We start from the raw sequence: 134,399 nt of genomic DNA, 5'->3' as shown, positions 1-134,399 counted from the left end.
CACACAAATTCCGTTCAGTGCTCAGCAGTGGCCCTGTGAAGTAGGTAGGACGATGAGTATCATTCCCATTCTCCACTTCAAGAGAGTGAGACAGGACGAAGTTGAGTAACGGGTCCAGGGCACACAGAGCTGAGCCTGGAAGCCAGCCTGGCTCTAAAGCCCGTGCCTCCCATCGTTCTCTCCGATGCTGTTTACGCTCTTCTCTGTGGCTCTCGGCTCCCCCATACGAGCAGAATCTTTCCCTGGTGACTGTGTCTTTTGCCTTTGATTCTCCACCACAATGTGCACATAATAAGTGCCCGACAAATGCTTGCTCATGTACTGCATCCCTTAGCTCAGCACTCATCCCTTCAGCCGGGTTGATTGTGGCACTTACCACACGTAAATACGGTCATGCTTTTCCAGAGCAAAGTTACCACTGCACGAGACAACGTCGCGGCAGGAAGAAATGCGTTTTTGTAGGCAGACTCCTGCAGGAGTTGGACCTGTGGTCATCCACGTTCCTTGTTCCTCCCAGGCTTCTCTCCTGCCCATTCCAGGGTACTTACCTCCCACCAGGGGCCTGGGGGATGTTAAAAGTACTTTCATCAGCGAGACGAAGCTTTGCCATCGATTTCATTTGAAAGCACAATCACTCAGGTTCCACGTAAACATCAGCCCACGTCAGCTTCTGACTTTTGGTCTGGGGGTCCAGGCTGGGAGAACCTGGGAGAAAAGAGGGTGTGACATCTGTCCAACTGAGTCCTTGTTCAAGACCCTCACCATGAGGAGTGCAAGAAGGAGCCTGATCAAATGGGTGTCCCACAAACCCCCTCTGAGTGGTTCCTTTGTGTCACTTTGCTCCAACATTGACCTGCCGACTCAATGATTGCTTTAAAAATTCAATTTACGGGGGGCACCCAAGGGGCTAAGTCAGTTAAGTGTCCGACTCTTGATTTCGGCTCAGGTCTTGATCTCAGGGTTGTGAGATCGAGGCCTGCCTCGGGCTCCGCGCTCAGTGGGGGGAGTCTGCTTGGGATTCTCTCCCTCTCCCTCTGCCTCTCCTCCCCCCCCCCCAGAAAATAAATAAATCTCTAAAAAATGCGTTTACCACACATTTGTTGAGGTCCTGCTAGGAGCAGAACCCCAACCCATAAAGATTAATATGACAGGTTCCCTGCTTTTGAGGTGCTAACATCCAGCGAGGAAGACTAATAAAAAGCGGAATGTATCATCAGACCACTTTAAAGGCCTGGACACGGGAGAAGGAGGACAGTGGCTGGGCTCCTGTTTTCAAATAGGAACATCGTGGTCATGGTCACTCAAATGTCATCCCTGTGGCCTGCTCGGCCTCTTGCCTCTGGAAGCAGGATGCCCGGCTCGATGAGAAGAATTGCTTTTACATCCTGTTCCAAGGGCTTCCTGTCTTTGCTGAAAAGACAGAAGAAGGGAAAGAAAGCCCAGGCTCTTGTCCCGGACTGCTACTCTCCACGGAGCTGTGAGTCACCCTTGGGAAACAGTCTGCCGAACGCCCCAGCGCATCACTCCATTTTGCATGGTTATCTTGACTGCGGCAGGAGGCTGAATGTGTCCCATGGGCTGCCCCGTGTGGATGTGTGCAAAAGCTGCGCCAGGCTTATGGACGCCCCTCGCAACCCTGAACTCTCCACATACTCCTGCTCCCTGCTCCCTCGGCTGGCCAGAATTTACTGACTCTATGCATAGCCTTGGAAGCCTGTGTGTGTTAGGTCTGGGCTAGGAGCTGGCGATTTGAATGTACTTAGGCTATGTCCTGGGGGGACCTCAGGTTTATAAATCACCCCATGGTGCAGAGCTCTGGGGTCACTAGAGCCAGCTGAGAGCACAATTTTAACTCCATAGGGAGGCACTCAGCATTCTAGCAGGCTCTCAGGGAGCCTCCACGTTCAGCTATATGTCCATCCCCGGCTTCACAGCAAGGAGATGCTGAAGCCCTTCTTAGGGTCAGCACCCCCACCTGCAAGGGTTTCCCAGGGGCAGCCCTAACAAAGTACCCAAATTAGGTGACTTGAAGCAACGGAAACGCATTGTCTCAGATGAGGAGGCTGCAAGTTCTAAATCAAGGTGTGGGCAGGGCTACACCCTCTCCCATGGCTCTTGGGGAGAATCCCCCGCTGCTGCTTCTGCCTCTGGTGTTTGCCCACAATTCTTGGCACCCATTGGCTTGTGGATGCATCACTCCACCTCCATGACTCTCTTCTCCCTGTGTGTCTTCCCATTGCCTTCCCTCTGTCCAAATTTCCCCCTTGGATAAGGACGCCAATCACAGTGGATTAACCTGACCTCATTTTAACTGGATTTCCCCTGTAGAGACCCTATTTCCAAATAAGGTCACGTTCTGAAGTACCAGGTGTCAGGACTTAGATATATCTTTTTGGGGGGGACACAATTCAATCCATACCAGACCAGACCACTCTTGGCAAGGCCCTTAGCCCTTGGCCCTTAGCCAAGACAGAGAGTACTAGAATGGAGCAAGGTCACGGAGGAGATAGTAAGAAAAAGACTCAAGAGCACACATGGCTGGGCAAGGTGGCCTTGAACAGGAGAAATGACACCCTCTTGAAGATGCGTTTGTGGTGGTGGGAGGGGGGTGGGGAGGGCTCAAGGCTGCCAGGTGGTGGGGGAGGGGAGGGGTCAGGGCTGCCAGGTGGTGGGGGAGGGAAGGGGTCAGGGCTGCAAGCTGCGTAGCCAAACTCATGCCCTGTGGCCTGTGGAGAATGAGAGGGATGGGGGTTTGGTCAGGCCTGAGAAGAGGGCTGGTGTGTGGGAGACCTGCAGAAGAAGTGCCAAGTTCAAGGAGGGGCTGACCCAAATCTGATGGTAGCCTGGGATTGTACACACCAGGTTTCGCAGCTGGGGTTTTCCTCAGTTTCTCTTCATCAGCGGCAGGTGGAATTGCCCCGCCTGGGTGCTATGAGGGTGCACCTGCTGGGCGGGAGGGCTCAAAGACGCTGTGGAGAAGTTGGTTCATTCCACCGAGCTGGAGTCCAGGCCCGGTGGGGTGGGACGTGTGGCCCGGGAGGGCCTGGAGTGAGGGGTGCTTGAGAGAGCATGAGGGAAAGAGCGGGAAGGTCTGGAAGCAGCTCACACGGCCAGGAGCTGAAACCCATGTTTCAAAGGAGGCGTATTTCTGGGTGACGACAAGGTCCAGGGTGTGGCTTTGAGTGTGGGTGGCTGAAGTGAAGGGGCAGCCGAGGTCCTTGGGAATTTATGAGACTGGGACATCGGATGGGTCACCTGGGGAGGGGGGAGGACTCTGAAGTCACACAACATGAAGACAGAGGCTGAATACAGGGGAGAAACCTGGAGGCTGGTATCCGGTGGAATGAGCCCCAGAGGAGGAGGGCTTTTAGCGTTGCGGGGGGGGGGGGGGGGGGGGGGAAGCAGGAAGCCGCTGCTCTGGGCTGAGGGAGGGGGTAGGGGAGAAGCTAGGGAGGTGGTGCTCTCGGGGCTGCGGAGTTCCCCAGGCAGGCAGAGTTCTGCAGGGAGAGGCACTGAGGCGGGACGGAGGGGAGTTTGTTTAGGAAGGGGGCTTCTGGAGCGTGGCAGAGATGGGGAGGGAGGTGGGTCGTGGACAATGCGCAATGCAGGGGCAGGGTGAGGGCTGTGAGGAAGTTGTTGGAGCCCCTGGCTATGCCCCTGGGGATGCTTGCCGTCCAGAGGGGATGTGGCGCTCGCGCTCCCTCCGGGCACCGGGCACCGGGGGCCAAAGAAGAGGAAGGAAATGCGACTCTGATGGGGCTGCAAGGAGACGTTCCCGAAGGGGGGCTTTGGGGCTGCAGCGACTGCAAAGGATGTGGAGGAGGAGATTCAGGCAGAGGGAGAGACCAGAGCCCAAAGCAGGTTCAACACGTGCCCAGGAAAAAAAGCAAGTCACCTGAACTGACTATAGAACAGGGTCTTAGGGAGTGTTGATGTGGGTCAGCCTTGGCATGCCAGGAGGACGGCTGTGGTCCTTCTGTGGGAGGCAACTGGGAGTGACAGAAGAGTCTGGAAGAAGGGATGCTAACATGCTAACAATCCTTGAGGAAGATAAATTCTCAGGGTTTGAATCAAAACAAGCCCTTGGAAGGGAGACAGAGGAGGCAAAAGGACAGCTTCTGTTTCCAAGGCAGAAGTGCTGGCTAGTGTTACTGGGGCAAGAGAAAGTGAGCAGGGAGGGCGGGGAAGGGAGGCAGAGAAGCTGAGTTTCCACCCACGTGGGAGCAGAGACAAATAAGAGGGGAATGGGATTGGGAACGAGCCTGTCCACCTACAGAAAGGGAAACCTGTGGATGTCAAAATCCTCACAGGTGCTCCCGCTTTCATTTCCTTTGCTTATCCAAGATCAGTCATCTTCCTGCACCCTTCCAGAAGGAGGCTTCCCTGGGAAAGCCAGAGGCAGAAAGCAGCTGGTCGGAACTCTGGAAAGCCCCTCGCTTTGGAACGTCACAGTAGGACAGACACCCTGGCTCGAGCTCCCCCGTCGGTTCCTCAGGAAAGAGGCTGTCTTCTTCTAGAAGCAGAAGGAAGGGCTGAAGATGCGGAAGACTGAGTCTGTGCCTGTCACAGGAACACTGGGGACACCGAAACCCGGGAGGCAGGGAGACGTCGGTAGCCAGTGTCCCCTGGGGTCATCAGGCTGGTGTCCATCTGGGCTGAAGCAGCTGGGTGCAGAGTGTGGAGTGTTCACTCTGGAACCAGCCTGCTTGGGGGTGGGGGCAGGGGGGAATCTCAGCTCTGCTACTCACTGTTCAAGGCTTCCTGACCTGAGCTAGTTATTCAAAGCCTTTTTGACTCAGTTTCCTCATCTGTAAAATGGGGATCATACTCGTAGCTTTCTCATAGGGCCACAATGGAGGAAGAAAACTTCGGGCAGGGAGAACAAACTTTCCCCACCATTGGGCTACTCCACATCTCTCGTGTCTTCACTCCACAGACGGTGATACCAAGCTTACAGGGGGATTTGCAATGCAGTATAAGAGTTATGTATTGGGGCACCTGGGTGGCTCAGTCGGTGAAGCATCTGCCTTGGGCTCAGGTCATGATCCCAGGGTCCTGGGATCGAGTCCCACATCGGGGTCCCTGTTCGGCGGGGAGTCTGCTTCTCCCTCTCCCTCCGCCCCTCCCCCGCTCTCTCTCTTTCTCTCTCTCTCTCTCTCTCAAATAAATAAAAATCTTAAAAAAAAAAAGAATTATGTATTAACTTCGGGACTTTGGGGCTGGACTCTCAGGTTCGAATCCCACCTCTGCTACTTCCTAGTTCTGTGCCTGTCCCACCAGCTCTGGATGTTCACCCGAGCAATGGAGACTGGGTCACAGGACCTCACTCTGGAGGTTGTCAGGAAGATGAAGTGAGGGGTCTTGAAAACACTGATGATAGTGCCTGGCTCATAACAGGTTGATGTTACGGGCATCTGTTCTTGCGGTCACTAGTATTCGAAAGGCCTTGAGCAGGTTTTGAAGGAGAAGCTGTAGTTTCAGCACTCCAGGGACAGAAAGACCCTCTTGTCGCCTTAGGTAAAGTGATTGCAATGACATTTCTGTGCATCCAAGGATGGGCGACAAAGTCAAGGGACAGCAGGGCCTCTCCAGGGCTGGAGCTGAACAGACAGAAATTGAGGTTCCTTGGGCCACTTGGTCCCTCATTTCTGTTCTCTGCATGTCTTTCTGAATCTCCTTCTTCTCTCATGGGTTGATTGAAAGCCTGCTCTGGGCCAGGTGTGGTGCCAAGTGTTGGCTCTAGCTTGTGAATAGAAGAAGCAAGCTCTTGCCCTCAGGGGGCTGACAGTCCTGTAAGGAAGACAGACAGCAAGGAGAGAAGCACATAATTACCAACCATGCTGTAGTGTGTGTCAGAATTTTCTTCCCTCTAAAGGCTGAATAATATGCTGCTGTATGCGTAGACCCCATTTTATTTACCTGTTCATCCATCGATGGACACGTGGGTTGCTTCCACCTTTGGACTATTGTGACCGAAGCTGCTATGAATGTGGGTGTACAAATCCAACCCTTTCCTTTAACAAGTTTAAAAAAAAAATTATATTTAAGGAAAGTCGACCAAGAAGAGACATAATGGAAGGACCTAAACCAGTCTTGGGGGGAGGAGTCAGGGAAGATTTTCACTGGAGGAAGTCACATATTGGCTGGAACCCAAAGGATGAGAAGCTAACCAGGTAAAAGGTAAGTGAGGAAGAATTTTGGCCACACGTGACAGTCCTGTGGCAGAAAGAGGCTTGGGTTTTCCAGAAGTGGAAAAGGGGCCAGTGTGGCAGGGGCATAAAGATGAGGAGCGGGACATGGGATGGGTCTCGGGGTCATGTAGCACTCATGACAAATAGGCTTCTTCCTAAGAGCTACAGTGAACAATAATTGATGCCCTCAGAGCAGAAGGGTGAAATGTCTAACATTAAAAATAATCACTCTGGTCACCACGAGTGGAAAAAATTGGAAGCTAGAAGTAGGTGTGGGAGCAGGAATGAATGTGACCCAATTAGGCACCATGGTAGTTGCCCAAGCAAGAGAAGCTGGTAGCTTGGATTTAGCTGGTGGCAGGGGAGATGATAGAAGTAGGTTTTGAAAGGAACACTAAGGAGACAGTCAACATAACTTGATTGATCAGATCTCAGGAGTAAGGGACAAAGAGGTATCTGTTCGACTCCCAGGCTTAGGGGATGAGCAAGTGGGTGGGTGCTGGTCTTATTTGCTGAGATAGGGAGCAGTCAAGGAGGCACAGGTTTAAGATGCATGGGGATTATTCACTTACTTTTGGACATCACAAAGTTGAGACTCCCAAATGACATGTGGGGTCAAGGTAAAGCTGTGTAGACACCATAGGGCCTGGGGTTCTCAGAAGAGAGGTCTTGTGTGATGTTAGATATGTCTGGACGGGCAGACTGGACCATGCTGAAGATAATAATAGTAGCCATCAATACGTAATAGCTGTTACTGTGATCTTCATTTATAGCTGGTGACAATGAAACACGGAGAGGCTATGAAATCTACCTCGGCTCAAACAACTCATATATGATGATGCCGGGAGTGTAAGCCCAGGCACTCAGGCATTAGCATCGGCCTGTTTGTTCTGTGATCCCGGCTGCTAGAAGAGTGGCTGTGCCTGGCCCAAACTTTTCCTTTTATAGATGAAAAAAATCAAGAATAAGTCACTTGCCCCGGGCCACTCCAGCTAGCTATAACAGCCTTGGGACCAGAATCCACGTCTCCTGCCTCCCAGTTATGTCCCTTTTCATTTCAAGACATTCAAACCCCTTTTCCCAGATTAGGTATTATTAAATTGTTAAAAAATTGCTTTTCTCTCTTTCTAAACTTTTGGTAGTGAGCATGTCTATTGACAGTGGAAAAAAAGAAACTTGTTAAAGCAAGGATGTCAATATTGTTTAGCAGAACCCTGCTAAACCTGGCTCTGGTTTAAGGGAGGCACATTTGTGGTGTTTTATGGGGAAGAGGTTCAGAAGACGGCACAGTATTGTCGTATTTGCCTTTGACGATTTCGAGCAAGTGTTTACGGGAAATTTTCTCCCTGGACCCATTGTGGGAACTCCACTCCTTAAGATGGAAAGAATGGAAGGGAGACTTTCCTAATTATAGAATGGCATACTGGGGATGATCAGGAGGTCTTATTTAGGTCAGGTTACTCTGAAATCCCTGAAGTCCTAGCACCCATTCCCATCCTTCCCTCTCTCCCTCCCTCCCCCTCCCTCCTTGCCTCCCTTCCTCACCCACCTCATCCATAGATGATGGAGGTGCAGGGAGGAGAGAGGAGATCCAGGCTTGCAGAATGAGACATCTGTCTACTTTCAAGCTAAGCCGATCGATTCAGATGGACAGAAGTACTCTGATCAATTGTCTTGTAAGGAGAGCAAGATGTTTATCAAAGTCAAATACATTTCCCCGCACTGTTCTCCCTTTAGCAGGTATCATGGACTAAAATAAAACAATGTGGGTTTGATTTCGATAGACTTACTTATCTTGAAGAGTGTTCAGATTGCTCATTTTTTCCTTTCTCCCCCCCTTGTGCTGTTCATCAAGCCACCTCCCACTCATCATTTCATAGATTATTTATTTATATCTCAAGTCACTTCAAAAAAGTTGTGGCTTACCAAAAGAAAAAAGTCCAGACAATAAAACCAATAGTATATGAACTCAAATAGGAAAACAGAGTGGAGAAAAATTGAAATGTTAATTCCTATTGCTCCAAGGGAGGGTAATGCCAGATTGGGAGTGTTCTGCTGGTCAGGATGTGAAAGGAAACATGATACACATCTCTCTCTTGATCAGGGAAAAGGAAACACTGTGGGATTTTTTTGTTTTTTGTTTTTTTGTTTTTTAGAGAAGACTAAACTTTTGTTGGTACTACACTTTGAAATTTCTCCTAGGATACATAGTAGGGGAACAGGATGGACAATATCTGGACAACAGTTTTTGGATCAAATCATAATTTTTTCAAAAAGAAATTCACGTGGCTAGTTCTTATGATGACTTTTGATAGGAGTTAGAAATCCTGATAGTGGAGTTTAGCCCAGAGATGCTGATTCAGTGTGGGCATTTGATCAACTCTTGAAAGCGCCCAGGGTTAAGCTCAGGCTGGTAAGAACTTTTGGATGCAAATTGATTTTCTAATGTAGTAGCCATTCTTTTGCATCTTTGTTTGAAAACGTAAACACTATGTCATCAATGTTGTCATCCAATCATTCTGATTTTTAATAGGATGTATTTTGGGTGAATCCTATGACATGCAACTAGACATTTAACCTCTATGCCTACACTGATAATTAAGGGTGACACAATCATTCAGACATGAATCCACTTAAGTTAGCTCTCATTTGATTGATTGCTTGATTGATTTATACCCCATCTCTTTTCACAATTAAGTCAATGCAGCATACAGAAGATGCATAATATACAATGCTGAATTATAAATTAAAAATTGGGACAAGGAAAACAAATTAAATATGGAGTCAAGACCAGGGTGGGTATAGGGTGATATGATGGCAGAAGGAAGATATGATGGCAATAAAGTCCTTCTATTGTTACAACTTGGCTGCTATTTGCTTAGAGCTACCTGGAAGAGAGGAAGCAAAGTTCACTTTTTTCCCCTCTGGTCCACAAATGTCTGGCTGAAACACAACTATACCGTGTTTCCATCACTCTCCTAATCTGTAGCCATCACCTCCACCAAAAACTAAGGATGATATCATTTGCTCTTTGTGACCCAACGATAGCCACCCAAGGCTTCAACTTCTAAGTTCTTTTTTTTTTTTTTTAAGATTTTATTTATTTATTTGAGAGAGAGAGAGTGAGAGAGAGCATGAGAAGGGAAAGGGTCAGAGGGAGAAGCAGACTCCCCACTGAGCGGGTAGCCCAATGTGGGACTCGATCCGGGGACTCCAGAATCATGACCTGAGCTGAAGGCAGTCGCTTAACCAACTGAGCCACCCAGGTGCCCTCAACTTCTAAGTTCTAAGAGCTCTGGGGGTTTCTCTGCATTGCTCTGTGCTGTTTCTGTTCTCAGATATACCCCAGGCTCCCATTGCCTGCTTCAAGCTTGTCTCCTTCATAACTTCAGCTCCCCTATAGCTTTACCTCTTCATGGGCCTGATTCCTCCTGGGGGCTTCTCTTCAGATCTGACCATGTCTACTCGTCTACTAGCTGGCTCAAGTGGCCATTTCCAAGAGTGTTAATCTTGTTCCCCAGGTCATCATTTTATATGTGGCCATGTTACAGTTTGCTGGCCAGCCTATGGACTGGTGGTCTGGATCAGGTACTGTCTCTGATCAGTTAACCATGGGTCAAGTAACACGGTCCAGCCAGGGTGGGGGTGGGGGTGGGGATGTGGAGGGAGCCGGGGGGGAAACAGTTTTCCCTGCAATGAGGTGCAAGTATGGCAAGCGATCAAAGACTTCATCTATTCATCTGGGAGAGGGATTGAGCATAAGGCTGGGAACACTGGTTGCCCTCCTGGCTCTGTTACATCAGTTTACAAAATAGACACTTTGTCTTTATGAAAAATCTTTTCAGCTGAGTGGCTCAATCATTCTCTTTGGAAGTATGTTAAAGGCCCTGCAGTGAACATTCTTTTTATTATTTATTTTTAAAGATTTATTTATTTATTTTTTTTGGGGGGTGAGCATGAAGCCTGACACAGGGCTTGATCTCAAGACCCTGAGATCATGACCCTGAGATCACGACCTGAGCTGAAACCAAGAGTCTGATGCCTCACCGGGGCATCTCCCACCCAGGCGCCCCAACAATCCTTTAAAAATATCCTAGGCATATGGATTTCTGAGTGTGTTTCACTATAATCCCTTCCTTGCTTTTTCAAAAAATGTCATATTGATTTATAGTCTGTGGAACAAGTCTCTCTAGACCCTTGCCACTCAGATGGAGGGCATCAACTGGCAGCCCATTGGAAATGCAGAATCTCAACCTCACACCTAAATAAGAATCTGCATTTAAATAAGATCCTCAGGGGACTAGTGTGGGCATTAACGCCTGAGAAGCACCTTGTAGAGCAAACTTTGGGAAGCACTGAAGACTCTGACCAGGAATTGAGGCTTCAAGAGGTGATGTGTCTTGCCTGAAATCCCCCCATGGGTCAGGAATAGATCTGTGATCAGAATCCAGGTCCTGAGCCTTGGTCATATTCTCTCTCTGATGCCCCATGACATCTCCCACAGCTAGGAAATGAGGTGGCTTGATTAGATTATTGTTAGAAGAGTAAATCAACATGCGATTAGGGTGATCATGTAATTTATCATCCAAACCTGGTCACTTTGAGACCACAGGAGGAACTATTTCAGGAGAAGAGATGCCAAGTGACATAGGTGGTCATTCTACAGACCTAAAGGTTTTTCTAGTTTACAGTTCATATCTGCTAACTAACCTAAACAACATAAATATCCATAAACTAGATGATCTTAAAGTTCTAACTTTTAAATAAAACCCAGTTCTCAAGTAAACACACACACACACACACACACACACACACACAATCTCACTATAATGGATAAATCATGACCTAACATAATCAAGAAAAAAGGGAGCCCAAATCAACAAAATAGAGTGGAGAAACATTTAAAAGGATTCTGTAATTATTTCACTAAAACCCATTCCAATAAAGTTGAAAACCTGGGTGATATGAGTGCTTTCCCTGCTGTCTGTCATACACCAATGCAGTGGCCTCGCTGGGGCTGGGAGCTATAGACCTCATGGCTTTTTGTCAAGTCATTTCCCTGTGAGTCAACCAGACTTCAGAATTTGGTTTCTGAAACCGTTTTCCAGCACTTTAAGTCAGAGCTAAGATATCTGGGTAGCTTGGGAGGAACTTGGTTCTCCCACCAGGATGGGAACCAGATTATCTGCAGAGTTGGTCTCTGAGCACACCTTTTCTGGCAAATGCCCACCTGTCGTCTTGTGACAGCAGCTTCATGGGCCACGCCCCAGCTGGCCGGCTCTAAAAATGAAACACAGGCTTGTGTTTGACCTTGAGAATCCCGAGTCTCAGATCTTGGAGGTCTCATTCTGTCAGAGATTGGTTAGTTCTAGCCCCTCCCTTTACAGATGAAGAAATTGAGAACAGGGGAAGGAAGTAACTGCCAAGTTGAGCCTAATTTCATTTCAAGTTTTGTGTTTACTACTACATTCTCTTTAATGATATTAATATTAATAATAGTAACAAGTGATAGCTATTCATTTGTTTACTCCTTCATCTCCCCTTAATACCCGTATGAGGCAGACAGTCATTACATCATCCCCATTTTACAGAAACTGAAGCACAGAGGGGTTAAATACCTTGCCCAAAGACACACAGCTAGTTAGTAAATACCAGAGTTGAGACTTGACCCCAAGTAATCTGATTCCAGGGTCTACATACACCCTTACCTCCATTTTCTACTACAAGAGTTCTCATATTATTCTGAGAATACATCTATCTCTGATTATGTATATAAGGGAGCCACCAGGCATGGTAATTTTAAAGAAAGTGTCCCAAGAGATGAGAGAAACTATGGTTTACCTGATATTCTCCACGTGTCAGTCACTATTCTAAGTGCTTTTACATGCATTAGCTCAGTAATCTTAAAACCAAATCGTCCCCCCCCCCAAAAAAAAACACAAAGAGGAGGATGCTCTAACCTCACTGATCAGATGGAGAAAATGAAGTCCAGAAAGTTTCCATAACTTGCTTGAGATGCTAAACCTAGGGGAAATCCAGGCTTCACAGCCAGCCCACCTGGCAGGTGAGCATCACACTTCACTGCCAGTTAACTGGGCTCTTCATTCTGACCTCAAAGCTCTTGACAGACAGGTGTCATTTCTCACTACTCAGTCGCTTTTCTCCAATTAGATAAGGAACTGACGCTCAGAAAGTTGAAGCAACTTGCTGAGGGCCACACAGTGACTCGGTGGCAGCCTAGCCAGGGATCCAAACCCCACGGTATGCTGTCTTCACTTCCCCAGGTTTTAGGGATGCGGTCCAAGGCTCGCTCTCTGCGACAGATGCTCCCACTCGCAGGGCGCCAGGCACAAGCCGGTCTCACCTGAGGCTCCGCGGCGTCCCACCGGGACCAGACACCGCCCCCTGGCGGCAGATGGGCGCAAGCGCAGGTCATGCTAATGAGCCCGCGGCGCGGCGCGCTGATTGGCTGGCGCGGATTCCAGCGGCTTTCCCGGGGCGGGGGCCGAGGCCGAGGGAAGGGGCGCCGCCGGCAGCAGCCGCCCCCGCCCCGCGCTCGGGGCCGCCCTCCTCCTGCCGGGACGCCGGGGCGTGTGCGGGGCGCGCGGGTGCCTTCGCCGGGGGCTTCCCCTCCTGCGGTTCGCTCGGGTTCTGGTTCGGCGTTCATCGCGGGTCCAGGATGACGATCCGACACCAAGGCCAACAGTACAGGCCGAGGATGGCATTTCTGCAGAAGGTGAGCGCGGTCCGGTGCCCTGGGCCCTGGGAGGTGCGCGGGGTCCCAACTCTGGGAAGTGTCCGCGGAGATGCTGGGGAGGCGCGGGGCGCGTGGCCGGGAGGGGAGGGCATCCCTGTGGTCTTCAGTGACTGATGTGTATTGTAATAACAACATTATCTGTTCAGGTTTCCAAGCTGCCCGGGGGTCCTGAACAATCAGCAGTGCTTGGGCGGAATGTTGGAAGGTGAAGAGCTTCCTATGCGCTCGGGTGGGGCTGTTCTGAGGGTGTTCTGCACCCTTTCTCCCAGCGGTTCCCACTAACTCCCGTGATCCACAGGGTAACCTGCACGTGAATGCCCCCTGTGTGGCCCTCCTGCCTTCCCCGGGCTCACTTCCCCAGCTACCTACTGCTGCTTCCCAGGATCAGTCCTCTCACCAACACTCAGAGGTCCCATAATTATCCCCATTTTACAGGTAAGGAAACAGGTTGTTAAGGACCAAGACTGGAAGAACTGGTGTGGTACAGTGAAGCTGGTCTCATTACAACAGTAAAAACATAAAGCGTGCAGCCTGCAGTGGGTCGGAGTATCCAATTCTGTGTGAGGAGTAGGGGAGGGCACCCCCAGTCCAGAGAGCCTTGCGGCTGAGACTGAAGGGACTTCTGCCGGAGAAGGGCAGAAAGAAGACCCAGGTGGTGGGGGTGGCGTGTGCCAGAGCAGAGGGGTGTGCATGTCTGGTGTTGGAGGCAGGTTGTTGCTATTGCTGAGCTTATTATACCGGGGGAGTGTGAGGCTGGACAGGCAACGAGGACGGATCATACAGATCTCCTATGCCTTTCGGAGGTGGCCTGATTTCCCCCAGAGGAAGCCACAGAGGAATTTGGAGCAGGTGAGTGATGTGGTCAGATTCAAGTTCAAAATCAAGGTCGAAAGGCCAGTCTGATATGAGCCAGAGGAAAGATGGGATGTCTTCTTTTCCCTGAGCTAAGAGAATTCACCCAAGTCCTTCTGTGCTCACTACAACTCTAGCTGCCTAGGAAGTGACATGCTTATCAAGGATTGGGAGAAAGGTTACTGGTCAGAAGGTTGCTTCTTTCTCCTCCAGCTGCCATACCTCCATCTTAGGCTCCATCTTACTCTTGGGTAGCCAGGCCCACCAGCCCCGCCGCTGCCGCCGCCTCTGATTTCTGTTGCAGGGCCTGATGACTGGCACCCCCCAGGGAGGGCTCCTGGGCTTGCTTAAGATGTGGCAGAAAGAGGGGCACCTGGGCGGCTCAGTTGGTTAAGCTACTGACTCTTGATTTCGGCTCAGGTCATGATCTCAGGGTCATGAGATTGAGCCCCACATCAGGCTCTGTGCTGTCCACACAGTGGACAGAAGAGCGTGGCTAGGCAGCCCGGTATGGCCCCCAGCACCCACAGGGCTCTGTTCTGATTCCAGCCTATCTCCTGTGTCCCGGCAGCTCTGGCCAGCTAGGGGTGAGGGGGACAAAACGTTCCTCCAGGCCTCTAAAATGTTTTTCTCTTCAACTTAGGGAGACAGCTGGGCCTGGGCAAGGACTACAAGGAGTAGGGCAAGGACTACAAGGAGTAGGGATCTTAAGGAAGCTTGGATGGATTTAGAATTGCTCGTGTCATCTATATATCCCTCCATGTAGCGCACATGGAGCATCTGCTGTGTTTCAGACATCGTCAGATGCTGGGATAGCAACGACATTCGAGACATGGTCCTGCCTGCAAGCGGCTTCTAGTCTAGTAGGGGGAGACAGCCACGCACACCAATCCAGTGGCTCATCACAGGTGCCACGAGACACCTGGAGGGTAGAGGAAGTGCGAAAGTGTGCACATTCACTGTATCCTGGGTGCAGTATCATGAAAGGATTCTGGAAGATTCTGTGGCGGTTTAGCTGGCTCTTGAAGGGCGCGAGGGTGTTCTTGAGGCAGATGGGGTGTCGGAAGAGGGCAAGACACGAGAGCGGGAGGACGTGCATTTAGTTGTGGATTTACTGCGTGTCAGTCATTGACCAGAGTCGGATGGTGATGGCCAACAGGCAGTTCTATTTCCAGAAGGAGGTTCTGGAATACTTGAGAAAGGTTCTCGGTGGTTGTTGAGAATGAAACAGAAATGAGGACTTTTTGAGGCTGGACACAAGCTAGCGCGGCGTGTGGGACTTGGGCATATAGACTGTGATTCGCAGCAATGGAGTTGGGGCGTGAGTCCCTACTGGTGAAGAGAGTGCTGTGGTTTGGGATCCTATTACATCTTTGCACAGCAAAGGATATGATTGGTATGGTCCCCAGGAATCCCTCTCTGGTTTATGGGAACACTCTGCTCCCTGACATCTTATGGAGAGTGACAGCCACTTAATGGGAGGAGAAACCGAGAGCGTGGGTGGACGGGCTATGAACGCTATTGCTTTTGAAATGCTTGTAGTGACCGTCTGGATTCTCTGAAGTGCTCGATGTCATACCTCAGTCAGCGGGACTCTGAGAAGGAAAACGCTAGGCTCGTTGTGGGGTCAGAGAGGCCAAGGATGACCTCTTTCTTGCAGCATTTGTTTGTGGCCTCAGGAATTAGTCGTGGAGAAGTCAGGATTCTAGAGAGCCAGGAGGCTGTGGTCTGGACAACACTGTGTGTGTGTGTGTGTGTGTGTGTGTGTGTGTGTGTGTCTAATGAAAGAAGGTACCTCAGGAGGGATGCACACAGAACACAAAGATGAGCGGGGGCCCAGAGAAATGCCCCAGCAACACCCTTTCTGGAGAGCTTTAAAATCAAGGTGTGCTTTCTCTTGTTGGTGGGCAGTGTTCACTGAAGACGAGGAGATGGCCAAGATCACCTCTCTGAGACTTTAGGAGTCAGTCCTATGTTTTGTGCGTTAGATTTATTATGACTCTTTTTTTAGGGAACCACTTAAATGAATTTACATTGGAAAAGGTCAGAGGAAAATGATTCTGGACCCTAATGGAAAGACTCTTGTCTTAGTCTGTTCAGGCTGCTGTAACAAAATGCCACAACCTGGGTAGCTTATAAACAACAGAAATTTATTTCTCCCAGTTCTGGAGGCTGGAAGTCTGAGATGCCAGTGTGGTCGGGTCTGGCGAGAGCCCCCTTCCCACTCCCGTACTTTGTGTGGCGTCCTCATATGGTGGATGGGGCAAGGGAGCTTTCTGGGGTCTCTTTTATAATCAGGGCACTAATCTCATTGACAAAGACTTTATGGAAGTAAAACTAGTGAATCACCAAAGTGGTAATTAGTAAAAGTTGATTGTGCCTACGCCAAAGAGATAGTTTGCACACCGGGAGCTCTCAGACCAAAGCATGGAATGAGGCTCAGGGACATATTGTTCTAAAACAGCTTAGAACGCGTGAAGGCAGTGATTTTTTCTTTACAGTGATTGGTTATAATATTAGAATTTTCTTAAATGATAAGGAAGTCGACAGTGCTTACCTCACATCAACCTGGGGAAACAGTTCACATGTTGCTTGTAATTTCCAGAGGCACAAGCAAGAAATGACCCAGGTCAAGTTAGCCTTGCAAAATAAGCTAAATCAACCTTTGTTTGTATGACTAAACTGTTGTTGGTTTTTTTTTTTCCTGCTTCAGGAATTTTCAAGGCTGGTCTTCATTTGTTTTGGATTTTGACGGTTGGGGGGACACAAATATTCTGAGCATAGCAACTCCTGAAAGATATACATGGCGTGCACACACACACACACACACACACACACACACACACACACACACGCTCCGCTCCCCAGCAAGACCTCCCTTTGTACAAAGTGTGACCTTCCTGCTGGCAAGAAATCGGCCTCTTTTTTCCCTGGGGTGTTTAAAAATAGTTCTTATTGATCCGCTTTGAAGGTTAGTTTCAAATTCTTCATAGGCTGGTTATTTTTTTTTTTTAAACTCAAAGGGAAAGAAAGGAACCTGCTGATATTTTTATCAGAGAAGTTTAAATTTCTAATTGACCCAGTGGGTAAAACCCCTCCATCTGCTGCTTAGGAACCTACCCCCCCCCCCCCGCCCTCCCTCTTCCCAGACTCTCTACCAAGAAGATGGCCGTTTCATCCAGGGAAATACAGTATTTTCAGGAAAAGTTATTTATAACCTGAGAAGTTATGAGTGAAAGGAGGAAGTATTCAGCCGTGTCATTAGAAACCAACTCTAGCTTGACGGTGTGTGTGTGTGTGTGTTGGGGAAGAATGCACCTCTGGCTGCCCCCACGAGGAGGGACCCCCACAGCCTGTGGCTCCCCAGCCCCCCATGTCCAGGACAAGTGGCCTCCTTCCAGCCCCTCCCACTCCCTTGTTCTGTGGGCGCCTGGTGGACCCAGCAGCCAAGATGCTGCCACCGTCCCTGCAGATGAAGCGTGCAGTGAGTTTTGCACAAGGAGCCGGGGGTGTCCCCTGGGCCCCCAACCCTTCCCACAGGCTGGCTGTGTGCCTGGCACTGCGTCTGGAACGGTTTCAACTGACAGGGCACCTGATTCTGGCCCGTTTGTCAGGATGGTGGTTCAGCTGCAAATACTGGTTTAGCAACAGAAGGAAATAGGCATCCCCCCACCTCCCCACCCCCACCGCCCCTCGCATTGATTTAGGACATTGTTCCACACTCCTTCCATCTTTGGGAAGGTGGGGCCTTCCAGCCTCAGGAGCAGGCTGGCTGAGTAGGGGGTGGCAGGTAGAATTTCTCCAATTCAGGGCTCCCCTGCCCGATTCTTCTCCAACACAGCCAGGTCGGGGTACCTGCCTTTCTCTCTCCCCAGCCGCATCACGGGCTCCCTTCAAAGTCCACTTCCTCCGGGAAGCATTCCCTGAACATCCTGATCGTCCCTGCTCCCGCTGAGGTCCTGCGCAGTTTGGATCTGTGCGGCCCACGTGGGGCACACTTTATCCTGTGCTTGGCCTTGATCTCTGGCTGCATCCTGCTACCCCAGCTCCTGGAAAACAAAGATTATGTTGTTTCTTTTTAGCAATCATAGAAGTGGATCCATAAGAAGGATTCAGTTACATTTCTCTCTCTGGATTAGGTTGTCTAGCTACGTTTTTCTTACGTAGCTTTACTGGCTGGTCCCTGAAGGGCAGATTGTGACGATGATTCTATCGCCCGCACCCCCACCCCAGCTGTCGCCCGCCGCTCCTCTGTTGCCTCAGAGAGGATCTGTTTCATAGTCAATGTTTTCATTTGCTCTTCACAACTATTCTTTTAAATAGATGGGACGGGAATTATATTTTTTTCCATCAGTGGATAAAAATACCGAGATTCAGAGCTGTTAAATGGCGGTCCCAGGGTCACAGAGCTGACCCTGAACGCTTCTCTGTTGCAGGGAAGACCTGTGGTCCCGTTGGGACCGCAGGTACATTCACGCACGATAGGGCCTTGTGAGCTCAGGGCTCGTACAATGTTGCGTAGAGTTAGGATGAATTGCAGGAAAATAGCTGCTGCAGGGGCGCCTGGATGGCTCAGTCGTTAAGCGTCTGCCTTCGGCTCAGGTCATGATCCCGGGGCCCTGGGGTGGAGCCCCGCATTGGGCTCCCTGCTCCGTGGGGAGTCTGCTCCTCCCTCTGCCTGTCGCTTCCCCCTGCTTGTGCTCGCCCTCTCTCAAATAAATAAATAAAAATCTTTTTTAAAAAAATAGCTACTGCAGGATTGAAACAATTAAATCAATAGGGAGCCCTGGCTGACAGGGGTCCTCCAGGTGGAGATGTGGCAGGCCCGACCCAGCGGCTATGGGGAGGGTGAGGAGGACTGCTTTCAGGGGCGAGGCAAGCCCTTGGTCTTACTGTAGTTATCTGCACCAGCCCTGATACTTCCCGCCTCCCTCCCTCCCTCCCTCTGCTTTGGCTGCGTGCCTCCTGGGATGCCCCCTCCCCCCTCCCTCACTGGAGCTCCAGGCTGAGGCTGGATGACCAGGCATCTTGTGGATGCTTCTGGGCGTCTGTTCCAGCAGCGCAGCACACACCGAAGTCTTGCTCTTCCCAAACAGGCGTTTGGGTTTCCTATTTTGGACCCTGATGCCTCCATCTGCTTGGCAGGGAGGCTGGAAACCCTGGAATCCTGTTCTCTTTCCCTCACCAAGTTGTCCCTGGCGTCTGAGGACAAGGGTCCACACCTGCAAGTGCTTCCAGCCTCCACTCCATCTTGTCCTCACTGCTCCTGCCAGGACGGCCACTGGGACCAGCTCACTGGGCCCCCACCTTGACATGCCCCCGTTCTCGTTACCGTCTATAAAACAAGGCAAACCATGATGCTCCTTCCTGAGAGCTCCCAGGGGCCTGGTGCTGCGGGCTGAATCGAGTCCCCCCCAGGGTCCCATGTTCAAGTCCTCACCACCAGGACCTCGGAATGGGACTGTATTCAGACGTTATCTTAGTCTGCTCGGGCTGCCAAAATAAAATCCCACAGACTGGGGGAGTTTCAACAGCAGAAATGTCCTGTCTCCCCGTTCTAGAGGCTGGAGATCAAGGTGCTGGCAAGGTGGGTTTCATCCTGACAGCCATCTCCTTAGCTTGTAGGCAGAGGCCACCTGGCTGGGTCCGCACGAGACCCCTCTGTGCATGCCCCGGGGGGTGGGGGTGGGGGCTCTCGGGTCTCTTCTTGTAACTAATCCGATCTGAGCAAGGCCCCATCCTTCTGATCTCATTTAACCTTAATTACTTCCTTCCGGAAAGGCCCCATCTCTAAATACAGTCATACTGGGGATTAGAGCTTCAACATCTGAGTGGGGAGCGGGGAGGTCACAAACATTGAGTTCCTAACAGAGACAGAACCTTCAAAGAGGTGATTAAGTTAAAATGAGGCCATTAGGGTGGGGCCTCATCCAATGTGACTGGTGTCCCTGTAAGAAGAGGAGATTAAGACAGAACCAGGGACACTAGGCAGAGGGATGGCCACCTGCCAGCCAAGGAGAGAGGCCTGGAAGAAACCCACTCTGTGGGCACCCTGATCTCAGACTTCCCAGCCTCCAGAACCCGGACAAAATGAATTTCTGTTAAGTCACCCTGTCGATGGTATTTTGCTCCAGCAGTCAGAGCAGACCGATAACGTATGAAATGACATTTGCGGTCTTCTGGGTCCTGGATCCCTCTGCTTCTTCCCCACGCACACCATGCCCTTGTATGCTCTCAGGCCTTTGCACACGTTTGCTCCCTGGTCTGGAACGCCCCTTTTCTCGGTGGCGAGGCAATACATTCTCACTGAGTCGCCCCCGTGCTCTCCTATTAGAACCAGGGGCCGAAAGCAGACACGATGTGTGTGGCTCCCAGGCTGAAAGCAGTGAAAGATACATGTGTACACCCCACATTGTTGTGTCTTCCCCTGCATCGAGGTCAGGAAAGCAGGTGCTAGAAGGCAGGACCAGGGATGGTAGCAGCCTGGATCTCGGAGTCAGGACGCTGAGGGAATGCCCTGGACATGGGCCCCCTGGAATTCACATTTTGCATAAGAGAAATCGATCTTTGTTGTGTTAAACTTTCAATCCCACAGCGCAGTCTTGACTAATACAGCCTCATTTTCTGCCCAAATCTTCATCTCCTAAGTCCCCGTTTAAATACTACCTTTTTTTTTTTTTTAGATTTTATTTATTTGAGAGAGAGAGCAAGCACGAGTGGGGGAGAGGTGGGAGGAGGGGCAGAGGGAGATGCAGACTCCCTGCTGAGCTAAGCAGGGAGCCCGACGGGGTGATTAGATCCCAGGACCCCCGGATCATGACCTGAGCGGAAGGCAGACGCTTGACCCGCTGAGCCACCCAGGTACCCTGCTACCTCTTTCTTTAAAAGCTTTCCAGAATCAACCCACGCCCAGTCAGAACTAATCACTTTCCTTTGTACTTTGACATCACGTGTACCTTATGTCTATCTGACAGTGCTTAGTATCCTGGCTGGTTTATGTACCTGTAGGGTTAGGGACACGGAATGATTAAGAAGATGAATTCTGGAACTGGACTGACTGGGTTCACATCTCACATCTCAGCCCTGCCATTTATCAGCAGTGCGACCTTTGGTGAGGACCTCTGTTCCTATCTGTCCGTCTGGTACCTACCAGAGTACCTTCTACAATGATTAATCATTCAGTAGTACCTGCTTGTCAGCCTCCTTCTGTTTTGTCTTGCAGATTGAAGAATTAGTAAAAGACACACAGAGCTAGAGATGGGGACCAAAGTGTAAAGCCAGAGGGTCCCGTGATTATAGAATCAAGGGCCCTTGTAACATAACAGGTGGTATAATCTATGGTGCAGGCCAGGGCCAGCATAGACTACAGTTCCCTACAAATTAATTCAAACTGGAGGGGCAGAACTCAGGGAGAGGGAGGAAGGAAAGATGAATTCAGTGTCACTTTTGAAATCACTTTCCCTGAAGTCATCATTTTATGTGTCCATCAACAGACAGGCATACCTTGGAGATATTGTGGGGTTGATTCCTGACCACTGTAATAAAGCAAACATTGCAATAAAGTGAATCAAATGAATTTTTTGGTTTCCCAGTGTATGTAAAAGTTATGTTTACACTATACTGTGGTCTGGTGAATGTGCAAGAGCATTATGTCTGAATACACAATGTACGTATCTTTTTTTTTTTTTTTTTAAAGATTTTATTTATTTATTTATTTGACAGAGAGAGACACAGCGAGAGAGGGAACACAAGCAGGGGGAGTGGGAGAGGGAGAAGCAGGCTTCCCGCGGAGCAGGGAGCCCGATGCGGGGCTCGATCCCAGGACCCTGGGACCATGACCTGAGCCGAAGGCAGACGCTTAATGACTGAGCCACCCAGGCGCCCCCACAATGTATGTATCTTAATTAAAAATACTTTATTTAAAAAGACTTTATTGCTAAAACATGCTAACTCTCATCTGAGTTTTCAGTGAGTGGTAATCACTGATCACAGATCACTGTAACAAATATAATAATAATGCAAAAGTTTGAGGGGCGCCTGGGTGGCTCAGTCGGTTAAGCGTCTGCCTGTGGCTTGGGTCATGATCTCAGGGTCCTGGCATCCAGCCCCTCATCAGGCTCCCTGTTCAGCGGGCTCCCTGCTCAGTGGGCTCTCTCCTCAGCGGGGAGTCTGCTTCTCCCTCTCCCGCTCCTTCTGTGCACTCTCTCTCTCAAATAAATAAATAAATAAAATCTTAAAAAAAAGAAAAAGTTTGAAACATTGCGAGAATTACGGAATGTGAGCCAGAGACATGAAGTGAGCAGGGATGCCACCAACCTTCAATTTGTGAAAAACACAGTATCTGTGAAGTGGATAAAGTGCAGCACAACAAAACAAGGTATGTTGGAAGTTTTATGAATTTTTTTTCTACTGTGATGAATTACCTTGATTGATTTTTAGAATACTGAATCATCCTTGCATTCCTGGAATAAACCCTAGTTGGATGCTTGATTTTTTAAAAGATCTTATTTATTTATTTTTAAAGATTTAATTTATTGATTTGAGAGAGAGAGCGTGCACGCACGGTGGGGGGGCAGGGGAAGGGGCAGAGGGAGAAGCAGGCTCCCCACTGAGCAGGAAACCTGACATGGGGCTCTATCCCAGGACCCTGAGATCATGACCTGAGTTGAAGTCAGACGCTCAACCAACGGAGCCACCCAGGTGCCCCTGGATGCTTGGTTTTATTTGCTAATATTTCATTAAAGATTTTGCATCTAATTCATGAATAGGGGCTTTTTGTTTTTTGTTTTCTTTCCTGACACCGATCAGTTTCCAGTTTTCTGACACCAGCTGGGTGTCTAACAGTTCAATTCAGTTCTGAAACTACCTGCAGTTAGTGTCAGACTCCCCAGGTTTCCGATCTCAGACTGTCCCCGCTTTAGATGCCAGTCCAAGTCCCAGGTCACCAGTACTTCCGATGACTGGCTATCAATCCACAGCACCCCCGAGCACATGGTTGGATAACTCACTAGACCAACTCACAGAACTCACAGATCATTTTACTTACTATTACCGGTTGATTATAATGGATACAGTTTAGGAACAACCAAATGGCAAAGATGCACGGGGCAAAGTACAGGAGGGTAGGTGGGGTGTTTGGAACTTCCAAGCTCTCTCAGGGTGAGCCACCTTCCCAGAACCTAGATGTGTTCACCAACCCTGACGCTTTCTGAGCCCATCACTTAGAGGTTTTTATGGAAGTTTCATTATGTAGGCATGATTGATTAAATCACTGGACATTAGTGATCGACTCTAGCCCCTCTCCCCACCGTAGAAGTCAGGGGATGGGGCTGAAACTTCAACCTTCTGGTCAAGACTTGGTCTTTCTGGGGACCAGCCCTAAGGGCCTCCAGCCACCAGCCATCTCTTTAGCATCCAAAAGACACTCTTAACACTGTTGAGACTCCAAGGGGTTAGGAGCTGTGTGCCAGATTTGGGACAAAGCCAAATCTTCACTCATTTCCAAGGACAGTAAGCCGTAGGGCAAGCTCTGAGGGAGTCAGATGGGAGAGACAAATATTTTCAGTCCAGGCTGGCAGAGACCCTCTTAGCATCTCTTCTCCCACTGTTGGGACTATGCACCTTGCCCTAGCTTGGTGGTCCCAGTCCTCTGCGTCCCCCTTCCCCAACTCTCCACATGCTCAAACCTCCTGCGTCTTACCCACTAACCTGAATCTCCCCAAGAGCTTCTAAAACAATCACAGCTCCCTCTGCACTTGGTGGGTGCTGTTCCCACAGGAGTCTGGCATTCCTCTTGCAGAATAATCAGGAACTACTGTGGTGTGAGCAGCTCTGGTACCTGCTTTTCCATGTAAATGTCTGGACTCAGCCTTTCACGACACAGCTCTTGGAGCTGCTCAAAATATCCTGGGTTGTTGGCATCACCTGGTATGAGAATTTTCTAAAGCACTGACATAAGATCTCTTGCCTGGTGTTATTTTCCTGGCTGCATTTCTGCCCCCAATAGTCTTCTCTTTCCACCCTCCTCTTGCTCAGGTGGAGCATGGGGACCCTAGGTTCTTCGGTCCTTTAATTATTCATTTATCACAGATGGGTGCTGTTGAGCTCAAACCCCAAGAGCTAGCTCTTCAAATTCCTGGAAATTCCTCTTTTGGGCCACTCTTCAAGTATACTAAATTATGACCAATGTAGATAAATAACAGCTGTTGTTGGGAGCATATATAAAATACACACAAAGCCAGTCACTACTCGAATTTATAATTAGAAATGGAGAAAATACCTAACAGCTATCTAGATAATTATAGCTATAATCTCTCAACAAGGGACAAATTTTGACTATGTAGCCAATGGAATTGAAGGGTCCTATCTGATTAGAAAATTGTGTGCAGTTAGTCTTAACATCAAGTACAGTGTCATAGAGGAAAGGAGATTATCAAATACATGAATACAGATTTTGGTTCTTGGATGGGTTAAATGGGTGTTGGAGGAAGTCATCAAGAGGACATTGATCACCAGTTGACCCTCAGACTGGACCTGGGCAATCGGAGGTTCCTCACCCCCTCCCATCCTTGGAGTGCACATTCGGCCTGCTGTTCCCATGGTGAGAGCCATTTTCAAGGACGTAGGCTTGAGAGAGCAATGTGTGTTGAGATCATCTGGACAGTACACATGACTGATCCCCATTAAGACTTCTATATAAACTTTTAAGATTCTGGTGGGTGAAGGTTCTAGAGGGGAGAGGGTGGGAGGATGGGTTAACCTGGTGATGGGTATTAAAGAGGGCACATTCTGCATGGAGCACTGGGTGTTGTACACAAACAATGAATCATGGAACACTACATCAAAAACTAATGATGTAATGTATGGTGATTAACATAACAATAAAAAATTTAAAAAAAGATTCTGGTGGGTGGATGAGATTTACTCGTCTTACGGCCACCCATGGCAAGCCTTGCTTATTAGACCTACTACCTACTAATCCGGGGTTTGCCTTTTCCTTTGGTCTCTCCTTGCCTTCTGTGTACGGGGAACAGTTTCAGATTTCACCCAGGAAGCTCCCAAGGTTTTGAACCAACAACAGGGCCAATAGGAACTTAAATTTCAGAAAGAGATCAAATATATAGAATGAAATCAATCATCAATAGAAAGGACAAAGAGACTATAAAGATCCCACATCCAAACTTGGTGACCTGGGTGCAACTTCAGGGAGGCACAGCTGGACAGAGGCTGTAAACAGAAAAGCTTAAACCAAGTTAATTGCATTAAACTCTAGCTTGAGAAAGAATACGGGGAGAGCATTTCTGAAAGGGATATTAAACCGGGAATTTTTATCTTGTCTCTAGCACCACAGGAGAGAGTGCCTTTTACTCATGAAAATAAATACCTAGCCAATCTGACAGGTGTATCTGTAGAATGAAGATACCAGACGCCATTAACCTTGGGTATCGTTCTCCTTGTTGATTTCATGCTATTTGTCTTCAATACAATATACCATAGTAAAACAATCTGGTCTCCCATGTAGATCTTCCTTCAAGAAGGAACACACTGTTGGCAAATAAAATTATCCAGATGACTGAAAATTATATTTTTCACTAGAAAGGAATTAACTCACACTCTAGGTCTATACATCAGTCCTTTTGAGTTTGGTTAGCATTAGTGTGTCTTCTGGAGCCTTCTGCTTACCTCTGCGCAAAGTAATGAAACTAGGTTTCTGGCCCTACACAATGGAACAAGGGCACTCTAACCTATTCTCACCCTCATCTTTAGGCAGGTTTTGCCAGAAACCGCAAATTCAGTAACATACTAGGAAGTTACTTCAAAGCTCTCCCTGACAGAGGTTTGTGCCAAACATGTGAAACTACCTCATTAAGAGCTTCTGTTGTTACTTTAGTAACTAAGCAATCCTGAGCAAAGTTCAAGACAATCCTTGTATTACATTTTATTCTGTTAGGGCAAGTTTCCAGTGAATGTCACTTAATGTCATACGTACAAACTCACATGGTTTTTAGCTACATTCTATTTAAAGTAGGTCCTTTTTTTAAAAAAATTTTTTATTTTATTTATTTATTTGATAGAGAGAGACACAGCGAGAGAGGGAACACAAGCAGGGGGAGTGGGAGAGGGAGAAGCAGGCTTCCCGCAGAGCAGGGAGCCCGATGCGGGGCTCGATCCCAGGACCCTGGGATCATGACCTGAGCCGAAGGCAGACGCCTAACGACTGAGCCACGAAAAAAATAAATAAATAAAATAAAGTAGGTCCTTCTAGGAGTCCATGAACAGATTTCCTCCGTTTGTCATTAAGAAGTCTTAACTGTAGAATTTCTGCTGGGAACAATTCATGTTTCCTCCCCCCACCCCCAAATAATTTTTCCATTGGTTTATAATTATATATTGATAGTATTTGCTCAATAATATTGAGATATTATCTACTGTCCATGACATGTAAGAGAAAGGCAAGGAGAGTTTACTTCCTATTCCAAATGTTACATGGTCTGTAGTACTTTGTAATTATGGACCATTTTCTCAAACGCAACTATCCTTACTGAAATCCAGTCAGATGATTTTCAAAAAAGTACTTTCTGAAATGTCTTTTGAGAAGTGAGAGTGCCTTCTGAGTAGGTCTGCGCCCAGGTGAATGATTTCTTTGTATTTCCCAAAATTTGTTCTGGGAAAAACCGCAGTGGAGAGATATTAATAGGGTGTTACTCAAAAGTTTCTGTGGTCAAAATGCTTGAGAAACACCAGGCTAAACAAAGTTAGACAAGTTCCATTACTGCAGGGCTTCTCAGAACAATTTAGTGTTCGGGATGCCTGGGTGGCTCAGTGGGTTAAGCCTCTGCCTTAGCTCAGATCATGATCCCAGGGTCCTGGGATCAAGTCCCGCATCGGGCTCTTGCTCGGTGGGGAGCCTGCTTCTCCCCTGCCTGCCACTCCTCGCTTGTTCTCTCTGACAAATAAATAAAAAAAAAAAAAAAAAAAAAAAAGAACAATTTAGTGTTCTACTATTAACTGTGCTAAGAGACCATAGTTCAAATCCAAAACTTATTTGTCCATTGTGCTTAACACATTATGTGAAGTATTCCACAATCTAGTAAAACAGTTTCACCAAAGAACCCATACCACTAATCACACACAGGAGATGGCAGACATCATCCTCACTTTATTTTTTAGAATTATTACTTTTTATCCTCACTTAAAATCGAGGACAATCGAGTTCAAATGTTTAGGCAGTCGGCCTGTTCCAAGAAGAGAAAGAACCAGGCATGTATCCCGCAAGTAATCTGCAATGGCGAGCGTCCCATTTCCCCTTGGCAAGTGGCAGTAACACGTGGTAAGAGGTCTTTCTTTATTCCAAGCCTTCACCCTCCTCTCCCACAGGGAGGGTATTCCGACCTCCTTCCAAATTGACCTCTGCCTACTCCCCCTTCACCCCGTTCTTCCTGGGCCACGGTTCCTCATGGTTCGACCCGAACCACGATCCTGTCTCCCGTATCTGGCCACAATGAAATACTAAGGCACTTACTTTTGTTTTAGTTACTCAACCGTTTTAAATGCACAAGGAGGTCGTTCTCTCTGGTACATGGGAACGAACCCTAAACTATGTATTTTTCAATTAGGGTGTCGCCATTCTTTTCTACAAGCCAGACGGCCTCGAGAAGTCACCAAAAGGAAACAAGCCCACAGCTCTGGGTATTCGCGGGGCCGATCCCGAGGCATCACTTCGGGGAGAGAGGCCCCGACGCCACGGCTTCAGGGTGGCCCCTCCGGGAAGCCTTCCTCCCCGCCCTCCAGCCCCGCAGCGCCCCGCGGCGCCCCGCAGCCCCGGGCCTGCCTTCCGGGTCCTGCGCCCACCTCGCTGGCGACCCAGCGCCCGGAGCACAAGACACAACGCCCAGCCCACGCCCTCCAACCCGTCCCACCGCGGCCGGTGGGGCAGAGCCGGAAGTGGCCGTCAGCGGAAGTCCGTCTTCCGAGAGTCGCGTTTCCTCTCTAGGAGTTTGGAGGTATCCTCACCTCTATGATCTGGCCCCAGGCGGCGGTACGGCGGGAAGGAAACGGGGGCGCCGGGCCCGCGGGGTAGAGCACCCGTCTGTGTCTTTGGCACACCCTACTGCCCTTTTTTACGTGTGCATCTGGCAGCACTAGTGGCAGAGTGTTGGGAATTGCCATAAATGGAGATACGGACTCACAGTGGGGCACCCCGGAGGTCTCAACAGTTTTCTAGCTGTTTTTTTTTTTTTTTTTTTTTTAAGACTGCACTTAATTAATTAATTAATTTACAACCCAGAGATCAAGAGTGGCATGTTTTTATTAGCGGATGCGCACATCCCTTTTTTATTGGCATGAAGTCTAACTTTAAAACAGTAACACAGGTGAAGGGACCCTAAATAATTTTTTTAAAAAGGTTTTACATAGGAAGTACCTTTTGGACTTGAACCCCAGGGAGGGGCTGGACCTGCTGCTCCTCTCTTCTCGGAGACCCAGCCCTTTTGTCCCCTAACACTGCAGGGATGACTGGGCACACCTGTCCTTCCCCTCACCCCTAGGGCCCCACCGGCTCGTCTGTTGATTCAGAGGTTCGTGTTAACCCTCTTATTTGGATTTTCTGCTCTAAAAGGAGAAAGGGAAGACTATGCAAATATAAATGCAGAATCTAGTAAAATTAGAATTGTCTGGGGCGCCTGGGTGGCTCAGTTGGTTAAGCGACTGCCTTCGGCTCAGGTCATGATCCTGGAGTCCCTGGATCGAGTCCCGCATCGCTTCTCCCTCTGACCCTCCCCCCCTCTCATGTGCTCTCTCTCTCATTCTGTCTCAAATAAATAAATAAAATCTAAAAAAAAAAAAAAAAGAATTGTCTGGGTTTATTTTTTAAAAAGATTTTATTTATTTATTTGAGAGAGAGAGAGTGCCGGGTCAGGGGGAGAGAAAGAAGCAGGGAGCCCAAGGCGGGGCTTGATCCCAGGACCCCAGATCAGGACTCCAGGGGAAGGCAGACGCCTGACTGAGTCACCCAGGTGCCCCAGAATTGTCTAGGTTTAAATCTAATAGCATCTAACACAAATAAGGGCATGGTGAAATAAGTTCATTCTGGGCAAACAGGATGTAAAGAGGCAATCCTGTTGAAAAACTACTTGGCATTCTATATCAAGGGGGTGGGGGGGATGGGTTAGCCTGGTGATGGGTATTAAAGAGGGCACGTTCTGCATGGAGCACTGGGTGTTACACGCAAACAATGAATCATGGAACACTACATCAAAAACTAATGATGTAGTGTATGGTGATTAACATAACATAATGAAAGAAAAAAAGCTATAATAAAATAAAATTAAATTTAAAAAATTTAAAAAAAGAGAGAAAACCAGTGAGTTATATATATTTTAAAAAAAGAGCCATTTAATGTGTTTTAGGTTCTGATCAGTGCGATACCATCTGCGGAAAATTCATCCCAAGCCGATAATCCAAGAGAAAGGAAGAGCTGCACTCCTGAAGTCATTCTGCAGTGGACAACTGCTGATGTTGCTTGCCCAACAACCAGTCTTCTTTTTTTTCTGATTTTGACACTATGATTTTTCTGTGGGAAAACACCTAAGCCTCAGTCTACTTCTGGGGTGGGCTCGTGACCCAGGTCTGGCCAATCAGGATATCCCAGCATGGCCCCAGGTAAGGCTCGAAGTCAGAACCGGGCTGCCAGGTTCCCAGTTCTGGTTCTGCGGCTTAGTAGGTTCATGGACTTCAGCTTGTTATTTATCTTCTCTGAGTCTCATTTTATCATTTGTTGAATGGGGATATTGATGATAGACGTCCGCTTCATAGGGTTGTGGTGGGGACTAATGAGTGAAGCAGGTGTACTAATGACTGTTATCATTGTTTGCTTCCAAGCAAGCTCTTACCACCCTTCCTTTTTTAGTTTTCCTTTGCCTTCCGCATACAGCAATATCATCTACTGCATGATCCCAGAATTATATTTTATATCTTTCTTTCCCACTGGAAATACCCTGAAGGCAGGACTGTATCTTATTCAGCTTTATACCATAGGTACTTAACCGGTAGCCACCCCAGAAATGGTGCTCAATAAAGGCTTAGTTGGACAAAACTGAATACTCTCCAACACAGAGCGGAGAAATCAGGAACAGTTAATGAAAATGTAATAAATGCTAGATGATGAAAGGGAAGTAGAGAAAACCACATGAAGTCAGAAAAATTTCCTTACAAAAAACGGTCTGATTCCTGGGGATTACAGATTCCATTTTTTCTTGGTCAGGGACTTGTTCTCATATAATGGGCAGATGAGTTCCAGCAATAATAGACTGCTACCTAAGGCGGACTTTGTGAATTATTGTTTCCTTTTCCTGATTTAGAACGCATCTCTTCCCTTGCAGATTGTCAGGAGAAATGACCATTGCCTTTGGAGAGATCAGATCCATCCTCAGGATATAAGATACCACCCTGTAAACCCTATACTCATATGCAAAATTCACACAGATAATGCAAAGTGTACAGGGAGCTTAAGGGGGGAAGGCTGCATTAGGGGCACGGAGGGGGTAGATCAGGCCAGCCAGGAAACCTTTCTCATGGGTGAATGCCTAATCTCTGATGGTGATACTGGGTGAGTAATAGCAGCATCCATTTCTCTGCCATATGGCCTTGGAGTCATACCCATCCGAGACTCAAAAATTCTTAGAGTTGGAAGAGATGGACAGGTTTATATAGTTTACCACTAAATGTACTGTAGATCTCATCTTCAACATCTTAGACCATGAACACTCCAATGGCACCCAGTTTCCTGGCCCAAGAGATAACCTAGTTAGTTTATGGGACAGTTCTGGTTGCTAGAAAGTTTTCCCACTGAGTCCTAATGTCGAAAACTGACCTCTGTGCTCTGGAGCTGAAATGTAATAGGAAGACAGAGTTTGGGGATAAAGAGGAACGATGGTTTTATGACTTTGCCAGGCAAAGGAGAATGCAGCAGGCTAATGCCTTCAAAACTGTAGACCCACCCAGGTTAAAAGATTGAGGGGTTTTATAGGAAAATACAGGATCTGGGTGGTTTCGATAAGAATCTGGTCCATGGTACTAGCTGGGTTTGTCACATCTCCAGGGGGTCTCATCACTAGCTGGGGCACCAGCCATTGGAGTCTCGTTACTAAGTATACATTGAGGTCAGCAGGATGTCAATATCGACACCGAGTTCCTGGAATAAAGGATTCCACAGAAAAACAAGTGAAGGGAGGAGGCTTTGAGAATGAGGAAGAGAAAAAATTGTTCAGTGTAAAGTCAAGCCTGGCTGAAGCATTAGTGTGCCCATCTTAATTTCCATCCATTTTTATGTTTCTATCATTGTTTCCCTAATTGCTCTTTATGTAACTATGCCCCAATTCAGGTTTTGCTAATCCTTAGCAGTCTTTGGTGCTACACCATGAATCTAACAGAGAAGGACTTCCAACTCCCATCCAGTATCTCTGTGGTCACCGATGTCACATTAGTAGGGAGTATTTACACCACAGCAATGGGCAATGCCACAAATCAGATCGACCTCCTGCCAAAACCCAAACCAAAACCCAAATCCAGAAACCATGACTTACAAGCCACCGGCGGCCCTTATCCCTGGTGAAACTCATTGATTAGGAGGGGATATAGGCTATGCATTAAGTATCTGCAACCCAAAGTTGTGAGTGGAAAACGCGAGGCACAGACTCCATGCCGAAGGAGTGGGGAGGAGGAAAGCATCCCCTCAGAGAGTGCAACTTGATCTAGGTTCTGATGGAGGCCAGCAGAGTGCATCTCATTTGTCAAATACAGGCACGAGGGGATTATCCAAAGAACCACTGGCAAGAGAAAAGACATATGGTGAAACAGATCCACCACGTGCTAGAGAAAAAGCACATTTCAGGACTGGCTAGGAAAGGACCCTCGTGTTGATGAGCAGGGAAACCGTGGCTGAAAAATCACATTGGGCCTGACCCTGAAAGAATGAACTTTGCTAGGGAGGTGAATGGGAGCCGCTACAACTTTTTGAGAAAGGGGACATCCTAACAATAGCAATCGCTTGGGAAATTAAATCTCTGGGTTTGCACTTTTAAAAATTGAGGTGTAATTCACAGACCATAAACGTCCCCCTTCTAGAGTGTATAGCTCAGTGGGTTTAGTATATTCACGAGGTCGTTCAACCATCACCCATTGTCTAATTTCAGAATATTTTCATCACCCAAGAAGAAACCCCATACTCACTAGCAGCCACTCCCTGGGATTCCTTCCTGTCCTAAAGGTTTGTACTTTTTTTTTTTAAATGAAGATTTTATTTATTCATTTGACACAGAGAGAGAGCATGAACAGAGGGAGAGGTAGAGGGAGAGGGAGAAGCAGACTCTCCATTGAGCCAGGAGCCCAATGAGGGACTCGATCCCAGGACCCTGGGATCATGACCTGAGCCGAAGGCAGATGCTTAACCATCTGAGCCACCCAGGTGCCCCAGGAGGGTTCGTACTTTTTACAAAACACCGAATCTAGTGTCTGTAACGTGGCCTGAGGTTTGGACCCAGAAGGACTGGCTACCAAAGATAAACAGAGAACGGGAAAGCAGAATTGGCTTTTCTAAGGTTCAGGTGATGTATCCAGACATCTCTCTTTCTCTCTCTAACTAGAGAAAAGGAGAAGAAAGAAAGAAGAGAGAGAAAGCATTATTAGATCCACACATGGGAGCAAAGAGAAATGAGCAGGGGTGAAGTAGGTCTTCAAATGCAACATCTGAAAAAAGTGAGTTACAGATGTTAAAAGATATTCTTGCAGGGGCTAATGTTTTTATTTTCTTTGATTTTCCTTTATGGGTCATCTTCCTATACCCTTTCAGACGTTGCCTTTCCTAGGGAAACCAAGGGAAAAGCAGAAGGGGCAGGGACTTTGAAAAATCCCTTGTTTTGGAAAGCCTTAAGCAAGACATTTGCTGTCTGCTGCTCTCTGGTCTCTTCACGAAAGGCAGTGATGGTGGCTGGCAGCAGGAGGAGGGGCTGGGGACCTGGGCTGTGGTGCCTGAGCCACCCACACAGGCAGGGGGAGAGTCTGGGTGTCAGTAGAGGACCCCAGGCTGTGTGCATTTGGTTTCAGAATCCTCGAAGGACGGGCACAGCGTGTCTCACAATAGAAGGGGACTTCAGTGAGACTAAGACTACTGGGGTGCACCAAGTGATACATTTTCCTGGGGTCTCTTCTCCTAAAGTGGGTCTTTCTTGCCTCTCACCCCCACCCCTCTTGATCACTTGCAAGAATGGTTGGGTTATGTAGATGGTAGCACTCAGCACTTTTTTAAATTTACTTTTTTTAAAATTTAAGTTCAATTTAGTGCATATATAGTGTATTATTCATTTCAGGGGTAGAATTTAGTGATTCATCAGTTGCATAGAACACCCAGTACCAGTGCTCATTCCATCATGTGCCCTCCTTAATGCTCACGACCCAGTTACCCCATCCTCCCACCCGCTTCCCCTCCGGCAACCCTCAGCTTGTTTCCTAGAGTTAAGAGTCTCTTATGGTTGGCCTCCCTCTCTGTTTTTATCTTATTTTATTTTTCTTTTCCTTCCCCTATGTTCATCTATTTTGTTTCTTAAATTCCACATATGAGTGAAATCATATGGGCACTCAGCACCTTTGAATGTCTGTTACATGGAATCCCATTTTTGGGGTGGCTGGTTCAAGTTCAGAGGGGTGTTGCTTTGCAGGGAGCACTAAATCCCACTCCGTCTACCTTGGGGCTGATGGAGATTTATTCTACCTAGAATACTAAAATCATATGATTTTAAAATAGGAGAGGACTTCTGAATTCATCAAATTTGATACTTTCTTATTACTAATAAGAAACTAATGACTTGGAGAGATTAGGTGACTTGGTTAGAGATTAGGTGACTTGATCCAACTAATTCATAGTGACAGAAAAGGGACAGGTGGTTGCCTAGGGACAGTAGGGGGAGGGATCACAAAGGACACTTCTGGGGGTTATGGATATGTTCCCTATCTTGATCATGGGTGTGTTTGCATGGATGTATACATATATTAAAACTTATAAAATTGTATACTTTAAATATAGTGCTTTTTGGTGTATGTCAATTACACCTCAATAAAGCTGTCTCAAAAAATCACACATCCTGTGAGAACTAGAGCAGGGCCCAGAACACACATCTTGTGCCTTGAGACCTTCACACCTCCCCTTAGCCCCAACACTGTCTTAAAACCAAAGCCTACTTCAAGTTGTGAAAAATGCCTTTTCTCTTAATGTCATTTTTAAAAACTCCACAGTTCCAAATTTTCTATAATGTAAAATAATAACACCCTTCACCAGAAAGTAGCAGACGTCATTTGAGAAAGTTCCAGTGTGATCTGGTCCGTAGATAGACAGTAGGGTACCCCACAGAGTTGGGAGGAGGGGGGGACAGAGCAATGTGTGGTTCTGTTCTGTTTACCTGTTTATCTCTGGTGATCCTCGTGAAAAGTATGATCTCTGGATGCATCCAGACAATGTAATTTAGGATAAAAAAGGATAAAGGATGGGGCTTTTATAGGACTGTACTTTGTGATGTACTGTACTTTTGATGGCCCCTAGTGGGCCAAGATAATTTCTGAGAAATCCCTGGATGAGGAAGAGGAATGGAACCTCCTAAAAAGGTTCCAAGTCCTCTTTTTCTTCCACTCTCCCAGATTGAACAGCCAGGATCACCAGGTGTGGCCAGCTTGCTGAGGTCTAACATAGCTTCTTTGTGGAGAAGGTGAAAGTACGGTGAGAAGGGGGTGTGTGCTTCACCTGCACTTCACTTTATTACTGAACCAGAGCTGACCAGTGGGTGCACCAAGAGATTCTGTCCCTCTGGCCTGGTATGCTCACTGTGGGAAAATAAGGCCCTCTAGTTTTCCTACAGAATACATTTTCATGAGTGATTGCCTCTCTAGCAGGTGCTAGGAAGAAACATTCATGCATGGAAGGGGTTTTTTTCTCTAAATGAGAATAGGATTGCACATGTAATACACACTCGTAACAAATTCAAACAAGACAAGATTATATGAAATGCAAACAAGGGGTAGAAAAGGGCAGTGGCCCGGGAAGTCAGATGAGTTCGACGTGATTTCTGAGTCAGGGAGACATCTGTGTAGGTAGGGAGGTGCTGTTAATGAGTTGTTCAAAGTGCTTGGGGACACAGGATCAACTCTGAGAACGATCCTCTGGGCTTCTGCATTATCAAAGACACTTAACACATCATGCTGCTTCTTTATGGTTTACCTACCCTGTGTCCCTCCCACCTCTTGAATCCTTTGCCTTCGTCTGCATGGCTCTGTGCTCCAGGGGACTGACCCTAACAGGTGCATTCCCCAGGCTCCACTACCCCCTGGCTTCTGGTCAGGACTGAGCAATGGGAGGCACCAGGAGGAGAGCAGGTCAGAGTATTTATTCCCCTGGCATCCTATCTAGCCATGGCTGTGTCCCTCCAAGATGACAGCCCTGCAAGGCAGCCCCCTCCACCAATGCTCTAGCCCCCCAGCCCTTTGTTTCTGGATAACAGCAGTGGTTTCCATGGTTGTCGATCTCTGGGTGCCTAGACCTCTTTTAGGGGTTCCCTTAACCCTGCCCCACCTCTAAGAAGACCCTTTGTGAAGTCTCTGCCTGGAAGTGGTCTGATACATCCATCATGTGGGAATGAACTGTTGAAGATTCTGTCTCCCCTCCCAGTCTGGGAGCTGGGAGCCTGGCTTTCTAAAGTCTTATCTCCTCAGCACTGAGCGCAGTGAACTGAACTAAACTGTTGAGCTGGCCAGGGACATTTTACTGGGAGATGACCTTAGACCTCGGTTTTAAAGGACCCTGCGGTATGGAGGATCACGTCATTGTGCCTGGACAAGGCTTATCCTACAGGGGACAAGGTTCAGGCCCATGTCGATTACACTGAATTGTATCCAGGGCAACAAGACCTGTCTAGGGTCTGAATGACACCCTCTTGTTAATGAGGAGGAGGTCACAATAGTGACGACGATGATGGAATGCTCACTTACCTGAGTCCTGGGAGGATTTCAGTTTTGTATCACGTCCCTCTACCATGCTGCAAGATAATATTTGCTTTTGGGAGTCAATCCTTTTGTTGAGGTATGGTTTACAGACTGGGTCATGCTCCAATTTTAAGAGTACAGTTGGATGAGTTTTGACAAACTTATTTACTTGTGTTACCACCATTCCCATTGAGATATAGAACATTTCTATCACTTTAGAAAGTTCCTTTACACCTCTTTCCATTTAATCCCTGACCCAAAGCCAACCATTGTCTGATTCCTGCCCACCTTCCTCTATCCAATCTCCTGAGACCTTGTGTCCAATGCATTCCTCGCCACCCCCTCAAATGATGCTAATCCTTGCCTCTGTGCATATTCTTTTGCTGTTGTCTGATGTACCTGCAGCAATCCCTTTTTCCTTTAGGACTCCTCTTCCAGGAATCTCCCTGATTTTCTCTTCCACTTGGGCTGGATAAGGTGCCCTTCTACAAAGTTCTGTGTTGCATTGACTGGATCTCCATGATATATAGATTCGAATTATAACATATTTTTGTTCAAGTATTCTTCTCCCCCATGAACCTGTGAGCTCCTCGAGACAGGGACTGGGTCATATTCTGCTCTAGCTCAATGCCTGGCATGCAATAGTTTGTTGTTTAAATGAATAGGCGAATTAAATCAATTCTATTTTTCAGGACACTGTCACTAAAGTCTTGACACCACATTATGTTTTAAGCCCCTTTGGTTGCAAGAAACCAAGGACTCAAGTTACTTGAGAGGATTTGTGGAGTTGCATGTGCCCTTGGAAAGGCAGGGAGCCAGGTTAGCTCTAGGGACTTCTCGGTCGGCCTCACGGCCCCTCCTCTGCTCTCAGCCTATTTAGTTTCTTTGCTTCTTTTTTTCCAATGGGCTTCCTCTGCTCAATTTTCATTTCTGTTGCCTTGTAACTTCACCTTGCACTTGGCCTCAGCTTCCTCTGGCCCTGACTTTACCTCTGTCGGGCTCAAGTTGACTTTTGCGAAGGTAATAATCTAGCAAGTTCATCTAAGCTTTTCAGATCCATATCATGGAGTGGCTGCTGGCTCACATCTTCAGCATCCCTGGTCCAGTGAGCTAAGGGAGGGTGGGTCCCACAAAGCAAGGTTGCTCGGTAGGGCAGGGCCTGATAGAAGGGAAGGAGAAGACATTGGCAGGCATTATGGGGTCTCTCCTATCTGATTATTAAGCAAGATCTCATATATTTTTCCTGTTTTTGCTCCTGAACAATTTAAGTTATCTCATCCTTGATTTTATGTAGGAAAGCCACTTTTCCCCTTTACGCTTAGGGTTTATAGAATCAAGGAATGTTGAAGCTGGAAGGAGACTCCCATAGTTCATCTGCTCCAGCACATCTCAGTGTGTGTTCTATATAAGTCCAGGCCCAAAAGACACTCTATTAAATAAAAGTCATATTTGGATATGGGTATTCCAGCACTTTTCTTGGGTTGTAGTTCACACTAGGAACATAGTTCCAGTGGCCTGGTTTGCTTAGTAGGATCTCCTACTAAGCATCCATATGGATGGACACCTATTGGGTCCTGGATTCTCTAAAGCAAAAGGGAGTGGTGGACCACTCCTAGAGGGGACCAGCCATGAAGCCCTTGAAATTGTTTGCAAACTTGAGTCAGTGTTGTGTGAATGTGTGCGTTGTGTGTATATGTGCATGCATGTGCCCATGAGTATGTTTCCTGAGGGAGTGTCTGTAGCTTTCATTTTACAGGTATGACCAAAAATATGGATAAGAACCATGGGCTTTAAAGGGACATTGATTGGTGTGCCTTTCTGAGCCAAACCCCTCATTGTTCTCCTTCCAACTCAAACATTTTATCTGCCACAATCGATCACCATCCAGCTAATATGAAAAAATAAGATGCTTCACAGACAAAGAGTCTCGCTGATTACTTAGGAAGGTCATTTTTCATTTTCTAGATATGAAACACTAAGGACCAGAGAAGGAAAATATAACTTGCTTAGATCAGGCAGCTGGCCCAGTAGTGACTGCATCTTTCCTGTCTCTCTCTCCCCCTCCCTCCCCCCTCCCTTCCTTCCTTCCTTCTTTCCCCTCCTTCATTAACCAACACCTCACCAATCAACTTATGATTTGTTTCCCTAGACACTGCTAAACATTTGCTGAGGACCGAGCACTGTGTTACACATTTCCCCATTAAATGATATAGCAACCCGTCTGTTGGATATGACCATTCCATTTTTCATTTTTACCTTTCAGGTAAGGAAATTGAGGCTTAGAATTTAAGAAACTTGCCTAAGGTTGCCCAGCTAGCCAGTGGCAAAGCTGGGATGGGAAAGACCATTTTTCCCACCGCGGTCATTAGTGAGGCTGCTTTGTCTCACTTCTGCACATAACAGACTTCTGCCCCAGGTGAAAAGGCCACTATCTGCGACAGATGCTCCCACTCGCAGGGCGCCAGGCACAAGGCGGTCTCACCTGAGGCTCCGCGGCGTCCCACCGGGGCCAGACACCGCCCCCTGGCGGCAGATGGGCGCAAGCGCAGCTCATGCTAATGAGCCCGCGGCGCGGCGCGCTGATTGGCTGGCGCGGATTCCAGCGGCTTTCCCGGGGCGGGGGCCGAGGCCGAGGGAAGGGGCGCCGCCGGCAGCAGCCGCCCCCGCCCCGCGCTCCGGGCGGCCCTCCTCCTGCCGGGACGCCGGGGCGTGTGCGGGGCGCGCGGGTGCCTTCGCCGGGGGCTTCCCCTCCTGCGGTTCGCTCGGGTTCTGGTTCGGCGTTCATCGCGGGTCCAGGATGACGATCCGACACCAAGGCCAACAGTACAGGCCGAGGATGGCATTTCTGCAGAAGGTGAGCGCGGTCCGGTGCCCTGGGCCCTGGGAGGTGCGCGGGGCCCCAACTCTGGGAAGTGTCCGCGGAGATGCTGGGGAGGCGCGGGGCGCGTGGCCGGGAGGGGAGGGCATCCCTGTGGTCCGTTAGTGCTGCTTGGTGTTATTAAATGACTTATTTGCTGTGTGTGTGTGTGTGTGTGTGTGTTAAAGACTACGATAATTAGGTTTCCACGTAACCTGTTTGTAGCTGAGAATCTGAAGCCAAGGGCGATGGTCCGCTGGAAACTGGAAAACAACCTGTTACTCTGGAGAGGAAGGTGCCCGAAATCATTTAAGCCGAGGCTGTGTCAGATTTCAGGCAGAATCCTGATATTATCATAAGGTTCCCAGATGTTGAATTAACATTTTTTTTTTTTTTGCTATTTTTCGAATCCCACATTGCAGTATTTTTAAGTTGGAGTGTGTGTGGTGTGTACACATAGACCACAAAAACGGTGTGATTTGTAGAATAAAGGGACACCCTGCTCCCAGAGCCTCTAGATTCCTCATTCAAGTGTGTGTACTTGTGTATCTCAGATCTGTCTGTGTTGGCAGCAGGAGTCAGAGCCTTTCCCTTCCATTGCAAAGGCTTTCTCAGACCATGTGGCCAGGCACCCGGTATCCATCCCGTGGACACTTGGGATGTGGCATGCACCTTGTGGGGTGATGTGTTGGGTTCCGACTGGCTCCTTTTTGTTCTGGACTTTTGAGATAATCAGTGTCAGAGGAGATGGACAAAGGATTAGGTCCCAGGTCACTTGCCCAGCCTTCATCCCTTCTACAGCCGTATTTCACAGTGCAGTGTCAACCTTTTTAGGCTTATCTTGTTGAGTAGAATTAGCTGAATGCTTTGTGACAATTAAGAGCCCTGCTTTGAGCCCTTGGAGCTCAGCAGATTGGTGTAGTAGGTGACCAACTGTCCTGATTTGACCAGGACTTTCAGTGCTAAATTAACCTGGACAGTCCCAGGCATGATGGAGATAGTCGGTCAACACATAGACCACCTACTTCAAGAAGCTGGTGCATATTCCAGGTAGTAGAGGTGTGAGGCTCATCCATAAAAAGAATCCATTGAGCCTGTATCGCAGACACCAATTCCTAAAAGCAGAAGAAACCACCGAAGTCTGATATCTGAAAGCCATAAATCATCTTCCAGGATTCTCCTGGGCAGCTCTGGCTTGGGGGCTCAGAGAGCAATGGTCTGGAGACATTCTGTTTTCTGAATCTCGACACTCTATTCCATCATGACTGTTATCTGGTAAATTTTCCTCTCTTCACCTGGCCTTCTGGCTGGTGTCTTGGTTTCCAGACTCCCTCCGCAACCCCCAGCCTGCTTACCTCCACAGTATGCTTCATAAACGCATTGATTTTCATTCTTAAGCTAACGCTGATCTCCTCAGCCTAAAACCCTCCACTGGCTTCCCATGTTCCCGGGATCAAGTACAACCTGCTCAGCCCAGGCACTTGGGATCCTGCTTTGACCCATCTCTCTTTCCCTCCCACCGACCTGCCCTCCAGGGAAACAAAACAAAGCAGCCTCAGTCCTGTGCCCTCTCATACCTCAGGCTCCTCTCCTGGGAAAGCCCTTTCTGCCCTTCTCACCTGCCAACTTCCCACTCCTCCGCTGTGAAGGCCGGTTCTCCCCAGCCCCTGGAGCTGAGCCACTTCCTTCGCTGCCCCACAGACTGCCCACACCCCCAGGACTTCTCTTTCCCTTTGCCTTGTGGGGAGGGACCTGCCTGTCTGTGTGTTCTGAGGTCCCCAGTCAGGTCCCACCCAGAGCTCCTTAGAGCCGGTCTCAAGAGCCCTGCCAGGGGGTCCTTCACGATGAGCCAGCTGAACTAGATGTCCAGCCTTCTGGAGAAGGACCCAGACCAAAGGAATGTGGACATGGGTGCAGTGTCATTCGCTACTCAAGGAATATTCAATTAAATGTTCAGTGACTATTTATAATGTGTGCTCTGTCCCCGTAGTAGGGGCTTACTTGCATTATCCCAACCGGTCCACAAGTCAGTCATTATCATCACCATTTACAGAGAAGGAAACTGAAGGTCAGAGAGGTGACTTGCCCCAGTCATACAGCCACTAAGGGGTGGAACCAGGAAAAATACAGGACTGACCGTCATCTGTTGCCAAAATGCGATACTATGCTATGAGCTTGGGGCAGAGAGGAGGCTGTGGGAAGGCCTGACTTAAGTGCATGGGGGATGTGGAGCCAAGAGCCGAAGGATAAGTGGGGGTTCTAGGCAGAGAGAAAGAGAAGGATGTTCCAGGCAGAGGGAATGGCATGTGCTCAGTGTGTGAGTGACACACGGTGGACTGCTCCCTGTGGCTGCCACACGTGTGGGCTCCTGAACCAGTGCTGGCCGGTCCCCTCTGTGATGTCCAGATCACCATCCCTGCCAGTACCAGTCACTGCTGCCCTTGGGAAACACCGGGGCATTGACTTTTGTGGTACCACGTGGAGAAGCCTTCTGTTAGATGCTGTGCTTCCTGGTGTGGCTTCTGGCATCTGCTTTTGCTTGGGAAGGGAGCGCAGAAACAGAAATATTAGGAGATGTGGGCGGAGCAGGATATCTTTTGCTTGTATCCTTCTTTCATTCAACACGCATACATAACTGTGCGCTTATGTGCTAGGCGCCGTGCCAGGGGCTGGGGACCCTGTGGGGATTAAGACACGGCCCCTTCCCCCCAGAGCTTAGAGTCTAACAGAGAAAGACAGAATTATAAGTAAGGAGAGAAGTGTTCTCAAGATCGTGGCAGACCTCGTAAGAGGAGATACACACACACAAAGATACGCATCTACAGGTCACACAAAGTGGGGGATGGTCAGTTCTGCCTGGGGTGAGGGGGTCAAGTCACAAGGGGGGTTGTAACGGAGTTGAGGTATAAGAAATTAGTTTTCTTTGCCAGGAGGATGGGAAGATGAGCAGATGCAAAGAGGCAGATACAAAACAGATGTGTCAAACAGCACGCTGGTGTGGGAGAGCCATCAGGGGCTGGGGTAGCAGGAGGTCGTTGGGTGCTAAGGCTGCTAGTTAAGAAGGGCCCAGACCTGGGGGCTTTGGACGTTGTGCTGAGGAGTTGGATGCTTTCTGCGTTCAGTGAGAAGCCGTCTGAGGTTTTAAAATGAGTCGGTTTACGTGCTGGAAGGATGATTCTGGTTTGAGGGTCCAAGTGCTTCTCCACACTGGCTGCACTTATAATAGATCGATATCAAGTCCCCCGTCCTTAGAGTTTCTGATTTATTTACCAGGTAGTTAAGTCATTAAGTGCCGCTGAACCCAGGCATTGGTGGTTTTTTTTTTTTTTTTTAAAGATTTTATTTATTTATTTGACAGAGAGAGAGAGACAACGAGAGAGGGAACACAAGCAGGGGGAGTGTGAGAGGGAGAAGCAGGCTTCCCGCTGAGCAGGGAGCCCGATGTGGGGCTCGATCCCAGGACTCCGGGATCATGACCCGAGCCGAAGGCAGATGCTTAACAACTGAGCCACCCAGGCGCCCTCAGGCATTGGTGTTTTAAAAAAAGTTTCTGGGGGATTTGACTGTATGGCTGAACGGAAAGATCCTGGGGACGTTTGGCAAGATCTGGAGATATTTGGGGTTGTCACATCTGGGGACGAAGGTGCTGCTGGCATCCAGAGCATAAAGAAAGGCAGGGGTCCTGCTAGCCATCCCTCAATGCACAGGAGAGCTGGCCCCACAGTGAGGAATGGTCTGGGCCCTAATGTCAGTAGTGTTGTGGTTGGGGACGCTGGGCTGGAGGACGACACACTGGGGGCTGGAGACGTGCCAGTCGAAAGGCAGATGCCAGGAAGGCAGAGCCTGATGGTCCAGAGGGGAGGTTTGAGCGGCCCATGAGGCAGGATTTAGTGGGGCAGGTAAGATGCACCTCAGAAACAAAAGCAGAGTCAACAGAAGTTGGCTGCTATTATCTGGGGCCATCTAGAATGCATCCTGGGCCTTTGACCAAGGTGGGAAGAGCAGCAGGACTTGGGGAAAGACCCCTGAGTCCCGATGAGGGTATCGGCTCACGAGGGTGTGCGAGACGGCGGGGTGAGGTGGCGGGGCGTCAGCTGGCCTCTGGGTAGCCCTGCTGGTTAGCAGGAGCACCTTCCTGTCTGTTCGCAAAACGACCCGGTGGTTCTGGGTCACTCTGCCCCTCTTTGTGTAGAGAAGGACTGATTATTATCATCCCCCTGGGAGCCTTCTCCGGCTTGCAGGAAAATTCCAGGCCCGGAGATCTTGCACAGCGAGTGACAGCTCCTTAATGTGAGGAGCGGTGTGGGCGCGGAGGGTGGGATGTCGGGGCATCAAAGCCATCGTGGCTTCTCCTCTGGGATGTCGGGGTTCCCTCGCACGCCTGCAGTCACAGCACAGCACGTTGGCTTCTGAGAGAGGGAATGTGGGGCCAGCACCCCCCCACCCCTGCCCCTGTCCCCCAACACAGGGTCCCAGGTGGCCCAGCACCGCCTGGCCGTGCGCCATGTATTTGTGCCTGGGAAGGAGATTTGGCTGAGTCTGGTTGGGAGTGGGCCTTGACATTTGATGGTGGGGAACCGGCCTCTGCCTCATCTTCCGGGGACGCCCACGGGACACCAGGGGGAGGTGTGAGAGTTGGCAGCCTTTTGGAGTAGAAAGGCCAGGGCTTCTCGCTGGCTCTTTGGAGAACTTGGAAACGGTTGGGATTCTCTTGGAGTGGATGAGAGAATGCAGAGTCTACTCTTTTTTTTTCGGGCCGCCATGACAAAGTACCATGGGCTCTGTGGCTTAAACGACAGATACTGATTTCCTCACAGCTCTGGAGGCTAGAAATCCGAGAGCAGGTGTCGGCAGGGCTGGTTTCCTCGGAGGCCTCGCTCCTTGGCTTGCCGATGGCCGCCTTCTCCCCGTGTGCTCACATGGCCTTCTCTCTGTACGTACCCGTGTCCTAATCTCTCTTCTTATGAGGACGCAGTCATATTGCATCAGGGCCCTCCTAATGACCTCATTTTACCTTAATGGCCACTTTAAGACCCTCTCCCCAAATACACTCACATTCTGAGGTACTGGGGATTAAGGCTTCAACATACAAATTTTGCGGGGGACACAGTTCAGCCCATAACAGAGTCTTTCATTGTCTCCTTGGGTGACTGGGGAGACTCCTCAGAGGAATTTATCTGAGGAAAGTTCTAAGGAAAATTGATTGGAACTGCACCGGGCTGAACGCCCTCAAAGTGTTCTCGAGGTTCACGTGATGCTCCCTCCTCCCACCGGCCCTTCTTTTCTGTGACCGGTGACACACCTGCTGGAGAGAAATGTGACTCCCCTCATTGTGTTTTTAAAATAACTCTCATTATTCCTCCCCTGAAGATTATTTTCAAACTCTTTATAACTGGATTTTTTTTTTTTTTCCTTAACGTGAAGAGAAGGAATCCAATCCACCGGCTTTCTCTCGGAGGAATTCAGATTTCTCACTCATAAGGCAATTTCTCTTTCTTCTCCAATATCTGGGCCCCCTGTTTCTATGAAACACGGCTGTTTCATCCAAAAATTTTTTGAACAAATATGGGATTTCATCTGGCAGCTAATGTGGGAAAGGGGAGGCCGAAGCCCGCACCTCAGAAAATCAGGCACTTCTTGGAGTAGCCTGTAAATTTGCGGAAGGAGTGACTCCCGCCATCTGTTGCTTCTTGGTCCCCCGTGTTGAGGAGAAGTGCTGGGCTCGCCCCTTTGCTCCTTCACTGCTGGAAGCTCTAGGCTGACCCAGTGGCCAAGACGCTACCAAGACCTGACCCTGCAGAAGGCCAAGGATGGCAGCTCTGAATGGAGCCGAAATGGATAGTTTCTGTTCCCAAACAATCTGTGAGCCTAGAAAGTGTCTGGGCAGGTGCAGCCTGCCCTCAGGCTTGCTCCCCTGCGTGACCCTTCACCTCCAGTGCAGCTGGGTCAGTCTCTGTCGATCCCTCTTTTTAAAATTGTATTTTATTATGCTAAGAACACTTACTGTATCTACCCCCTTACATGTGGCAGAACAGATCACTAGAGCTTCTTCACCTTGCTTAGCTGAAACCTGATGCTTGTTGGTTGGCGACGCCCCCCGTTTCCCTTCCCCCAGCCCCTGGCACCACCATCCTACTCTTTGATTCTGTGAATTTAGGTATGCCACATAAGTGGGATCATGCAGTCCTTCTGTGACTGGCTTATTGCCCTTAGCAAAATGTTCTCCATAGCAGAATGTTCTCCGGGTTCATCCTTATTGTTGCAGAGTTTCCTTCTTTCTAAAGGCTGACCAATGTTCCATTGTATGTCTCTGTCACATTTTCCTTATTCATTTGTTGACAGACATTTAGGCTGTTTGCACGTCTTGGCTGCCATGAACACGACAGGGCTAATATCTCTTTGAGATCCCGATTTCAAGTCTCTTCAATATACACCCAGGAGTGGGATTGCTGGTCATTCTGTTTTTAATTTTTGGAGGAACCTTCGTACTGTTTTCCATAGCAGCTGCACCATCTTGCATTCCCGCCAGCGATGCACAAGGGTTCCAAGTCCGATCTCTTCACATTCCTGCGTAGAGAAGCCCAGGGCCTCCTCAGACCATCTGTACTCCCTCTATACTCCCTTGGAGTACACAGCCCCATCCTCACCATCTAGGAAGATCCTGTTCACTCTCCATGCACATTTTCTGGAGATCTTCTCAGCCATCCTTCTCGTCTCTTGGTTCCTATTGCAGTTAGCACCTTCCCCTTTATTTGGTGCCTAATTCAGCCTGCACTTGCTATCCACTAAATAGCCTGTGCATAGCACCATACTAAGTGCTCTTCATGCTGAATCTCAGATAATCTTCGTGACATCCGTCTGATGATATAGGTACTATTGTAATCTCTATTTTACAGAGAAATGAGTCTTAGTGAAATTTAGCAATTTACTTAGCTTCTACATTGAGCAGGGATTTGAACTGGGCTTTTTCTGCACCCAGATCTCTAGCATGTATCTTAGTTAACTTTTTATTTTCGTACAAATGTCTTCCCAGTCCTCTGTGGACTAGGAGAATGTCTTTTACCTTGTTGTATCACCCCCCTCACAGTGCAGCACACTTAATCATGCTCAATAAATACCTGTATTTGAACAGCGAGGAGAGCAGGGTTTTTATTCGCAGGCATCTAAACAGCCTGCATGCAAAGTTTCAAAGATGCATTAATTATACAAAAGCTACTAATATTAATGGTTCCAACCATAACCACTAACATGAATCTCTCCTGATAAAGTATATATCTTTTTTTAAAAAAGATTTTATTTATTTATTTGAGAGAGAGAGAGAGGGATGGGAGGGAAAGGCAGAGGGAGAGGGAGAGGGAGAAGCAGACTCCCCGCTGAGCAGGGAGCCCAACACCGGACTCCATCCCTGGACCTCAGGATCACAACCTGAGTTGAAGGCAGACACTTAACCGACTGAGCCACCCAGGCGCCCTCATAAAGTATATATCTTTATGAGTATATAACATATCTGTCCTTGTAAAACATTTTTACACAATTAATGAGATTCTAAGAGATTGCGAAAGCGTGTTAATTACCTGGGCATAGACTATCGCTGTCCCCATTTTACGGTAGAGAAAGGACATTCAGAGAGGTTCAGTGAAATCCCACAGTTAGTAGAGAACAGCAGCCCCATGGAGCTGTGAGAACCATGGGTTTCTTTTCTTTGTACCACAGCCACCATGCAATGTCTAAAGGACTGGTAATTGTAAAGGGCTGTACGGAGCGCGGGAGTGTTATTTTATTTAAAAGCAGGAGAATAATGATGAGATAACCCAGTTAGTTAAATTGGGGGGAAGCAGGTGAATCAGTGACCTGTTTTGGTTTGGGTAGCGGCTGGAACGTGGCCAGGTTGGGTTTGAGATGCAGCCCTCCAGGAGGATACATCCAGCTATTTGCAGGAGAGGGTTTCCGGACGGAGAAGGACGGGGAAGGTTTTCATTCCTACTTGCCCATTCGTATTCTGTGCTTCTGCTCCTGCTATCCCCGGAGCCATTTCCCCCACTTTCTGGTGCCTGATTCCTATTCATCTTTTTAAGATTCGCTCCAGGAGTCCCCACTCCTGACCCTCTCCTGGCGCTGTTGTGTTCTTATCAGACCCTGAACTCACCTTCATCACTGTACCTCCCACGTTGTCCCATAATATCCTTGCACCAGTGAGCTCCTTGGGCTCAGGGACCACATTGCCTTATCTTTGGTTTTCCAGAGTGACTGCCTGGTTGTTGAATGACTGATTGACCACAGTAAGCACACGGCAGGCTGGGAGATGTGTGGTTTCTTCAGGAGTGAGGGGTTTTCTGGGGGAACAGGAAGCTTGAAACCTCGGATACGTGAGGCTTTGTCAGTGCTCATGACAAACATTGACAGGAGACACACGTGGGTTGTCTTTTTTTAACTGTGCCAACCCATCCAGTTTGTTTTAAAATATCCTTCGGTTGATTTTACTTCCATTTAAATTTTTCAAGTGGAAAACTATTTTTTATTAATAAAATTAAAAAAACATAAAGAGCACCAGGGCCATCCTTGTGGATGGATGTCTTCCTGCATAAAGTTCGCTCTCCCTTGGACAGCTCACTGGTTCACTTTGCTTCACCTCTCTCTCCAATGCTCGTGACTAATTCGTATCTCTGACCCTTATCTCTTTCACGCTTGGGGCATTTGTTGCCTGTCACCCCCCAGACACCGTGGCGAGCTCAGTCAGCATTCCAAAGCAGGAGCTTTGGCTCTCCGAAGGCGCACCTTCTTTTTGGCACTTCCTACATTTTCTATTTTGGGAACCGGCAACTCTGAGCATAGGAGTTACAAACTTTGCCACCCTCACTGAACAAGTCAGTCACTTGCAAGTACAGTTCACTCGAGTTAACTAGGGCTCTAAGAGCGGTGCCTTCCTGTCGCCCCTGGCATTGCCTTCATTTACATATTAACTCGTGCACCAGCTGCGTATTGAGTCCCAGCTACGTGTCCGGCACTATGCCAGCATGCACGATAACAGCATCGGGCCGTAACGGACAGAAGACCTGCCCTTGAAGAGCTTACGTTCTAGGAACAAAGGAGACACACAGTAAACACTGTGATCAATAGGCAGATAATTTCCCATGTTAGAGGGTGAGTGCTCTCGAAAAAGCGAGTAGGGGATCAGGAATGCCAGGAGTTCAAGGTTGTAGTGTTAAGTAGGATGGTCAGGGTGGACCTCCTGGGCATGTTAGCTGAAGAAGGTGGTGAGTGAGTTAGTTACATGGGGAAGAGCAGTCCAGGCACAGGGAAAAGCCAGAGCAAAGGCCCTGGGGCAGAAGGCTGGGTATGTGCTTGGCATGGGCAGGGAGCAGCAAGATGGCCAGTGTGGCTGGATCGGAGGGAGCCAGCTGGGCGGTGGTGGGGGGAGAGTCAAGGGAGGAAGGGGTCCCAACCACATAGACCAGTAGGGGAACCCTGCCATTGCCTTGAGTGGAATGGCTGATGCAGGGTTTCGAGCAGAGGAGTGACACCTTCTAAAATAATTGAACGACTCTCTCTGGCTGCCCACCTGAGAAGATACCATGGGGCAGAAGTGGCAAGCGGGGAGCCCTGCCATTTCTTTCTGGGACCATTGCAGTAGCTTCAAATGGATCTCCCCCCTTTTCTCCTCCTTGGCAAACTTCCTCATACTTCAGTGTTCTTCTCTGTCGTGGGCCACATTTCCCGAGCTTGGGCAGAACCATGCCACCGCCCAGCAGTCGCTGCGGGAGCCCAGTGCACACTCCGGGAGTGGCCTTCGAGGCCCGTTGTGATCCGGCCCCTGGCTGTCGTTCCTGCATCATCTGCCCCCGTTGTCTGTCCCTCTCTCGCCCTGGGCACTGGTGTCTGTAGCTTCTCACTTTCTGTCCAGCAAAATCCTCGTTTTCTGAGCCTCCCCTTCTCCTCTGAGCCTGTGCAGAATCTCCAAGTCCGGGCACACTTCTCCGAGCTCCTGCACCCAGCAAGGGTGTGTGTGTCTGTGAATCACACGTTGAATCTGGTTGTGTTGGAATTACTCAGTGTCCAGCCAGGTCGCAAACTCCTCATGGACTCCCCTTCCCATCGTTTGCTCCCTCCGTGCTGCAGAAAGGGGCCTTGCTTGGCTTTTGAAACAGTTCTGGTCAGCTAGTGCTTTTGGTTCTGTTTTGCAGATCGAAGTCCTAGTGAAGGACATGCAGAACCCGGAGACGGGGGTCAGAATGCAGAGCCAGAAGGTTCTGGTCACCAGTGTCCCTCATGCCATGACAGGTAATGTATCTTGTGACTTAGTCTTGGCCTGGGACCATCCACACGCGGGGTTGGCCATCTGTAGCTCGAGGTCCACGTTCGGCCCGCGGCCTGTCAGCAAGCACGGATGCTTGATGTGTGGTGATAACTAGCAACTTCCCACACTGTGTCACTTAATACCCACGATCAAGTTCGGGGTCGATGGGACCATCTGCTTTTTGCAGATGGGGCCATGGACAAGCGGAGAGGTTCAGCCACTGGTCCCCCGGTTACTAAACTTGCACATGGCTGAGCTTGGATCTGACCCCAGCAATGTGACTCCAGTGTCCATCCCCTTATCCGCTGTCAGTGTGCATAAGCTACTTTCTTTCCTTGCACACAGGGCACACTTGGTTCCCGGGTTTGGGCGAGGCTGCCCACCTGTCATGTTTTTTCCTGTTCCTCCTGTGAGTGAATTTCAGCTGCCGTTGGAACAGGACTCAGGGGGAAGCCTTGGGTCTTGCATCAGCTCTGATACAAGCAAATTGGGTAATCAGCACCCAACTCCTTGGGTGGCAGGTGACCCAGGACTTCTGGGGATGAAGGTGGCTGACCTGGGAGCCTGCCGCGCTATTACACAGACCACGTGGTGCAGACGCTGGTCGCCCTGTAATCTTATTTGGTCTATTTTAGGAAGCAGTCAAATGGATGAGAAAACCCTCGGCTCCTTGGTGGAGAGCGCTAATCAGTCTGCTGTCTGCCTGGGTCTCTCTCTCTCGGTCTGCATACCTCTGAGTAGCATTCAAGGAGACCCCAGGTGGAAAGTCTAAAACACCCGGTCCTAGCTAGGAGTTTATGTAGGATTTGAGATGAAGAATTTTGCTTTAGGACAGCCAACCAGGGGTGAATGAAACTAAGAGCAACAGACGAGAACCCACTGAGAGCAATAATGGTGGGCATGTGGGCATAGACAGAGGTAATTTCTGGACACTTGTGCCCCCAGGCATGGAGAGGAAGATAAGAATTGTAGGTTGTCCATCCTTAGCCATGCCATGGGCAGGTAATTAAGCCCAGACAGTGTGAGTGGGTCATAAGGGCCTTCCCTGGAGGGGCCCGGAAGAAATGCCCCTTCACTACCACTGAGGAGGGAAGTATTTGGAAAAGTTTAGCCACAAGGACACAGGCAGTGGGGTCTCAGACCTGGCTCCTCCTTCTTGGTATGTTCTGTGGGCCAGTTCCCACGCAGTCAGGGCCAAGCTTGGCCTTTATAAAGCAGGCTGAAGTTGCTGGAACATGTGGTCATTGGTGTTTGCAAGATGGCATCTGAATTGGAGTGGTTGGTTCCAGGGCATCTTATCTTTCCTCGGAGTTGCTATTGCCCTCCTCCTCCAAGGAGCCTGTTCTGCTTATGGGGCTGCAGGGCCCAGGGTGAGGCGGAAGCGCACAGCTTCCTTGCGGTCCAATGACAGTTCTGGATTGTTGGTGGAACTTGGCTTGCTTTGGTCCTTAGATAAAACTGAATCCTTGGGGGACGGGTGGGAGGGGGGTGCTCGTTCTCTTCTGATCGCTCCTGATCTCCTCCCTGTCAGCCTCTTCTGCTTTTTTTCACACCAGTCTTCACTCTGCATTTTCCCCAACCAGCCCCTAAGACTTGCAGAGCCCAGGGCAAGACTACAGGTGGAGTCCACATCCCCTTGTCCAAAGTTACAAATCAGCCCTCAGAGTGTTACCAAAATACGTCCCATCCTCCTGATTTGACCAAAGTACCTTTACAATGACCTGAGAGGCCAGGTCTGAATTTAGAATTTTCTGACTCCTCGGAGTTCCGCCTGGGAACTTGGGAGTCTGGGAGAACCATCCCCTCACCCTTAGCTCATCCCCACGTTTCCTCCCATCTCTTGCTCTGATTTACCTTCACGTGACCAGGGTCCATCTGGAGCCCCACAGACAGCATGCCTTGGGTCTGGTTTTATTCCAGTGTTAAGACTTAGGCTGTTTACTTCCTATCTGATGACTGACAGTCCATGCGCAAATTGTTGTAAGGTAAGAAAATAAGTACTATCGAGGGTGTGTGGGGGAAGTTCAACGAGAAGTCTGGCTGGAGTCAGATCCTGGATGACCCTGAATCATGGGCTGCAGGGTTTGAAGTGAACATAGTAGGGGGCAGTGGAGGGGAGTCCCTGAAAGTTTGGAGCAGAAGAGGGACGAGATCCCAGCTGAGCCCAGCGGAGACCAGTCAGGCAACAGCGTGGAGGAGGGTGTAGAGGTCAGGGGATGTGCTTAGAAGCTCTGACAATGGCCAAATACTTCTGGTTTGCAGGAAGTGACGTTCTACAGTGGATCGCCCAGCGGCTTTGGATCTCTAATCTGGGTGAGAGCTCATCCGGCACCCCGGCAACAAGGACAGCTGTGTGTGCAGTGCCCCCAAAGAATCTCTGGAGGGTAGAGACTAAGCAGAGGCTTAACCTTTGTCTCTGAGAAATTGACATCAGAGAGACAAGGCATTCACGTGTAAAACAACCCGAATCAAAAATGAAGGCATGATAATCAGGGGGAAAAAAATAATTGTTTCATACAAAATATTGAGAGCACGTGAATAATGGGTAATTGGGGAAGAATCAGCCAAGACAGAATTCTTGGAGGGGGTGATGCACACATACAGCTGGTTTCGAAAGAAGGGATGCTTGTGAATTGTGGAGGGGAGCCCTGAGGGTCTGTCTTCCCGGGGGGGAACTAGCAGGAGCTGTGGTGTAGAAATGGAATGAATGAGACAGGGAGTGGGAACAAGTGGAAATTGGGAGAAATGACTTCAGCTGGGTGTGGAGGGTAGTGGAGGGGTAGGGATAGGAGTATAGTTGGCATGTTTGCAAATTGCAAGCTTTTTTAAAAAAAGATTTATTTATTTATTTGAGAGAGAGAGAGAGAGAGAGAGTGAGCAGGCGGAGGGCCAGAGGGAGAGGGAGAACTCCAAGCAGACTCGGCACTGAGCCTGACTCGGGGCTCGATTCCAGGACCCCGAGATTACAACCTGAGCTGAAATTAAGAGTCGGATGCTTAACCAACTGAGCCACCCAGGCGCCCCTGCAAATTCCAAGTTTTATCTGGGAGACAAGTAATAGGAAGCCATGGAGGATTTTTGAGCGTGGCAGTATGCATGATAATCATATGTAAGCTGGGATGTTTGCAGCAATTTGAGGGATGGATTGGAACAGAAAGAATCTGAGGAACAGACCTCCCACTAGAAAAAAAGGCTGTTGCTACAACAAGGCATAAAACATGAGGCTTGATGATGGAGGGAGTGAGACATGAAGAAGGAGGTATAGGGAGAAGGTCTTCTCAGGCTTTGGAGGCTGAGATAGGGGATGGGATGTGGGTTGGGGCCTTGGGCCTGAGGACTGGAGGGATGGAATTCTCTCTCAGTGATGGATGGAAAGACACCTGCTTCATTGGTGCCTCTGAGAAAGAGCCAGGAAAGTTTTCCTTTAACTGATGCAAATCCAGAAACAAGACTGTGTTTCCAAGCTCAGTGAAGGTGGGTGGGAATTAAAGTGAGGTGGGGGGGGAATGGAATCTGGACCTGGGATGCAAGCAGAATTGAGCTTGGGATAGAAGTTGACAATAAACTTGGCCTCCTCTTTGCTTTCCTCTTTGAGTGAGGAACTTTCTGTAGGTCAGAGACATTCCCTGCTCCTGGGGACTTCTCCAGACCCAAAGGGCCCAAAGAAGCTTCTCCAAACACCTGTAGTGGACCACCTGTGGTACCCATTAACATTTGGGTTCACTGGCTCCCCCTGGACTTAGGAGTTGTCATTCTCGGGGGTCAGGCTGTGGGAATCTTCCTCTTACCATGCTCCCCAGCTGATATTTGCCCATAGCCAAGTTCAGGAACCACTGTCCTCACTCCTTGATGAAGTGCTGTTAGGATGGGGGCACCTCTCCTGGAGTTTGGGGTGCTGTGTGGGGGTCGGGCAATGAGCTTCTGCCTTCTGTGTCTGCTCTTGACTTCCATGTCTTAACTGTTTCTTCTCAGAGGCACAGAACTTGGGCAACTTTATTGTCAAGTATGGCTACATTTACCCCCTGCAAGATCCCAGGAATCTCGTTCTCAAGCCTGATAATAGCCTCTACCGATTTCAGGTAGGTCTTGGCCTTGACCTTGGTGTTAATATGGGATTAATCTTATCTGAGAAGGTAATTGTGTGGTTTCATATCCTCACAGATCAGAACTTTAGAAATGGTGGGAGGGCTAAAGTAGTTTCATCTCAAGCCACAGGGCTGGGGGCCCAGGGGGACAGTCACAGCCCAGTGTTTAAGTATGGTTTCCTGGTTTCTTTTGTAGACGCCATATTTCTGGCCCACCCAGCAGTGGCCGGCTGAAGATACAGACTATGGTAAAACTCCAGCCCCCTATGCTTTTGCTAGTGCTTAGCATGCTGCTTATTTACTTGCCACATTTTGGTGACATTTGTCTTGCTGTCATCATGACCTTTATGTCAGTTCACATCTGTACTGGGAGTGTTCTCAGGGAAGGGAGCAGGGGTCTGCTGAGACTTCTTCCCGCCAAGCCAAGCACAGCAGCCTCATGCACATAAAGGCTGCAGATGCAGTTTTAAAATATGATGATGATGGAAAATGTCATTGTTTTCTTTTCCAGCCATCTATTTAGCCAAGCGAAATATGAAGAAGAAAGGGGTTTTAGAAGAATATGAAAAGGTACAGAGATGCTTTCAAGTACAAGTTGTTATAGTTGGAATAAAGTCTTGAGCTGTTTTTTTTCTCTTCCCCCTTTGCTACATCATATGTACCATCATCATCCATCCATCCATCATCTATCCATCTATCCATCCATTCACCATCCATCCACCATCTATCCACCATCAATCCATCCTTCATCCATCATCCATCCATCCATCCACCCATTATCTATCCATCCATCCATCCATCCACTATCTATCCAGCCATCCATCCACCATCCATCCATCCACCCACCCATCCACCCTTCATCCACCATCCATCCACCCATCCACTATCTGTCCAACCATCCATCCACTATCCATCCATCCACCAACCCATCCACCCTTCATCCACCATCCATCCATCCACCCACTGTCCGTCCATCCACCTACCATCCATCCATCCACTATCTATCCAAACATCCATCCATCCACCCACCCATCCACCCTTCATTCATCATCCATCCATCCACCCACTGTCTATCCATCCATCATCTACCATCCATCCACCATCCATCCACCCACTGTCTATCCATCATCCACCATCCATCCACCATCAATCCATCCACACATCCACCATTCATCCATCCACTATCCATCCATCCATCATCATCCACCATCCATCCATCTATCCATCCACCATCCATTCATTCATCCACAGTCCATCCCTCCATCTATCCATCCATCCATCCACCATTCATCCATCTATCTGTTTAGAAGCAGCTCCTGAAATAAATTCCTCTCCATGTCAAGCTTCAGTTTCTCCTGCTGTAATTTAAGCTCTTGCCTCAGTGACTACTGGACACACAATAACTACTAGTTCCTTTTGCTGTCCTAGAACAATGAGACAATTAATATGCATGATAATGGATATTATGTGATGAACAGATTTGAACTTGAGTTTGTGATGGGAAAACAATAGTGTAGCTTTTGTTTTAGGCCAGATGAGTCAGATTTCTCAAAGAACACACCCAAGCCCTCAAAAGGCTAGATTTCTGGGCAGACAGCATTAATCTTGCTGTGTTTTTATTATTTACAGACATATTTTTGGAAGAGCCAGCATCATGCCAATGTTAGGACTTGTCTTTGTGCATTTGTGATGCTCTGTCGTTGAATACTGAGTTTCTGTGTTTTCTCCCACTCTATTCTCCTCTTCCTAATCAGATTTGGGATATATTTATTTAAAAAAAAAATCCAAGCCAGGGTGTGGCTTTTGTTGTAAAGGCTTTTTGAGAATTTGGTGCTACCCTTTGAATGCATGTCTTTGCAAAGCTGGGATGGGAGATCATTTGGCTGGGGCTAGGTTGCTGCAGGGCCAGAGGCATGCCCTCAGTGACTTAGAGCTCTCTGCCCTCTGCACACAGCGTATGTCATGGGGCTTAGTGTTCTTTTCATTTTCCATTTCTAGGAAAATTACAATTTCTTGAATAAAAAAATTAACTACAAATGGGACTTTGTCATTATGCAGGCCAAAGAGCAATACAGGTAAGCAAAAGATGATGTTTGTCCACTGGTTGTCCTTCCTTCCTCCCTTCCTTCTTTGTTTCCTTTTATTCAAATAAACCTTTATTGGGCGTTATGTGTCAAACACTGGGCTAGGCCTGGGGAGTATAAAGGCACAGTCTGGGGTCAGGCGGATGAGCAAACAGGCCATGATGCTACACCGAAGTGAGTGCCTCACACAGGGGTTTCCAGAAGGAGCTGGAGAAACAACATTGAACCTGGAGGCTGCATAGGAGTTTCCAGGTGAACGATGGTGGTGGTGGATGGAGAGGAAGGGCGAGGTATAAGGAAGGATCTCCTAAGCAGACAGAACCAGAGTCTGGAGTCCAGGGAACACCTACTTGATGCAGTTCTGTGTGGCTGGAGCAGAGAGCATAGACCCTGGGACTGACAGAAGTGAGACCCGAGATGTTAGCAGGAGTAGATCATGAGACTGTTTTGTGCGAAGGGCCATGGGGAGCCATAAAAAGATCTTAAGCAGATTTGAGCGGTAGAACCACTCACTGCAGTTCTCATTTGCCTGCTGTCCACTTCAGAACGAGAGCCGGAAGTCCCTGGAAGGCTCTGCCTTGTCTCTGAGAGCCAGATGTAAACGTTAGAGAGAGTGGATCAGTCAGGACAAGGTCAGGTTGTCGTAACAAACAGCCTCCAGGTCCCGAAAGCATGAAACCACAGGTTCATTTCTTGCTTGTGTTACATGTCCACTGTGGGTTAGTGGGGGCCCTGATGTGCTTTGTGCCCACTCCAGAAGCCATGCTGAAGGAGCAGCACCATCCAGGCTTTGCCTGTTGCTGGAGCAGAGGGAGACAGAGCCTGTACGGGTCACAAGTGATGGATGTCACTTCTGTTCACAAATCATTAGCCAAAGCAGCTCCTCATATGGTTGTGCCCAACTTCAAAGGCATTTGGATAGGGATGTACAATCCTACCGTGGGCCTGCGACATAGGGGAGTCAGGAATATCTGGAGACTGATACCATATATTACCAAAATGGGTAAGTCTGGCTGGCCCAGGCTCACTCACTCTGGCAGGTCCAGTTTCTGGAAGGTCTACGTTTGCTGGTGCATAGTTGGGCTGGACAGTGGACTCTCATCAAGAGCCTTAGGATTGGAGTAGTGGGGATTAGTTAGGGCTCTCTAGAGAAACAGAAACAGTAGGATATATATGTATGTATGTATATTGAGAGACTTATGATAAGGCATTGGCTCACACAATTACGGAGGCTGAGAAGTTACAAGACCTGCAGTTGGTAGGCTGGGGACCCAGGAGAGCTGGTGGTTTAGGTTCGTCTGAAGGCTGGCAGGTTTGGGGACCCAGGAGCTGATGTTTTAGTTGAGAAGGCAGGAAGACTGATGTCCCAGCTCAAGGCCATCAGGCAGGAGGAATTCCTTGTCATTTAGGGGAGTATCATCCCTTTTGTTCCATTCAGGTCTTCAACTTAAAATACCCCCCTCTGAAAACACCATCAGGGGCACACCCAGAATAATATTTGACCAAATATCTGGCCATCCTGCAACCCAGTCAAGTTGACACATAAAATAAGCCATCAAGGAGGTGAGCGCTGTTATGCAGAAGTGCTGGGTCCGGAAACACAAAAATTCTAATGGCAGATGGCTTTATTGCCTTGAAGGGGGAATATCTGCTCTGAGGCTTGAGATTCAGGTAGAGGAGCATTACTCAGAGACCTGGCCTGGGCCTTTCACCATTGACATGTTTCTGCTTAGGTATGTTTGAGACAGAGCAGTTGGGGGGAATGCTCTAACTTCCCATCACTTGTATTTGTTCATAAGGCTTCATGGGGTGAGTCCTGTGTACTGTCTCCTTTCGTGTTGGTGAGAGGGTAGTGCTCACCGCAGTAATTCTTGTCACCTCTACATCCACAAATGGGGAAAGTGAGGCTTAGAGAGTTTAAACAGTCCGTGGCAAGGTCACTCTGTGAGGTAATGGTCGAGCCTGGGCTAGTATTACTTAGTTCCAGTCAGTGCACCAGTTTTGATTTTCTACTGGGTTCCACACTGGGCCAGAACCCTTTCATCCTCCTCCAGCTCTCTGCTCTGAGCAGGATAGCCCAGTGATCCTGAGGACTGCAGACCCTGACAAATGCCTTTCAGGACACGCTAGCTGCCTGTGCAGCTCAGGGCTATTCTCAGTGGCTCCCACAGGCCCCACCACTCGGGCCTTCGCCTCAGCCTAGATAAAGCTCCGTGCTGCCCATGTCATAGGACATCTTCTCCTCCATAACTTCTAGATGCCTTGGGATGAGAAATTCATAAAAGGCTGTCTCCTTCTGAGATCCTGGCTTTTCCCCACTAATTCCATTGCTTGACTCAAAGCCTGCCTCCAATTTCAGATATCGTGTCTGCGGTGGCTAATTTTGTGTGTCAACTTGTCCAGACCATGGTGCCTAGATAGCTGGGCCACCACCAGTCTAAGATGACACGGTGAAGTTATTTTTTTTTTTTTTTTCATTTTTGATTTTTAAGTAATCTCTATACCCAGTGTGGGGTTCAAACGCACAACCCTGGGATCAAGAGTCTCATGCGTCACCGACTGAGCCAGCCAGGTGCCCCTGTGAAGGTATTTTTTAGATGAGGTTAACATTTACATCAGTAGACTTTGAGTAAAGCAGATTGCCTCCATAGTGTGGGTGGGCCTTACTAATCAGTTGAAAGCCTTACGAAAAAAGACAGGATTTCTGAGGAAGAAGGAGTTCTGTTTCCAGATTGCCTTTGGACTCAAATTGCAACATCAGCCCTTCCCTGGGTCTCCAGCCTGCTGGTGTGTCCTGCAGAATTTAGACTTGCCAGACTACTCAATGTGTGTTATTCCTTAAAATAAATAAATTATGCCTCTATCTATCTATCTATCTATCTATCTATCTATCTAGTCTACTGTTTCTGTTTCTCTGCAGAACCCTGATTAATACAAACACAGGGTCTGACCACAAAATTAGGTTGGCCATATAGGTTGGCTCATGAGGTAGCCATTTTGTTATACTGAGCCTCTCCACACAGACCTCTTTTCTGAACCCCAGACTCAGTATCCAGCTACTTAACATCTCAGGATGATGTCGCACCTCAAATTTAACTTGTTCATATTGGACTGTTTCTCTCCCTCATACACCAAACCTCTTCCTCTAGTGTTACCCACATCAGTGCAGGGAACCCCATTTATCTCCCGCCCCCAAACCCCCATGCCCAGTGTCTAGTAATCCGGTCCTGTTGCCACCCCTGGCAAAATTCCTTCTGCCCCACCTGCCCCCTTCTGTCGGCCCCCACCTCCCTGCCCTGGTTGAACCAACCTCACTGTCACCCAGGCTGTGGCCATATCCTCCCAACTGGTCTCTCTGCTCCCATTTGCCCCCATTTTTGAAACCCAGATAGGGTCCTGTCACCCTTCAGAGAGAGATCTCTCAGTTCGAATGTCACATGCTCAAAGAGGCTTTGCTGATTAGTTGTTAGTGAACAGAGATCATCCTAAGACTTAGTAGCTCAAAATAGCAACAGTCGCTCTATTATTTTTCAAGGTTTCTGTTGGTCTGGAATTTGGGAAGGGTTTGGCTGGGCAGTCCTGGATCTGAGTCTCTCAAGTGGTTGCAGTCCAAGGGCTGGAGCTGGGGGCCTGTAGCCCTGGCTGGGCATTTCTCGTCCTTGTCACGGGGCCTCTGGGCCTCTCCGGGTGCCTTGTGCTTCCTCACAGCATGGTGGTACTGGGGCAGTCACATTGCTTACAGGTGGTTGGAAGCCTCGAGGGCAAATATTCCAGTGAGGAGGTAGCTGTCTCACCTTTTATGGCCCAGCCTCAAAAATCACAGAGGGCCATTTCTGACATACTGTGTTGGTTGAACAAGTCCCAAGAAACCCACCTGGTTTCCAGGAGTGGAGGACATAGACCCCCCTCTCAATGGAAGGAGTGTCAAAGAATTGTAGACATATTTATTTATTTTTTTTTTCAAGATTTTATTTATTTATTTGACAGAGAGAGACACAGTGAGAGAGGGAACACAAGCAGGGTGAGTGGGAGAGGGAGAAGCAGGCTTCCTGCAGAGCAGGGAGCCTGATGTGGGGCTCGATCCCAGGACCCCGGGATCATGACCTGAGCCGAAGGCAGACGCTTAATGACTGAGCCACCCAGGCACCCCAAATTGTAGACATATTTATTTATTTATTTTAAAGATTTTATTTATTTATTTGACAGAGAGAGACACAGCAAGAGAGGGAACACAAGCAGGGGGAGTGGGAGAGGGAGAAGCAGGCTTCCCGCAGAGCAGGGAGCCCAGGACCCTGGGATCATGACCTGAGCTGAAGGCAGACGCTTAACTCCTGAGCCACCCAGGCGCCCCCCGAATTGTAGACATATTTAAAAAGCACCACAGTGGCCCTCCCTGATTCTGCACTAGAGCACCTGAACTTTTCCTGAGAGCTCATCCTGCAATTTGTGATTTTCTATCTATTTCCTCTTTGTTCAGTGTTTAGACCAAAAGCTGCTCAAGGGCATGGCATATGTGTTTGTGTTCGCTCAGGCCTCCAGGACCAAACACCACACACCGAGTGCCTTAAACAACAGACATTTATTTTCTCGCAGTTTTGGAAGCTGGGAAGTCCAAGCTCAAGGTTATGGCAGGGCTGACTTTCTGGTGAGGACTCTCTTTCTGGCTTTCAGATGGCTGCCAGTGTCTTCTGCTGCATCTGTCACAGAAGAGCTGCAGAGCAAAGCCAGAAAGGACCATTATTGTCAATTAGCGACCAACTGTATTTACCGGGCTCTCCAGCATGATGGAGACTCCACAGTGCCCTGGGCCGTCTGTGGCCCATCCTCCTGAGGCCATAGGGTCGTTAACCTGGTGGAAAATGCAGTTAGGCTGGCAAACGGAAGTTGAAATGACAGTGTTTATATTTAATTTCCAGGGGAGGCTGGCAAAACAGCCCGCCGGAATGGCACTCTCCACCCATCTGGCTCTCTAGATGTGATGATGTTATTCACAATATGCTAGCGGGCCCATAAATCTGCCGTCTCTGTCTTGTGGAGGGCATGTGCGTCATCCCGCGTTGCCTGGGCATACAAGCGTCAGCGTGTGAGCGCAGGTCGCCGTGGAAATGGTGCTGAATGGGACCCATGGCACGATCATTAACGTGGCCTGGCTTCCCTGGGAGGAGAGCGCAGCATCGTTTCCTCTCCATCGTGGGGAAAGGGGAGACAGAGAAAAGAGGGAAAATAAATAACCTTTTATGATCATCAGTGGGTTCTAGAAAAACCCTAACTTGGCACAAGGTCTCCGAAGTGATGGAGCGGCCTGGATGGGGGGAGACACATGGACCACCCCCCAACCCCCCGAGGCCCCGCATTTTCCCCGGCACTGAGCGTGGGCACGACCTGCTGCCCACTTGTCCAGATGTTGACGATGTTGTTTATCAACGCAGTGAAACATGAAGCCAGGGGGTGAAATGTCAGTCCAGAATGTCCTCCACCCACTGCAGTGGTGCAAGTGGTGGAGGTCCGATGCTGGGGCCAGTCACGCTGGGGTGGTGGCACGGGCTCTGCTCTCAGGCAGAGCGGGACCCTAGGGCCCGATGTGGGTTTGAGTCCCACTCTGCTCCTTGCTGACAGTGTGACCCTCCAAGGGGCATATTCAGTCTCTCTCTGCTGTAGTCCCTGGAGCTGCTAAGTCAGAGGGAATAGGTCACTGGGGGGATTAAATGAGTCAGTACTTGTGTGATGTTAGTGTTTGCTGTGATTATTATTACTGCAAACACAGATTATTTGGAGAGGTGGGGAGAGTGGTCTGGGTCATCAGGAATGGGGTACGTCACTGAGCAAAAGATGTGAAGTCTTACTGGCCTTTATGTGGCTTTTGGCTTTTCAGGACTGGAAAGGAAAGGACTAAAGCAGACAGGTATGCACTGGATTGCCAGGAGAAGGCGTATTGGCTGGTCCACCGATGCCCCGTGAGTATTAGCCTTCCTGGGTTCACCCATCTTATTCCTTCCCCACTCCCACCCTGTACTCACCATCCCTTTTGCCGGCTCATTTCCTGCTGGGGCTGCAACTGAATCAGCAGGAGTGGGTTGCTCAGTGTTGGGTTAGCCTCCGAGCGCCTCTTGGTAGAAGAGGAAAGGGGCTGCCTGGATGGACCGAGCTTGTGGCTCATCTGATGGTGTTGGGTCTAAGCGAAGTGACTTATGGGAGGAACCCAAATGAGCTTGCCTTTTATGAGGGCTGAATTTTTTTTTTTTTTGCCATGACAACTTGGAAAACGATTACAAGAAGAAAAAACTAGAACGCAGGATTCCCATAAAATGCGGTTAGAAACTGGAAGTCTGCACAGCCCAAGCCAGGCCTTGGGTCTCTTGCCCCGCCCCTCTTCCTTTTCCAGCTCCATCCCCAGCAGCTGAGGTGGGAGGAGGTGAGAAGGAGTGAGTGTGTGCTCTGCCTCAAGGCTTAGGGCACATTGTGTCTCTGGCTCAGGGACCTTTTGGGGCCCAGAGGGACAAGCTGTGCATAAGTGATATGACTTGTTATGGCTCATTATCAGGAATAGCCACCCACTGGGGTTACCTCTGCTGCCTCAGTTTCCTCCTGGGGCAGACCCGGGTGCTGCCTATGGGTCACTGAAGGTGGGAGATGTCAAAGGGGTTCTGAAAAGTGAAGAGGTCAAAGCGAATATTGTTCATCTCCCTCCTTTAGTTTCCCTGCTGCTCAGCTGCCCAAGTTCTCAGAACCAGAAAGTGAACTGGGTCAGTCACGGCGCCAAAGCTTCTGGATTTTGGAACTTTGAGCCCATCAGATTTTGGCTGTTTTGCTTATTTTCTTTCTAAATTCAAAACAATACTCGTATGGTGTTCCATCTGTGGGGGTGTTGGTTTCCATGCCTCGTTGCTGAGGTTAAGGTCCTGGGGTTGATCCCCAAGAAGCTCGTTTGGTTTTGCTTTGTTCCAGGATTCCTCCTCCCGACAACTCAGTTAGCTGATGCCTGACACAGGTCGCTGGGTGAAGGAGTGCATGGCTGGGATGACAGGGTCCTAGAGAAGCAGCCAAGCACACGCCCCCCCCCCCCCCCCCCGCCCTGTTGTAGCTCAGGAGTGAGATCTTTGTATGAGAAGCGCACTGGCATGGTTCAGCCTTGCCTTCTATCATCTGTTCCTGAAGGGGGAGCCTGGGTGGGGATAAGGCACGTGGTGGGGAAGCCCCTCACTGGGCAAGATGCCCTGGTGCCCGTGGTGCTTGTGATGGAGGGGATCCTGCTCCTTGCAGGGAACGGCTTCCACGTTACCTGCAGAGACTCCGTGGTGGGGAAATACCCACCTGGCAAAGTGGCATAGACTGGCTGTGCCCAAGACCCCCCCCTGCACCGGTCTCTCTCCTCCCCTCCGTCCTTGCCACCAGCAGGCCCGTAGGGAACCAAGTGCAAAGCAGATGATTGGAGTTCTCCCGACTTCTCTGGGGGCAAGCTCTCAGCCCCTACGCCAGGCAAATCAACGGCTGAGTGACTCCTCACAGTGTGATGCAGAAGTCCCTACATTTGACAACGCGACTGCTTCCGCCATCACCTGCCCCGCCTCCACCCCCTCCCCCACTGCTGCCACTTCCTCTCCCTCCACCTCCACCATCATCATCGCAGCTGACCTGAACTGAGCACATAACTGTGTGCTGGGCACTGTGCTAGGCTTCACTCTGCGTTCGTTCTCTTGTTTCATCTCTGCAGCCCCGTGGGGAAGGTGCTGTTATTAGTCCCATTCTGCAGATGGGGAAGCTGAGGCTCGGGGGTGTTGCCAGAGTTGCACAGCTAGCGAGGGTCAGACTGCAGAGCACTCTCTCCCGGTCCCTGCGCTCTTCTGCCTCCCACCACAAATGGCACGTGATGTCTTAGTGCATTGAAGGCCTTTCTGTCACCTCCTCAGTCATTAGAGCAACGCGTGAATCCCTCTGCTCTAACAAACATGATGCTAGGGTTCAAAGGTAGCCAGTCTCTTGGATAGCGCTGGGGAGCCAAGTTCTCAATGAGGTTCTGATGTCCCTGGAACTGTCGTAAAACCCCATGGACACAAAACCGTTTTCACATCCAGTCTCTGCAAGTCCTGTTCCCCTGAGTCCAAACTGGACCAGCAGTCCACGCTGAGGCTGGGGTGCATCTGGGTCCTGCTCTCCCGGACTCTCTTAAAACACCGGCAGCCTCTCGGTGGAGTGTTCTGTTTGAAGAGCATCCTGTTTGAAGTCTGTCTCAGCCTAGAAATTGAGCAGTCTCCCTGACAAACCCGTGAAGCCCAGGAGCTTAGGGGCTGTCAGACTGTCTCCAGGAGACCCAAACAAACAGTTCGGTGGGAAAAAAGCCAGCCAGGCAAACAAAGCTTTTGGCTCCGTGGAGCGTTGAGCAGCCGGTATGTGGACTGTCTAACTGACTGTCATAGCGTGGGACATGGCTTGCCGTCACACGGCAGGTCCCCTGTTCCCTTGTCTCTTCACTGATCTGTGAAACCTTCACGGGCCCTGACTCTGTGCTGGCTGAGTTTGGTGCTGGGCATAAAATAACAGCTAAAAATCATCGAGCCCCGGCTACGTGCCCGTGGTAAGCTCTTGGTGTGGATGATCCCAAGTACCTGATGACGATGCTGGCTGAGTAGGGAGTCTCCCCATCCCCAACATTCAGATGGGGCAATCAAGGCTCAGAGAGGGCCTGTAGGCGGCACAGCGCTGGGGTGTGAATCCACGTCTGTCTCATGCACTGCTGCTGTAGGCGGGGCACCCACGTGCGGCCCCTCTCCCAGCTCCAGGGGCACAAAATCCAGATCGCTGTAACAGGCGAGCAGCATCTCCCGGAGATAAGGTGAGGGGTGATTGGTTAAGGGAGTCGGGAGGAGTGTGGTGCCGGATGCTATCTCAGGGATATGATCATGGGCAGAGGCCAAGCCCTGAGGTGGATGGTGGTGGCTGAGGGACGTGACCCAACCCCCACCCTGAGCCCAGATGCTGCCGGGGACTCAGCATCCGGGCGCTGGGGACAGGGTCGACAAGGGGAGAATAGTGAAGGAAAGTGATGTTCCTCTCCTGTTTTTTTACCCAAATGAAACAGAGTGCAGATCTGGGGAGGATGCAAACCACAGTTCATTGTGTAAATCAATGGTTCCCTTAGAGAAGTCATTCGGGGGCCTTCCGTGCCTCTTGGTGTGCTGTCTGCTACTTCTGGGGCTCCTGAGGAGAGGGTCTGCTGACGTAGGGACCACGGGTGTATGGAGGATGTGGTCCAGGGACGGCAGCACGGTGTGCTCTGAATCACAGGGTGGCTTGTCTGAATATCATCCAGCTGGCCTTCGTGTCAGCACCAACACTGACCCTCGCCAGGGCAGAAGGTGTCTGCCTTCCGTTTCCGGTCGAGGTCGGGCTAAATGTCCAACAACAGAGAAACCGCAAAATAAATTTAAATAAATAAATAGATACATTTAAATCTTTAAATACGAGATGATATCCACATGAAGGAACATCAGGAAGCTATTAAAATTGTATTTTCCAGGGCCCTTTATTGACCTAGGGAAGATGGTCCGATATATACTGTGATGTCATAAAAACAGGTGGAAAACCCACGTACTCTGAGTCGAATGAAGAAAGAAACCGACATCTATTTGGTGGGTGTCCGCCCTGTGCCAGGTGCTGGCTAGGCAGGGGGGATGTTTGAATGATGAGCCAGGGCAGACGGTGGCCTGCGCCCCCAAGGAGCTGACAGTCTGGCGGAGAGACGGACGCAGAAGCGATTGCACACCCGAGTGTACAGGGAGGCAGGACAGTTGGAAAGAGGCAGGGGTCCTGCGTCAGCTCCGGGTCTGGGACTGATGTTCCAGCCAAGACCCGCCTCCCACTGCAGCCCCACCTCTGTCTTTCCCCTGCTTGATTCTGTTTATGCAGCTATTTGGGATTTTATTATTTGTTTTCTGTCCCATGCACCGGAAGCGTCTGAACTGATACGTTAGGGAAAAGAGTGATGATGAAGGAGAACAGAACAGGAGAAGGGACAGGAGGGACGTGGTGGAGGGCCCCCAAGCAGTGTCCATCAGCTCCCGGCCTGGCGCTGCTCTGGAACGCTGATTCTGGGAGTCTTCCAAGCCAGCAGAGGTAGAAAGGCAGCCCCCTGGGCGGCTTTGAGGTCAGGGTGCTGGGATGGGACCACGGCTCAGTTGGGAGCAACTGAGACCTTGGGGATGCGCGGAGGAGGCAGGAGACAGGGCAGCCAGGAGGGCATGGGTGGCCGCCTGCAGAGTGGAGGAAAGCCAGGAGGGGCTGGTACTCTACGGACTGGCAGGGTCGTGAAGCCCACTGGGTGGCTATAGCTCTCAGAGTCAAGGCCGCCTGGTCTGGGCAGCTGGGGGCGGCCCTGTGCTGATTGCTGTTAATGCAGGTGCACCTGTGAGCACAGGGGCAGCCAAAGTGATATCAGAGCGTGGGTCAAGTTCAAAGGAAAGATTTGGAGAGCTAATTCAAGACTTGAGCACACAACTGCATCGAAGCTGCTGAGGTTGTAGGGGCCAGGAGCGTGGGCTCTGTGTGTGTGTGTGTGTGTGTGTGTAAGTCTGTCTTCAGTTACCCTGGGGGGATTTCTTTGTACCAGATGGAGAGGACAGTTCCTAGAACTCACTTGAGGGAAAGGCACAGATTCTGATGACCCCCACCCCCTGCCCCTGCCCCCATGCTAGGTTCCATCCCGTTGAAGTCTGGCTTGGACTTCCATATTGTCCCTCATAGCAGTTGTCACAACTCTAATTTATCATTTGTGTGATAAATTGCCGAGTGCCTTGCCCACAAGACCAGAGGTGCCTTGAGATGCCAGCTGGGGATGCCTGGAAGTGCCACATTCCCCCCAGGCTCTCAGGCTGAGCACAATGTCAGCCTTAGGAAGTGCGTGATAAGTATTTGTTGGTGGAGGTCCTTGGGTGTGACAACTGGGGCGAGGACAGCCACTCCCTTCCTCTGTCTTTCTCCCCACTTATTTTTTCTCTTCCTTGCCTCCGCTGTGTGCCCAGTATTTGCCCCCACGGTAGCCTGCTGAGCTAAGTTGGCAGATGGACCAAGTAAAACAGAGGATGCCCAGCTAAGTTTGAATTTCAGATAAACAGCAAACGATTCATGTCACACTATTTTTATGCTGATTGTATATTTATATTAAAAGCATATGGAATATATTTTTATGTAAGTCATGTATCAAAATTATTTGTCATTTGTCTGAACCTCAAGCTTAACTGGGCACCCTGTATTTTACTTGGCAACCATACCTCTGAGCTGAACATGTGGCTGATCCTAATGAAGTTGAATCTGATGGGGAGAAAGCTCAGTGGCCTCCCGCCTCAGTGTAGTGCGCCTGGGTGATCACATGTGTTGGGAACTTGATGGTGGCCTGCACCAAACTAACAGAGAAGGAAGTGAAAGGCCCAACTTGCTGGCCAAGGAATTGGGAGAGACCAAGCAAGATTGGCTGGAGAGTTCGTTGCCTGATGGAGAAGGGGACTGGTAAAGACTGAGGGCCCCACTTTGGGCCAGGCCTTTACATATGCCATCTTAAAATGACTACAGGCCCTTGCTCAGTAATTGCTACCCTCTGCTGAGTGTTTTGCACATCAACTTGTTAAATCCTCAACAAGAACTTGACAGGTAGGAGGGATCCTCTCCATTTCTCAGGAGGGATAGCAAGTGTAGAGAGAAGTAGTTTCCAAAATCTTCCTCACTGCTAGGAAGTGGCAGATCCAGGGTTGGAACCCAAAGGTGCTAACTGAAGCCTGGACTCTGCAAAGCACTGCAGTGTAGGTGGGAGGGAGGGGGGAGGAGCACTGCCAGAGGAGTGAGAGCCCTATGTACTAATCCCAGTGAACTCTTGAGTTTGATTTTATCCATCCACCCTTCCATCCATCCATCCATCCATCCATCCATCCATCCATCCATCCATTCCTTCCATCTATCCATCCATCCACCCATCCATCCATTTATCTGTCTATCCATCCATCCATCTATCTACCCATCCATTCACCCACCACTATACACACCTATCCACCCATCCATCCATCCTACTGGGTTCTGGGGATGCCGTGGTGGTGGAACAGCCCCATGAAGCTTCCCAGCTCACCCAGAGGGTCTTACAATAGCTGTGGTTCCCCATGGTCTAAGCCACAAGCCCTTCTCAGCTCAGTCTCATAATTGGCAGTTTGGCCAAGATCCAAAGTTAATCAGAAACTGGAGATTCTTCCAGTGGTGGTTCTTACATTGTTTTTATTCCATTCAGCCGGGAATGAACAACGTGCTGGACTATGGCCTGGACCGAGTGACCAATCCGAATGAAGTCCAGGTAAACCAGGTAGGTCTTGGCTGCATACTTTGGGCAGGGCCTAGGTCAGGTTCTTAGGCTGGGGAGTTGTCCACACGACTATTGTCTGTTTGTGTCTGTTGGGGCAATGATGTCTCCCCTTTGGGACTGCCAAAAAGACATCTTGTGATTCCAGTGTCAGGGGCAGGGACATGACAAGGGTCTTGTGTGATGATAGACGAGGGAATGTAGAGTGCAGGTCAGAGCAAATGGGATCTATGTGGATGGGCTTTAGACTTTTCCGAGGCAGTTCCCCCTTTGAAAATCTGGTGAAAGTTATGAACCCATTCCGTCCAGATGCCCAGACAGACATTTTGCACACAATTTCAGCCAGTTCCCTGATCTCCTGGAGACTATAGGCCCCAGGCTCAAAACCCTTGAATCAACTTCGGGTTTAAACCTTAATCCACATGACCCAGAATGTCCTACTTTCTTTTGCATCTCAGTAGGGTGGGGCCTTTGCAAAGATTCTCTTACGCTTTTAGTTTTAGAAGGACCCTTTTCCCAAATAGGCCACCATTTAAGATGGGTGGCCATTTTCCTAAAACCATTTTTTATTTAAGGAAATGCAGTGCATAAGCTGCTGAAACAGTAGGCATCCAGGGTAGGGTTTCTCAACCATGGCACTATTATTTGGGGCCAGATAATTCCTTGGGGGGATTTCTGGCATGTTGTGGGACATTTGCCAGCACCTCTGGACTCTACCCACTGGATCCCAGTAACTCCATGCTTTTCCCTGCCAGCCTCCCAGTCCTGACAATCACAAATGTCCCCAGACATTGTCTAGTGTGCCCTGGGAAACAAGATTGGCCCGACCGAGAATCATGGAGCCTAAAACACACTTGACCTAGTCTTAGATGGTTCCACTGCTTTCTGTCTAATGTCCATGGAGAGCAAGGGGTCAGGGACATTTTAGCCTCATGTGTCATCTCTAAGCCTTGGCAGTACCTAAAGGTGTGAGTGGGAGGTGAGAAGAATATGCTGGAAAGGAGGCAGAAGGAAGTCCACTGGGACCTGGAACTCAAGATAGCTGTGGGGACCCCCACCAGTGCAGAGACAGAGGCGTGGGTTTAGGGATGGAGTCCATGTGGAGAGGGGACATTGAGTCCCCAGAGGGTGTCCCCTGGGGCATTGCTAGGTCCCCTGCCCACAACTCAAAGTGATCCTGCCTTTAATACACGCATGGCACTGTCAGCCTTCACGGCCTTTTCCACGTTCCCCTCGTCAGATGACAGATAATTGCTGAGGCTTGTAGGCTTGGTTGCTATGGAAACAGAATCATCAAGGAAAATACTGAACCGGGGTGGAAGATTTGCTTTTTTTTTTTTAAATGGATAACTGGCAGTTCTGGAAACCTCTGTGGTGTGGAGGAGGGGAGGGTACAGGTGGAAAGCACATCACTCTACTCTGACCCTAGCCAGCTGGGATTTGGCTTACCTGTGTGAGCGTGTGTGTGCGTGTGTGTGTGTGTGTGCGTGCGTGAGTGTGTGTGTGTGTGGGGGGGTGCAGGGGGCCTTACACTCCAGCTCTGGGAGGACAGCTGAGGAGCTGAGGTGCTCCATCCTCCATGCTATTTGGGGGTAACTTCCAAGGAGCCTCGCCAGACCCCTTCTCACTGAGAGAGCATCTTCAGGCTCATGGGCGGTCAGGCTGGAAGAAGAGCATACCTTCTGGCACTTACTACGCATTTCTTGCCAGATGCTCAGAGTCAGAACACCAGACAGTGCGTGAGGCTGGGGGCTGTCCCTCCCATGGCCATGTTTGACGCGGGGGTGCTTTCACTTTGTTTATCCTTCATCTCTCTCTGTCTCTCTCTCTCCCACCAGCTCTCTTTCTCCTGTCTGCACTCTGGCTACTCTGGAGTATTCTGAAGAATAAAGAACCGTAATTCTCATGCGAGCACGGCCTCTCCCTCTCTGCCAGCCCCAGTGTGTGTCAGGCCCAGCCACTGGGGGGACGGAGGCTGGTGCCATGTTTGATGTGTTGGCAGCGTTTCCCGCCGACTGACCAAGTGGCCCCCGATTTTCCCAGTTTATCTGCCCTGAGGGGAGAGGGTCGAGAGGACGTGAAGTGTCCCCATGAGGCCTTGGGCGTGCAGAGGTTCTAGACTTTTGTCTCGTTCCGGAGAAGATCTCTCATTGCTGGTTTGAAGAGAGAGGCCATTTCTGAGAATTAGTAAATTCTTGAAAAGATGCCTGTTTTCCTTAAATGGAGGCAAATAACCCAAAAGAACACCAGCAAGCGTAAGAAAGAGGCTGTTCGGTTGGCGGTGTCCTAGGGCTCCGGGTGACCCACCTCCTCAGGCTGGTGGCCACCAGTTGGTGTGGCCGCCCAGCCCTGGGAGAACCTGCCCGTGTCCCAAGGCCGCACCCAGAGAGCATGTCCTCTCTCAGTTCCCCTACCTTGGGGCACACGCAGCCCCCCATCTTCCTTTTATTTCACTGAGGAGATAAAATGGTGGCGGGGCACTAGCCATGGGTGGTGGTATGCCTAGGGCTGGCCTTTCCTCTCCTGACCCCGACAGGGTGACCGTAGTCATTTTGTGATGAGGGCCAGTGTGGTGTGTTGAAGAAAGCTTTGATCTCACCGTGAGTCCCAGCTCAGCCACTCCCTGGACATGTGATCTTGGACAAGCTCTTGAGTTATTCATAGCCTTAAGTTTCCTTACCCATCAAATGGGAATAACAGTAGCTCCTTCCTCCGAGGATTAAATGAGGTCATTTATGTGAAGTGTCTGGAATGGCATCCAACATGCAGAGGCGCTCCAGGGACAGTAGCTGTCATTATCCTAATGGTCGCCATGCTGTGAGAGAGGTCATTTCTGGGATGGTGCAGGAGAGGGTCCTGGACTTTTCTAAAAGACAGAGAGGGAATGTGATTGGAGAGGGGAGGGACGGCTTAGGAAAGAGAATGGACTTTCAGATTGGGCCCAGGTCAAATTCCTGGTTCTGTCATTTATTGGCTCTGTGACTTCCCAGGTCTGTGACTCTTGCTCTTTTCTGATCCCCATTATTACCCCCCCACCGGCCCCTGCCCCCAACCACACCCTTCCAGTCTGCACCCAGGATCAGTGTCATGGGGGGGTGACCTGCGTACTGGGCCATAGCTCCGCACTTAGTAGGGCCCTGCGCTTGGGCTAGTGTTCGCCTGGCACCACCTTAAAATTCTTAATGCTTTCTTTGGATGAGGGGTCCTGCATGTGTATTTTGCACCTGGCCCTGCAAATAGCGCCATCTGTCCTGCCTCCAACTGATCAGGAAGCTCGCGGCAGGACAGACTACTTCAGGGGATTGCGACCTCAAATTCTTGTCTCTTTGGGCAGGTCGCTTCTTCCCATCTCTTGTCTGCTTTGCATTAACTCCGTCAGTCCCCAGACTTCCTGGATTCTGACTTTTGACCCTCTCTCTGCTCTCAATGCCTATATTCCCCAATTCCTCATGGTTGTCCCCATCTTGTGTTTCACTCTGTGGCTTGCCCGACCCCTCACCTCTGTTTCAGTGCATATTCCTGCCTGGCTGCCTGGTCCCAGGTCCTTGCTTGTCCCTCCTCCTTGCTTCCCACACCCCTGTCTGCAGTGGCCCCAGGCCCTCCCAGGGCATGGCCTGACTGACCCCTCCTGCCCTGTGACAATTGTCTGCAGCCCGCATCCGGGTTGGGAGGCCAACAAGCCAGCCACAGAGCTGTGTAAACAGGCTCTAGAAGCGTCCCTATTTGGGTAACTCCTATAAGGGAAAAAGAATAAGTTAGAATTCCAAGAATGTGTAGTATTTGAAGATTCTTTAGGCAGAGTATCTTACAGTAGCAGAGTGTGTCACTCGGATGAGGAATAAAGAAGCGACTTCCCTCCAGCAGGGCCAACTGTTGGGAAGGCAACGGGTTTGTGCATGAATTACAGGGAGAAAAAAATGTTTATTTCTTATGTTGTCATGAAGTGGTTGTCTTGAATTGGTTAGAAATGTGTGTGCGTGCGCGTGTGCGTGTGTGTGTTTTCTAATGACTTCACTTTAATGTCTTTTTTATGGCCTTTGGCTGAGTAGTAACAACATGGACAGGCTTATGAGATTTAGCAAATAAAAATACTGGATGCTCAGTTGAATTTGATTATCAGATAAACCACGAGTAACTTCTTTAGTATCAGTATGTCCCAAATATTGCAGGGGCATCTTGTGTTTTATCTTGTAATTAGGGTCTACACCACACTGTGCCTCCTCTCAGCAATAGTGTATGAACCCTACTCAGTAGCCCTAGTATGTTGAGCCTCTGCTTTCTGCCAGTCACCTCTCTGTCTTATCTCATTTAATGCCTCCCCCTTTTGTGATCCCCCTTTACAAAGGAGGAAAGAGGCTTTGAAATGCTAAATAACTCATCCAAAGTCATAGAGCCAATAAGTGGCAGAACCAAGAATTTGACCTGGGCCCAATCTGAAAGTCTGTTCTCTTTCTTAAGCGCCCCTCCCCTCCCCAATCACGTTCCCTTTCTGTCTTTTAGAAAAGTCCAGGACCCTTTCCTGCACCATCCCTATGTCCACACACCCTTAACAGGACAGAGATGCCCTGTATGTCCATCTAGAGGAAGCTGATCCCATGGAAAGCTATTTTTAAAGCTAGAAACCAGTAAAATCCATGTGGGAAATCCAAGGTAGAGATGGGGAAGCCTCCGATTCAACCAAATCCACTGCTGTCCAACTCCCAGAGGGTGGCTGGTAATCCCGGAAATCCGAGAACAGTCAGCAAACCGCACGACCGAGGCAGAAGCCCTAGTGGGGTAATACAATCAAATAAAATGAATTAAAATATGAAATATTTTAACACACCGAAGACTGAGATAATGGCCCCAGAAATATATTAGGCTAAAAGCCAGGCCATGCCAGGTGGAGGAGAGATGAGTGTGTGTGATTGTGGTTGACTTGCAGGGACGGCTCCCCACGGAGCCCAGAGGACAGGCAGACTGAGAATCTGGCTCATTTAGTCTCTGTTGGTCCGCTCAGGAGTCCCATGCTCGCAGGAGGTTTGATCTTGGCTCCTGGGCACTTGGCGGGAGGGTGTTCAGGCACTCTGGCTGCTGAGCACAGGCCTAGTATGATTGCAATCTTTACCACTGTTAGTGTTTTTTCTTCCTTAGCTTTACTGAGAGGTCACTGACATATAATGTATATAAATTTAAGGTGTACAGTGTGAGCATTAGAGCTATGCATATATTGCAAAATGATTACCACAATAAGGTTAGTTAACACCTCCACCCCTTTGCATAATTAGGATTTTTTTTTGAGTGTGTGGTGATGACATTTAAGATCTACTCTCTTTAACAACTTTCAAGTATATAAAACAGTATTGTTAGTTAAAGTCACCTTGCTGTGCGTCAGATCGCCAGATCTCATTTCTCTTACAGCTGGGAGTTTGTTTTTCTGTCATTAGTGTTGATTAAAGAGTGTTTCCTGTCTTTCTGTTGCATCTTGTGATTGGGGCTTTATCTCTCTTTTTGTTTTAATTTAATTTAATTAGTTTTTTTTTTTTAAGATTTTTATTTATTTATTTAACAGAGAGGGACACAGCAAGAGAGGGAACACAAGCAGAGGGAGTGGGAGAAGGAGAAGCAGGCTTCCCTTGGGACAGGGAGCCCGATGTGGGGCTCGATCCCAGGACCCTGGGATCATGACCTGAGCCGAAGGCAGACGCTTAATGACTGAGCCACCCAGACGCCCCATTGTTTTAATTTTAAATTAAATGGCCGGACAGAATCAGTCCACGGTGTAGCACCTGTGGCTTTAAGGCAAAGAAGGAACTGGTGAAGAGTGTAGGCTTTTTTTCTGAGCCTCATGGATCACTCCTCAGCTTTGCAAATGGAAAATCTAGGCTTGAATCCTGGCTCAACCAGTTGCTGAGCAGGAGGTTTTGAGAGAGTTGCTGTAATATCTCAGTGGCTAGGTATCCGCAGCTGAAAATCAGAATAAGAAAACTTCCCTCCCTTAAACTTTGTAAGGGATCAGAGAGGTGTAAATTGCTTTGCACTAATTGCTAAGTGGTTACTATTATAGGCAAAGGTCCGGAGTCCGCTTTGAACAGAAGGTGTAGACCAGTAGATATGATTTTTAATCCACTTGAGCACACTCTAACAAGAGAGTCTGATTGTATTAGATTTGAATGCAAAGCCACTCTGGTCCCAGGGTCCTTTTCTTCCTGAAATGTTAGTCTTCGAAAACAGTGCCTTATGTTAAGAGACAATAGAAACAGATAATCAGTGTCGTTGCCAAAATATGGATCATTTGGGGACTATCTTCAACTGTTTAGGTGGAAAAATATTCGATTAAGCTTAGAATACATCTCCATTTTTCTAGGCCTCCAAGCACATGGCAGTTATCATTTATCTGAGGTTTTTTGAGCATCTACTGTGCACCAGAAATTAGGCTAGAGGCAGGCATGGTTGCCCTGCTCCTAATGGTGCCTGGTGGGTGATACATATATGAAATAGAATGGCACAAACAAATATTTAATTACAGTTGTGGTAAGTGCTATGAAGGAAGAAGTTAGGGTGTGTGTGAGTCCAAAACAGAGAGACCTACATTTAATTTTTGAGATAACTCTCCCTACTCTCCCACCCTGGAAAAAGGGTTTCCTATGAAAAGCAGTTACATAAAAGCAATCCACTGAAGCAAAATGAAACCCCGCATGGGTTAGAAAGGAGAGTTACATATGTGACATTCCAGATCAGACCCTCCTCCATTCCTTGTCAATGGGCTCATGGCCCAGTACTTATTTTACTAACTGGCTAAGGGAAATAGTGTCCTCCTTGGGCTTCTGATTCTCTTCTCAGTGAAGATCTGGTTGTATTCAGCTGCTTGGATACCGGCAGCCAGGAACGAAGATGATCAATTTAAAGTATGAGAGTCAGTACCAAGCGGCCCCTGGACACAACCAAAGCTAGAAAAACCAAGACTGGAATCACCAACTATGCCCAATTTCTGAGAGTTGCATGGAGCCAAAAAGTGATGCTAAGGAAGCATGTCAGATTATAAAGGATTTTAGTAGGAGGCAGGTCTGAATGGTTTCCAGGAGCTTCTAAGAGCCTATACACGGAGTCTTTTTTGAGAGCCAGCCTTTCTCTGCTCAATCGCAAAAAATCCAGAGAGAGGATGCAGCTCACCCCAGGCATGAACCTGCTTCAGCTGCTTCAACAAGAGGATAGGACCCACCTGATATGATCTACATTGGTACAGCTCCACTCTAGGACTTAGCTCTCGGTGGACGCTGGTCTCAAGTTTTTTAATTGTGTGCTTTATGTTTGGCAATGTGGCTCCCCCCCACCGCCAGTTTGTATTGGTCAAGTTGTTATGAATACCTGAGGAATGGATCTCACCATTCAGAGCTCTCTCCTGGGAGGAAAGAAACAAACTTTCCAGCTGCGTACTTGTTTCCCAACTTTGTGTCTCATCCCATTTAGGATGGTTCTGTAGGCACTATTGTAGATTGGGACCAATCCCAAGCATAGTCTTGAATCATCTTGGCTTTTGGGAGAACAGTGTACAGTTATAGTAGTAAATCATATGCATTCCCTCATCAGAGCCTTAGTTGAATTAATTCTCCAGTGGCGGTGGTCGTGGGGAAAGCCTGTCTTTTAAGTAAGAAAAGGTGAAACCGTTTTTTTCATGGGCAAGGATATTTATTTCTCAAATGGGTATTTGAATGATAATGACTTAATGGCATCTGTTTAATGGTTTTTGCTTCTTTGTTTTTACAGAAACAAACAATCACTGCTGTCAGAAAAGAGGTAATTAGTTTCCCAGTCCCAGGGAAGTTTGATTTTCAATCCTCTAACAAATTATATGTACTTTGGCTTTATGCTCTGCCCTCAGTAATGAAATGAAAAACGATGTGTAATGTTCAAACAATTATTTCTAAATTAATGGACCGCACAGAATGACAAAGCATCTTTTGTAAGATCGAAATGGATTGGTGCTGAGGCTCAGGATATGAAACAACATCAGAAAGCCCAGATCTGAAGGATGTGGGATGGATGCCACAGTGTCTGCCTCCCCACCCCGGCCCCTGCTCCTACAATGACAGGGCCGTTCAGAATCTCTCTGAATAGACACACTACCTATTTTGGCAAATCTTGTGTCCAGGGCCCAAGACATAGCCCTGGAAGGCATTGGCTCTTGAGGGTAGCCCTGCTCTGTGAGTCAGGGGCACCTGAGGGGAAAGCCCAGCATCTGTCCCCATGTCTCGGTTTAATGCTCCTTAGAACTTTTTGTATTTCCAATTGGTGCCTTTTCCCAGACTGATACATGATGGGTTATGGAGGCCTCTAATTTGGAGTTTGGGATCACCTGTCTACTGTGGCCCTGTGTCCTGTTAGTACCGTGGTGGGTGGCTTGAGGGGGTGGGATGGCAGGGAAGTGGCTTCTGGTTCTGGAGGCCGCGTGTAAGGGCCGGTGTTAGTGGCACTCAAGGGTGGGGAAGTTGGGCATCCTTTAACCACTGTGTCTCTTCCAGATCATGTATTACCAACAGGCCTTAATGAGGTCCACTGTGAAGTCTTCAGTGTCCCTCGGAGGGTATGTTTCTAATTTGTTGGTCTTGCTGAGGTTTGAACAAGAGGTAGACAAGAGGAGAACCTTCTGCTTTAAGGCAAACTTGAGCAGTCTTGGGCTGACATAAGATCCTAAGGAGCTCTGAAGGATGAAACCAGTCTTTTAAGGATTAAATTCCTAGGTCCTCAGTCTGCGTGTGTCCAGGTCTCATCTTGGGTTAGGCAAAATCAGGGATGGGTGAGGTTTTATACAAGCCTCACCTTTCTTGGAATCCACTAATGTGTGGGTGGACAAGGTGGGAAGAATAGAAAGTTCATAGACTGGACCCTGTGGGGGATCCACAGTAGCCCATGTTCCTATCAGTACCCACTCAAATTTATTAGAGATATGTGAGTTATGTTTACTGGTTCAGTGTATCATTAAATGTCCACTGTTAATCTTCGATTTAAAATCCAGTTACAATTAATTGGAAATTTACATTTGACGTACTGAACACTCAGGGTACCTTGATCCAGTCCCCCATACGACATTACTGGGGAGACACAAAAGGATTTAGTGCCCCCCAAATGTAAGCAGTTACCCTTCTAAAATGGGACTTCATTTTAGGACCACCTTGCTAACTAAGATTTTCCTGCACACATGGCTTATTTCTGGAGAGGCACAACGTGACTACTCATTTATTTTGACTGTGTGAGACTTGAGTAATGGTACTGATCAAGATGGAAGATGTTGTATTTTGCCCAGTGCCTTTCTTCCAATAGGGTTAGGAGTTAGGCTCCCATAAAAATCTTCAAATATCTTTTTACATCTTCCCAAATCCCTAGTTTGCAAAACCACCCACCTGAGAAAATGTGCCCTGACCTCCCCAACATTTTTCAACCACTTCTGTCTGCAGCTGCTGAGCTCCATTGGTCACAGAAGGGCATGTACCCATATACTCAGTGGACACTCACCTTTAGGTTATAATGATCATCATTGTTTTATGATAAAGTGAAACCCATCTACAGTGATGTTCCAGAAACCCAGTTTAATGAAACCAAACAGAAAGCACATTGAAGGAGACTCCAAGGCTATTGGATACTTCTTACACCCACTTTCCAATTTTTATTTGTTTTAGTGGTTCATTACCAGAATTTGACATCATCTGTGGTTGGACCTGAGGCCAGTTTTCTTTTTTCTTCCCTTCAGCTGCTCCACTGTAAAGGTCTTGCTGAGAAATATAAGAGGGTCTTGGAAGAAATGAAGCCAAGGGGCTTGAGTTTGTCACAGAACTATAAACTTAATGCTCTGGTATATCTCTAGGGCATGGGTTCTGTTCTATCGAAATCTCCTAGCTATGGGCAGATGTTAGAGTAGGTGTCTCATATGTATGCCGTACTAGGAAATGTGTTGCCTAGGAAGGTCTAACTCACAGAGAAGGAATTAGCTCTTGCTCACATTTGTGAATGTGGGGTTCACACCTCAGTGAGACCCCAGGCTTTGAATGATGAATCTAAGTTCCCAAATGTAGGGGTTCTCCTGACAAAGGGTGGAACGTGCTGTGAGGATCTCAGAGAGACCATGGCAACTGCATGCTTCCAAGATGGCGCCAAGACACTGGTTTGAGCACATGCAAAACGAATCGGCTTTGAATTTGGAAAACTCCTGATATAATATAAAGAGGCCTTATTTTAATGGAATAGGTGCGGTAGAGAAATTGCAAAGGAATTGGATGGGAAGACGATGTTTCATCTCACGAGTAGAACAGGGACAGATCCTGTCAAATACCTACCAATCCCGAGGGCTATTAGAGCGTTTTTCTAAGAAGGCAGTAATAAGTATGTAACTAAATCAATAAAGAGAAAGGAGGACAGGCTGGTCAATCAACCTGAGTATTGATTTCGTCTCTTGGGTGTTGAGCTTCTAGGAAATCATTTTCCATTTGCTTTTTAGGATCGTCAAATACAGTGAGCAGTTTTTATCCAATGACGCCATCATGTCAGGCTGCCTCCCTAGCAATCCTTGGATAACAGATGACACCCAGTTCTGGGACTTAAATGCCAAATTGTATGTATTTGAAAAAATAGCTTTTTGTGTTATAATTCATGTGCCATACAATTCATCCAATTAAAGTGTGCAATTCAGTGGTTTCTACTATATTCCTAGAGTCGTGCAACCATTACCACAGTTAATTTGAAAACATCTTCATCACCTAAGTAAGAACCCCTCCACCCCCAAAACCCCTCCAGCCCTAGGCAACCCCAAAACTACTTTCTCTGTGCCTTTGCCGACTTGGACATTTCGTATAAATGGAATCGTATAATATGTGATCTTTTGTGATTAGCTTTTTTCCACTGAGCATAATGCTTTCAGGGTTCATCTGGGTGGTGCAGTGGATTAGTACTCCATCCTTATTTATGGCTGAGTGACATTCACTGTAAGGAGATAGACTTTTTAAAAATCCATTCATCAGTTGATGGACATTCGGGTTGTTTCCGTCTTTTAGCTGTTATGAATAATGCTGCTGTGAACATTTGTGTCCAGGTTTCTGTGTGGACGTATGTGTTCACTTCTCTTGGTTGTGTACCTAGGAGTGGAAATGCTGGGTCAGACGGTAACTCTGTATTCACAATATATTGCTTCTGAAAAGAAAACGATCTTTTTTAATGGCTTTGCATTTTTGACATCTAATGAGAGGAAAAATAAGGTCCTGGAGGGCAGGGCCCTCCACCTGCCTTGGCAATTATACCACTCACTCCTTTGCTCTGTTTGTGAATTATAAACAGTTATGGCTCCTGACAAAGGCGGAAATGCAGAAAGAGAGCGTAAGCCAATGAAGGAAGAAGAGAAGGTGTAATAGTCAACCAGAGGGAAAGATGGAGGAGGAGGGGAGGAAGGAAGGGGCTGGTAGGAGTGGATAAGGCAGGTGGGGTGATGGGAAAGATCGAGAGCATCAGGTGCATACCACAGTTCAGGTCGCCACCAAAGTCATTACCACGTAAGGCGTGAGGACATGCAGGTAGGACAGATTCAGCTCAGTGGAGAGACATAGCTTTCCCATAGCTTGGGGAACCCTTGCACCCATTCCTCCTGGCCTGCTATGGGCAGCTGATGGGTTAAAGAGGGCTCTCATCTGGAGTTTGGGGTCACCTGTCTACTAGTGTCACTTGCAGAGCTGAAGACTCTAGAACCACCCTCTGGAGAAGCTTCCCTCCCACTCTGGGGGCTCCAGTTATTGTGGTGGTTTTCTGGAGCCTACGCCTGCCTCCCAGGGTGTCAGGGCAGAGAAGTGACCTGAATCTCCTTGTGTGCAAGGATGTGCAGAATTCCGCTGTCCGTGAGGAGATGGTGGAGCCACCTGGCCAGGAGAAGGGTTGTCCCGGGAGGGCTTGGGACAGAGCTGTGGAGAGCCGCCGGATTTTAAATGAAATGGAGAATATGGTATTGAAGCGTGAGGCAGAGATTTACTGGGGAAAAGAACACGGGAGGTACCAAATGTCCCACTGAAAACAGGAAGCCTTGTTCGGAATGGGTGAGATCTTAAAGCTGTATTAAAATCACCTGGGAGGCTTCAAAACGAAAAACAAAGAAAAACCAATGTCCAGGGGTGCCTGGGGGGCTCGGTTGGTTAAGCGACTGCCTTCGGCTCAGGTCATGATGCTGGAGTCCCGGGATGGAGTCTCTCATCGGGCTCCCTGCTCAGCGGGGAGTCTGCTTGTCCCTCTGACCCTCCCCCCTCTCATGCTCTCTCTTTTTCTCTCTCTCAATAAAGAAATAAAAATCTTAAAAAAAAAATCCCAATGTCCAGCCTTCACCCCCAAAGCCTCTTAATTGGCCCAGGCTACCTTCTTATCCTCACCAGTGGTTTTTAGAAGCTGCCATTGACTTTAATGAACAGCTGGGATTCCTAACACCAGTTTGGAGCTTTGGTTCCCAGTGTGGTCCCTGGACCAGTAGCTGCAGCATCCCTGGGGAGCTTGTTAGAAATGCAAATTCTTGGCCCCACCGACCCCTGTGAATCCGGAACTTAAGGGATAGCGCCCCGCAGTGTGTGTTTGTCTGAGTCTTCCAGGTGATTCGGACGCATGCTGAAGTTTGCACACCAGTTTTTGTTCATTTGTTTTTTGGATCTGCTTCTTGTGTGAGCCTTGGTCTTCTCAGCAATAACACGGGGTTGACAATGGTCAGCTCACAGCGTTCTCTTAAGGACCCAGTGACGTGTGTGTAAAGCACAGTGCCTCCCAGGCGGTGACATTCTGTAAATGGTGGCTCTTAATGTTAGTACAGGGTTGTTACTGTTTTCACGCTCTTGTCAGAGAAAGCATGAACTTGCTTGGCTGATTTAGAGCCCATGAACCGTAGCCAGCCACGGTTCTAGCTGCTACATTACTGAGAGGTGTGGTGTCGTGGACTTGGAAACCTTTGTTTCCGAGGGGCTGTGTTGGGTTCTGGAGAATTTTATAAGGAATAGGAGAAATGCCAACTCCTTTCCTCATTTTCTGGAATGTTAGACCTCAGCCAGCTGTGCTCCAATGTCCTACCCGGGAGCATCGAGACCTTTTCTAACAGGGAAGTGGTTTGGGACTTGCGTCTTGGATCGGGCTCTGAGGGAGGGTGCCTCGGTGACAGTAGGGTCTGCCTGGGGCTCGGGGCCTGCGGGCAGGTACAGGAAGAATCATCGACTCCTCCTAGATGCACCCGTGCTCCCGTAGTGAAGGGGCGTGGGGCGGGGTGGCAGTGACCCCAGCACCCATCACTGGTGCTGCTCTGGAATTTTCTTCTGGTCTGGTGGGGTAGCCTGACCGACCCTCTGCTGGCCAGTCTCCACAGGCCTTGGAGGGGGGGCATCTGTGTTCCTTTGCCCTGAAGAAGAAGGGAGCCAGCCGGAGTGTGAGGCTGTTCGCTGTGAGCATCCTTCTTACCTCTGGGGTACCAGCTTTCCAGATGAGTCCCAGGGGACTTATCTGAGGCTGCATGTTCCTAGCAAGTGATTATGTGGATTGTCTGTCTGTGCAGGGATTGAGGGGGGAGGACTGGGTTGAGCCCTGGGCCATGGGACTCGTGAGCTTAGTGGGGGCCTGTGCCTTGAATTGAGTGTCTGGTGCATTTACAAATCATCATCCTTGCAGGGTAGAAATCCCAACCAAGATGCGGGTGGAACGATGGGCCTTCAACTTCAGTGAATTGATCCGAGACCCCAAGGGCCGACAGAGCTTCCAGTACTTTCTCAAGAAAGAATTCAGTGGTGGGTCTTTTGATTTTTTAATACAGTTTTTTGCTTTTAGAAACACTCCTGTCCTGTCTGGTATAGGGTTTTGAGGATTTCTCGGTAGATGTTTTCCCAGCTCTGCTGCTGTGTGCTCTTCTTGGACATGTCCTTTCCATCTGTTCCAAGAGGCCCCACAGTCGGGTGGGGCGGGGGTGGGGGTGGGGTGGGGCTAGGGGCTTGGATCCGCAGACGAAATCCATGCAGCTAATGCAGCATGACTCGCTTCTGCAAGGGCTCCGTCCCCTCTGGCTGTTCTCACTTCCTCACGCTGATTCTGGGGTCACCGGTCCAAGAGTCCCGCGTCCCCTGCTGCTAAGTGCAAACTTTCCCTTTTTGTCTAGCAGCCCGGTTTCCTTCAGCTCAGCGCTTCTCTGCCCAGGTTGTGCATTCAGTTCACCTGGGGGTATTTTAAAAACATCTGCCAAGATCCCATCTCCAGATGCTCCTTTTTTAAATTGGTTTGGGGCGCAATCTCCGCAGGTGCGAGAACACCCCAGGTGATTCTCATATGTGGCTGTGATTGAGAACCACTGTCTCAGCTCCCGCTCTGCTGCCTACACACAGGGCCTTAGGAGCGTGCCGGTCTTAGTGGGATGGGGGGGCCCCATTTTATACTCCATCTCCGGGTGTCTCAGCATGGGAGGGAGGCACTTGTAACTTGAAAATTAAAGGCACGATTAAGACCAATTTCATCAGGCTGAGCATTCAGGTGGCTTCTCTTTTGCTTTGCAGATGTGCTTTTATATGGGATTTGTTCATTTGCTTACTGAATCCCCAGCCCTGCAGAGCATCATCATATTTGAACCTCCATTCTCAGCCACTTCCTCCCAAGACCCATTTGTCTATGGGGTTTCGCCTGAAACTAATCCCAGGGGACACGCCATTAGCCTGTTTGACTGCCTGATGCAGCACATTACATTATAATATGGATTCCTGACAATCCTTCTCTCTAATCAAGCCTAACTGCCATGATATGATAAAACCCAGAATAGATGATGGGAAAGGCAAGTGCTTTTAGCGAGGGCCCGGAAGCAACTCTAGAAGAAGAGGCTAGGGTGCCATCTAGTGGCGAAATGACACACTGCACCTGGGCTTACCCCACCCAGGGCTTGGTTAACAGTGAGAATCCCTTGAAAAGATTTCCCTGTGTTATTAAAATAGTATTTCTGGTGATCTCTTTAAGAGATTCCCGAATTGTGAGTTTTCTCATTTAAATAACATTAAAAAAATTGAGATCTACTTCGCATACCATAAATACACGTACCATGTAATTCACATGCTGTAACCCTTTTAAAGTGTACAGTTCCATGGTTTTTAGTGTATTCGCAAAGCTGCACAACCATCATCACTATATAATTGTAGACCATTTCTTACCACCTCATAAAGAAACCCCTTACCCATTAAAAGCCATTCCCTCTTCCTCTCTCTTCCTCTTCCTCTCCCCCTCCCCCCCGCTTTCCCCCTCCCCCGCCAGTCCTAGGTGACCACTAATTTATTGTCTATCTTAATGGATATGCCCGTTCTGGACATTTCATATAAATGGAATCATGCGATGTGTGGCTTTTTGTCTTCTTTCACACAACATAGTGTTTCCAGGATTCATCCCTATCAGAGTATTTAAGGTAATATCCTATCGTATGGATAGACCGCGTTTCGTTTATCCATTCATACTTTGGTGGCCCTTTGGGTTGTTTAGACTTTTCGGCTCTGGTGAATAATGCTGCTTTGCACATTCACGCACACATTTTTGTGTGCTCGTTTATTTTTTTTTAAAGATTTTATTTATTTATTTGACAAAGAGCGACATAGCGAGGGAGGGTACACAAGCAGGGGGAGTGGGAGAGGGAGAAGCAGGGTTCCTGCTGAGCAGGGAGCCTGATGCGGGGCTCGATCCCAGGACCCTGGGATCATGACCTGAGCTGAAGGCAGACGCTTAATGACTGAGCCACCCAGGCACCCCTAATATTTTATGGTAATAAAATATTTTATGGTAATAAAATATTCATCACATAAAATTTATCATTTTAACCATTTTTAAATGTATGGTTCGGTGGTGGTCAGTACGTTCACCTTGCTGTGTTCCCTCACCACCATCCATCTCCAGAGCTTTTTATCTTCCCCGAATGAAACTCTGTCCCCATGAAGCACCAACTTCCCATTCTCTCCACCCCCCAGCTCCCAGCGACCACCATTCACCCCTCTGTCTCTATGAATTTCTCTGTGTTAGGTACCTTATAGAAGTGGAATCATATAACATATCTTTTTTGTCCCTTTGGACTGGCTTATTTCACTTAGCATAATGCCTTCAAGGTTCATCCATATTGTAGCCTGTGTTAGAATTTTATTCCTTTTTAAGGCTGAATCATATTCCATTGTATGTATATGCCACGTTTTGGTTATCTGTTCATCTGCTGATGGACATTTTTGCTCCCACCTTTGGCTATTGTGAATAATTGCTCATTTAATTTTAACCTTAAGCAACGGCTTGTCTTTTGCATGGGTAAGGCGGTCTACATCGCACTTGACATGAGACTGATTGGCTGTCACTTAAAAACATCGCTGGTCTGTCTACTCCTGCCCATGATCTCAGTCCTAAGAACACCCTGAAGTTCATGTTGAAGAGGAAGGACCTCTCTAGAGCAATGGGACAGACGTCCACTAGTTGAGAATTGTGCTGCTTTTTCCATTCCGACGCACCCGGGAGCTTTCCAGCAAATGCTGTGAAAAGAGAGGAGGAGGAGCTCTTGTCTGTGTCCCCACCCACAGCATGCCGTGATTTACACGCATGCACACATGTATGCACGTACAACACACACGTGCGCACACTCACAGGCAGCCCTCGCTGTCCCGCTGGTGTGATCATCTTTATTTTCTCAGGCAAAAGTGACCACCTGGGATGATTGTACCCAAGTGCTCACACCCCCTGGGGGTGCCGTGGAGAACTGAGTTGAAAGGAAGGGAGGGCTCGAGAGGAGACTGGCTTTCCTCCTGGGCCCAGAGGAGCTGAGTCTCTGTGGCTCTGGTGACCCTCTGTGAAGTCCCCCAGCGCCGGGCCTTCCCCGAGAGTCAGTCGGTCAGTGTTGCTCCTGGAGCAGCCTCTCTGTAAGGACCCCTGGCTGGAATATGCCCCGCGGGGGGCTGTCGAGCAGGGGTCTGTGCACACAAGGGAGGCAGAAGTCGTGTGCACTCACCGAACATGAGCAAAGTCAACAGGGGCCTTTGTGAAGAAGGCCTATTGGGTAGCAAGCAGGACTTGTTCACAAGCCTATCCTATGCTAACTTGTTCGAGCAGGCTTTGCTCCAGCCAAACTCCAGGACAGGGGAGGCTGGGACAGTCCGAGGGGGTTGCTATGAGCTCCGACCTGCGCATCGCCCGGGAAGGGCCCGCAAGCACAGTAGACGCATACGACTGCAGACGTGGTGGGCTCCAGTCTGGTTCATTTCAGAGACCACGCGTGGGGCAATCCCGGGGTTAACAATGTTCTCCCGGGCTCTGGAAGTAAGACGTGGCTCCTTCTCTTGACGGGTGTTCTGTCCAGCCTCACAGGGTGCCCTGGCTTGTTCTGCAGAGGGGAGATGCTCCCTGGGCTGCGGGGACTGAATCGGCCTCAGCTGACCCATCTCTCTTCTTTCCTCTTTTCTTCTCCCGCCATGTTTCCTGCCTGGCTTTCATCTGCGTGGACCCCTCCTTCCCATGCAGGGGAGAATCTGGGATTCTGGGAAGCCTGTGAAGATCTGAAGTACGGAGATCAGTCCAAGGTCAAGGAGAAAGCAGAGGAGATTTACAAGTGAGGACTAGCCAGATGGTTGGGAGAGCCTCCCCGTGGGCCACCCCATTGCACTGGAGTTTGAGATGGAATGGGAGGGACCACATTCCTGGTGTCGGCCTCAGTCGCTGCACCTGCCATGCTATCGATAGATACCTCCCCGCTAAGGCTTGCAGCTTCCTCCCCCAGAAAGTCTGGGGAAGCACGTGATGTCATTGCCCTGCTCCGACGGGAATATGCTCAGGAGTTCAAGCAAGCTGCCCTGAGTTACAGTGCGGTGCTTTGTTTTTGACTAAGCCCCCTTCAATGTCCTGAGAGGGGTGTGCGTGTGTGCATGTTTGAGAGTGAGGAGAGGGACAACAGGCGGGGTAGGAACACCTCCCATCCCCAGCCATCTTAGGGAAGCGAAGACCATAAGGGGAGGGAGCTTCCCCAAGTCTCTGGGACCATGCACCCAGCTTGAGGTACAAATGTAGGCCCATTTCTTATTTTGCATGTAATGGTTCTAGACCCCACTAACTCAGTGTAGCAGTGAGTCTGTTCCGCTCCAGGCCTGCTTTTCCCCGAAATTGCCCTCTATGTTACCCATGAACCCGAGGTTCCAGTTCAAAGGGCCAGACCTGCCTCTTCTGGCCGGGTGGGGAGGAAGGGGAGGGGTGAGGAGACCCCCAGTGCTGCCGAGCTACAGAGCTGTTGAGATGTGGGCCTGAGCACTCACCCCTTTGCACCTCTGGGGTCCTTCTGACCGACTCAGAATGGGCCACTGCAACTTGCGGGAAGGCGCCAAAAACCCCGAAGGGAAGAGCTGAGGGCTCACTCCTCATACTTGGAGGTTCTTGCACTTTCTCAGGAATGTGCCCACCTCCTCCCGCAGGGAGTGGCTGCACGCACAGAGAGAAGGCGGGGTGCAGGTGGGCTTGTCCTTCCAGGAAGGTCCTGTGACACCCATGCTCAGAACAGTCATGCCCGACTGCCTCGCACACCACAACACACACACACACACACACACACGACTCCTAACTCCAAAGATCCCCTATAAAAAACCCTGCTGCCTCCAACTTTCTATCAGCTTCCTTTCTCCCCAGGCTCCCCCGATATGTCATCTTCATCTGAATTCCAAAATTTTAATGTACAGCTTCGCAGTGTGGCAAAACGTTCACGGATTTCTAATCCTGAAACAAGTCAGAACGGGAAACGCTGGGGAGCCGTGCGGCTGAGTTTGCGTTCTCACCGGGGCCATCTGCAAGGATGCCGCGGTCCTCCACCCCCGGGGTGTTGGGACTGTGTGCTGCCTCCTGACTCAGCGTGTGGGATTCGTTTCTGACTACCTCTAGAGCGCCTGGCTGGCTCTGTTGGCAGCTCTTGATCTGCGGTCAGCGAGTTTGAGCCCCACGTTGGGTGTAAAGATTACTTGAAAAAAAAAAAAAAAACCTAGACATTTCTAAATACATCTAGACTGGGCCAAGGGAGAGCAGAAGGCCTGGAACACCTGTTTGGAGGTGTCTCGGCCTGGTTCCAGGTGGGCCCCAAATCCTCGTCAATGAGGCAGAAGGCATTAAGTTGGAAATTGGGTTCTTTATTCTAATGGCTGGTGTTGCCCCGCCAACATTCTGCTCCCTCTCCTACGGGTTAGGAACACCAGAGTTCGGTATTCACCTTCTGAAAACTGGCATGACTGTTGTCTTGCTTCTACGAAATGTCGCTTGACAACCTGTTCAGACTCTTCAGTGTCTCCTAAAAAAAGGCCAGCTTTCATTCCCGGGGACCCGCCTCATTCCGGGTGACCCGAGTCACGGCGATCCCTCCCTCCCAGGCGGCCGTGAACTTTCATTAGCCAGCTCGGTCGAGCTGCTGGCTGACACTTTGCTCCCCGTTCCAGGCTCTTCTTGGCCCCGGGGGCGAGACGGTGGATCAACATAGATGGCAAAACCATGGACATCACCGTCAAGGGCCTGCGGCATCCCCATCGTTACGTGCTGGATGCGGCGCAAACGCACATCTACATGCTCATGAAGAAGGTAGGTGGGCTCTGCGTGGACGCTGCTCTGGGGCCAGGAAGCCCTTCCCTTCTCAGGGACCTGGAAGAGTCTTTAGATATGGGAACACAGGGAGATGCCGTGTGGCTTCCGCTTTGCTGGTGTCGGGGTGCAGGATTGTCAGTGGGCTCTTCCCCACAACCACTGGTCTGGAACCTTCCTGGGCCTCCGGCCTCGGCGGCTGGGGTGGGGGCGGGGACCACTGACAGTTGCTCTGTGTGTCCTTAGGGGCTGTCACCCAGTGATAGTGGTCCAGGTACCCCTGTCATTGGTAATGAGACGCTGCTGGAATAGCTCTTATTTCCCGAGGGCTTGGGAGTGGTAGTCATGGTGCAAAGCATGGGACTTTGTATGAAGGACCACCCATGGGACAGGACTTGCTTCTCCAGAGTCTAGTTTGTCCAGAGTCTCCTCGGGGGTGGAGTCGGGGGTCAAACTGTGTCTTCCTGCCTCCGAAGGCTGACCTCTTAGTCTCTACCCTTGAACTGTGAATGGTGGCAGTTCCCGTGGCCCCGGCCCGAAGGAAATATCACAGGTTGGGGGTGGGGGTGGGGCGTTTAGTATGTGAAAGAGACAAATATGGTGTGATTATGGTAAAACCGAGCGGGGATTCAGGTAGCCTTTCTGGGTTATTAATAAAAAGTGTACATGGTGGGAAGTTTTAGGAAATTGTTAAAAAAAAAACCAAAACCTGAGACAAAAATCAGTCTCTTTCTTAAGAAACAGAATTTGGGGCTCAGCCTTGGCCTAAGAGAGGTTGCCTAGTTTGGTTCTTATTTGGTGTCATAATAAGACTTTGTTCAGGGGGTGCCTGGCTGGCTCAGTCGATTGGGCAACTGACTCTTGATTTTGGCTCATGTCAGGACCTCAGGGTCATGGGATCGGGCCCCCACATGGAGTTCTGCACTCAGTGGGGAATCTGTTTGAGATTCTCTCTTTCCCTCTTCCTCTGCCCCTCCCCCTGCTCGCACTCTCTCTTTCTCTCTCAAATAAATAAACAAATCTTAAAGAAAGAAATAAGACTTTCTTCAGTTGCTTTAACTTCGCATTACTACTTATTCCTCTTATGGTAAACTATCTCTAGAAACTTTCATTATGTGATGATGGTTTGTTTGAGTGGCAAATTTTTATTAGCGTCCCTTAATTATGTATTTTTTATTTAGTTTTGATATATACTGTGTTATAAAGAAATATTTTTACTTTGCTTCTAAGATATGTAATAGTTTAGAATTTTCACCCAGTCAGATTAGCCACTTTTCTCCACTTGCTTTCCATCAGTGGCGTTTCTCTGTTTGCCTTGCAAGAAGATTTGCAGGAAGGTTCCCATAATAATGGTCTTCCTTCGGGTATTTTAACATACGTTTTGATTCTTAAAAATGTGGTTTTATACAACCGTCCACAGAGACACCCAGGGAAGCCAGATACTTGGCAGAATGAAATGGAATCGTGGGTAACTTAAGAACGGTGTATATGCTTAGCAGACTCTGTGTGGCTATAGGCTGTGTCCTATGGCAATAAACTCAGTGTGACCCAGTGATCCATAATCCCCACTCCCAGACTCTGTCCTGGTTCTCATAACTTTTAGCCACCACTTAGTCTTTAGAATGGGACTGTTTCAATAAACTTAAAAAACTCTCAGTCTCTGGGTTGTTGCTGTGGACATTGTCCCATATTTGTTAGAACGAGAGTTTTGAGTTGACTTGGAAGTGACAAGCATTCATGAAGTGACTTCTCTGAACCTGCCCAACGTCCCAGGAAAGATCCACACAAGAGAAACCTGACTCTTGGTCTTTTTTTTTTTTTTTTTTTTAATTCTCTTGCTTTGATACCTAAATTCAGGGCAAAAAGGGGGATGTTTGTGGGCTTCGAAGTGGGTTCCATGCTCATGGCAGCTCATTTTTTTTTGGAAGGAGGTACTGGGGTGGGGGATTATGGACCACAGTGCAGCCAAAGTACCGCAGAATCCACAGGAGGCTTGTGAAGACTCCGATGGTCCCAACCTGGGAATTTCTGATTTCGGAGGCCTGGGTGAGCCTGAAGACGTGCACTTCTAATAATTTGCCAGTGAATTTGACGCTGCCGGTCCGGGGACCACACTGGAGAACCGTTGCTTTAGACACACATCTGAATGCCTTTCACACAAGGATACGGATTCCCTGAACTTTGCCATCTCGGTGCCCAGGGAGGACTCGAACACTACAAGCATAGTAGTTTGACTTGACACTTCCCCTCTCTTAATTACCATTTCTCTCTTGTTCCCCCTAGGATTCTTATGCTCGCTACTTAAAATCTCCAATCTATAAGGAAATGCTGGCCAAAGCTATTGAACCTCAGGGAACCACCAAGAGAAGGCAAGTGGAGAGACCTATAATTTGCTGGTTGCCTGCCGCTTTGTTTACAGGGAAGGGAGGGTCTTTTTCAGCCAAATAGCCATGATGGAGATATGTGCTTGATGGAAATCCTGGGGACCGGGAAGGATTTCTTAGGGGTAGGATTGCCTTGTTGGCTTCATAATACCCTAGCAAGATTTCCTTAGTAATTACTGCGAGTAAAGTTTTGTGACCCTGACACGGGTTTGAAAAAGTGCTGATTATCCCACTGATCGTGACCCCAGCGCAAACAGAAGCATCTCATTGGTTTGTTAATTGCTGCACTTCCTCACCTTGGAACTGCTCTGTGGGAATTAAGTTAGCCACATCCTTGTATCCTTGGAAAGTCCTAAGACCTTAGAGAGCATAGCAGACTCCACTCCCAAGAAAAACAGCCGACTCATGGGGGAGATGAACACTGACATCCTAAGTGTCCTTGTTGACCCCAGGGACCACCTTTTAGCAAGTCCCCCATTAACTGGCTCGTGCTCACCTTCCTCATTGGAGATGTGGATCGTCCCAGCTGGCCGAACCCATGGGCAAAGGATGAAATGTTCTGAGGGGCAGTCGGAACTCTTTTCTGGGGAGGAAAAAGAAAACTCTGTAGGGACTGAGGATTCCAAAGAGGAACCAAATGACAGCTTGAACAAAGACATGGGACTTTGGTGGAGGTTTTCCCAGCGCCAGCGTGTGGCCTGTCCCCCCATGGTTAGTAAATGTTCCCCTGTTTGCCAGCTCAGCTCACACTGGGCCCTTTTCCAGCATCGCCAGTCAATTCAAAAGAGGGGTGATTGGACCGGAGCTTTTATCAAAGGAGCTTAAAAAAAAAAAACCCAACTTGGTTTCATTCTTGAGGATAAAGGCACTGTTATAAAAAGGAGAGAAAGGAGGTCTCTGTGGTGCTATTTTTCTTCTAGGTTTACCAGGGAAGGAAGGGAGTTCAGCATCCCTGGGAGCTTGAAACCTTCTCCTTTAAGCCCCAAGAAAGGGGCGTAATCACTCCAGAAGTTCTGCCAGAAAGTAGTAGGGAAGGAAGGAGAGTCTCGTATTTCTCTCTCCAGATATTTTCTCAGTTGGGGCAGACCTGAGAAATCAGCTGGGATCTTTTCTGGAGCACCCCGGGTGCCTGGCGAGAGGCCCCAGCTGCACCACTTGGCTTTGGTTGGGGAACTGTGGTCTGAGAATGTCCCTGTGAGTAAGAAGACACGTGCGAATGCTCTCCTACTGAGGGAAGCTCAGCCTGTAAATATGTGGGGATGGCGGTGGGTGTGAGTTTGTCCCAAGGCTCGAGGGTGGCAGGCAACATGTGAACCTTAATTTCTCTAGAACAAGTTAAATTGAGCTCCAAGCTCCCCCTTGGCAGGGCTGGTGGGAGACCCAAGTTCAGGCCTGATTTACTGGTAGGGGAGCCCTCTTCTTCTTCTTCTTCCCTAGGGTAGATCCAAGAATTCTCTGGGCTTTTGTAGTCCAGGGCTTTGGGGAGGTCCTAGGTTTTAAGTCCCCCATTGCTGCTGAAGTGCTTGTTTTCCAGGCATGTGGGTGGCTCAGCTGCTCCCCATTGCCTGCATCACTCAGACACCCGGAGCTTTGTCCTGGTGCCCAAGGCCGTGGTGGACAGAGTTGGGTCCCAAGAGCCCATGTTTGACTTCTTTCAAGGTTCTGACTCATCCGGTGCATGCACCCAGCACCACCAGCCCCCCAGCCCTCTCTAGGCCTCTTCCCCCTTTCTCTGCGGGCCCCGCCTCAACCTCTTGGACAGCCCAGCTCTCTCCCTCCTTCCTAGATCCTTGGCTTTTGAAAACAAATGCTCCAGCTCCCCCTGAGGCCAGAACCCTTGGGCTTCCAATATCAAACTCCCCTTGCCCCCTTCTTTCAGGAAGAGCCCATGGGAGGTTAAGCTGACACATTGATTTCTAAACATTCTAGAAGGTATGTTATCGCCACCACAGGCAGTCCTCCTTGGGCCTAGCCGGAAATGTGATGGCAGCTGGTACTCATCTGGTCCATCCTCCAAAGGAGGAGAAAGAGCTAAGGTTGAACATGCCCCTGAGGTCCCCCCCGCCCTTGGGGCTCACTGGGAAAATGAGGGAACAAGCCCAGATTCTGGTCCTGCAGCTCCGTGTCCCCCTAGGGGCTACTGTGTCCCTGCTGGGCGAGCTGGGCAGCTTTCCACCAACTGCGGCCCTGTCCTTCCTTCCAGCTCCAGCCTCCCGTTTATGCGGCGCCACCTGCGCTCCAGCCCGAGCCCCGTCATCCTGAGGCAGCTGGAAGAAGAAGCCAAGGCTCGAGAAGCTGCCAGCACAGTGGACATCACCCAGGTCATGAGCAAGCTGGACCGTAGGAGCCAACTCAAAAGAGAACTACCTCCTAAATAAATCTGCAGTTCCTGGGGGTGGGGGTGTGCATTTGGGAGAGGCGAGCAGAGAAAGGCAGGGTCGGTTGGAGTCTAGAGGATGCGATTTCCCGTTAGTGGGGCAACCAGGTTCATCCCATATTCCCCTGACCTCCTTCATGGTGGATTTCCCAATGCCTCGGCAACTAGAGCTCATTCTCCCGCTCCAGCTCACGAAGGGACAGGGTCGGCAGTGGTGGGGGGAGGTCACCTGACTCAGTGGCTGTGTGACCGCCTGTCTCACTGTGGGGGTTCTTGTAGCGGGAGCATAGAGAAAACAGGCTGCTTTGTGTGCCACCATTTGCTTTAGAGAATGAACGAGAAGGCCCCCCCTCCTCCCTCAAGTCATCGTTCTTTCAGGTACATCAGTTTCAAATAGTTTAATGAAGCTCCAAACACCACCTCTCCAATTGAGACTCTGCTTCTAAAGCAGTCTGGGATCCCTCCGAGGGACTAGCTGCAGGTTCCCCTAGAGATGCACGTCCCCTGGACTCCCCTGTTATACCTTCATGGAGAGGCCCTGCTAAGACGTTGCTGGTGAGCTTGTTCTTGGTCACGGTTATGGAGGGTCCTTCCCTTTTGTCTCCCCATCCCCCGATACCTGCTAGGGGAATATGTAGCTGGTAGGGATGAAGAACTCAGGCCGGAAGCCTCCAGGGCAGTCAAGGGGAAGTGACCTTCTGAGGAGCATCAGTTTGGATAAAGGAAAGGCACTGATGTCTTCATTCATGGGAAGAGAGAGGGTAGATATCGGACCTTTTCAAGATGAGTTACGGTCAAAGATAATACTCTTTCGGATATTTTCTAGATGTTGGTGCGTCCCTCCTGTGTAGTTGTAGCCTAGGTCAGCCCTGGGGTCAGTGTGGAGGGAGAGGACAGTTCCAACTCTGACCATGAGAGGACTACAAGAGAATTCTTGAAGTTAGCCTCACCTCATAACACCTGTGTAAGAACGCAAAGGAGCTAGAACAAGTCAGCGAGCAAGGGACCAACACTGCACAGCAAAAAGACACATATACTGAGTATCCACTATGCACCAGGCATTGGTGAATACAATGGACATGGTCTCCATCTCATGGAGCTTATAGACCAGGACTGACAAACAATAATGAAGCCGACCATATCAGTACCTTTGCTGACAACCACAAAGCTAGAGCGGCATACAATAATCAGTATTTATTGCTCATGGCTTTAGGGTTATCTGTTTGGCTCTGTTGATCTTGGAGGTCACTCCCCTGCCTGGGGGCTTGGTCTGTGGGAACCCGAGCTGGGATGAGTGGAATGATTCTTCTCTGCTTCTCATGTCTCCCGTCCTCCAACAGCTTGGCCTCGGCATGATCTATGGTGGTGGTGGAATTGCAAAGGAGTGAGTGGAAATGCGTAAGAGTCTTGAGATGTAGGCTTCAAACCGGTGCATGGTCTTCTACCTCATGTTCTTGGGCAAATCAGGTTACAAAGCCAGCCTAGAATCAAGGGGTGAGGAAATAGACTCTGTCTCTTTAGTGAGAGAAATTTTAAAGTCTTGTTGCAAAAGATGTGGAGAGAGGAAGGGATAAAGAATCAGGGCCATGGTTGTAATCGACAACCCAAAGATGTGGTAAAACCTTTACCAGGTGTTAGAAAGAAATGGAGATGGTGCCATGATAGGGAAGAGGGGGGTTGCGTCCACTAGGGAGGCCTCTCTTAGTGAAAGATAAGAGGATGAGAAAAAATGGGCCATACAAAGCATGTGGGCAGGCAGGGAAAACTTTCCAGGCAGAGGGGACCGCAGGCATAAAGGCCCACTGGGGGGAAGCGGCTTCGAGTGAACTGTAGGGCCAGGCGAATGGAGCCTCGTGGGCGCAGGAGAAATGGTTCAGCATGAGCTTAGAGAGGTGGGCAAGGCCAGGTCATTGGGGACTTTTTAGGTCATCGTAAGGAGTTTGTGGCTCTTGGTTTTGTGTTAGCAAAATGATCCCATTACTCTCTCCATTTTCCCTAGTTGTAGACTAGCTTATACTCTGGAAGGGCAACCAGAGGTATGCTTTGGTCATCTTTCTTTTAAAGAATGTCGGAGTCCTCCAACTCAGGGAGGGCACCCCAAGCAGAAATTTTTGTTAATGGCCATTATATATTGAGTGACATGAGGTGGGGCTATGTCTCATCACTTGGAACCTAATGCCTCTGGCCTGCCGGGTTCTGCAGAAACATGTCTCACGTGAATGAATGGAAGAAGGAAGGAAGGGAGGGAGGAAGGAAGGGAAAGAGCCGTGGGTTTGGAGACAGCCTCTCAGTCTCTGGTTCTACCACTAGCCGTGTGGTCTTGAACAAGTCACTTATTGTCTCCGCTTCCTGGTTCGTGAAGTGAGGGGTTGGGACCAGATTCTTGCTTCTTGAAACAGACTTTGTGAGTTTCAGGAGGGTACCCAGCCGGGGGCCTCCATTTTACTTGAAGATTTGGAATGGGATGAAACAGGTAATTTTCAATTTTTGCATTAAAATAATCATGAATATATTATGAATTAGAATGCAACATGGACATGAATTTTTTAAGATAAAAATTGAGACATCAATGACATTTCATGCTTGTCTGTGGCAGGTTTAGGCTTTGTCCTCAGACTCCTGGGGAGGATGTTTACCTGGCTCTCCTCCTGTTTGTCCTACTTTCCTGGGGAAGCTGGAGAAGCATGAAATCAGAGATATATATTCACTACCCCTTCTAGTTACCCCCCATGAGCTGAGATCACATGCCCGGCACAACGGTGGTGGGGATGGTGGGATGTCAAAGGCATCGTGAATTCTTCACATTACAAACTATGTCGTGTTCATCTTTGACTCAACCATCCGCCATCCCACTCCCCACATGTGAGATGTATCTGCCTGACAGGTCTCCCATCCTTCAGCCGACTACCAAAGGCTCTGTATCAGGCACATGGTAGGGACACCACACATATCAATGGAAACCTTCTCAGTGTCAGAGACACAATGATCCCACCATCTAATGAGAGGCACAGGCATGTAACTAAAGTTGCTTATCATGCTTATGGGATAAATGTATAAATAAGTATTGTGACACTGCCCATCTGAAGGAAGGCAGGAGATAAAGGGCTTCACTCCTGGATGGCAACAGTTCCGTCCCATGAGTGTTTCCTAAACACCTATTCTATGTAAGAACCAGCGAAGGGTCCTATGGCAGATACAAAAATGGACAAGAGGTTCTCCGCCCTTGAGGGGCTCATACAGATGGCTGCAGCTGAAGCAGAGTGGGATCGAGGCTGGGGTGGCGTACCACACCCCAGGAGAGCACAGAGATGGGAGAGGATCATCTGTCTGGCCTGGAGGACTGAGGGGGACTCCACCAGGACGTTCTCATGTTTGGTCGTAAAGGAGCCACAGGGCCCTACCAGTTTTGAGGCTTCCTAAGAGTGTCTGCTGCGGCTCTCCTGCTAACTTTGTTTCTGTTGGCAGACATAACAGCAGCCCCGGGAGGTCTGTTCGAATCTCAAATAGCCTCAAAAATAGTATTTGTTTGGACACTATTATTGATATATTTAAATGATTATGATATTCTATGTTATCTGTGTACTTAGGCACCATCTTAATTCCTTAATGCCATATTTTAAATAGCTTGAGTTTCTCTACCCATGGTGGTGTACATCTTATGCTAGAATATAAACTATGGGGTAAAGTACCAGGATTTCCTTTGTAGAATTGCATTTTCAAGCTTGATTTTTAGAGAGAGGACTGTTCTTCTTGTGAGGGTTGTGGTAATACAATGGGTAGGGACAATAGGTAGAATACATCGGATAATGCCTGGCACATAATAAGTGCTCAATAAATGCTACCTGCTGTTATCAGTGTCACAACCATTATCACTGTCACCATCATCATCATCCTCACCATCCTCCTCCTCACATCACTGTCATCACCACCACCACCATCACCATCACCACTGCCATCATGACCACCACAGTTATCACCACCATAAGCATCATCACCACCACCACTACCCCCATCATCACCACCATCGTCACCACCATAACCATCATCACCACCATCACCATCATCACTACCATCACCATCACCACCACCACTACCCCCATCATCACCACCATAACCATCATCATCACCACCATCATCATCACCACCATCATCATCATCACCACCATCACCACTATCACCATCACCACCATCACTACCATCATCATCACCATCACCATCATCAACACCATCACCACCATAACCATCATCATCATCACCACCATCACTACCATCATCATCACCACCATCACCATCATCAACAACATCACCACCATCATCACCACCATCACCACCATCATCACCACTATCACCACCATCACTATCACCATCATCACCAACACCATCACCACCATAACCATCATCATCATCACCACCATCACCATCACCACTATCACCATCATCATCATCACCACCATCACCACTATCACCATCATCATCATCACCACCATCACCATCACCACTATCACCATCATCATCATCACCACCGTCACCATCACCACTATCCCACCATCACCATCATCACCACTACCATCACCACCATCCTTAGTAGCATATGGTCTCAGAGTAAGCTTGGGCTTTCTTGCATCTGTCAGTGCGGTCCCTTACAGTGATTCATTATTCTTTGTTATTTAGGGCATTTCCTGAGGTGTGTTTACAGCTTTGTTTCCCTAAACCATTTTAATTCTCTCCTTTCTGAGTCTTGCAGTTTGGCTCTCCCCACTCTCCAGCGGCCATTAGGAGATATTTGAAGGGAGGAGAGTGAGCATTGATGTCATGTCCTCTGTCTATGAAGGGCTGACCAGCAACAGTGCGGTTACTGGTCCGTCCTTTGGTTCCAAGCTTCATGGCTACAGTAAGGGAAGGTCTTGTGCTGGGCTGTGCCAAACGAGATGGTAGGTAGGAAGAATGATGTGTTCACACCTGTGGATTTTTCTCCAGGGAGCCCACTTTGCTTATTGGCTTTTGGAGGCAGTGGGGAAAGGGAGAGCGAGGAGGGACCGGAGGGGGCGCCGCGAACACTGCATGCTGAACCTGAGTGTGGCTCACAGGACGTGGGAGCCCAGGTGGCCACGAGGTCTCCCTCAAATTCTCAGCCAGTTTCTAGGCAGAAAATGAATCGCATCTCTTTGCACCGCCTGCTTTGCCTTCCATCGAAAAGCCTGTGATCGTGTTCTCGTGTCACTCCATTTCACGCTCCTCTCCCCTTCTGCTGGCTCCTTGCATAATAAAACAGCAGCCCAAGACAAAACAAACCGAGCTCTCAGAGCTTCACTGTGTCTCTGCGTGTCACGTTTCTTTGCCACGTGCCTTGCATGCCGCTGCTTTGCTGCCTCCCACCCGTGGTGGGTGTGGCATGGGCTGGAGGGGCGGGGCTAGGTCTCTGGGGGAAGGGCCGGAGTCATGGTGGGATGGGCGCAAAAAGGCGTCCTGCTTCAAGCGGTGGGGGCCAATGGGGCTAATAACTACTTGCCCAGAAGAAAGGACCTTCTCGGGCCAGGTAAGTCAAGCAGGACAGTGGCTACGTCCTCACCTGTCCTGTCATTCATCCAGGAAAAGAAAGTGCTGAGGGAGGTGTGGGATGAGGAGGAGGGCACAGACTTGGGGTGGAGGGAGGTAAATGGAATGGCCCATCCTGTCATAAACTGTACGATCTTGGTCAAGTTGTCATCTCCATGAGCCTCAGTTTTCTTATCTGTAAAGTGGGGGTGTTAACGAGTTCATCACAGATTCTGAGAAAGTGGGATTCAAGGTAATGAACCGGAGGTGGGGTGTCCTCAATTTATTGCCACTCTATCTCTCTTAACAAGTCTGTCTCCTAGTTTTGGTGTTTCAGCCCACTCTGCAGGACCCCAGGTCCTATCTGAGTCCCACAGGCAATGGGATGGCCATATGGATCAGTAGACAGAGCAGGGGCTCTGGGGTTACACACTCCTGGGATCGAATTCTCATTTAGTTGCTGTGTTAGTTATCTATTGCTGTGTAACAAAGTAGCACGGACCCAGCTGTTTATCAGCTCACAGTTGGCCAAGTGAGGCTGGGCTGGGTCCTCTGCTCATGGTCTCCCACTCAAGGTCATGCCTGGCTGTCATGTTCCTATCTGGGGGCTCTTGGGAAGAGTCTGTTCCAAGCTCATTGAGATGTTGGTGAGATTCAGTGTCTCATTGTAGGATTGAAGGCCCCTGTTTTTTTTTGCTGACTGTTAGCTGTCGGCTGTACTCAGCTCCTAGAAACTTCCCCAGTCCCTCTCCAGGTGTCCCCCTTCCACCTTCAAAGCCAATAACAGAGAATTTCTCCTTCATTGAATTCCTGTCGTGCTTCCAACCTCTCTGACGTCTGTCTCTGGCCTCTAGACTCAGATCTGAAGGGTTCATGTGATGAGGTCAGGCTCGCTCAGATGATCCTTTGTTAATGTCACCGATGCCATAGCACGTAGCCTGGCCACGGAATGGCTGTCATGTGACATTTACAGTTCACACCAACCCTGGCAGACAGGGGCAGAATGTAGGGGCCACGTAGCAGTCTACATACCACAGTCCCTGGTGGTTGTGGGAGCCTCGGGAGGGCGATGAACCCCTCTGGGCCTCAAATTTCTGTTCTCTAAAATGGGGGCGTTACAGATACATAGATTACCTAGCACATAGTAGATGCTTAATAAGTGATAGGGTCATACTCTTTTCACCTCACCGTTGTCTCCTGAACCCTTAATTAGAGCAAGCTTTCCCCTTTGTTGTTGTTCTTTTTTTTTTAAAAAAAATTTATTTATTTTAGAGAGCGAGAGAGAGAGTATGTGAGCAGGGGGAGGGGCAGAAGCAGAGGGAGAAGCAGCCTCCCCGCCGAGCAGGGAGCCCCATGCGGGGCTCGATCCCAGGACCCTGAGATCACAACCTGAGGGGAAACCAGGAGTTGGACGCTCAAACCGAATGTGCCACCCAGGCGCCCCTCCACTTTATTGTTATTCTTGTCTGCAAACTGTGTCCTAAGTGGAGACCCTTGTTCCCATAGAAGGACAGTGTTAGAAGCACAGTGCAGGGCTCCTCAAACTCACTGGGCATAACAAACTGTGACCTTGGGTGTCTGGTAGAAGATGCTTTCCCTCAGTTGTACCCCCTGAGAGTCTCCTTCAGTGGGTCTGGCTGGGGCCGGGATCTGCACTTGCAGCAGACACCCGGGGTGATTCTGAGGTGGGCTGATACGCAGGCCCCCCTTGGGACGTGCGACTCGCTGTTACACGTGCGAACTCTGCAGCCCATGAGCCTGGTTTCCAAGCCTGCCCCACCGTCCCCAATGGCCTGTCCTTGGGGCTCGCTTTCGAAGCATTAGTTTTCTCATCTGTAAAATGGGCATAATGAGAGTTGGTCACCTCACCGAGTGGCTCCAGGAAGGAAGTGCAATGATCCATGAAAAGTGCTCAGCCCAGAACCTCGTATTTGCTAATTATCACTGCATATGAAGGATGCCAGTTACGATGAGTTGTTTGCCCTGGGGCCCCAGGTCTGGGCCTTGGCTCTGGTTGGTTGGCCTGTGGGTGTCGGATCAGAGGAACAGAATCAGCGACTCCCAGCTGCTGTTTCAGGATGGAATGGAGCTGGAGCTTCAGGGAGCTGGTGGGGGAGAATGGAGATCGTTCCCCTGCCCCGCCCCGTGGCAAAGACTTCTGTGGCCTCCTGGCTTTTCTTTTCCTCCAAAAACTGTCCGTGGCTATGCCTGCCCTTTCCTCTTCAGGTTGGGATCGGCTCACTCAGGTGACCTGGAAATCAGGCCACACCCCAAGGAAGCCAGCAGCCTCCAGTTCAGTGCCTGGAGCTGCCCTTTTGGGGCCCTGGGGCAGTGCTCCGGCCCCCGGGGCAAGCAGGCTTCTCTAAGCCGGGCGTCTGTGTGGCCGTGCCAGGTTCCAAGAGGGTTTGTTGTTCACTGAAGTCAGAGGCAGTTTCGGCCCAACTGTCCCAGAGGGTGCCCCTTCCCCGCCAGGACCAGCACACCCTCTAGCTGGGTTTCGGTGTGGTGTGAGGCCACAGCTGGCCTTCAGGAGGGGGCCCGACAAACTGGGCTGATGGGCCCTTGGAGGCCCATCTGTGGAGGAAAGAGAAGGGACAGCAGAGAGCCTCCCTGAAAATTCCAGTTTTAACTTTGTCAGCTCAGGCAAAGCTCTTCTGGGCGTCTTTGCAGGAAAACTGCCTGGCCCAGCATTCCTGCCTCCCTGCTCCTTGACTCCGGGGCTACGGGAGCCCAGGGAGGTTGAGAGTCTTTCCCTTTTCTGCTGACATGTCCAGGCTCCACATTCAGGCTTTCTTTGCGGCCACCCTGCTCTGCTGCAGGAGGCACGGGCCAGTGCCAGGGCTGGACCATTCCCAAGGGATGGCCGGTGGGACATGAGCCGGGCCTCAGGACCAGGCAGGTGGTCTCAAGCCTGGCAGAGTCAGTGGGGCACACGAGGGTCTTCTGGTATCACCTCCACTGCTCTGTTACACGTGTCTAGATGCCTCCAGTCCTCAGGCTGGGAACCAGGGATAGAGGAGGGATGACATGGAATGTGGTGGGTCCTAAGCATCGTTCGCTGGGGGACGGGAGTTGAGGGGCAATTGGAAATCCAGCCTGGCCACGCCCCAGCACTCCAGGCCCAGAGGAAGGTCAGTCTGGGATGCAACTGCCCAGCTCTGGGCACCGTGGCCAGGGCTCGGGGACCGGCAGGCCCCTTGGCAGGAGGCCTGTGTGTGGCTGTGCCATTTGGGCTAACTTAGCAGAGGGCCCCGTCCATCAGCCCACACCACTCACTCTGAGCTCTCTCTTTCCTTTCCTGCAGCCGGGCCAGCACACTGCTCCCAGCCCACACCTGGCCGTGTACACCGGGACCTGCGTGCCCCCTTCTCCTTCCAGCCCCTTCTCCCCGTCCTGCCGCTCCCCCAGGAGGCCCTTCCCCTCACCGGGCCGCTTCATCCGGAGGCCCAGCAGCGCCATCTGCCCCTCGCCCATTAGGGTGGCCTTGGAGAGCTCTGAGCAGAAGGGGGAGGCCAGCGGATCCAGTGCCTGCCCAGGGCCCTCCGACACTGACAGGAGCGAGGTCTCGGCCGCCGAGCACCCCTGGCCCCGGCCCCAGCCCAAGGCCCCGCCCAAGGCCCGCATGGCTCTGTCCTTCAGCAGGTTTCTGAGACGGGGCTGTTTAGCTTCCCCCGTCTTTGCCAGGCTCTCGCCCAAGTGCCCCGCTGTGTCCCACGGGAAGGTGCAGCCCCTGGGGGATGTGGGCCAGCAGCTGCCACGACTGAAATCCAGGAGAGTAGCGAAGTAAGAAGCAGAAGGGATTGTGCTATGTGTGCGTGCGTGCGTGTGTGTACATATGTCCTGTGTGTGCATGTGTGCACATGTCTGGGTGTGCACGCGCGTTTCTGTGTGAGCATGCACGTTTGCACATTTGCCTGTGTGTGTATTGTGTGTGCACATATATCGGTGGGCACGTGAGTGTGCATGTGTGTGCATGTATGTCTGTGGTGGGTACCGGGGCTGTGTGGCTTGAACATGGGGGCTGGGGGCTGGTGGGTTGGGTAATGAGGATTCTAGGCTAGCAGACACGAAAGCAGGCTACTTAGCCTCTGGATAGTTTCCAGAAACTCGGCGTTGTCCTCCCCTGCTTCCTGAGAAAGAAAAGGAACCTGTGTCTTTCTTTTCCATCTTGTTCCCCCCTCTGTGCCACCCCCACCCTGCCTCATCCCCTGAACGTTAGTCTAATGAACCCATTGCACCTTTAAAGGGCAGGAAGTCAGTGGCGGCCGTGGGAACCATAGGGGGTGGGGGCTCCAGTCCCCTCCCTGTCTGAGGTGCCCTCGCCTCGCCACCCCCACCCCTGCATCCACCTGCAGACTCCCAGAGGGGCTCGCAGGGATCCCTGCTTCTACAGTCGTTCCTGTGAAAACCACAGTACCCAGTCTCTTCCGACAGGTGGCCCTCTCGACTCCATTTTGGGTGGTGCCACAAGCCTGATTTCTGAGAACCCCAAGTGCCCTGAGGCACCTTACTGGATGCAGAACACTCTGAGGGGCGCTCGATAGCTCCCGGACCAGTGGGAGAAAGGAAAGTTGTAAACAACGCAAAACCAAGAATCAGCCCCCACCTTTATTTGGTTTTGGGGAGACAGTCAGGGGTATCCCTGCACCAGGCAAACTGCTCCTGTGTTTGGCCTTGCCTGGTGTGAGGAACGCTCCCTGCAGAGGTCTCAGGTTGCCATGGATACCTGAGTATCCCTGGCCTCTGCCTCGCAGTGTGCTTGGGGGACAGCAGGGGGCAGAGGTGATTACTTCTCTGCTGCCTCTGTCAGTTGGGGCAGGAGGAGGGTGGGTGAGGATCGAGGGTGAGCCTGTTTATCGATTCTTCCCAACTAACCGTGCTCAGGGAATGTTCTAGCTTTGCGGCCACTGCCATGCCACACACATGGGCTTGGGGCTTTTAAGAGGCTCTTTGCTCAGGGGCTACCTCTTCATCAGAAGACAGTCTAACTAGATTGAGGATTAAGTGCAGGCATGTCCTAAAGGGACATCCTGAACTCACCAAAACCATAAAAATTCAAGCCCCTCAAAAATGAAGATAAAGCATCTTTTGACTCAGCCTTAATTCAGCAGAAAGATATGAGTCCCTCACTACTGCCAGTTACAGAGATCCACTGAGCCATTTGCTGCACACAAAGCTTTTGGCAAATACACCCGCGAGTCACCCTTCTCTGGGGATGTCAGGGTAAGGTGAGGATTTGGTGTCCTTCCTGTCCCTATGCACTTGCTTTCCTTTTGTGCCTGAAGCTTTTTCCAGATCAAAATGGATGTGCCTATGCAGAGTGGGACCTGCCTGATGGACTCAGAGGACGCCGGGACAGGAGAATCGGGTGACCAGGCCATAGAAAAGGAGGTCATCTGCCCCTGGGAGAGCCTGGCCGAGGCGAAAGCTAGCTGAGCCAGGGGCCCTGGACCAAGAAGACGCTCCTGGCAGACTCCGCCAGAGGGGACCATGGGCATGCTTGCTCTCGAACCAAAGGCCATTACGATCACATTTGGGGGCCAGAGAGACAAGATAGGATGGATTATGGGGAGGTGTGCGCTGGCTGGGGTCCCGATGGCCAATTCCTACCCTTCCTCCTGACCTTCCCTCCCTTGGGCAGAAGAAAGGCATGTGGACCAGACGACTTTACTTGCTGCCTTAAAACCGATAAAAGGTTAACTTGTAAGAGTCTTTTGGATTGGAATGTTAGGTGTGTCTGGTTTTATTAGTTAGGAGCTGTTACTTATGAGTTTATGTGTTAAACTCATTTCTTCTTTGGTTTTAGGGACAAAGGGACACTGAGTCACTTTCAAGAACTCCCTCCCTGTCTAAATTGGTTTGTGCATGTCACTTTTATCAACGGAGCTCCCCAGAGTGTGGCACCATTCAGGAAGGGGGTGCTGGGGAAAAGCATCTTTCTAGAATGCCAGGTGTGTTGTTCGGATCCACCAAGAAGTAGAAACAAGATGGGATTAGATGGGCAAGTAGAAACAAGATGGGATTAGATGGGCAAGGGATTTTTTGGGGGAAATAGCTATGAAGGATAAAGAGTGGGAGCTAGAGAAGAAGAGGGTGAGGGCCTTTGGACCATGTGCAGGGCTGGCCTCTGGGGAAGGAGGAGCGGGTAGGGAGAGTCTCAGATGGCAGTGTCGTTCCAAGAAAGTTTTGGCCACGCCACTGGGGTGTCCCTGAGGCAAAGTCACATTGGAGGGGTCCTATGTCTGGCAGGAATGGTTCTGCCTTAAGATCTCCACATGCAAGGTCACTGGATGGTGACCCCTAGGGAGATGTTGGCCCTGGCACGGACACACTGGTGGCCCTCAGTCCATATGCTCCCTGCGGCAGGAGACCTGAGCATGCATGTTCCTGTCGGCTGCATGTAATCCAGTAGGCTCCCCTGGAGGTGGTGCCCCCACCCTCTTCTCCCAGTCGTTACTCAACAAGTATTTGTTGAGCACCTACTATGTGCCAGGCACTGTGCTAGGCCCTAGGGTTGCAACTGTGGGTAAGACTCCTGGCCTCCTGGAATTCGTCTTGATTGGTGGTTCTCAACCAGGGACAGCTTTGCCCCTAGTGGACACTGAGCAGTGTCTCGAGACATTTTTGGGTGTCAAGACTGGTGCAGGGAATGCTACCGGCATCCAGTGGGTAGAGGGCAGGGATGCTGCTAAAATTCCACAAAGCACAGGATAGTCCCCTACCCAGCCACAACAAAAGATGATCTTGTCCAAAATATCAAGTGCCCCTGCTGAGAAATCCTAGAATAGAGGTTACAGGTTAGGCCCTGTGCTGCTGGCCATGTGCCCCTTGTCATTGGTTTCTGCTCAGAGCCCTGAAGTGTTAGCTGAAGGGGTCCTGCTGGGATTATGATTGGATTAAACAGTGAGTTGAGATTAAGGGCTACATGGTAAGAAAAACAAAACAAAACAAAACAAAAACATTTCTTAAAAGTTGCATGGAAAGTTCTCATAGGAAAAAGAAATTCAAATGGGTTGCCAAACCACTCATCATGCCCGTCCCCTTAATCCCCAGCTTCATCAGATTTCAATTAGTAGATCAGAGCCCCTCACTTGCTTTGAACATTGGACAACTTACCTTATTGAGCCCATAAATCCTGCGGCTACTGAGTCATCTGTCCTGATACTTCTGGAGATGAACGGTGGCTAGGTTCACGGCCAAAACCTGGACTTGCTGACCATGCAGGGAGACCCAGATGATTTCATACTGAAAGAGCATCTCATTTTACATTCTATGGAATCTACTCCTTGGGGCTCAAGAGTCACTCATTCAGGGGTGAGGAAACTTTTCTTCCAGAGAGTACACAGAATGGGCTGGATCTTTCTTGGAAGGCGAGTGGGTCAATTCATTTGATGTCTTTATTTGCAAAGCTGGTCTAAAATGAGATTACAGGCAAAGCAATCCAGACCTTTAGTCTACCAGCAGCCAGTGTGCCCAGACTTGCACCCTACAGCAATGGGGCTCCACTCCTAAGCCCCCAGTGTCCTAAAGAGAAACCAAGCCCACCTGGATCCTTCAGCATCAACTACTGGAGGCTACAGGATTTGCCGATTGGATTAGGTGAGGTCCAGACTCAAGTGCAGTAACAAAGAGACCCCAGAAGGAAGGAAGGGGTTTGAACATGAAGGAGTTTTTGACTCTGTCACATAATTGCCCAAAGGCGGGAGGCAGACTATGGTGAGCAGATTCCAGGGAAGAGAGGAAATCTAAGGGCTCCACCCAACCCTTAGTCATTGGCATGCTTATTCACCTTGTCTGGATATTAGAATCTGCTGGAACCTTGAAAGATCTCGATGCTCAGGCCACACCCAATCCAATCAAGTCAGAGTCTCTGGAGGTGGAGACTTGGCATCAAGATTTTTAAAGAGACTTTCCCAGATGATTCCCATGTCCAGACAAGGTTGGGAACCACCAGCCTGGAGTAGTGATTGAAGCTGGTTCACGGCCCCCACATCCATGTTCACGCTCAGAGAGACAATAGGAAAAGAGAAAGTGGTGGGGTCTTGAGTTCACAATCTAGAAGTAGTAGCTGCCTTTTCCACTCGCATCCCATTGGTCTGTACTTGTTCACGTGGCCACACCTAGCCGAAAGGATGCTGGGAAATGTAGCCTCCTGTTAGGCCAGCTTGTCACTAGCTAAGCTTCTGGAGGTTCCAACAGTAGGAAGGAAGATGGGTAGGACGGATATTGGTGGAAATTAGTCTTTCCCCCATTATTACACAGTCTTGGTGGAGGAAGTGGAAAGTGTGTGGTGGAAAAGGGGAGAAAGTAGGAGGTGGGGCAAGAGAAGCTGGGAGTGGCTGATCCGTTTGTGTTTGGCCAAATCTTTGGTCAGTATCTACAAAGTGCAGCTCTTCTCTATTCCGTGGCTGGGCGGCTTTGCCTTCATTCAGAATGAATACCAAACCCCAGGTGAGGTGCTAAGAGTGCAGCTGATTCTCTCATGGAAGTCTGTTATTGCTCAGAGGCAAGCTGGGGAAGTCAGATCTACGGGTCACTGGCAGATGCAGGATTACCCCTACCCTGCCCCTTCCCAGTGTGGGACAGCTCCTCAATTCCTTCATCTTCGAGCTTGGGGCTGCTAACTCGACCGTCTTCATAGGGTTATTTGAAGACACACAAAATGCAATGATACATATAAAACTTTTTGCCTGTTCAGAACTTTACAGGGTGCAAGAAGGAAACAACTTTATCCACCACTCATTCCCACCCACCTCTCCCTGTAAACCTACACTGTGAGTTAGTTTGGTTTTCCAACCCTGGATGAAAGTTCTGGCAAGTCCCATAACTTTCCTGATCCCTTCCAGTTAATATATCCTCCAAGCACTGTCAGTGACAAGAACCATCTCAATGTAGCTCCGTTCGCATGCAGTTCAGATGTTAGTGTAATGAGCAAAACTCAGAACTTCATCCAGAGGTAAAGTTCCTTCTCTCCTCCACTTGAACTGAGCCAGGTTGGGGAAGGGGGGCAGCTTCTTCTCTCTTTCCTGTCTTGCTCTGCTTTTCTTCTTCCCCACTTACCATGTAGCCCGTGGCTCCTGGAGGGGTGGGCTGGTGAGCCAGGAAGTTCCTAGCTGACAGACACAAAAAAGCATCGGTTATGGTGCTTGCTGGGATTCACCTGCGGGCTCTTCCTTAGCTGGGGTTTTCTTGGATTCTTGGGGCCTTCTGGTCCCTTCCTTGGTCAGAAGGGACCACGAGTCTCCTCCAGCCGGCTGCATGAGGAATGCATCCCATGGTCCACATCTCGGCTGTGATCACATCCCCCGTTGCTGGGGCAAGAGTCAAATAACTGTGCACCAGCTCCCTTCTGTGTAGACCCTTCAGACCCTGGCATCCTTGCCCCAGTTAGACAGCCCTGCCCTTTTTCCTCTCCTCTCTGTTGCGTGGCTTTACCTGATCTCAGCTTTCTTCTGGTTCTTTCCCTCTCACTCTGACTGCACAAGTCAAGCCCTCTGAGTGACTCATAAAACTCCTTTCTTAGCTTAAGAGAGAGCCAAGCACCCTCTTCCCCAGGGAGTGGGTTTGCAAGAATGACTTTGGACCACCCCCTGTGCTAGTCCTGCCCACGCGTCCAGCACTTTATTGGGACCTGCTTGGCCAGTGGTTGGCACCTACCGTTTTCTTCTTGGCCTTTGGGGCCACAGCAGAAATGGAGACAGAACGAATCCTATTTTAACATTCTATTTTATTTGTCACATTTTCACGAGCAGAGCAATGTCTTTGGGAGTCCTAAGGTGGTTGTGCTTTTGCCTTCTGGGGAGGGGACGCTTGGTGGCTTATTTGAGGCTGTGAATGTGTTGAGCCTGAGAAGAGACAGTGCTGTCCCTTGCTTCTTTGTTAGGAAAGAAAAGAAGAAATATCTTTAAGGAGTCTGTACCAGCCAAGTACTGCAGGGTCCCCGGGTGCAGAGAAGGTGAGAAGGGGAGGGTGAGGGGATGTGGGATCTCCACTCACCTCGGCCTCAGAGGCCCGGCCTTCTGCTCTGGGCACCATCTCCTCACACTTCACCAGAAGAGGGAGTCCACAGCTCACAGATCCCCAAAGAGAGGTGGCTGGGATTTCCCCTTAGGAATCCAGAGCCCAGCATTGGAGAAGTCAGAGGGGTCTTGGAGAGAGGTACAGATTGGGGGCGGGGGGCGGGTGCGGCTGGGGGCAGCAGGAGGGGCTGGGCCTCCCCTATGAGCTTTGTTCTCTTGTCCCCAGCCCTAGAGCCCCTGGAACTGGTGGAGGTGGGGACCTTTCGAGAGAAGCTTCTTGCTTGCTGCTCTTGGCTGGGCCTCCCCCCCACCTCCCACCCCACCGCAGGGTTCTCCAGGATGCTGTGCTCTGGTGGGGATGAGGGCTGATGCTCTGTTCCTACTGGCTTTGGGTGTGGGTTGACGTTCTGCAGAAAAGTCCCACAGAAAGAGACTCTCTCCCTTGCTCAGACTGGTGATAGAATTCCACGTTTTGAGGGACTTCTTTGTGCAAATCTCTGCCCCGTAGGACTGGGAACTGATGGGTCCTCATTCAGGGTCTGCTTCCTGGCCCCAGTGATCTGTCAGCCCCTCTGTTAAACAGGTGAGGATGGAAGCTTGGGACAGCCAGAGGGGCCAGAGCACGGTGATATTTAGGGCAAATACATGGTATCAGAAAACACACTTTTCAACTTCTCTGCTGATGGGAGGGACCTGTGTGTGGCCATATGACAAGGGCCCAAGGGAGGAGCAGGGTGATTTGCTTCTCACACAGTGGAACAAGGGTATTCAAAGGTCCCTGTGAGTAGGAAGGGTATAGTAGGGATAGCCGGCTTGGTGTATCAGCATCCATCATGTCCAAGAGGAGGAGGAGTCCTGCCATGTGTAGAGAAGTGTGTGTGTTCACCTAGGTGGGACCACATGTGTCCACCGTGGGCCGTGGGTGCATGGAGCATCTGTGTGGTGCATGCAGGAGATGCTGTGGATGGGGGCTGACGCCAGCTACAGAGGCCACGCTACATGCACCCCAGCACAACAGTCACTCGGCGGTGAACTTGGAGACCATGGTACACATGGAAAGCACCACAGGAATGTTCTTGAGAAACTAGATATTTATGAAGGATGCCTGTCTCCCTGACCCAAACATTCAGGGAGAGGTGGGCACAGTGTGTTAGACCAGAGGCCTGGGGTGCAGTGAGGTTCAACGGACAGGGTCAAGGCCATGCTCTGGACCGGTCCCAGCACATTTACAGTGGGTCTCTTCTTGGAACCTTCCAGCTTTTGGTAACCCCTGTTTCTCCTCCTCAACCCAGAGGAAGCCACGAAGCTGTCCTGTCCTGAAGCTCTCCATCTAAGGGAGTTAGGGATCTGGACAGCCCCGGTTCACAGGCTGACATCTAAAGACTCGCCCCATGAGTTCCTGCTTGAATTTTATCCTCAACTACAGCGCTGTTGGGGGACAGCACCACTACCCTCATTTGAAGATGTGACTTCCCACTTACATCTGGTAGAAACACTACCATTGATGTCTAGTGCACTTGATTTTATCTCTCTCTGTGTATTATATTTAAAGTTTGGAATTAAAAATATGCCTAGAATTAACTCATGTCTACTTTTTGCCCTAATTACTTGTGATGCATTAAAAAATCAAGGCATCTGTCAGCAATTTTTTTCAGTAATTATTTGTTATTAAATATTTTAGAGCTTGCAGGTTACATTTGATTCCTGTCACATGTTCTTCTTTTAAAAAAAACCATAAAAAATGTAAAATCTTGGAGCACCTGGATGGCTCAGTTGGTCGAGTGTCCGACTTTTGATCTCAGCTCAGGTCTCGATCTCAGTGTCATGAGTTCAGGCCCTGCGTTGGGCTCCATACTGGGTGCGGAGCCTACTTAAAAAAAAAAAAAGTACAATCTTCCTATACCTGACAAGGGGTTAATATTCAGAATGTGTAAAGAACTCCTACAGTTCAACAACAAAAATACCTCCAACCCGATGAAAAAATGAGTGAAAGACTTGAATAGACATTTCTCCAAAGAAGATATACAAATGTATAGTAAACATATGAAAAGATGCTTTAATATCACAAATCTGTAGGTAAATGCAAATTAAGACCACAGTGAGTTACCACTTCACATCAGTTAGGATGGCTGCTGTCAAATAACCCCCCAAACCACAAGTGTTGGCAAGGCTGTGGAGAATCTGGAGCCCTTGTGTGCTGCTGGTGGGGTGTAAAATGTCACAGCCACCAGGTGCCTGGGTGGCTCAGTCAGTTGGGCGTTGGCCTTTGGCTCAGGTCATGATCCCAGGGTCCTGGGTTCGAGCCCCACATTGGTCTCCCTGCTCGGTGGGGAGTCTGCTTCTCCCCCTCCTTCTGCCCCTCCCCCTCCACTCATGCTCTCTCTATCTCTTTCTGTCAAATAAATAAATAAAACCTTAAAAAAATGGTGCAGCCACTATGGAAAACAGTATGGCAGTTTCTCAAAAAGTTATAACCAGCATCACCATAGGATTCAGCAAGAAAAAATACTGTATGTGTCCACTTATGTGAAGTCCCTAGAGTAGTCAGATTCACAAAAACAGAAAGTAGAGCTGGGGTTTGCCAGGGGCTGGGGGACGAGGGGATGGGAAGTTATTGTTTCAAAACCTCTCATTATCAAACAATCATTGTTTAACAGAGCTTCAGTTTGGGAAGCTGAGAAAGTTGCGGAGATGGATGGCGGTAACAGGTGCGTAGCAATGTGACTGTACTTTCCACCATGAAACGGTACACTTAGGAATGGTTAAAGTGGTAATGTTTATGTCGTGTATATTTTACCACAATAAAAAAATATAAACAGTGTTCCTACCATGAGGGCTATCTAAAAACAGGCTGCTGACAGGATTTAGCTCCAGGGTCAAAGCTTGCCAACCTTTGTTCTATGTTATGAGCTTCATTATGGTTTTTTGAAAAATGAGTCATTGTGATTGTTAGTATTGTGTATTATGGTGAATGCTTATGTAGCTTCAGCTTCACATTTACCCAGCTCTTTGCTCACCTCGCCCCTAGTGCCCTACTTTTCCCTTTCAAGTCCTGTTTTCTTTGTACTGAAGTGCATCTTTAGTGATTCTTTCACTGATGGCTTGGAGAAGCAAATTGAGTTTTCCGCTCGAAAATGTGCCCTATTCTTATCTTTCTCATTACCATTAAATGATTGTTTGCCTGAATAAAGAAGGATGGGTTGAGGGACACCTACCTGGCGGACTTAGTCGGTGGATCACGTGATTCTTAGTCTCAGGGTTGTGAGTTCAAGCCCCACATTGGGTGTAAAGCTTGCTTTAAAAAAAAAAAAAGGATAAGAGTAATTCCTAAGAGTAATTTCCCCTCTGCACTTCAGATATTATATCATCATCTGCTGTCCTATCTTGCTGCTGATGAGACGTCCAATTGCTGTCATTTTATAGATTTTCTTTTCTACTTTGCTTCTGAGCTTTGGTCTTTGTCTTGAGCGTTCCACAGTTTTCCTGCAGTGTGTCTAGGTATGGATGGGCTCATGGGTGTCCTGCTCTGGTGGCGCTTCTTCAGTCTGAGGGCTCAGGTCTGGTTTTCAGTCTCAAGATTCTCAACCATTGTTTGTTCAAATGTTTCTCCCTCCTCCCCCTTCTCTGTTTCTCTTTTGGCAGCTCCTATTATATGTTTGTTATACCTTGGACTGAAGTTCCTCCTTTTTTCTGAGTCCCCTTTTCCTGTCCTGACCAGCCCTTCTGGGATCCCAGCTTGATGGAGGGGTCTTAGGTCAGGTCCTCCAAGTCTCTGGGCCCCCAGCAGCCCCCTACTGCTCTTTTTCAGGGCCTTTGTCATTTCTACCTTCATTCAGTATGATTTCCACATTTTGTAACAGAGGAGTCCGTGTTAGCTCAGTTGTCTTGTTGCTGGAACTAGAAGTCCACCCAGGGCCTTCTTTTTACCACAACACAGCCACACAGCCATCTCTCTCTCTCTCCTATTAGTATATACATATATTTCATATGTTTGTGTGTGTGTTTGTGTGTGTGTGTATTTCCCTCTTCGTTGTAGCTCCATTTTAACAGGGACCTCTGGTTCAAGGAAATGCATCTCCAACTTAGAATGCTAGGCACCAAACATGCTGTGGATATAATTTGGGGGCAGGGAAATTTACACTCAGTGAATATTTATGAGGTTGACTCTGGGTGTGGCCCTGCCATGAAATGCTTCTTCACTCTCCATCATAAACACACAAATGGGTCTATACCATCTACCTTCAACATTCCATCCATCCACCCATCCCTCCATCCAACCATCCAATCATCCATCCAACTGATGGGATCCACTTGGACCCGCTGATGTGGTATGAAGCTCAACTTAAGCTGAAAACATCTAAACAAACAGCAGACATAGAAAAAAAAAATATCTAAACTTTTTTTTTCCTGTTAAACAATGTCTCTCAAAATCCCCTCTCTGGGAGGTTTACAGTTAGAGAGGAGATGGACCTCTTGCACCTGGATGAGAAATTACATAAACAAAACCTCACCAAAATTTTCTATTCCTTTCATTCCTTTTGCTGGTTTTCCCTACTTGTTTCTCATTACTTCCCACCATTTGCTTTCCCTTGAAATCCTAACCCCTCTTCCTATTAGGATGATATATAAGCCCTTAACTCTAGCTGTTTGAGGAGACATTTCTTTTTTTCTTTTTTTTAAGATTTACTTATTTATTTGAGAGAGAGAGAGAGCACGCATGAGCCGGGGTTGGGGGGAGGGGCAGAGAGAGAGGGAGAAGGAGAGAAGCAGACTCCCCACTGAGTGTAGAGGCCAGCGCAGGGCTTGATCTCACCACCCTGAGATCGTGACCTGAGCAGAAGTCATGAGTCGGCCACTTAACCGACTGAGCCACCCAGGTGCCCCAGGAGCCATTTCTTTGTGTGCTCTCATGCATGTTAATGAACTTTGTCTTTTCTCTGTTACTCCGAGGATTAATCTCTGTTAATTAATCTGTTGGTCTTTCTTTTGTCAGTTAATTTTCAGGTTCCCCCAATCCCTGAACGTAAGTTGGTAGAGGGAAAAGCTTTTTCTTCTCCTAACATTTCTATCCATCTTTCCTTCCATCCATCCATCCATCCATCCATCCAACCATCCATCCATCCATCCATCCTTCCATCCATTCATCCATCTTTCCATCCATCCATCCATCCATCTATCCAAGTTTCATCAAGTGCCTACCAGACAATTTGTATGCTGTCATGACTAAAGTTAGGTCCTGCTCTCAAGGATTCATAGTTGAGTTGGAAAGCATACTTTTAAACTAAGAGTTAGAGTACACTGTATTGGCAGAGGGTGCAAGAGCATGACAGCTAGGAACACAGTGCCTGGTGTACCCTGCTCTTGTCTGCCGCAGGACAGATCCAGGTCCCACTCTCTCCTAGCTGAGTGACCTAAGCATTTTATTAAAGCCCTCCAAACCTCAGTTCTCTCATCCATAAAATTGAAATCAAGGTAATACCTGCCTTGTACAAGGGCGTGAAGATTATGAGCTAATTTGTGTAAAAAGCTCGGATCAGTGCTTGATGAATATTTGCTATTTTTATATATGAGGTAGTACTGAAGGAAAAAAGAACCTCTAGAAAGTCTTATTGGCCCCAGAATGTGGCTCTGTGTATGTGTTGGGCTAGTGTATGGAAAGTTTTAGTTCCCGTGAGGAACATGTAGTAGGAAAGGCCAGGAACATACAAAAATAATCTCAGAACACTCACCTTCAATAAAATGCAACAGAACGTGGTGAGATGTTATCCATATGAAAACGAGAGGGTGCAGAATGAAGGAGACATCCACCTCAGTAAGAAGCTGACATAAAATATCTTCTGGGATCCAGTTCCTGGAGACCCAAGGAGCAAGGAAGGAGCAGAGCATATTTCAGCCATCAGGAAACATGGCTACACACCCCAAGAGGACAGCAAGCTTTGTACCCAGTAGGGTCCAAGCACCCGACCCACATCAATAACTTCTACTGTGTGTGTTAATTAGACATTAGAACGACCTAGATTGCTGAGTTCTCTGCTTTCCTATAGAGCCCCAGCTCTGGTCCTTCCCTGGGTCAATCCTCAATGTTTTCTCATTCTCCTTTGGCTTCAAGGCAAGGAGATTTTGAAGCATTGTAGTAACATGGCACTCCTGGGATTTTCAGCCAAGCCTCTAGACTACTGGAGGGCATGCCTTTGCCACTATGTCATGGTTGTCATTGAATTTTATTTGTACAGCTCATTACTCTCATCCCAATAAATGTCAACAATGGGAACTCTAAAAAGCAGGAGTCATGACCACAGCCTCATCTTTGTCCAGAGCCCAAGGCAGCGCCTCACTCAGTTTGAGGTGTGGAGGGTTGAAGATATTGGATCATCTATTAAGATAAAAATCTCCTGATTATTCAGCAAATGCCCACATATATCACTTTGTAAATTAAGGCTAATATTGTGAATCAGTGGCCTCTTTACTACTTTTTTTTTTTTACATCTCTAGTATTTTTGTTGAAACAGGATGAAAAGTCAATGACTTCATAGGAGTTACTGGCCTGAGATTTTTAGTGTCTTTTTTTTTTCCCCCCAAAAAAATCCCTACTGGTAACTTTACTGAAATATTAGTCATACTGGATTAGGGTGGGCCCTGAATCCAAGAGGAGATGACGCACGGGGACACACACTGCCATGTGAAGACAGGCACAGATGGGACCGATGTGGCTGTAAGCCCAGGATTGCTGAGAGTTGCCCAGGCCACCAGAAGCTGGGAGGGGCAAGGAAGGAGCCTCCCCTAGATCCTCCAGACGGGGCTCGGCCCTGCCGACACCTTGGACTTCTGGCCCCCAGAAGTGGGAGAGAATAAATTCCTGTTCTTTTAAGTCATCCAGTTCGTGGCACTTTGTTACAGGAGCTCTCGGGAACTAATACATTATGCTTATAACATGGCTTGGTTTTTCTATAAATGAACATTAAGTTGTTTCCAATTTTTCATGACAATAATGTTGTCACGAACACTAGGTGCATTCCCGGGACAGAAATGAACAAGAGGAAATGGCTGGGTTAAAAAGTGTGCCTGTGTCACGGACCAATCCACCACGCCAGATTGCCTTTTTAGAAGTCTATACGCACTTAGATTTCTACCGACATGAATGTACCAGGGCAATCATTTCCTGAGAGAGCTGATATTGACACTGTGATCGTGTCTGTGCTGGTGTTTACTTGGTCGGCAGTGAGGCCACAGGGAGTCGAGCACATTCTTCTATAGCCCAGGGCTTGAGGCTGAGAATGCCGGGGGCCACGGTGTCCCTGCACCCTCCTAACCCCGGGAGGACGGGACAGTGAGGACAACCACAGCCTCCCTGCCTGTCCTCTGGGACGTTCCAGCTTTGCTGGGGCTTTGGTTGTCTGTTTGGTGCCCCCGGTCATTGATCGGGGCCTGGTGTTCAGCTTAATGGTAAGTGAGGGACTCTTTATGATGACCTTAGTTGCAATATACTTTGTGTTGTTTCAGTGTGTGATTTATCTCCCGGAGAGATGCTGACGTCTTCAGGATTGGGTAGGACTTCAGTCATCTTTGTGTGGATGCAAAGGGCAGAGAGGAGCCTGGGTTCCTGGAGGGGAGAGAAGCGAGGAGCTGTCTTCAGCTTCTGTGTTAGGGTTGTGTCCCTGAGGCTGCCGGTGCCCCCATGGCTTCCCCAGCAATGTACTTTATCTCTGGAGACATAAATGTGACCACCTCCTTCCCTCCCCGTATCAGGTCTCAGGATGTCAGATACCAGCTGAGGCTGTCCTGACCACGCCCCCAAATGACTCAGGTCCCTCAGGTGCACCCTGGACCCTCATTGTGGGGAGCCCCATCCTGAAGAGGCTGGCTCCAGGCTTGGGGAACTAGAAGAGCAGGTTCTGCAGATGACTGCTTAAAATTCACGTTGCCATAGCAGCGTGGCATTAGGCCACGGGTGCTCCGGCTGCACAGAGCTTTGATCTCAGGGAAGGCAGAGTTTCTTTTTTGCTCTTAAGCTGGTTCCGAGGGGACACTGCCTTGGGGTCAAACTTTGGCTTTGCTCCTGGGCCTGGAGATTGTCCCAGAAGCAGAAAGTCGGGGACAGGAAGACAGAGAGCAAGGCTCTCAGAAGTTGGCTAAGCTCTGAGACTGAGATTCTGGTCTGGGGGAGTTGGCTCGAAACCCTCAGGGCAAGAGATCTCTGGTCTGAAGAGAGAGCAGTTGGACGGGTCTGTACTGAGGGGATGTGCGTGCCCTGCTGGACTTAAGAGGAAAGCACAAACGTGATGATTTGCATGTGTTTTTCATAGCAGAGCTGAGGAAGAGGTAGATGTGGCCTGGCTCAGGGAGTCTCAGCAACACCGATATTTTAAGGATTCATTCAACACCCATTATGAGGACTTACTGTGTGGTTGTTGCTGGGGGATGCAAGGATGGCTCACATGGCTTCCACCCTCAAGAACTTTCCAAGCTATTAGGGCACTAAAACATGCATTAAAATAGTACAAAGCAGAATGATCAATTGCTTAGAGAATACAGAGTTTGAATGGGGAGAATCACCCCACTGGTGCCATTGGGGTTTTCATAGGTGAGTTTAGGTTGAACCTTACATGACAAGGAGAGGAAAAGGAAAGCATTCCAGTTGGAGGGGACCATGAGGACAATGGTGTGGCAAGGGGAGAGAGGGGGGATGTGCTCAAGAACAGTGAGGATTCCATTTTATTAAAGGAACATAGGAGAGAACGTTGTAAACTTAGGTTGGTCCCAGGGCTGAGTTCAGGAGGAGACACTTCAGTTGATCGGCAATGGGGAGCCATGGGGAGATTTTGAGCTTGGAGATGGCTGATTGGAGCTGCACTTTCGAACAATCAATCTGGGGGCAGGGATCAAATGGGCTGAGAAGCTTTTGAGATCTCCCCAGGACTGCAGCAGGAAGGGGACTGCGCTCTGGTGACAGCAATGAGGTTGGAAAGCACAGTCCAAGGAGCTGAACAGACCTGGAGTGTGACAGTGCAGAAAGGACAGGGTGAAGTCTGGCTGAGCTATGGAACCCAGGGCGCTAGAGAGTGGAGCGGCTCTGGGAAGGGACCAAGAAATCAGGCGGGAAGATAAACTCATGACATTTCTTGCATATTTCTCCCCACCTCCTCCACCCATCACATGTGATGAGGGGCATACAGGTGATAATATTATTTTTCCTTCCCTCCTACATATTTATGATCATTTATGTTCCGTCTGTATCTCAGTGGTTCCTAAACCGCATCACTAAAGGCTTTTTTTTTTTTTTAAGATTTTATTTATTTATTTGACAGAGAGAGAGAGTGAGAGAGGGAACACAAACAGGGGGAGTGGGAGAGGGAGAAGCAGGCTTCCCACAGAGCAGGGAGCCCGATGCGGGACTCGATCCCAAGACCCTGGGATCATGACCTGAGCAGAAGGCAGACGCTTAACCAACTGAGCCACCCAGGCGTCCCACCACTAAAGACTTTTTAATACCCCATTCTACCCACATTTACCAGATTTGAAAGGAGTTAAGAAAGGGTGTTTCTTTAGCATTTTCCCATTTTATTAATTAAAAGTTACATAGCTCCCAATCAGACCTTCTGATCCTTAGCTCTTCTGATATTTTCAGGTTGCTGCAAGAATTTTCACAGTGCTGGAAATTGGTGTGAGAGATGGAAGGACTGGGGATAAAGCTAGAGGGGTAAGCCAGATCATGAATGCCATTCTAAATATGAGATTTTCCATGAATACAGTGGAAAGCCATCAAAAGATTTCAAATCAGGAAGGATAGGGTACAATTTGCATGTTTGAAATTTCTCTCCAGCAGCAATGTGGAGGGAAAATGGATTGACTGAATTAAGGAAGTGGCAATGGAGAAAAACAAAGATTTGAAAGATGTGTAGGTGGTAGAATCAATAGGACTTGGGGGACCATTGGGATACAGGAGAGTGAGGGTCAAGGATAAGAAAACAGTATTTGGTAGAACTGGATTCAGGTCAGGAATGTGGCAAAGTAAGGTCACGTGGGTTTCCAAAGAAGCAGTCTACACAGAGACAAGCACTATATGACAGAAGGAATATATGTCTTCAGGGACATTTATTAGCCAGGGTATAAATTCATTAATTCAAATATCAATGCCATAAACATTGATTGGACATTAGATATGTAGGAAATTGTCTCTTCCCTTGAGAAACTGAACGTCTCCTTAGGAAGGCAGACATATAAAAAAATGTCATTACAATCTACCATAGTAACAAGATATACAAAGTTCATTTTGGTATACTTCCTTCAAGTTATATTTGTTGCATAAATAACACTTTCTCAAAAATTTTACTAAATCTTTCTGCTGTCCCTACACCAATATCATATTTTTCTCATTATAGTAGTTTTATACCATCTTAATCATTCTTTCTAAAAATATATATATATTATTTTAGAGAGAGAGAGAGCAAGCACAAGCTGGGGGAGGGGCAGAGGGAGAGAGAGAATCTCCAGCATACTCCCTACTGAGTGCAGAGCCCAATCTCAGTACCCTGAGATGATGACCTGAGCCGAAATCAAGAGTCAGATGCCTCACTGACTGAACCACCCAGGTACCCCTTAGTCTCTTTCTTTCCTTCTTTCTTTTTTAAAAAAGATTTATTTATTCTAGAGAGAGAGAGATTGTGAGAGGGGGGTGGGGCAGGGGGAGATGGAGAGAGAGAATCTCCAGCAGACTCCCTGCTGACCATGGAGCCCACATGGGGCTTGATCTCACGACCCCAAGACCATGACCTGAGCTGAAATCAAGAGTCAGCCACTTAACAGACTGAGCCAACCAGGTATCTCTATTCTCTTTGCTAATAATGCAATAATAATAATGCAATAAGAGTTGAGACTGGAGTTGGAAAACAAGAAAAATATTATTTGTAAATAATACAATTATAAATACAAAAAACTCAAAAGAATCACCTAAAGTTACTTAAATCAATTAAGAATTTAGTAAGAAGATTAAAGACAATAATTCAAAATTCAGTGACTTTCTGGTTTTCCAGTGTGGTAGATTTATTATTTATGTAAAAATTTTTCTTTCCTTCCCCATTCTTGCAATGACTTCCCTAGAGTATTTACTTCCCTCCCTGTGAACCATGTGATTTGCTTTGACCAATGGGAGTGTGGGAGAAAGTGAGAATGTGCCAACTCCTAGCTGAGGTCCTAAGAAGCACAGCAAGTTTCCAACAAGCTCTCTTGGACCGTCTGCCCTCCAGTCTGAGAAGAGCGTATCCCAGGTGACCCAAGCTCTTTTGGATCATGTCCAGGAATGAAGGCTACAACTCAAACAAAGCCTGGAGCCCAGTCATGTCACCTAATTCTAGACAAGATCAGACAAATTGCAGCTACAGGGTGTGAAATACATGTTTGCAGGTGCAAGCATCTGAAAAGCACCTAAAGCACCCCAAGCCTTCTAAGTTATTAAACATGGAGAATGGTTAAGTGAATCATGGTACTTCAACGTTGCAGCCATTAAAATTATTTTTATGGATGACATTTAATGATGTATGAAAATGCTTATACTATGATAAAGAAAATAGCAGAATATAAAACTGACTATACAATTGCTTTTAGCAATAGAAAAATGCAATTAAAAGCTAAATTGTGTGAGGAAGATGTTTTGATGGCTTATCTGAAGAGCAGGCATTATTTTTCCCTTTAGAACAGTGGTTGCAAGTTGTAAGTCATGGGTTGGATTTGGTCCACAGTCATATCTGGCACAGTGTCTTACAAATAAAAATTCATCTTCAATATTTTATTTATTTATTTATTTATTTATTTATTTTTAAAAAGGATTTTATTTATTTAACAGAGAGAGACACAGCGAGAGAGGGAACACAAGCAGGGGGAGTGGGAGAGGGAGAAGCAGGCTTTCTGCTGAGCAGAGAGCCCGATGTGGGGCTTGATCCCAGGACCCTGAGATCATGACCTGAGCCGAAGGCAGACGCTTAACGACTGAGCCACCCAGGCGCCCCATCTTTAATATTTTAAAATTGAGCTAATTTACATATAAATTCTGATTTCCATGTCCTCTTGAAAATGCCAGGTCCTCTTGAAAATCTGGAAGCAATGTTCTCCCATGGTCACTCCCAATGCGAGCTGAGTAGCAGCTCCCTCAGATAGGAAATGTGCCTTCCCATGGTTTTTTTTTCTTACATGGTACCTCATTCACATTACCTGCTTTGCCCCTGTAGGCGTTTGCTTATGCAATCCCTCATTACACACTGAATTTAATCCTTGGATTTTGTCAGAGCATCAAAAGCTATTTCCCTCAACCACACCACTTGGGCTCCTTGTCATCATCTTATGGAATTCATTACTATCATCTTTGCAGGAAGCCATTGAGGATGTGGTTCTCTACAAGCCACAGGAGAAAATGTTCTCTGCACTTAATGCCAGAAAATACTTCTTCTCCTCCTTGGTCATGATTTTTTTTTTTTTTTTTTTTTTTTAGATCTCATAGATGCCATGAGTCTTATGACCAATCATGGCTCTCTCAGTGCTGGCTTCTGGGAAGATCAGAGCCAAATCTTTCATAAAGTACAATGTATCAGAGCCATATGATATACACTGTATGTATAGAAAAAGAATGGAAGGAGATGCATTAAAGCATCAACAGCAATGTTGTAGGTGGGTTTCCTAAAAGCAGACCCTGAGATGAGGATCCACGTGCAAGTGATTTATTATGGAAGTGCTTCTAGGAGAAACAAATCAAGCAGTGGGGAGAGCAGGACAGGGAAGGGGAAGAAGCCAAGAAAGGATGGATTTCAGAAGAATGGAGAGTAACTTCAGTATCTTCTCACAGGGGAATTCTGAAATGTAAGCCATGCCTCACAGGATTTCATGCTTCTTTCCATATAATCATCCCAGGCACTTCCACCTTTCTGTACATTTGGTCAAAGTCCACCAATTTAAATGTTAATTTCATCCAAAAAACATCTTCACAGAAACATGGAGAATAACTGACCAAACACCTAGGCACCATGGCCCAGCCGACTTGACACATAAAACTAACCATCACAATGGGACAAGTCCTGGTTTCTGACTTGGTGGGTGACTGGTTGCGTGCTGTTTTCTAGCTGGCATGTTGTTGTTTGCATTTATCTTCCAATCAGATCATCAGCACTGGAAGGGCTTGATTCCCCACAGCACCAAGCACGGTGACTGCCACCCATGATAAGAAATACATTTTACATGACAGAGCAGACCCTGTTGATGCTCCATCTAGATTCCCTTGGTCTATTCCAAGGTCATCACAGAAAGTTCTTCTGCATTCTGACAGCTACTCTCTCTCTCTGCCAGAAGGTGTCCCCTGGCCACAAGGACATGCTTGGTTTATGTGTGGGGCATCCTGGAAGTGCTAGGGAGCTAATGCCCAGGTGAGACCCTAACCGATCGAGGATGGATGTTTGTGGACCAGTGCTCCAGCTGCCATGCCTCCAGGAGGACATTCTGAGGCATTGCCACGGGGTCTTGTAAAGGGTCCCCGGAGCATTGAGCTCCAGTGGCTCACAGTGGTAGCTCAGTCATTAATGCATGTTTCATTGGCTTTCCTCCTTTCCTGTCTCATTTACTTCACTACCTCACAGTACTTTCTGGAATCATCCCCCCACCCCCAAATAAGCTACTTGCCCCAAAGCCTTGTCTCAGGCTCTCTTTGGACGCAACAAGGTGGTGATGATACATTGTGATCTGGTACGCTCATCTCTGAATCAGAAGTTTCAAGAAACAATACTTACTCCAACCCATCGAAAACTCTGATATTTTCTTTTCCCTTCTATTCTGCTGGACACGATCCACTAACGTGACTTGATGACCCACTCATGGGCCTCTGTCTGCAGTTTGAAAACCACCATCCCAGAGGGTGGGCATATGAAAGAGAACTGGGTCTTGGTCATAAGGGCAATTTGATAGTTGAACTCTTCCTTGGGGGGGCACAGTGAGCAGCTGACGTTAGCTTGGGGGGCTTCTCACAGCCTGTGGACGTCTCCTTTTCATCAGATTTCAAACCAATGCTTCTGTCAAGGCCTACTTCATTGGCCTCTGTTGACCATCCTGGCATGCATCCAAACAGAAACAATGTCCCCCTTTTCTCTGAATCGTCCTTCAGGTCACCTCAGAGAAGACCAGAGCTGGGAGTGAGGGTGGGGAGAGCAATCAGGAAGGAGGAGGAGGAGGGGTGGATGTGGATTTTCAAAGGTCAGCTCGAGTATGGTCAGAGAACGCTTGGAGATTTATTCCAAGTGCCTTTCCTGACTGGAAAAACAACAATAAAAGGAAAAAAAAAAAACCCAAACCCACAAGTGGGGTGGAAGTTGAAGAACACTTTAATTCATAAGGAAAAGAGCTTGAATAATTGAAGCAGCCGCCATGCCAAAGATAATTTCAGCCCTCTCTCTACCTCACAAAGACATTTAGCATTGATTGAGATCAAAGTATCTAGAACCCCTGCTGTTAGGCTGAAAGGCAAAACTCACAGCGGCCTTTCTCCGCTCTGATAATGTCGTCTTTATGTAGTTAATAAACTGCACACTTCAGTCAAACTATATCATTACAGAAGACTTAGGGAGCTAATAATTTAAAAGCAAAGAATTGCCTCTGTTCTTCACTTTGAACTAAACAACATTCTGTTGAATGAGGAGGACATCAAAGTCTTGTCACTATTACCAGTGTGGATTGAGCAGAAGGCCGCACAGAGTGGGTACTTCAGTCATCAAGAAAAAAAAAAGAGAGAGAGAGCGAGAAAGAAAGAGAAAGATGAAAGATAGTGGCTTATCAACCCAAAGGCAGTACCAGGTGTTTTATTATTATTTTTTTCTAATATGCAAGCATCAGGTGGTTTGCTGAGTGTCCTTGTTAAATGGATGTACGTGAACTGGGGCAGACTGTTCATTTTTCACGTTGGCCCCATTCTGAACTTTGTCTCAGCTACCTTTGTGTTCACCTTCAACCTGCCTAACCCTCTAGCCGCTTCCTGGTCCTCCCAGTTCTGTTTCCCCGCTTCCATGGTCCATCTTTGTGAAGGGCAGTAAAGCCCTGTCTCCCCCTCCTGTGGGCTTGTAGGTCATCGAATGGCTTGCTGGCCCCTACTTTGCCTCCAAGACTCCACTGGCTGGCTGGGGACGGGCATCCTGTGCACATGTATTTGGGGAGATGCAACCATTTGGAGTAGGGGCTTTCTGCGACTGAGAACCCCATTCCACCAGCACACACCCCCATCCTACCCAGCTCTGTTGGAGGTAGTTTTAAAGAGCGACATTATGTATAGCACCTAAGACCTCCCACCTGAGCACCTCTGCACCCACTATTGGAAGAGTCTCTTAGGACGGATTCAACGTAAGGGGTACTCATGTAAGTGATGTATTTATTGAAGGAGGTTCTTGGAGAAGTACCTTTGAGGAAGTGAAGGAGGCAGGATAGAGGAAGAAGTCCAACAAAGATGTGGCTCAGCTGAAGTCTGGTCTTAGCGCATCCCTTGGGGCACTATGGGGCTTGAATGACTCCATAGGTTGTCCCACCTTGAGGCGAGGGGCTGGCCTTTGTACCCTATATCAATCAGCCATCGGCTGCAGGCTGCCCTGGGGGCAGGCTAACATTCCAGGTTCTTCCCAGGGATGTGGCTCCCGTAGGCAAAGGGCAATTCCCCAGATAATGGGGCAGCTGTGAGCCTTGGGCAGTCAAGATGGACCACAGCTGAGAAGCAGGGGCAGCAGCCTGGCCAAGGGGCCCTGGGCAGGGTATACGGAGGGTTAGTCAAATTAATGTTCAGAAGACTTTAGAAGATGTACATATCATTTAATCCAGCTGTTTAGTGTCTTGGCTTTAATCCCAAGGAAAATATGGATTTGTGAGAAGCTGTGCTGTTAACACCACCATCACTTTCATCATCCTTCCTTGAACATGAGTTTGCTGAGCACCTTACGTATATAATCTCATTCAATTCTTTCAATGATTCTGTGAGGTATTGCCAATGATCTCACATCAGGATGCCGGGGCTTGGAGAGGTTTTTACCCTTGCCTGCAGAGAGGGGTGTACTCCTGGGATGTTCATTGCAATACTACTTACAGTAATAAGGATTTGGAAATAACCTATTTCTCCAACACTGGGAAGAGGAAGGTGAATAATGCTACTTCCATACTGTGGCATAGTACGCAGTCAATCAAAATGCCATAATGACACAGGGATGGGTCCCTAATGCATTGTTAAGTGGAAAAACTAAGCCACAAAGCAGCATCATACTGGTGTGTGTGTGTGTGTGTGTGTGTGTGTGTGTGTGTGTGTTTGTGTACAGTATTTTTAAAACATTAAGGAATACTTTTGTATCTGCATTTCCTTTTACCCTTTGCTGAACCTCCTCCCTACCCACTATCCTTGGTATTAAAGTTCAGCTCTTTGGTGCTTGTTGCCTCAGGGAAAGGATGTGAATAGAAAGCCACAGAAAAGGAAAGTCATCAGGGGCCAGGGGCGTCAGCAACAGAAGGAAGGCAGGGTGGATAAACTTTCCCCCCAGCCCCACCCCAGGAAAAGATCCTCTGGGGTTGAGGGGGGGGTGTAGGGCTGGAGGGTAAGGGGGAGAGGGATTGGGATATGCTGGGGGGGTGGGGTGTCAGTGGGGAGAGCCGCTGAGAGCTCAGATGCTAGGGAGCTCCTGAGAAAAAAGTCCAGAGCCTTGTCTATCACTTGCTGGAGGCTGCACGGAAGTGGAGGATACTTCAAAGGCTCCAAGAACCAAGGGGACCTGAGGCCAATTCCTGAGAGGCCTTTGACCACCTAAGAAGGAATACTGTGGGGAGAGGGTCCTGTGATGAGACCTCAGCTCAGTTTCTGCGACACACCCTGGCTTGTCCCCGTGCTCCAGGGGACCCACTAGACAGAGGCACCGGACCTGTGGGGCCTGCAGAAGGGAGTGAGGGGCTACAGGCAGCGAACCGTCTAGATGGATGCCTAGATCCATGGACCAGACTCCCTTGCCCCTGACTCCCTCTGCTCAGCGTCCTTCTCACCTCCTCCACCCGCCATGGGAATTTAGAGAAAACCCCACGGAAAGGAGAGGGGTTGAACTAGCGAGATTGAGTCCCTGCCTGCACTGCAGCATGGGCTCGTAACAGGAATCAAGTTGAGCTAGAGGAAATAAAGATTTGTCTCTTGTCCACCTGAAGCTCACTAAAGCACAGGAAAGGAGTCGAAGAGCATACTGCAAAATTATGATTCGGTGGTTATTGCTGAGTGATTTCTGTTTTCTTCTTGGTGCTTTCCTGTGTTTGTGTGTGTGTGTGTGTGTGTGTGTGTGTGTGTGTGCTTGCAATAGAACATTCATTCATTTTGAAATTGGGGTGGGGGGCAGATTTCAGATCCTTCCATGACAACAATAGCTCACATTTATGAAGGACGGAAGCTCAATATGCCGGGCATTGGGATGGCCACTTTTTTTCTTTTTTAAGGAAGCCTTTAGTATTTTATTTTATTTTTTATTGAGGTATAACTAACATACAACCTTCCATTAGTTTCAGATGTACAACGCAATGATTCGACATCTGCATAGAGAGAGAAACGGTCACCACAACAAGTGGGCTGGTCACTTTATGTCACCCCGTTCATTCCACACCACCGCCCCCCGAGGTAGGTACCATGGTGAGCACATTTTACAGATGAGAAATTTGAGCTCCAAGAAATTAAGCAGCTGACCTCATGTGGCAGAAATGTGCTAACAGTACGGGTCTATCTGGCTTCAAGTCTTGTGCTCTTTCCATCATGCCCCATTGTCTATCAGGGGAATTTTTCTGCTAAACACGAAATTAGCCAAAGCATCTGGGATGGGTTTAGGGATTCCAAGCGAGCACAGGTGCTGAGCCTTGCCAATAAACAGAAGAGTCCATACAAAGGGCCGGCCAGCATGGGGCCCGAGGACACAGCTGTCTGTACTGTGTGAAAGGAAAACTTGCCATGATGAATTATATTGATGTAACAATGAAAGAATCGTTTTTGAAAGAATTGAACTGTTATTAAAACACAAAGGCACATGAATCGCATCAGCATTGATCTGCTCAGTGTAATTTCTGAACTAGGCAGTATTTTTTTAAGGTACGTTCTCACTGAAGTTTGACATAAATAGAGAAGCTCACACAGAGACCCAGTGTACAGCTTGACGAATTTTCTCAAAGTGAGCGTGCCCATGTGGCCCGCTCCCAGATCAATAAACAAGCATTTCGAGAACCTCAGAAGTTCCCCCTCGTGCCCTCTGCCAGCCCCTTTCCCCCTCCATAAACAACCACCCTGACTTCTAACACCTGAGATTAGTTTTGCCTGTTTTTGAACTTTATGTAGATCAAATTTTCTGAACATTATATAAATGGATTATACAGTATAGTTATGAGATTTTTTTCCATGGTGTTTATGTAAAGTTTGTTCATGCTTATTGACAGATAGCCTTCCACAGTCCATATTAATTTTGAGTGACTATATTGAATGTGTGTGTGTAGATACAGTAGAATTCACCCATTCTTCTGCTGATGGCAGGTGCCTCCAAGGAGCCATCCCTGAGTAGCCAGGAGTAACGAAGAAGTTACTCATAAGGGAGACATAAAGGGTTTGTGGGGAAGGAGGAGCTTGTGGGGACTCCAAAGTGAATTTGGTCTTCATTTGGGCAATATTTACTGAGTTCCTTCAAAAGTGTCCGGCTCTGGATGTGGTGCTGGGTGATAAATAAATATCGTTCTTTTCTTTGAAAAACTCAGTCCCGCTGGAAGATAGTTGCACATATAACTAGCAGTTACAGCATGTGATAACAGACCAAAAAACACCCCTGTTATTTGCTTCCGCTTCAACTGTTTTCCATTACTCCTTTGTTTATAGAGCCCTGAGGTTTTTTCCACGTGACCATGTTCTTGGAACAGGTGGGTCCCTCCCAGTCCCAAGGGATAAACCATGACTGGACCAAGCCAAGTGTAATCCCCACTTCTAGGGACTGTGTACGGGTGAGCACGTGACTAGATCTGGTCAATGAGATATTGCCTCCTCCTTCCTGATTCAAGAATGGTTGTGTATAGACATGGCACATGGAGAGGAGGCAGCTATACTGGGACAAGACCAAGGATGAAAAGCCAAATGCTGAGTTCCATAATATGGAAAGAAAAAGAGCCAGATTCCTGGAGAGCCTTGTTAAACTTCTGTGCCAACCCCAGAACAGCCCCCGCCCCGGACTTCCTGTGAGGGGAGATAATCAGAGCACTTCAGCCCCTGTCAGGACTCTGTAGCTGGGAGCAGGGCTCATCCCAGGGGATACATGTGTGTGGATGGCTGCAGGAGCATGGCGGAGAGAGGTGGGTGTTGACCATGGAAAGCACCATGGAAGGCATGGGGCGAGCAAATTCTGAGGTGAGTCATGGAGGATAAAAAGTGTGTTAGAGAAGGAGGGTGGGGGACAGGAGAGAAGCAATCCCACTCAGAAGAGAGGGTCTGAACAGGATCATGAGAGCCTTTGAGTGACAGGTTAGAAATCTAGTGAAACCCGAGCCCAGGATGCACCGGGGACAGATCAGAGCCTAGAAATTCAGGCTGGGGTGAAGCTTGGTAAGGGTCTTATGTGCAATTTTACTTTGAGGAGAACTCATGGCCCAAGCCTACTTTCATTTTGGCGGAACCTCTGGGTTTCTTCTAGCTCTGATTTTAATATTGACTAGATTTAAGATTAATTAAGAACCTTCAAGCAGGATGTTTGTTATAAATGGCAAGCTTATGTCCCGAGTCAACGTACCTCCAGCAAGGCAGGTTATAGGTACCAAAACAGTTTAACTACTTGGGTAGCCCCTGAGTCAGAATCCATGTCCTGCTTGCAGAGAATCTTCTCTACAGAAAGCTCTATGTACCTTGTGTGATTTATGTTTGCAATATGGCAAGATCTGGGACACGTATTTGCGTATCTGGAGGCACACAGGAGGTCTAGCAATGTGACACACCTTTTGTGGAGTCACACAGCTAATGAGAAGAACAGACCAGATGACTTGCACATCTTCTGGTTCCTCTGCACCAAGTGATATCTAATTTATCAAAATCCTGAGCATGTGGGAGAGGCACCATGAGTGGTGGATACATCATTAACCCAAGGCTTCCAGCCTCCATCCCTGTTAGATTCTTCTATTGGTTATCTATTTCTGTGGGACAAAGTATGTCACAACTCAGTGCCTTAAAACAACACAATCATCTAATTTGCTCATGAATCTGAAATTTGGATAGGACTTGGAAGGAATAGCTCATTCCTGCTCCACGTGGCCTCAGCTGGAGTAACTCAATGGGAGGAGGGTGCTGAAGGATGCCCTTCAGAGACGGCTCACCCATAGGGCAGGCAAGTTGGTGCTGGCTGTTGTTCAGATACTCAGCCTCAGCCAGATCTGTGGGCCTCAGTGCCTGTCCATATGGGTCTCTCCACGGGCTGCTTGGGCTTCCTCATAGTATGGTGGTCACGTTCTAAGCGTGAGCATCCCAAAAGAAAAAGGCAGAAACGCAGGACATTTTTAGGACTTAACCTTGGATGTTACATAGGGTCACTTCTGACATACTCTACTGGACAGGCAGCCACCAGGCCCACCCAGGCCCAAGGGGACAGGGAGTATCAAGGTTCCAAAAGAGCATATGGGAAAGAAAATATTATTGCAGCCATTTTTATAAAGTGTGATCTGCCAGGATCCTTTACCACGGGCTCCAGAATTATTTCACAAGTTCATAAACTTTATCTTTTATGAGGATAAAGGTGTCTTAGGGAAAAGTGGAGAAAAATATAGCTGTAGCCTGGGACACGAAAGCTAAGTTGGTATAGTGGCCAGGTGCCATTTTTGTGTTCTCTATATCCTTTCCTCCCGCTGGACATAGAACCCTCCTTGTCCATTTTGCCCATTCTCAGTCAGCCATCCCCATAATCCTGGCCTGACCAATCAGAATATTTATCCCATTTTTTTCTGGTCACAGTGATTGGGTCAGGAATAGTCACCTGACCTAAGCCAGGCCTATGGGAGTCAGCCATGGAACCTTAGCCAGAGCTCCTGGGGAGTCATTGGCTCTAAGGACCAGATAAACTTAGAGCTACTTCCTATGCGGCATCTTTTCTAAAGTTCCATGTATAAGAGCCTGTCTGGGAATGAAACCAAAACCCACAACGCAAAGCTGAGAGGTAAAAAGCGAGAAAGATTTCTGATGATATTGTTTATGGACCTGGAGTTGACTGTACACAATGGCAGATCTACCTCTGGAGTTTTTTTTTTTTTTTTCTTTTTAAAGATTTTATTTATTTGAGAGAGAGAGCGAGCGAGCATGCACAGAAGTTGGGGGAGGGGCAGAGGGAGAGGGAAAAGCGGACTCCCCACTCAGATCCCAGGACCCTGGGATCATGACCTGAGCTGAAGGCAGATGCTTAACTGACTGAGCCACCCAGGCGCCCCAAGAGTTTTTGTTTATACCATTGACCCTGGAACAACACAGATCTGAATTGTGTGGGTCCACTTGTAAATGGATTTTTTTTTTCACAGTAAATGTCTTTTCTCTTCCTTATGATTTTCTTAATAACATTTTCTTTTTCTAGCTTTGTATATTGTAAGAATATAGTATGTAATACTTAGAACAAATGAAATATACACTAATTGTTTACATTGTCTGTAAGGCTTCTGGTCAACAGTAAGTTAGTAGTTAAGTTTTTGGGGAGTCAAAGTTCATACTCAGATTTTCAACTGTGCAAGGGATTGGGAGCCCCTAACCTCCACCTTGTTCAAGGACCAACTGTGTACACCCATAAATTCTCTTCGGGGCATAAACCAGGTTGAGTCGAGTTTCTGGCATCTGCAGCCAAAAGTGTTCTAATTAACGTTGTTAGCTTCCTACATAAATATTAACATGGAGAAATTGAATTAGAAGTTTGCAATATTCTCCTTGGAAAAAGGACTCAGAGTTCCAAGGACATAAAATCACCATGTAAAATATCTCCTCCCCCAGAATGGACAAATTAGAGGCAAGGCTGGCCTCAAAGAAACGATCTATGGCTAAGGAAGTCTTGCTTGGCTAAGGAAAGATGGGACACATTGGGTTAGTTCTGCTCTGTGTCTGACACCTGCTTCTGGTCATTTTTATTGTGATATGGAACCCTGGTCAGGATAGTAAATATTCTTTAATCTAATAGAGTTTCCATCCATCCTTTCATCTATTCATCTATCCTTCTCTACATTTGCCTTTTAATTAAACACATATTGATAGAGTTTAAATAACTGGCACAAGGCTTTCTGAGAGGGAGGGCTTGAAGCACGAGGTCAAGGTCAAATTAGGGAGACATTTCTGTGCCTGGTGGCTGGGGCTCAGCCAGATGTGCTCTTTTTCATCAGATAAAAATAAGAAAATCTAACTTAGATACTTGTTCATAGCCCTTTCGGTGCTATTACTTGATGATTCAAACAACTTTCAAATGGATGATAACTCAGAACGTGATCTGGTTCAATTTTCTCATGCCTGGGATGGGCAAACCCAAACTTGGGGAGCTTGAGGGATTTGTGCCAAGACCTGTGACGCCGTCACTCCACGGTGGCTGGTGGGCCAGGAGGGGACTGAACACGCAGATTCTGGGGCGATGGGGCCAGCAGAGAACCAGAGGCAGCTGGTGTGGTGATGCGCGCAGTGGGTGGGACCCATCCAGGCACGGAGAGGGGGGAAAAGAGCTGGGAGCCACAGAAAAGCTGCCCTTGTGGTTTCCCCCCCAACAGATTGAAGCACAGAGCCTATCTGCATAGACTGCCCTGCAGGACGCGATTTCTGAGCCGTGGCCCCGGGAGCATGTGAAATGCCTGCTCAGGGCGGGCTCACGGAGGGCGCCCAACTGCTCTGCCCCGACTTCTCTCCTCCAAAACGGAAATTGCGGGCTTGTTACTGCTTTGCTCCGGACCAGGGATTATGGAGCTTAAACTCGCTCCTTCAAGCCATGTTCAAGTTTTTGACTTAAAAGGGAAATGTTTCATTTTAGGCCAAATGCATTCCCCCTTCTTTCCCCCCTTCCTGGAAAGAGAACAAAGCAATTCAAATCAGAAAACAGAGGGAACTCCGTGCGCACTGTCCACAGGGACTCGGCTCCCAATTGGATCCCACGGAATTTGATTGAAGTACGACTGAACCCCTCCGCATTTGTTCAAATGTCATTTAAATAGAAACGTTTCAAATCTCTGCCAAGGAACTGCCCAGGGGGTGGCGTGGAACCGAGTGGGGCCCTCGCTGCTCTGCGGGCTGCTGGGCCCGGAGACCACGGGGGCGGGACCCAGGCGAGGCTGACTCAGCCCTGCTCACGATGGGGTGAGGGTAGCGGTGGGAAGGGAGAGGAGCGGGGGAGAAGAAGGGTGGAAGGGGGTGGGGGGTGGACTTTCTGGGGGGCTTTTACTGTACAGGTACACAGCATAAATAAGACCGCGTATGTCTGCATTTTGGCATCCTTTTCCTTTTCCTTTCTTTATTTTTGAAAGATGTAGACAAACCCAAGGCCTGGAAGGATTCGTGATCAGGAGAATGGGGAACCTTCAAGGTTTGGCTGGTCATCCCTTTAGTGTCCTGACGATTTTAATGTCAATGCACCATGCAGTGGCTGTTTTTACCTTGTCAGTTTGGAAAGAGGATAACACCTCTGGCTTGCCTGGGTTTTGTCAAGGCAATTGGATTGGACTTGGTTTGGGGGGTGGGGTCTTGGGTTTCCTTACCCAGTGTGGTAAAGGCAGCCAGTGAGGTCAGGGGTTTGGTACCCAACCCCGGCAGTCTGCAAGCATAGCCACAGTGGGCCCTGATGATGCCCAACAGGGAGGAGTCTGGGTATCTTATCCTCCCCTCAACTGTATTGGCTACCTTTTTATATTTTGTATTTTCTAGTCCTGGGTAAAATCTTGCGGCGGAAGAAATCTGTTACTAACAGCACTGTTTGAGAACCATGGAAGCAGATATTTAGAAGGGCCCCTGGTTCTGATATTCTATGAGATCAAAATTAGGAAAAGATGAGAGTGGGGTCATTTCTTCATTCCTGGGGACCCATTATCATGGGAAGGAATTAATTTACTCATCGGGACCTTTCTTCTCAAGACAGTAGACTTACCTGGCTGTTGGGAAAAAAACACGGTGATAACAAGATATATAAGCAACTCATTCAGCATGTGTGACTCATGTCAAACATCATGATACAATTATGTCTGGTGCCTTTCTCCTTCAGCCTTTGCTCGTGGAAGGGCTGTAGAAGAGTGTTTTCCACATTTCTCAGGATGAGGACCCCTTTAAAAATCAAAAGGTTGTTGCAGATCCCCAACTAGTAGTGGTTGGATTTTCCTTATGTGCAGACAGAAAATATATAATGAAAGAAATCCACTCTAAATTTAATAATTCTTTTTTTAAAAAAGATTTTATTTATTTGACAGAGAGAGAGAGAGCACAAGCAGGGGGAGTGGCAGGCGGAGGGAGAGGGAGAAGCAGGCTCCCCTCTGAGCAGAGAGCCCGATGCAGAACTCGATCCCAGGACCCTGGGATCATGACCTCAGCCAAACGCAGATGCTTAACTGACTGAGCCACCCAGTGCCCTTAAATTTAATAATTCTTTGAAATAAGCTTGTATTTTATTACTACATCTACTTATGTTTGAAAAATCATTGCCATGTATGTGTTAGACATTATTCATTCTAGATATAATGATGAGTATCTAGACAATTTGAGAGCTTCACAGTTACTTCAGTGTTCAAAGATTGGTAAACATACATACATACAAACTTGCTGTTGTTATAGATGAGGCATGGCAACTATGTGGAGTCCATGTCTCCAGGCTCCTATCCTGCGCTTACTCCATCATTTCATTTCTTTTTCCTGCTGAATCTGAAATTCAGCCTCAGAATCCTTCTTAACACAGTACTCTAAGAAATCACTACCCATCTATGGGAGCTGGTGCATGCAGTCACACATACACTCATTTCCTTCCTCTGAGATAGACTGTAAGTTTTTAGAGGGTAGGGGTCAGGGGATGCTTGCTTGGCATTGTTCTGAGCCTAAAGAAAATAATGAAAGACTTCTAGAACTTGGAAAGGATTCACATGGGCCTGGTTTAATCAGGCTGCTCAGTGACTTATGCAGAAGGATTTAGGAGACCCTGAGAAAGTGCAGTATTGGTGATCCTACAAGACGAACCTCCCCTGAGTCAAAATTATTAACCTAAAGTTGTATGAGAAAAGCAGTCTAAGAGTCACTAAAGTGAGTTCCCCCAGTCTTATATACCTTTGTTCTCTTATCTTAGAGAACCTCTTAAAGCAGCAGGATGTACTCAAAAGGATATATTTCCTTTCATCACTGTGTTCAGTCAAGAAGTATCTCTGAGGAGTCCCTTTCAATGAGAATCACCAATGGAGGTGGTGATTCCTACACTGGGAAAGGACCTGAGGTATGAAGGAGACGTGCACTGTAACTTAGCCAAACACAGAAACCACAGACCTTCAGAGCTGAAAGAGACCACAGACTGATCTCTTTACAGATGAGAAAACTGATACCCACATTGAGTGTCCACATATAATTAATTGTGGCATTAATTAATTAATAATAATCTAATTTGGCACAATGAGGCTTCTATAACCTTGGTCAAATTTCAGTGACTTTGGTTAAAAATCACAGAAGCTACACCATTTAATTTCAAGATGGTATGACAAACCCAAATCAAATTCATTGTGCATCCTGACAATCTTGGGGATAGATTAGACTTGATGGAATTTAGTTTATTCCTTTGAAGTCACCATGGAATAATGGATAGGCAAATGTAAAATGCTCCCACGTTGGGGTGGCTTGGACAGAAACCCTGTGTTATTCAGCTGTTATCACAGAGTCATGGCCATATCAGCTTTCATCAGCCTGTGTAAGACAATTAGTCTGTAGGACAGATATTGTCCTGTTCCCATTATCCATGTGCTAAGAAAGTTCCCTTACCTGCCCTACCTTTTCTTCCCCTCCCTTTTCAGATATTAAAGGCCATGGGATCAAAATCCCAGCTGGCCTTTTTGGAGGAATTGGCAAACCAATCTTAAAAGTCATATGGAAATGCAAGGGACCCAGGGGTGCCCAGGTGGCTCATTCGGTTAAGCGTCCGACTCTTGATTTTGGCTCAGGTCATGATCTCAGAGTCCCGGGATCGAGCCCCACATTGGGCTCCATGCTCAGCAGGGAGTCTGCTTGAGGATTCTTTCTCTCCCTCTCCCTCTACCCTTCTCCACTGACGCTCATGCTCTCTCTCAAATAAATAAATAAATCTTTAAAAGAAAGAAATGCAAGAGACCCTCTCAAATAAATAAATCTGGGTGGCTCAGTCAGTTAAGTGTCTGCCTTCGGCTCAGGCGATGATCCCAGGGTCCTGGGATTGAGTCCTGCATCAGGCTCCCTGCTCGGTGGGGAGCCTACTTCTCCCTCTGCCTGCTCTGCGTGCTGCTCCCCCTGCTTGTACTCTTTCTCTGGCAGATAAATAAATAAAATCTTAAACAAAAATAAATAAATAAAAAAGAAAAGAAATGCAAGAGATCCAGAATAGCCAAAACAATCTTGAAAAAGAACAAAGTTGGGGGACTCACTCTTGACTTCAAAACATACTACAAAACTACATTAATCAATCCTGGTGTAAGGATAGACCTATGGATCAATAGAATATAGAATAAGAATCCAGAAATACACCGATACATTTATGATCAATTGATTTTGAACAAATGTGCTGAGACAAGTCAATGGGGGAAGGAATAGTCTTGTCAACAATGGTTCTGGGACAACTGTGAATCCACATGCGAAAGAATAAAGTTGGACCCCTACCTCACACCGTATAGACAAATTACCTCAAAATAGTCAAAGACCCAAACGTAAGAACTAAAACTTTTAGAAGAAAACATTAGTGAAAATCTTCATTACCTTGGATTAGGCAACGGTTTCTTAGATATGACACCACAGGCACAAGCAACAACAACAACAAAAGATAAATTGGACTTTTATCAAA

The 134,399-nt window shown here is 48.5% G+C and overlaps 1 protein-coding gene and 2 long non-coding RNA genes across 8 annotated transcripts; 2 read left to right on the top strand and 1 right to left on the bottom strand.

Moving 5' to 3' along the window:
• The first annotated feature begins 12,719 nt into the window (after nucleotides 1-12,719).
• Nucleotides 12,720-27,579, top strand: LOC144380881 (uncharacterized). The gene is made up of 3 exons (XR_013445169.1): nucleotides 12,720-12,927; nucleotides 13,095-13,383; nucleotides 27,417-27,579. It is a non-coding gene; the product is annotated as an uncharacterized LOC144380881 (long non-coding RNA).
• LOC118529760 (uncharacterized) lies at nucleotides 25,232-27,469 on the bottom strand. Its single transcript, XR_004914288.2, has 2 exons — nucleotides 27,323-27,469; nucleotides 25,232-25,344 (listed from the first exon to the last, which is right to left on the bottom strand). It is a non-coding gene; the product is annotated as an uncharacterized LOC118529760 (long non-coding RNA).
• A 486-nt stretch (nucleotides 27,580-28,065) lies between the features above and the next one.
• On the top strand, nucleotides 28,066-103,052 carry RGS9 (regulator of G protein signaling 9). Of its 6 annotated transcripts, XM_078065974.1 has the most exons (22): nucleotides 28,071-28,376; nucleotides 29,208-29,460; nucleotides 31,992-32,065; nucleotides 32,442-32,553; nucleotides 48,862-48,958; nucleotides 51,237-51,287; nucleotides 52,947-53,053; nucleotides 53,256-53,307; nucleotides 53,571-53,629; nucleotides 55,058-55,134; nucleotides 61,016-61,097; nucleotides 67,409-67,480; nucleotides 75,224-75,253; nucleotides 75,979-76,040; nucleotides 77,949-78,062; nucleotides 81,125-81,240; nucleotides 84,965-85,052; nucleotides 86,911-87,049; nucleotides 89,333-89,418; nucleotides 91,637-91,754; nucleotides 100,650-101,128; nucleotides 102,631-103,052. In XM_078065974.1, exons 4-22 carry the CDS (start codon nucleotides 32,509-32,511, stop codon nucleotides 102,779-102,781), a joined length of 2,025 nt encoding a protein of 674 aa, XP_077922100.1. In that variant the 5' UTR covers nucleotides 28,071-28,376; nucleotides 29,208-29,460; nucleotides 31,992-32,065; nucleotides 32,442-32,508; the 3' UTR covers nucleotides 102,782-103,052. The 6 variants fall into 6 exon arrangements, with proteins under 6 accessions (XP_077922099.1, XP_077922097.1, XP_077922100.1 ...); XM_078065973.1 differs by lacking the exon at nucleotides 32,442-32,553 and having other exon boundaries at nucleotides 28,066-28,376; nucleotides 67,409-67,471; XM_078065971.1 differs by lacking the exon at nucleotides 32,442-32,553 and having other exon boundaries at nucleotides 28,068-28,376.
• Nucleotides 103,053-134,399: the final 31,347 nt, after the last annotated feature.

The sequence above is a fragment of the Halichoerus grypus genome, chromosome 2, assembly GCF_964656455.1.
Source record: "Halichoerus grypus chromosome 2, mHalGry1.hap1.1, whole genome shotgun sequence".
NCBI classification, from domain to species: domain Eukaryota; kingdom Metazoa; phylum Chordata; class Mammalia; order Carnivora; family Phocidae; genus Halichoerus; species Halichoerus grypus.
This window is presented reverse-complemented; position numbering and strand designations above follow the sequence as displayed.

Coding starts and splice junctions, on each gene's coding strand:
- RGS9 (XM_078065971.1), top strand. Junction 48,959..51,236: donor TGTCCCTCATGCCATGACAG/GTAATGTATCTT, acceptor TCTGGTTTGCAG/GAAGTGACGTTCTACAGTGG. Junction 53,054..53,255: donor ATAGCCTCTACCGATTTCAG/GTAGGTCTTGGC, acceptor TTTCTTTTGTAG/ACGCCATATTTCTGGCCCAC.